The sequence below is a fragment of the Chiroxiphia lanceolata genome, chromosome 3 (assembly GCF_009829145.1).
Source record: "Chiroxiphia lanceolata isolate bChiLan1 chromosome 3, bChiLan1.pri, whole genome shotgun sequence".
NCBI classification, from domain to species: domain Eukaryota; kingdom Metazoa; phylum Chordata; class Aves; order Passeriformes; family Pipridae; genus Chiroxiphia; species Chiroxiphia lanceolata.
Window position 1 is genome coordinate 109887701 of NC_045639.1, and position 144179 is coordinate 110031879.

A 144179-nucleotide genomic window follows, 5' to 3' on the forward strand; every position below is an offset into this window, starting at 1 on the left:
TGCTGAGGGTATATAAACTGACTGGTGACTTTGAGAATTTGGGTTCTCCTTCTCCCCCACGGCCTGTGAATCAAGACCATCGCTCTCAAGCATCGCTGGATCCAGTGGGCGGTGACTATGTCCATTTCTTCTGTACTCTCAGCTTCTCTTTTCCCTCACTCTCATTCTGGTTTTCCTCTCCCTGAAACAGTTTCTCCCCCCCCAAAAGTTATCTTTATGTTACATTGTTTTTATGACAACACCCAAACTGTTAGCATGCTTGTTGATACAGAATTGTTAAAATAAACCTTGCCAGTATATGTTTTCAGACACCGATTATTCAGTGTCGTTTCACTCTAATCCACCCCCAGGGAATTATTGATAAAAACCTGGGTTACCCCCCTCCCTTTTTCTGGGGTGGGTCGTAACACATGCACATAATACATGATGAAAGGGAGGATGGAGCAGGCTGGAAAGTTACAGACACAGTTATAACAGTATGGAAATTATAGTGGGAAATGGGGTTGCTATTCCCTGGATGGAATGTAGTCAGCATACCTGACTTCCTCCACACAATAGATGCTGAGGGGGGAATGAAACATTGGGTGGAGCACAGACACCGTGGCCGGGCTCTGTTGAAATCCTTGCAGAGGAGGGAACTTGGTGGTACTTTTTAGCTGATAAACTGCATATCAGCTGTCAGAAGAGGGAGATAGGAGAAGATGTGTTGCTGTTGGTGAAATCACTCTCCTCAGATGTAACACTGGCACAAATCTCCATCCCAAAGTTAGCTCAGATGTGATACTGTCGCATACCTCCATCCCAAAGTTAGCTGCCCCCAAGATATGACCACGCCTCACTGAACATGATGTATGACTAAAGTCACTGAAGCTCCACCTAAATGTAAAGAAATATTATAAAAGTAAGTTAGGAATGGGAAGAAGTTAGGAAAGACACCATTGTAGCTCCTGGGATCAGTCGGATGCTGAACCTGTTTTCTCCCCTGCTGGCACAGCTGTTGGGTAACAACCGTACTCTGTTCAAGACAGCTTTTGTTAGGGATTAGGGTGTGTCTGTGTATTGCTTTGAATATGTTTTTGCAGCCAGATACTATCACCAGCAATCCTCCAACCTCAACCTGTCACAATTTTGTATTATATTTATAAAGTGTGTTAATCCATAAACTATTGGTGTGAGCCCTTCAAGGACACTGGCAGCCTCTCGCAGTGGATAACATTGACAAAACTGATAAAATACAAACTAAGGGGGGGGATCCAGGAGGGGGCCTCTCTTTCTAAATTGAAATAAGGGATTTGGCTCTGGCACTATGCTGGTGCCTCTGAACCAGTTGGTCAACTCCCCTTCAGATACAGTGGGCTGTGCTGTGGGGTCCCCATTCCAGGGCACTGACAAGCTGGTTGGGCACAAGGGTCTCATCTTTCTTGGTGCACTGACAGACTGATCAAACACCCCCCATTTTATGTGACAGAAAATTGGCACAGCCAGCAGGATTGCCATGGATAGGCTGCTGCAAAAACATATATATGCCTCTTCCCAGGCTGGGAAGGAACAGGCTCAAAAGTTTTGTAAAGATGAAAAGAAAGTGGTAGAATGCATTGAAGAATGTAAGGCTGAGCAAAACTCTAAAGTGGGAAAAGGTAAAGATGTAATTTGTGCCGTTTTAGGAGCCTATTTGTCTCGTGCACAGAAAGGAGATAAAAATACCACTGCTTCTGAACAAAATTCTGATGAAGAATACAACATGTTGAAAACAGAAAATGAGATATTGAAGTCATCCTTAGCCTTTGAGAGGGAGACAGGAGAAAAATTGAGAATCCAAGTTGATCAGGTTGTGATTGAGAACAGCCATCTTAAAACCAAGATTGGCCACCTTAAAACCGAGGTTGACCACCTTAAAACTGAGGTAGACCACCTTAAAGTTCTGTTTGCTGCAGGGGAGTGCAGAGAGAAACAGCTGATGGAAAAGCAGGCTCCTGTTTCACAGTTGTCTCCACAAGTCGGTACATTATGTGGACCCAGAGACTTGGGATGGGGACATGTGGCGTGATAGTAATGCTGATGAAATTGTGGGGATCCCCGAACCCGACCCTCAGCCGGTCTCTGGTGCTGATAGCAGTGATAAAATCTGCACTCCTGTGTGTACAATCCTCTGGTCACTAGAGGAACTAATACAATTACAGGAAAAGTATTCAAGGCGAGAAGAAGAATCTGCAGTCGAGTATGTGTGGCGAGTTTCCCTTAGGGGGGGAGATCAGATTTTGTTGAATGAGGAGCAGGCGAGACACTATTGGGGCCCAGGAGTATTTCTGGCTATCACGCCGGGAGATCACAATTACTCCTTACTTGCACGTGCTGCGTCCTGGGCAGGCAGTTTAGAGCCTGAGGAGAGAGGAGACCTGCTGGTAATTAAAACTCCCAGCTTTTCTGATTTGGTGGCCTCGGTGCACAAGGCAGCGTGCATACAGGCCATGTATGAGAGAGACCCTAAGAGGAAATCTGCAATGCGAGCTCCCATTGATCCAGCACAGTTAACTCCTCTCATTTGGGGACTCCCTGATACTCTTAAGATATTTGTTGCAAGTGTTCAAGACCACTTGCAAGCTGCTCGTGCTCTGAATAGCGCAAACACCAGTTGTGGTCGTGTTCCAGTTAGACAGAGGCAGCAAAGCCCCATAACCACTTGGGATGAGCTTGCACATGAACTCCTTGTTTATGGATGCTGTATGGGCTGGGCCAATTCATGCATGGAGAAGCCTCTAGACCGCCAAGTTAACACTCCCCGATCCAAATTTAATGGGAGGTCTAATGAAAGACCCAAAATTGATAAAGAGCGGTGTGACTTATGGCGCCAGGCCCGAGTGTTGGGAGTACCTAAGGTTTGGTTACATGGTGCCTCCAAGGATGGCCTCCGTAAGCTGGTTCAGTCTTTAGTTGTGGCAAGGAAAAATAGTAGGAATGAGGAAAAACAACCTCAGGACAATTTTTTTGCCTCAGAATAAGCGTGTACTTTCCTCATCATTAAATTAAATGATTTGACAGAATCCCCAGCAAAAAACTCACATTCCCAGGGAGGGCAGCGAGCCACCCTTACTGGTGGGTACTAGCAGTATAATGGCTCCCAAGCAAATACCCTGAACCCTCAAATGATATTCCAGTTGTTCCTCAAAAAATTATGGTTGAATTTTTAATTGATGCAAGAGCTCAAATGTCAGTGATTACAAAGAAAAGAGCAAATATTTCGAGAATGATACCCATTTACAATATAATTAAATTTACAGCAATTGAGGGAATAATAAAAGAATGTCATATGGCCAAAGCCTCTGTCTGGCTTCTGGGAGAAAAATGGTTAACTAGGGCTGAAATGCTTATGGGGGCTGTCCAAACAAACCTTTTAGGATTTTATTTACTGGGCAAATCTGGAAACTCATGGATGGAACTTTGTGGAGTCTCACAGTGAGAGACACTGGGTTGCCAGGGATACAAATGGAATCTGAAAGAATGTGGGACAAATCAGACTCTGAAAAATTTATCTATCTGAGACATCACCACCATTGCTTTCTTCCCAAGTTACTAATGTTAAGAAATACCACCTGCCAACAGCAGCATTTACAGGGACTGGAAAAAAGAGGCAGCATTTGCCTTATAATTCACCGGTGCAGCCAGTAAAGAACCCGACTGGGCAGTAGCATTTTACAGTTGGTTACCCACAGTTAAATGTGAACTGCAGCTTTAACTGCTGCAGCACCAAACATTCTAGGAGCTTTGAATTATTGGTGCAACCATATTCCTGGTTTCTTATTGCTCATCCTTAATTATAATTTGCTAAAAAAGGGAAAATCATGGCAATGAGCTGAACAGCATATGAATGTATTAGAATTAGTAATTTAAAAAATAGATTATTATGACAGTTTGGTCCCATCCACCCCACTGACTCTTTCAATTACACTGAAATGAGATATTCAGATCTTGACAAAGATTTGCTATCCCTGGTGCAAGTGGTGAACAAGCAGAACAGGTGAGGAGAGGACAGATCATTTGGGAACCCTTCTGCCTCCTAGATGTAGTCCATAAAGGTTCAACGCCACCTGCAGGTATTGCTCAGGTGTGCTGGAATGTCTGGAAGGTATTAATGACTTTATGCCAATCACTGCAGGGGATGTTAAAGTATCTAAATCACGAAAGGACGTTGTCAGTATGCTGTTGTTTCAAGTAAACCAAGACACCAAGTAAACCATTCCCAATTCTGGATGCACCTCCACTAGAAGAGGACAGTAAATCTCAAGAAGGTGAGTGTTACTGATGTATTCTTTTACAGACAGGACAATGAAGGGCATTATAATGCTGTGGCATTGGACATGGCCACAGGGGAGAGGTTAAGTGAAACAGGCAAAGGAAGTGCACAAGTCAGAGAACTCAGAGCAGTCCTGATAGCTGCATGACATGCTGCTATCCATATTTGTATTGATTCATGTGCCATTTTCAATGGAGCCACCAAGTGGATAGGCAACTCTATTTACCTGCCAGGCAGCCACCAGCTGGCAGGTAAAGAGAATCCCAGCCTGGCAGACTGATAGCTGAAAGCAGTTATTGGAAATAGGAGAACAGGGAGTGTTGTACGTTGGTTGGATTAAAGGACATGATCAATCGGATTCAATCACTGCTGAATTTAACCAACAGGAAGATGGCCTTACATGGCTGCCCAAGCTTGAAACTGTAAATGATGACCAGGAGTGGGAGCACCAGATGAGCCGACTTGTGTTGGGAAGGCATTGCCTGAGGATGGCCTGTATCAGTTAAACTGTGTGAACAAGTAGTGACAGCTCATTCACAATGCATATGTGCTAATACAGTTGCTCCTAAAGGTCCACACTAAACCTGGGGAATGCCTGCTGGATTTTGTGCTGGACAACCTGTATCAGTAAAAATGCCTCAAATTGGAACAGTGCCAGTGGTACTAGTCACCCCTGAGAATCTCTGTGCTTGGGAAGCAAGAGATTGCTCAGGAAAAATACATTGAATCAGTACTTAATGGATTTTGCCCTCATTTTACTTAACCCTGCCAGCTGCACTTTCAACCGAGTGTGTTTCCTTTCTTTTCTTTTTTTACAGGAACTTCGAATGAACTGCACATGGACAGGATTAGCCTACACCAACACTGAATGCAGACAGGGGATACTGTCATTAATCTTAGCTGAAATAGAGGTTGGATTTGTGGCATTATTCTGTACCCTGACAATTCAGTTTCCCTTCATTTATAATCAAGAGAACACAAAATAGCCATGGCCCTAAGCTTACAATAAGAACACCAGATGTATGGGAATATACCCCATACATACATTTTTAAACCCCCATAAATATATATATATTTTATACATACATACACATATATATATATATATATATATAAACACAAACCTAAATTTAGCCACTGTGGTTATGCATGGAGCTGAAGTATATTCAAAATATGAGTAGGGTTGGGATAGAGAGGATTGTTTTCACCTCTTGATAGGAACAATCAGAGAAGAAGTCCAAATAGGAAGCAGAATGGTCAATGGATCTACACATGGAAAGGCCATTCAAATTATAGTCTCCCATAGTACATCAGGCCTAAGAACAACAAATACGAAATTCTGTTCCACTGAAATAGGGGATTGTTGGTGTGATTTTACTTTGCTTAAACCCGTTTTCAAGTTACGCCTTTGGCAACAAAAGAAAACATCTACTACCATAGTCTAGGGCTGATACTTAAGTTTAAAACAAATAAACTTGATCCAGCTACACCTGCTCTGTTTGCAGTGTTCATTGCAGTGGCTACAGTTAACAACCATGCAGAAAAGAGAAGCACCCTCATCACCCTGATAAGTGATGATGGAGACATACCCTTCTCACCATAGTGCCTGGTGATGACATTACTGAGAGTTGTAGATTAATGAATCCCTCATTAAATCCACAAATAGCTACAGAACTGGACCACAAAATTTTATAAATTTTGAAATTTATTTTGTGAAAGCAAATATCAGGATTGTTGGCTAAATCAAAATGCAGTAAAAGATCCATTTAGAGTTTTGTGCGAAACAGGAAATTCAGATTTCTGAGGAGAGTTTAAAAAAAGTCGTGAAATCTAGCCCTGCTACAAAGCCATCCACTCTGAGCAATCCACAGATTTCTGATATTGGACCATATGTGATCAAAAATATTGGTCAACAACAGATGTTGTTTAACCTGTTGGTCAACAACAGATGTTGTTTGACCTGTCATGGTCTCTCAGACAAGTTGAGTTGAAGCAAAATAATGTTTCTACAATCCAACCAGTTTGTTCACCATTCCTGAGGACCTTTTATGCAGGATGGACAGCATGGCTGCATAAATGAACACTCTTTCCCCAAAAGTGGGCAGAAAGAGATGTGCCTGGCATCTTGGGAACAGGACTGGGAGTTCAAAATAGCATAAACTGTGAGGGATTAATGAACAAACTTGTCATAATAACTAGTGAGATGAACAAATTGAAACACCCTCTACAGTCTTCCCTTTTGGATCTGGGAATGAACCAATAGCTTTTACTCTCAGTAGGAGGGTGAAAAAAACATCACTTGATCATAGATTCACTTAGTGGACAGATATTTCTTTGTTTTATCCAAGCTCATCTGTGGATGCAATCGATGACAGCCACAATTATAAGGGAAAGTGAAGAAGGTATCTTACCCACTGAAATTCTAGAAGTAATTCGGGACAATGTGATTGAGTTTGAAGAAAAATTCCAATCCTGGTGGTATTTAGTCAGTTTTATCTATGATGCCATCGACAGCACAGCCACAGCTTTTGTGTTAACTGTACACAGTGCTCGGGTATATATTATATACCCTATCATTGTGTCAGGGTTAAATCACAACAGATCATACTCTATCCCTGGAGCATAGGGTATGGGCCCTAGAGGATGGAAATAAATGGCAAACTATTGATGTCATTGTGCAAGAGCAACAAGGAGTCATTTGTGAAAATAACACCATCACAGCTCAAGACATTTGTCTTATAACTGAACAAAGTGTTTGTCATTTTGAGACACATCCTAATGAAAACCCTAAAAATGTTTTCATTTGTAAATATTGATAATGGAAGCGTTTGTGTATGAACTCTTTGGAATTCTTTACTTGTAGATAATGTTACTGTATCTACAAGTAATGACTCAGATATTTGTGTTTGTAAGTTCGTTGAAATTATGGGACGTGATTTTATTTACTCAGGTTCTGTCACATCGTATTAATTGTTACGGTGTAAGTATATGCTGATTCAAGACCTGCTGCCTACCCCTATTGGAGCAAATTTCAACTTGAGCAGAAAGCTAATACAACATGATGACCTAAACCAATTGGTGAAGCAAGCTCAAGGAAATGGACAAAGGACTCTGATTTCCATCCATCCTAATGTGGAGAAAATACATCGTATTTCAGAAACAGTCAAGAACGATGCAGAACATTGGTGGTGGGACACTCTCTTTGGATGATCACCAACTGCTACAGGAATTCTCAAGAGAGTGCTTTGCCCTCTTGTTTTATTGACATTAACTCTTTTGCTTTTTGTCTTAGTATTGTATGTTAAAGTTTGCATTATTGTGAAGCAATTAGCCTATTGGCTACCCCCACAAACATTAGATAACCCCCACAATACAAATGCATAAAACACTCTTAAACTCCATTTGGATATTGTGAAGCTTGAGTGACTCCAGTCGCAGGGTGGATTATGTGAGAAAACACGGGGGAAATATCTTGAGCCTAAAGTTACAGTCACATTCTAACAGAAGTTATAACATTAAGGAAATTTTAGGGTGAAACACAGTTACTTCTTCGAGGAGAGAATGCGGTTGGCAAGCACGGAATCCACTGCACAACAGTTCCCCAGGCAACACACCCCGCAGATGCTAAGGGGGGATGACTCGGAGGGTGGAGTGGAGTGAAGACACCGCGGCCAGGCTCTGTTGTAATCCCCGCAGGAATGGGAACTGGATGGTACCAGGTGGCTGATAAACCGCAGAGCAGCTGTCAACCAAGTGAGAGAGGAAAAGATGCCTTGTTGCTGAACCAGCAACTGTGGCAAAATCGCTCTCCTCAGATGAACCTTGCTCATTATAATCTCATATAATACTGTAATACTGTCACACACCTCCATCCCAAAGTTACCACCCCTCCCTGAGCACGTGGTCTCTATTTTATTAACTATATCTTTAAGAGCAAAGTGACAGAATTTTACACCAATCAGGAACAAAAGTACGTGTGACTGGAGTCACTCAAGCTCCATATAAGTGTAAAGAAATAATGTAACAGTGAGTTAAGAGGGGGAGACGTTGGGGAAGACCCCCCATCCTAATTTCTGGGATTGATCAATGGGCTGAACCTGGTTTCTCCCCTCTAGGGAGGCCTGTTGGGTAAGAACTTTAAGTGTGCTAATTATTATTTCAAGCTTTCCTCGGTGATTAGAGTTTGTGTATTGCTTCAGACTTTTTCTTGGAGTCAGTACAGTGTCAGCATCAGCCCCTGACTCTGTCACAATCTTCTGTGATCAGTATATTTGTTAATAAAGTGTGTTATTCCTTAAACTGTTCTGTGTGAGTCCTTCAAGGGCGCTGGCAGACTGCAGCAGTGGTTAACAGTTGACAAAACTGATAAAATACCAAAAGAGGGCGGGATCCAGCAGGGGGTCTCTCTTTCCAAATTGAAATAAGGGGTTTGGCTCTGACACTTTGCTAGTGTCCCTGAAAAGGTTGGTTGACCCACCCTCCGATCCAGTTCAAGGACAGATAAAGTTCAAGAAGTATTTGGACAGGGCTCTCAGGCTCTCAAACACATGCTGTGATTCTTGGGGTGTCCCGTGCAGGACCAGGGGCTGGGCACTGACAGGCTGCCTGGGCACGAGGAACTTGTCTTTCCTGGGGCTCTCACAAATCAATCATAATAATATTTTTTTAAAAAATCAAATATAAAGGTTTTGAGGAATCCCCCCTTTTATGTGACACTTGGTTAGTGCGAGATCTCTGCGTCAGCGCAGCGCCGCTGAGGTAAAAAACCCTCACATTTCCCTGATCTGGTATCTCTGGCTGCCTTCAGTTTCAAATTTAATGTCACGGCTAGCACTGCACGGTAATGTGTGAGTTGTAATACAATTTAATGAACTTTGGCTAAACCAGCGACCCTGACTTCGCCTCCTCGGCTCAGCTCGGCTCCGCTGGGTTCGGGTTCGGCTCGGCCGGGCTGTTCTCGCTTCTGATTGGCTCACTGGCCGCACTCTCGCTCTCTGATTGGTGGGCAGCCCTGCTGGGAGCAGCGCTGGCTGGGGTTGCCATGGCAGCGCGGGACGCTGTGCGGCCGCGCGCGGAGGGGCCCGGCCGTGCCCGTGCCCGTGTCCGTGCCCACTTCCCGCCTCCGCCCGGGAACAGGGTCCAGGTGCCGGCCCTGCGGCCAGGCTGCCCCATCCCTGTCCCCGAGGGCGGTGCCTCCTCGTCCCGAGAGGCTGTGGGTAATGGGAGAGAGGCTGTTTTCCTCGGCGGAAGGACACGGAGGGGTTCTACAACAACCGTGAGGGTAGGGGGGCACCGCCATTTTCCCCTCAGCGGGGCTGTGCCGAGCGGGGCGGGTTTGGCTCCCACTGTAGCCTCGTCCGGCCGCCCCTGGGGCCGGTGAGGGACCCCCTCACCACCGGCACGGCGGTGGGGGGAGCGGGGCTCTGCTGCCCGCCCTCGCCTGCCCTGCGGTCTGCGGGACCCGCCTCAGGGCCGGGCAGGGTGCGGGTCGGGTGGTTCGGCGTTCTCCTCTCACTGGCCTGGTCCCGATCGCTGCCTCCGAGGTGCAGGGGCCAGGCCGGAACGCTCCGGCCTTGCACATGTTATCTGTTAGCTCCGCATTCACAAGCTGCAGGGTTCATAGAGCTGCCCTGCTCGCACTAGAGACTGGTTCTCTCACAGAATTAGAGAACAGTTCGAGTTGGAAAGGGACCTTGAGGTTCTTTCAGTTTCAGCCCCCTGCCATGGGCAGGGACACCTTCCACTAGACAAGGTTACTCGAAGCCCCATCCAGTCTGGCCTTGAACACTTCCAAGGATGTGGGGCAGTGGAACAAACGTCCTAATATTACAGAACAGCCAACCTGCTCATGGGATTTGGCATTTGCAGGCTGCAACTGCTACTTGAGCTGCAAATTTTTTTTTATCCACTCAGATTTTGGAAATGCCGTACTGTATTTCTGTCCAAGCCTGTGGTTAAACCTTTAGTTTTAAGACCTGAAAAACAGCTGCTGTCTCAGGTCAGTGGGCCCTGCCTTTGTTAGTCACGGAGAGCTGGTGTCTCCTAGGAAGACTCCAAACAAAGAAGTAAAAGAAAGGACTCAGTGGCAGCTTGAGTTATGAAGACTGGGGGGAAAAAATCTGCAGTTAGAGTGTTTATCACTTGTGGGTTCCTGAGGGGAGATTGCTGCAGAGGCAGGTTCTCTATTTGCTCTGTTTTGTCTCCCCTGGGGTTCCGATTCTCTGTGATGAGATCAAACACCTCCTTTGCTTTGTGCTCACAGAAAGGCTCAGCCTTTCTTTGTGAGATGGATGGAGTCTTAATAATAGTTACTGAAGATAGAAAGGACCCTAATGGTTGGTTTTTTCTTTTAATTTTACTTGTTTTGTAAGATTAGAAATTAAAATATTAGAATATGTTTTTTTATGTAATTTGTAATTTAAAATATCAAGATATGTATTTTCTTCATCTCTAACTTGTCCAGGGATTTACAGCATCCCTACCCCAGAAGAACAAAACTTGGAGGGAAAGGAAATCAGTCAAAGATAGTGTGACCAAGGAGCCCATGGCACCTGTGCAGGTAGGTGGGATATCTTGCTCATAGGAAGGTTTGTTGACTTGTCTAATACCAAATTTGTAGCACCCCAGTTCAGCCTAGCTTCAGTCCTCTCTGTTTGCCTGTTATTTTGTATCAGAAATTGGGTCAGTGCTAATCAGGGTTTATGTAGTGTCATTTATCTGTTTGCTTTAATTGGTTATTACAGGATGAAGGGTAAACTGTGAGAATCCTTCCCCTGCTCCTCAGACACTAGCAGGTTGGATATGCTTTCTTGGAACTCAGTAGGCTTGGGCTGTCTGGATAAAAGGGAGATTGTTTTTGGAGCAGGGGGCTTCTCACAGGGAACACCAGTCTCCATAGCACAGCTCTCTGCAGGGGCTATTGGGGCACATGTAGACAAAAAAATGTTCATTTCCACATGGAAAGTGGCAGGACACCTGCTTTGCAAATCCTGTGTCCTAATTATAATTCCGTATTTTCTTCGTATCTCTTGTCTCCTCTGTACAGAGAGGGCAGGGAATCACTATAGAGGAAGGACCTGCTGGGCTGCCACACTGCCAAGGCCAGTGTGTGTTTCTGGGTTTGGAGCCCGACTTACTGGGGCTGAAAAAATTCCATGGAGAATTGGGATGTTGTGACCTACTCCACTGCAAATTTTTAGTTTTCTTTGTGTCTGATGACAGAATAGAAATCTGGCAGAGTTATGCAGGAGGGAAGGAAGGTCCCTGGTACCATGTTGTTTTTTCCCCTTAATTTGGCTTTACCTGGCTTACATGGCAGAAATGAGGATTTTTCTTTTATAGAAGCAGTTGGAGGGAAGGACACGAGCTTTCAAATTTGAGGAAGGGAATTTTCAGAACTTGGCTGGGCGAGGCCCTGAGCAATCCTATCTGTGAGGTTTGCTCTTCTTCAAGCTGGCACGGGACTGGGACTCCTGAGAACCCTTCCAACACACACTTTCCTGTGGTTTCTGACTCTTTCAGTCAGAAAAGACAGGAAAGCATTTCTGTGAGGAAGCGGGAATATCCAGGCAAGGATATGTGAAATGAAACAAATAAAGATAGAGGTTGCAGACTGCACCTTGAACCGATGACAAGAGATTTGAATCTGCAGTCCAGAGAGGCCAGCTGGGAGTCAGATATTGTCACTGAAGTGCTGGGTTGGACAGAGTAAACTTTTAAATATTGTCCTGTGCAAAAAATATTGTTACATTCTATGAATATCTGATTTGGAGAGTCTTTGCAGATTCTTTTAACTGGATGTTGCAAAAAATAATTGAAGAACAGAATATATTTTCGTAATTGAAAGATCTGGCTGAAGACTTGAGGTCAGTATCTCTATAGAAATAAGCTTTTCTTTTGTTCCACTCTTTACTTAAGTAATTTTGTGAATCCACTGTTTCCTGGAAGCAGTGTGTCTCCAGTGAATCTGAAATAAAGATGTTTAAGTGGAGGTTCCTGTAAAAGGCATTTTGCCTCTGTGGTTCTCCTGTCTCTGTTATAAATCGATTCAGACATACTGAGGCACATACAAGAGAGGAGGTAGAATTTTCTGGCTGAAGCTCAGAGTTGGTGCTTCAGCATAAGCTTTGTCTGGTAGAACTGACTTTAAAACCCACTAAAACGCAGCCATCCCTGGGGGGGATGTAGCAGTTACTTGAAAGTGACTTTTATGTGACTGAAAAAGGCACAAAGGAAATAAGTAATAGTCCAGAGGTGGAATTTGATAACTCTGAAATGTTTCAAAGCTGACAGGCATTCTGGAACGATTTGGGAACCACTGTTCTTTGAAACAAAATGTACTGTCCGTTGTTTGTGGAGATGAGGACAGACAGTCCCACCAGAGGCAGTACCTGACTGTAAACCTGATGTTTTCATCTCTGTTTACTTGCTATGACAGGATAATGCTGCTGCATCAGCAGTAGAATTCCTTTAGAGATTTGCTTCATCATTGATAGGAATTGTAAGAAAATGAGGTTTTTTGCTGTTTATATAACAGTTATGTATGTTTTGGCTTTTTTAATGTTTCTCCCAGATTATTCCAACCATGCACAGTGTGAACAGCTCAGAGACTCCTGGCTAAAATAATGACACATCTGAGACCTGTGAAAGAACCTGATCAGCCCGGCCTTGGCAGGTGAGTGACTCCCAACAGTCCTTCAGCTGTAGGTTCTACTGTGAAGAATCACAGGAAACCAGTGTCTGTGACTGGGATCCCAGAGTATTTGGGTGTAATTGGGCTTCTGTGTTGGAACTGGCCACCTAATACCACTGAATTCTGGACAGTGTTCTGGTCTGTCTGTCTGTGCCAGACTGCCGTCCCTGGTATGTGCCTGAATTCATCTGTGAGCCAGCAGGAGCCTTGTGTCTCAGTCTGTCCCTTCTGGGCACACTCAGAAATGGGTATTGCAGTGTATGTTACTTTCTACTGTTCCATCCCAGTTTGTAGCTTGATTGTGGAACCTGGATGAGGGCCTGATCTTTGTAAAGCAGGTTGGCTTTTTATGCAGACCTCGCCCTTTCTTTACCTTTTTATCCAGAGGTTCCCCTCAGCACCAGCAAAGAGTGTCACAGCAAATACTTTTGACTGCAGAAGAAAATTATTGCCAAAGATTGGCTAACACAGAAGGGCTTCTGTTGTGCAAAGATATGAGTGGAGGAATGAAATGGAAGTTATGAAGGGAGGAATGAAAAATAATTATTCACAAAGTTCTGCAAAATCTGAGATGTGTTTGTCATGGAGAAGAACAAAGAACTCTGTAGAAAGCAACCAACTCAATGGGTTTTATCAAGCTCTTGCATCCTTTTGAGGCAGCTTTATCGAGTTATTTGCAGTTTGGTATGTGGAAAAGTTTCCCATAAAACTGAACACAAGCTTGTGACTAGTCACGGACTCATGGAACAGCCTCAGCTGGAAGGGACCTTGAAAGATCATCTGGTTCAACCTTTTTTTGGGAAAGAGACACCAGATGAGGTTGTCTAGCACCCTGTCCAATCACATCTTGAAAACCGTCAGTGATGGGGACTCCACCACATCCCTGGGGAGGTTGTTCCAGTCAGTGATTGATCTCACTGTAAAAAATTTCTTTCTTATATTGAGATGAAACTTCAGCCAATGCAACTTGTACCTCTTACCCCTTGTCTCCTCCCTGTGGCTTCTGGTGCAGAGAGAACCTCCATCCTCTTTGTAGCTGCTCTGTAAGTACTGTGATGAGGCTCTCCCTGAGCCTGCTCTTTTCCAGGTAGAATAGACTGAATTCCTTCAGTCAAAGGAGACCTAATTCCTTTGGTTCTTAAGGAGTCTTCAGACAGGGATCATCCTGAAGGAAGACTTTTCACCTACTCACCATTGTGTGTTCTGAGTACTTTCTGCTGGTGGTTCTCAGCTGGAGTGATGGCTGTGTCTCCCTGCTGCTGTTATGGTGCTGGTTTTAGAAAGGATCTGTGATTATGTGAAGTAGATTTGTCAGGTGTAATACAATGTACCAGTTGCTTCAAATAGTAGGATGAAAGGGTCTTAAAACGTGCCAGCAATTTAGATTTCCTTTTCTCATTTGTTTTTGGTGTTTTTTTAATAGTACTTGTCCTTTCCTTGCCTGGTCTGATATATGATGTCCTGCTTATCTCAGGATAATAAACCTGTTGGAGTGTGGAACTGGTCAGCAAGGTCAAGACAGACGTACCTGGAAACTACACTGTTTATTGGAAGTAAGAATCAATATTAAGCACAGGGAGTAGCAGGCTAATTTTCCATTCTGCGCATCAAATGCATTCCTTGAGTCTGTGCTGCCGCTGGCATGGTGGGCTCGTGCAAAAATGCTGTGGCTGTAGCTCAGTTTTTAAGCAGCAGAAGAAAGTCACAGCAGGGATGACTTTGAATTTGTCTGTGGAAAACACAGGAGGAGGCAGCAGGTCAGACAGGTGAAATGTGAATGTTTCAGCCCTGCCTCTGGCTTAGGCCTGAGTAAAACCAGGTCAGTTGAGGTTTGGGATAACCCTTTGTCATTTGGGGTCAGCTGTCCCAGCCGTGGTCCCCTCCCATCTCCTTGTGACCCCCAAGCTTGCTCACTGGTGGGTGGGGAGAGAAGCTGAGAAAACCTTGACTTAGTGTAAACACTACTTAGCAACAATTAAAACATCAGTGTGTTATCAACATTACTCTCATCCTAAATTCAAAACACAGCTATGCAGTGTACCAGCTACTAGAAAGAAAATTAACTCTATCCCAGCCAAACTTGGAACAACTTGTTGCTTGTAGAAGCTGGTGATGGACTCGTGAAGACAAGGTCTCTCTAGTTAACCCACAGATCTGGTGCAGCCTGGTCACAGGGGAGGTTCCCCCTCATCTTCCCTGCAGGAATTCCATCCCCAAGTGATAGATGGGTTTGGGTCCGTTAGCTTGTGCTCCTTGGCTGCAGTGCAGGAGTGGAGTTTATGAGACACGTATTTGGCACAGGTGAGCAACAGTGGCAAGGAACAAGTGGTGTGTGGTCATGGTGCGGAGCAGCCAAAGGAAATGTATGGTCTTAACATACATTTCATGTTTCCATTCCAGTTCTTCCAACATTCATCTGTTGCTACTTATCCCCACTGTTCCGAGCAAGTCTCACAAGGATTTGCCAGCTGGGTTATGGTATAATGTGCCTTTAATCACCAACACCAGTTGATTATTTTGAATTCAAAAGTAAATCTGACTCCTAGTCTGAGTCCTGCTTTTACTTCATGTGGGTTTTTAATGTTCTGTTAGGTAACACCTGACCAAAGCCGAGACATCATTGCTTCTGTTCAGTGCATCTTGGACAGAGAAATGTTTTGTGAGGGTAAGAAATGGTACCTCTTCTTCATTTGTTGTGTGCTTTCCTGCATGTCATTGTGTTCTAGTTTCTGGTCAGTGATTTGTGAGAAAAATTGTTAATTGTCTGTATTCTTGAAAAATTAATTTTAGAAGTATGAGTTTGTGGCCTCTCCTCTGGATATGACTGAAGTAGTAACCCTAAATGTGAATCATAGGTAACTTACCTGCCTGTTTGTACTAATATTTGCTCTGTGGATGTGGTTAGTTGGTCAGTGCGGCTTGTGAGCAAGGGCAGCAGTGCTGATCTGATCTGATTTGATCTGATCTAGCAGATTGCCAGTGCTGCAGGGAGAGGGTCCCTCTCCTGCTGCCTGTCCTTGCACAGTCTGCTGCTTATTCAGCCCCCTGTTCTGCAGTGATTTCAGCTCAATAACCTGATGGGAAAAAGTGAGTGGTTTCTGCCAGTCTTGCACCACAGTTTCAAAAGTTAGGGTCTGAATGCCAGAGCTCTTGCAAGTGGAGAGGGTTGGAAATGAGTGTGGGAAGTGGAGAGAGGGAGGAGCACAAAGAAGGGCGGAAAACAGCACCCTTGGAGCAGAGACAGTCAGCCTTCACCTGTGAAACCTTTAATGTGCTTGGCCATTATTTGTATGGTTGTATTTTGCATTTCTTACTTAGGAGGTGGACAGATACCTGAGGCACAATGATTTCCTAAATCTGAGAAAGAAGGCGATCGTGTACAAAGAATGGCTTAAGGAATGTTTTAGAGCCAGTGCTGGCAGAAATTGAGGATGAAATGGGCAGCCAGTCAATTGAAGAAATGCAGAAAAGGAAACAAGAACAATTGCTCAATATTTAAACTACTGTAACAGAAGGGTATCAAGGAGAAGTAAATTTCTGTCCATGGAGAGGGTTGCACAGGGAGGGGCTTTGGACAAGATCAGGGGTTTAGCTGCTATTTGCTGTCCATTGAGTAGCCTGGAATTCAGATGCACCTTACCTGTAACTTACCTTTGCTTCCCAAGGACTTCTGTCATGGTGACATATGATTTAGAGCTGTTTAAGTTCACCATCAGATACAAACATAGCCTGCTTGGGTCTGATATGATGAGACACCATATTGATGTGTATTCCTTTGTGAGCTGGATCATGTAGTGGGAAAAACTGAGCTCTGTCAGCTGAAGTCAAAGGCTGACTGAGCAGGGAGTGGACTGCACTCTCATGTCTCAGAAGGTTAAGCTACATCACTACTGCAGTATGTTGGCAGAGGCACAAATGAAATGATTTTGTGGCCTTGGATGCTACTGATCAAGCTTCATAAAAGAAAAAAATGTGGGAACAGGGAGATACAACAATTTTCTTGAAGTCTGTATACAGGCAATAGACCCAACTTTTTGTAGTTCCATGGGTTTCAGTACTCAGAAAAAGTGCAGTCACTGTAGGAAATACTTGTTGGTTTTCTTCATTTTGCTCTGAATTTCACACCACTGTTGAGTATCTAGTCCCACAACTCAATTTTCTGCATCTCAGGAATGGAAATATAGAGCAGTAAGAGCAGTTACATAAAAATGATAATATTTTATTGAGAGCAGGAATTGTTGTCAGTGGAACCACTGCACAGTGGAGTCGTGAGACTGTAAACAACCTTCTCAGCCAGAAATGAAAATGTCATGGGAGCTGTGTTGTTTTAAACGAGAGCAAATGATTTCTTTTTTCAAAGGCCTGATGTGACAGACCCATGCATTTAAACTGCATGGAACAACTAGACCTGAACCAGTCTTACTGCTGATGTCCTAGGATTTAGGATATGTTGGGTGTACTGTACATATCTGGGTCTGCATCAGTTCACTTCCAAGCTTCTGTGTCAGGTCAGGAATTGCTGGGTGTCCTCCAAAAGCACTGGCTGATGTGCTGGGATGTGTCCTCCTGGAAGGGAAGCACCAGCACCAGTGATCAGCCTCCACCTTTTCCCCTTGCTCTGTGGTGTCTGCTCTGTCATCAGCATGTCTGCAGAGCAGGTTGAAGCCCTTCAAGTTACAGGACAACTCACTTGCATAAGTTTGCATTGACCGTGGCAGCACATGATATGTTTGCAGAACTTGAAACATTTATGTAGATTGGTTAATATACTGACTTCTGGCTATGTATTTTCCCCCTCACTCCCTTCTTTTTGTCCATTGCTCTCTTCCCTGCTATTAGGCTTCTCCTCCTGTTTCCCATTAGGCTTCTCCTCCTGTTTCCCAGATCTGCTGACCTTCCCATGCCTGTGATTGGTCCATTCCTTCTTTCCATGTCTATTATTCTTCCTCCAGTCTCTCCTCTTGCTCTCTTTCTCTCTGCAGTGAACTCTTTTACTCCATCCATAAATCCGTTTTGCCCCTCTGTCTTCTGTCACACTCCCCACTGCTGTGTCTCCATCTTCTTGTTGCTTCTGATAATTCCTCCAAGTTCTTCACTGCCCTTTGCTTTCCAAAGCTGTCTTTTTCCCCTTTCCTCCATTCTCCTCCTCTCCTCACTCTTTTTCCAAATTCCTCCATCTCACTCTTTGTCAGCTCACTCATCTGCCTTTTTCACACCATCTGACTTCCCCTCCTTTACCTCCCTTCCTTGACTCCCTGTTCTTCCAAGGACCTGCTCATATGTGGGTTTTTTTTGCCTCAAATCTGCCTCCTTTTCACTGCCTTTCTCACTCCTCCTCCCCTCCAGTCCTGTGCCATGGGACTGCAGGTGCCTAACGAGATGGTTGGTCAGAGTGAAGATGGCAGTGTGACAGTGCAGCCTGCAAGGAGAGGGGATTCCCCTGCCTGGGTTGCTGCTGTGTTAGCCACAACTCAGCTTCGTGTAGTCCAGGCTATTGTAGGCACTGTGTGCTGCAGAGAAGAGACCCCCCTGACTCATTCTGAAGAGCTTTTACTCTGCTTTATTCCAAGGCTGTGTGAGGGGGTAATGCATCGACCACATGAAGGGATCAGGACCGGGGGAGTGCAGCAAAGCACCTCCGTGATCCACTGAGGTCTCAGCAGACCCTGTAAAGGGGTGATATGTGATAATAAACCAAGGGGTGGCACTAAAATTCTGCAAATTGAGCTCTATTAGGGGCTTGAAGCTTTCCAGGGACAGAAACATGAGATGATGAGTGTGGCTGCTGCTTATTGTGTGGGGAATTGCCAGATCCTGAGGAGCAGAGGCCCCTGCAGAGGCAGCATTCACACTCAGCAGTAGAGAAGCCCCACGGTGCTTCCCAAGTGTCTGAGAACAGCACAGGCCCTCAGGGCCTGGCTCACTTCCCTGTGAGCTGCTTCAGCACAGTGACCTCTTAAATCTACTGTAGATCCCACTTTTTTTTTGGTTGGACTTGTCTTGCAGAGCTCCTGAGCTGTTCAGGTTAAAGTATGGTTTTTTCCAAGTCTTGAAATCACATCCACAGATTGCCATGAAGAACTGTGTAGGGCCGAGATCTGGAGGCCATGGGCTGAATGCTCCCTTCCTTCGGGGATTCCTGGAGAATCACCACACAAGAAAGATTAAAAGTTCATTTCCAAGGTTTTGTAAGAAGAATATTAGGGAGGACTATTTTATGTGCTTGTTATAGGGAACTTGAACTGCAGAACATGTTGATTGTTGCAGGCAGTTTTTGATGAGAGGGAGCTGTGACCTGGACTATGAGGTGTGGCTCAGGTCTTTACTCTTATGTCTAGATGGAAAAGCCAGCTCATGAACCCAGACCTGCCTAGGGCTGTGCCTGCTGAGGGCTTACCCGCTCCTTTCTTTTTTTCTTTTCAATAGGTGTTTCCTTCTCTGTCAAAACATTTTCCCTTGACCGAAATTTCCACTGTCTTGACTGCCCTAGTTAAGGTTAGCATCTTAGCCTGAAATTATTTCTGGATGAAATCATGTATTATGAAAAATTAAAATGGATAGAGGAATTTTCCTGTTACACTTCAGTCACCTTATTTCTGAGGTGCAGTGTATGAAAATTTGGGAGTCCTTTTCTCCACCATGTCTGTCACAGGCTGTGTCCCACCCAGGCTGGCTGCTCTTACCATTGTATCACCTAAGGCTTCTGAGACCTGACCCAGTACCTGCTTCTCCCACAGGGCTACGTGTTTTTGGACTATTTTGACCCATCAGAGTATGATCCATTCTCCCAGAAGATGTGCACAGACTGCTGGAAGGTGTGAGGTTTGGAGTTCCCCTTTGACCAGCAGGCAGTTCATAGTTAGGAGGCAGAGCATGTTACTGATGTGCTGCTGTAGGGAAACACATTCTAGTTTTATTACCTGAACAAATATGGGTCCCAGCTCCTAGTGCATTTAAGCCCAAGAGTATTTGAGCATGGTTTTCAGCAGGAATGTGATCTGGATCCATACTAAGCCCAGATTTGGAGGCACAGTAGGCAATGGCAGGGGGGAGGTTTGTTTTCCTCATTTTAAATCCACTGCGGCAGCACAGGGAGTGTCCTGTCTAAGGAGGGTTGGAGAGTTCCCAGGCAAGCTGTGTGTGCTCTGTAGAAGGAACTACTCTGGCAGCTCAGCTGATCTTTACAGGAGCATGGCAATAGTTTTTACTTCTGTTTAAAGAATGAAAGTCATCAATCACCACAATGACAGTGAGAGCCAATGATGTCACCTGTCCCCCAGCTGACCAGAGCAGCAAGCACAGCCATCAGAAGGTACCCTTTGTAAAATAGGTTACATCTCCTGCCAAAGCAAGTGATAACAGGCCAGGTCTTCTGGCAAGCTGCAATAAACTTACTGTCTTGAACGTGGTTCTGAAGTGTTGTTACTCAACAGCCAAAGAAATGTCTGGGATACTGCTCCTGTTGTTGCCAGCTCCAGTTCATGCTCTACAAGCCAAACTCTGCTGTTTTAGGAGATTTAACTTAGGCTCAGCTCAACAAAAACAGTGCTGGTGTTCTCTCCTGAACACAGTGTACAAGCAGTAAATCAAACTTTTAACATACATATTAGGTGTTCTGAGAAAGCAGGAAATAAGTAGGGGAGAGGAGATGGGAAGTGCTTTTCAGAGAGTCTGTGCTGAGCAGCAGCTGAGCCAGTGCCCCACAAACCAGTCTCTCTCCCATTCCAGTGTGTCCCATTTCCCCCCTGGTCTGGCTGCACAGCAACTCTGGCCTCAAAGCCTGGAAACAGAATTTCCTCTATTCTCCAAACTCTCACTGTACAGACACAATCTCTCAAGAGTTGCCAAGGTTGAGTTTTATTTAGGATTAGGAATACTGAACCACAGAAAACTGTTAAAAGTAACAGAGGTTGACTCAGTAAGGAGGGTGCACAGATGGTGACTGCATGGGAAACTGCCAGACTTCAGGAGGAATTGCTGCACCCGTGGAAAGGGCTGCTCAGAACTGCACACTGTGCTTCGCAACAAGGCAGTTTAAGGAGGCAGTAAAATGGTTACAATGTATCAAACATTTTATAAACAAACTTTTTTTTTTAACCATCCCTGATTTGGTGCCAAGAGAAAGCTTTTGCTTTCACAGCTCTTTTTACAGGTTTGTGTTGGGGTGTAGTTCCCCCCAAGCAAACCTTTTAAACTTGTAATAAACTTTTCTTGAATGAATCCTGTAAGTTTTTCTCATTATTTCACATTCCCCTGTACATAAAATATACTTTTTAAAAATCAATAAACATCTGTAGACAAATTACATTAATAAACTTATATTTTACTCTCTATATACATGTTGGCAATGTCAAAGCTTCAAGATTCACATGGAGGTCTGCAAGACCAAGGAAATGTACACAAATAACTTATATTTAGGAAAAAACCCCCAAAAGCTGAAGAGTATTTTGCCACATTATTGTGGGTCACAGTATTTAAAATATTTTTTGAGTTATTCTTCACAACAACATTGTCTTAGCAGAGAATGATGAATCAAACTGAAGCAGAAATTAAAATCAAGTAGCAGTTACTGATTCCAGTGCAGAACTAAGTCAAGTAAAGAACTACACTTGATTCTTAAAGAATATACAATATATTGGAGACTTCTCCAGTACTAAGGCTTCTTCAGCATTTTACCTTTAAAACCATCATCCTGAGACGGGAAGATTCCAGTGGATATCACTTTTAGGATTTCAAATGGAATGATTCCAGTGTTGAGCTTAAACCATTCCTGTCTGTCTGTCAGACCAAGTGGTAAAATATACAAACAGCTTGGTGCCACATTTCTACTTAATACTTTTTATGGCCCTGAAAATGGAAACATTGGCATCCAAACCCAAGATATTCCAACATAATAAAAAGGCACTGAGCTATAGTACTGTATATACAGTAACATTTGTGTTTGCATAGATCAACAACAACTGGGAACACTGCAAGGAACTAAGCACAAGCAGGAACTAAGAGGAAACACGGAGGCAGCAGGAACTCTTGCTTAATAACCAGCGTGGGGCAAGGAATCTTTTACCAATAGATATTCAGTCTGTCAGCTTCAGTTGTCCTTCATAAATTAAAAAAAGGTGTTCTTAGAAGAGTGCTTTCTGATCAAAGAGCTGCAGGTCAAAGCGCACCCAGACTTCTCCAGTTGGAACTTCATGCAGCAGTAGGTGTTTAGTCATGGGGCCTTTGCTCTCTTGTTCTGTTCGGATTTTTGCTACTGGAACTTCGGTGCGACCCAAAAAATCTGTTGGGCAAGTGAGTAAGACATTTCATTAGGCAAGGACAGCTTAGCAAACCTGAGTCAGGTTAAGCAGCAATGCTGCACAGTAGGTGTTCAGTTCCAGAGCACTGCTCCCAGGTTTCCTGTTTGACTGGCCCTCAGCCCTGTGTAAACCAGCCAGCAGTGACAAAAAAGGGTCTTTTTAGAAGACAAAAATGCTATGGATTTAGGATGGAAAACATGCCTTTATTGTCATGTTTGAGCTTAGGGTTTTAAAAATACTCTTAGAAAATACCCTTTCAGAAACACAATTTCAAATGTTCTCCAGTTTTAGAGCTGGCAGGTCAGAGTTAGGTGATAGAACCTGTTTACAAATCAGCTGAGATGCCACAAGGACAAAAAAAAAATCAACTGTTTTGGCTCAGCCAACTTTTATTAAGCTTATATATCATTCTTCTCTCAAGAACAATGACCTTGAACAATTACTACCACTAGTAGGTTTACAGTTCTACTTAGAAATCATATACCTTCTTTGTGGCCATTTCTTATACAACATCTTTGTCTGTGTCTGTGCATTAAAAGGCTCACTGTGGACTGAAAAACCAACAGACTCTGCTGTCTGGCTGGGAGAAGCAGCCAAAGTCATGTTACCTCACAGGAGAAAAGACTGAGCTATAGTTACACACATGGCACCTCAGGTCAAGGCAGTTCCTAGCAAATCTGCAATAATCAACCACATGTCAGCCCTGAAAGAGCGTTTAAGCTTTTAGGGAGTACCTGACAGCCAAAACCATGTTTCCAAGCAAAACAAGAAAGCTTATCAAGCTGTTGCTGTGCAAATACAACCTGGCACCTTATTTTTGGGCACCTACAGTGAGAGAGTAAAACTTCTGCCTTCAAATTCTCTGTCTGCCCAGTCTGATCAAAAAAAAATAAAAATACCATGTCTGACATAAAAGCCAGAGTGGGATCCAATCTGACTGCCTGGAGCTGCTGGCTCTGGAAGGCTACTGAACCTCCTGTGTCCTGAGGCACTGCTTTCACACAACACTTCCCAGGCAGCAATCAGACCCACCGGCTCTCAGAACTGCTGCTTTTCCTAAATGTCCACACTTACCATCGGGTGAGAACTGATCCCTGTCAAACATGGTGATACACAGGACATCCTGATACAGGTCCTTGATGAAGAACTGGCAGTTGAAGTTCCACTTGGGGTTCAGGGTGTCCTGCATGGTTCTGGTAGTGTAGCTCTGCGAGCCCATGCTGATCTCACAGTACGGGTTGCTCTTCCCTAAATACAGAACAGGGAGTGAAAACCCCCTGCAGTGCAGAAACCTCCCCTCCATCTGGAGCCTGCCTGGACACACATCGATGCTGCTGCCCAGATGTGGATCAGGCAATCCCTATATCCCACAACAGCACAGAGCTGGTTCCTCACTTGTTCCTCTGAAGCTAAAGAATGGCTAATTCATACAGAAACTGTAGCTGAACCACAGTGTTTCCCAAATCACCAAACTCCTCTCAGCAAGCCTTTCCAAATGTTACAGGAATAAAAGTGATCTGAGACTGTTTCCCTCACTTACCATTGGGCTTACAGGCCTTTAGTTCTGTTGCTTCAATCACGTGCACCATCAAACGTCCTATTCCTGAGGTTTTCTGTGAGCGAGCTGGGAACAGAGAGGTCAGAAATAAATGGATTGGTTGGAACTGTAAAAACTGGCAATAGATCTGAAGAGGGACATCCTGCACAGACACTGTGGCATCCTCCAGGTGGATGACAGGGAAATGCAGAACTCTGTAGGTACCTTGATAAGCCTTTTCACGTTTCTTCTTCTCCGTTTCGATGTACTGCTCTGACGCCGCTTTGATTTTCTGGACCCAGGCAGTACTGCAAAGAGCAATCCCTACAGTCAGGCTCATCCCACAGGCAGGGAAGTCTTCAGCATCAGTGACTCTGCCCCAATCTCTTTGGCCATTCCCCCCTCCCCCAGAGGCATCACAAATCAAGTTAGGTCATGGACTAAAGCGATGGAGTTTTTGGATTTAATCTTAATGCCACATTCCACATCAGACTAAATAAACACAAAGTGGAGCTGCTGTTCTATTAAAGACTGCTGGGTCACATTAAAAACTGACTAGGACTGGGGAAGAATCCTATGGGATGCTAGACTTTGCAGCCCTAAACTATTCTTGTATACAACAGTAACGTCAAGGAGCAGCAGATGTGGCTGGATTCCACTGCAAGAGCTGCTGCACAAGCAGAACAAAATCAGAGAAAACCTGTCATGCAAATGAGAGTCAAGTGGGTTTATTTCCTGACCAAGGGACAAAACCCTATTCTTGAGCTGAGAGCCCCCCATGTCTGCTCACTTGAGACACGGCCTGCAGCCTCGATCTGCAAGTTTAGGCTCAGATCTGCACTGTCACTACTCACCGCTCGTTGATGTTGTCAGTTTTAAGTGTGTAAACTCTGTCGATGTGTGATATGTGGAAAACTGGCTCATCGCTTGAAGGGTCTGTGGGCAGTTTCACCAGGACTTCATTAAGGAAAACCGGCTGAAAGAAGAGCAAATGTCACTGTCACAGCATCACCCTGTGACAATGAGCTGAAAGTTTACAAGGATGTTTAAATACATTGTTTTACTGTAGGGAAAACTAAAGTCATAGGACATAGGACAAACAGTGAGATCATCGTGTAAAGGATGTGAGAAAGGGCTGAGAGAAAAACTGCTCTGGCAATACACCCCATTCTTGTCTTCCTAGATGGAGAGCTTTGTGAAAGGGGCATGTCTGTGTAAGCAGAGCTGCAGTGTGAAGCTTGGAAGTCCCTGGAATCTCTCAGGCTTCCTATGGGAAAGCAAACCCAATACTTAAACTTATCTCCCCAACTTCAGAATCTTGAGAACATGCACTGTGTCGACAGAGCAACTAAAATTTTGCACCTTTTACTGTTTTCTGAAGAAGGACAGGAAATTTCTTGTGGATGCAACTTGTGCAAACTCAAGTCAAGGTTCCTGCTTCTGAACATCCCACTGAGCTGCTCAGGCACGATGCTACTTCTGCCCTTTCCTCCCCAAAGTGGATGGAAGTGTTTGTTAAACCAAGACACAAAAGCCTGTCCTTTTCCAGGATCCAAGCCAATGGCAGTTGTGCAAGTTGTCTGCCAGGACATGCCTGTATGACAGCAAAAGGGGCCAGGCAGCTAATCTCAACAGAACAGCAGCATTCCTCATTAGAAGCCAGGATCCACTGCTACTAACATGACCATGGAACACCTTGGTTCACTCACCATTTTGTACATTTTGAACTGGGAGTTGGATTTGGGGCTGAACAGTTTATCGGAGCCAGAAGACAAACTGTTTAACCATGTAGGTGAGCAGGAGGAAGTCATTGAAAAGGAATCCGTACAGCTCCTTACTGCTCTTGGCCTTGTACAGCTTTCCCACTATGCAGGAGCTTCCAGTGGTCCCAGGCAGTTTGTGAGGGAGTTGAAACAGGTTGCTAGGGAGGACAAAAATAATTATGCACAGCACATGAGCACTTTGCAGAGATCAGTCTGCTCTCTTTCACCGTGGAGATTGCTCAAGTTGCTCAAAATGCCCTTCTGTTTTGTTATACAATTTTAGTTACAAAATTAAGAGAAAGGAAACTACTCTGTGATCAGCCATGGAACAGCACAACTCAGAGTAGAATTTAAGCTTTAACGTTACAACAACACGGGGTTTCTGGGATGAGGGCATTGTACTGCCACAGCCACTCCCGCTGTCTTCAAAAGCGTGGTTAGAAAGAGCTGAGCCTTCTCAGGTTCGCGCCACACTCTCTTACAGTGCTGCAGGTGGGCACTCAGGACAGACTTCTGGGCTGCAAGCCTTGGTTCCTTATGCAGCCAGTGGAGAACTGTCACACCTCATTTTGAAGGCTGTCTGAAAGGTACAGAACTCCACGTATTTTTGAGGATCTGGCACTGAGGGCTTCTGTGACCTTCCTGATGAAGGAAACCTTGGGAAGCACCCACTAAGTGAAATCCCACATAGTAACACCTGACTTAGCCCAGCAGCAACAGGACAGAACTTCATAGGAAGAGTTATTCTGTCTGTTTAACAGTTTAAACAGTATCAGTTTTTAAGCTTATAATCAAGATTTCTCCACCACCAAAATCATGCAAAAATGAGGGTTCATCACATTATGGTTCTAAGTAGAATTCAATAAAAGCTTTTCTGCCAAGAGCTCAGTGGTGGATCACACTCCAATAAGGGATGTGAGCAGGGACTCCCTTCCCCCTCCAGCCTTTCTGAAATTACTCTGAGAAGACTCTTCCATGCAGGGGTGTCAATGCAGCTACCTCAGCAAGGCCTTCGCACTGGACTGGGACTGTATCCATTCCAGCCTGTCCGAGTTCTCCTTCTCCCGCACCCCTTCGTTCACCTGGGAGCCAGCTCCTCTGCACGCTCCAGGGCCAGCCTCAGGGTACTGTGATCCGGGTGGCTTTCTGGAGTGTTCTCTAGAATCTGGTGTGGATCACAGGGGGAGAAAAGATAAAGTCAGTGTTAAGCACTGGTACTGCTCAGAGAAATCCCCATAAATGGTCAAGGCTTTATCTTTGTTTGCTATTGAGATCAGACTCAAGGCATTCACCTACAGAACCTCACTTGGGGTACTCACACTCTTTATGAGCAGAGGGTAGCGTGTAATCCTTTGCATTGGTTTCAGGAGGAAACTGGAGAGGGGCATTCCTTTGCAGCGAGGGTCCAACGCAAGTTTCTGTGTGCAGTAGAGATTTAACATTGCATTACTCATCAGGAAACAGTTGCCTCACTGGCATGAATACTGAAACTCTGATCAGATTCATTTTTCCAGGCATTCCAAGAGATCTTAGATTTTCCAGTAAGCAAACAATACTGTTTCCAGAACAAACAGGAAAGCCAGAGCTGTCATTGTACCAGACGCTTTACCAGCATAAATCATAGGGTCATTGTTCATGCAGAATCCTTACATTCAAAACTGTTCCAGCTTTTATTTTGACATTACAGGCTCCACTCAGGTTGAAAAGAACAAAGCAATGAAAGAAACAAATGCCTGATGTCAGCAACTCTGGGAATTCTCCTTCATGCCTCAGTAAATTAGCTAGAGAGAAGGACAGGATATAAATAAAGAGCACAGACAGTGTTAACCAAGGTCACCATACAAATACACCTTGGAAGGGTCTCAGCTATTTTCGCAGGATTTACTCTTCTGGGTTATTTTGATCTGGTCCATGCTGGTCAGATGGGCTCCTCCCTTGAGAAAGAGAAGGCACAAAAGCTACTGAATCAGATACCTTTAAGTAGTCTTTGAAATCAGCATCTTCATCAGTTTTTGCTGCAGCAGCGACGCCCCGTTGAGCTGGCAGCTGCAGAACCGGATGTAGGCCTGCATGTGGGACAGCTCTGCTGCCAGGATGTCCCCGATCATCTGCACCGGCATCTTCTCTCCTCCCGTTTTCTTACGCACCCGCAAGGCTCTGAGGAGGAGAGAAATCACCATCCAACTTTGCTGCCAAGTCTGTGAGGCCTAAATCACAGCCCTTACAACCCCCACCTCTGAAAGGACTCAAAGCCTGGGAGGTGAATTCCCATACACAGCAAAGGCACTTCCAGGCAGCGCTGGGATCCAGCCTGAACCCCCAGGAAGTCACCAGCACAACATGCTGAGCTGAATGATCTGCCTGGTGGTGTCTGGGGGACTGGGACTCTCCTGTGAGGTTTCTGGGACAATCAGAATCAATCTCTACATTCAACCAGCATCCCATTCAGTGAATTATTAGCCACATTGTCTCTCTAGTGTTTATTTTTAGATAATAGAAGGTTGATGTGCAGAGAACTGGAAAGAATGCTTCCCATGCACATACTTTTGTGTAGGCTCTGCTTCTAAGGTATTACAGCAAATGTGCATCTGTTCTTGCTGTTTACTCTTCCCTCTCTCTTATTACAACTCCTTTTGAAGCAGTCTGTAGTGAATGCATACATGCACAGGAAATAATCAGCAAGGACAGAATACTTATTGTAAAACCAGGAAACTTCCTGGAAAAAGGAACAAGAAAATAAAAAAGAGGAAAATGTAAGACTGCAGGTAAGTACTCACTTCAGTAACTTTGTATTTGACATGATGAGTTCCTTCCAGTTAACAAAGATCAGCCCCATTTCTCCTTCTGTGAGAGAGCCCGAATCAGCCATTGGTTTTTGGAAAACCTGGAGCCAAAAAATGAGAAAAGTGAGTCATTCTTCAGAGACAAAAGCAGCTCAGCCTCTTGTTTAACCTAGCAGTGACTGCTTTTGTTGAATGCTCAGTGTCTAATTTCTCAACAGTTAAAAGCAATTCCTTAGTAGCACTTGTGACAGCTGTCACTATTTCCCCATAGCGTGTGACCCCATTCTGACACCAGCATCATCATTTGCAAAGCAGGAACAAGCACTGAGACCTGGAGGCTGACTGCTCAGCAGAAGAGCATTCCCATGATTTCAGAGTCAATCACTACACAAATTGCACTTGCACATCGTGCTTTTCCCCCTGCCCAGAGGATGAAGGGTCACCCTTTGTGCAGAACCACAGCACATCACCTCTGGAGAGCAGAGCACCTGTGTAACTTGGTGTATTTAACATCTGTCACACTTTGCCACAGTTGTTTTATGCAGAGAGGTCAAACTGGACGCCCAACACCACACTAGGCTGCCCAGTTCCTGCCTGGCCTAGTGTGTTGTCTTGCTTCCAGAAATAAAACTGGAGAGAAGGCACATGATAAACTTTTATGGTGCTTCTACAGCTTCTGTCATGAGCCTTTGCAGCTCTGCTCGACACCTGGCCCAGCCCATCATCTTTCCACCGAACCCAAACACCAAAGAACAGGATTTGGAAAATAGGAAGGTCCTCGTAAGCCAAGGGGTTTCACAACGTTGTTTTGCCTGGTGGGCAACTATGTAACATTCACTGGAAAGGGAGGTGCCTACACACCTTTCCTCTTCCAGCATCTCACAATTTGAAGAATCCCATTATTGTTATTGTTCAGCAGGACAGAGGTGCTCTTTTTCCAAATGCATTTTCATGTCCTAGATCTCACCTCTACGACGGCTGCAGATCGTCCATGTACCTTTCCTCCGTCTGAATGAGCTCGTGAATGTAGCCCTGCCTCTTCCTTTCCATTGGCTGCATGGTGTCAAGGCTCTGGAGATCAGCACACCCTGCAAGAAGTAAGCCAGAAGTTTAGATCCCACTCAAGGCACCAGATGTGATGAATTAAAAGAATTGCACCAGCACACACCAGCCTGTGCCTCAGACCACACAAACAGCAGCAGCGGGTTTCAAAACCGAGTGAGGTAGCGATTGACCCCCTCCCTCCTTTGTGTCATTTTTCAGTCAACTTTTTATTTCTTCAAATGCCCCTTGTTCTTGTACTGTGATGCAGAATGAGAATTCCTGACTTCCTGCCACTCCATTGGTCTCATGACTTTTCTCACCTCTTCTGCCACACTGATTTGAAACTTTCCTCTTACCTCATGCAATGTCTTTTTGGACTTGACCTTAAAGATCTTTTCAACCTTAATGATCCTACGATTCTAAGTTCTCTTTTGTGAGATGAAGTAATGAAAAATGCGTCTGGTCCTGACTTAGGACATCGCACCTTTAATCCCCACCCCATTTCTCAAGTCCTTTGCCTTGGTTAATAATTTTTGATAAACCACCACTACAAATTTTTAAAGTTTAACACATAATGTTATATCTGTGTAACTTCACAGTTGCATAACTTTTTTTTCTAAAATGAGCCTGAAATATGTTGAATTATTTTTATGCATCAATTACAAATAATCGAAATCATGCACAGGAACACACTGGCAGTCAGTGACACAAACCCCAAGTTTCTGTAAGAACATGCAGGCCTACAGCTTCACACAGCTCTTTCTCTACTGTATGTTAGTAAACAAGACAACAGTGTTCAAACTTTAGTAACCAAACCAAAAACTGGTAAAAACAAAGTGGTTTAGCTGGGTAAAGGAGAGAACAGAAAGTCAATCTGGATCCGTCTGTCAGCCATCACATGCCAGCGAGGACTGCGAAGCAGCAGGGTGGGGAAAAGGAGAACAAAGGAGAACAAAGGAACAATACAGAGAGTTTGAGAACATCCTTCTATTGTGGGTGTGATGGCATCGCACTGTAATACCAGGTGGATTTTGCAGGATAGCAGAAAGGACATCGCAGGAACTCATTTAAATCCGGCATTTCTAGAGGAACAACACTTCATGAAATTGACAGGTGGGGTGAAAGGCAGGGCGACCTACACAGAAAGGGCTGTACCTCCCCATCACCCCGACACACTGGGACACGAGGATGCGGCTTTATTCACATCAGTGTATAGATCTGTTTATGGGAGGGCTGCTCAAATAATGGAGTTAGTAATAAATTTGAGGGGAAAAAAACTAAGAAACACTAAACGTCTGGCTAAACTTGATGAGACAGTGATCTAGCGGAACCTCACAGGCATAAGCTGCCTGAAGGAGCAGCAACTGTCAGCAAAAGAGAAACTCTTATCAAGTGAACTTACGACACCATGCCAAGTATTCTAACAGGGAAACCCTTTGAACAACACAAAGAAGTGAAACAGCAAAGGCAACAACCAGATTGAAATCAGGACTTTTCAGTTCTGTTTGGACCCTAAGGAGGAGCACAGATCTTAAGCCTTCTGACAGATTTGCAAAAACACACTTTTACAAAGAGATCTGGGATTGCAGCTCTTTTGATTGTGCAGAATGCTGCTTCTGGCCTTAGTTATCCCCAGAGTTACAATCAGGCCAAAATTAGATGAGAAAAAGAAGTAAAGTTATAGACCAAAGTCATTCTTGTGAAGTTTGGTATCTCAGTCCATCGAGACGGTCCATGGCCAATGTGTGCTACTTGTGTCACTCTTCAGTCTGTACAGCACTGAGTTTAAGCTCACCAGTTGCCTAAGACATGACATTTTAAGATAATCAGGGGGTTGCACAGTAACCAGGCTTTATTTATCCAGATTTGGAAGTCTCAGCTTTGACCACGTGGCCACATCAGCAGGGATGGACTGAAGCTCCTGTCTGCTTGTATTCCAGCTGTTGGAACAATCCACATGCTGGGATTTGGGTCTGTCCCATGCTGCCCACTGAAAGCAGAAGCAAACACTGGAAGAAAAACGTGCCTTTTTCTGCATTAAAATAGATTTGGTTCATAAGCTCATTATCAGATGCAAAAATGCAGTTACATTAACTGACTCCTGCACTAACCTTGTATTTGGCCTGTCAGCTTCTGGCATGAAGGGACAAGTGCTGTTTTGTGTTTAATATTTTATTTAATTTTAATTAAACACTAGTGTTTACCAGTGAAAACACTCCAAATTTCGATACATCTGATGATATCAGCATAAAAACACAGTATGTGATCCCCACATCTGATTTTAGAGGGTGAATTCAGGCATTTGGGTCTGAAGGGAAGAAAGGAATGAGACCAGAGAACAAACCAGCCTACCTGGTGCATTTGCCAATGTTTTCCTAAAGCGTCCATAGCAACCCATGGGCTCACCAGTACAGAAAGGGTGGACCTACATCTCTACACCTTCTCCTCCCACATTTCTGTTCCCTCCTTCCCTTGCATCAATTCTGGCACTTGTCTGACTCCCAGTTCACACCCTGGCAGCAAACAAATCCCAAGGAGGGGGGGGGGAAACAGTATTTCTCTGCTAGTTTAGCAGCCAGGAATGTGCAGGGAAGCAATAAAACTGTCTTGTTTGGCAGCAGAAAGCTGTTGGTTTGTTTTGGCTTCCGTCTGGTCAGGATTCATCCCAAGCTCCAGATGCAACTCATGAAAAGCAGTGAGATTTCTGGGAGCACCTGCAGAGGGGATTGCAGCTACTCACCTCCTCTGCTTATTGAGAGGGTTTCCTGACTTTTCGAGGGGAAGCCAGCCTGCCTCTCCCACCAAGAGCAGGTAGTGCTAAGCTTTCAGACTGCCTGGAGCATGACCTGCCCAGCTCCCTTCTCCAGAACATTGACTGGAGTGAGCAGTGAGTGGCTGGTACCTTGGAAACTTGGGACATACCAACAAAGATTTGCCTACACCACCTGGGGTGCCTTCTGTGCTAAATCCTGCTCTCCAAGGGGAGGAAGCACCTGCCTCACCAGGGCAGGGCAAAACAAGCTGGAGAGTGTACAAACAGGAAATCCCAGTCTCTACAGTTGTGTTTAAAATTATACTTTCCCCTCCAAATATACCTGATCGAGGAATATTTTTTTCCTACTAGGATAACTGCCGCTGCCTGAAACACTACCACATTCCAGAGTCCAAAGATGTTCTGCTCTGGAGGAGATTCACATGCCTGAAAAACATGGGGGCTGGGGGTGAAAACCTTTCCAATTACTGACATATTTTGGATTTGATCACGTTCAAGGGGAAGAGCGACACTTTCTGAAGAAAAGAAATCCCCCAAAGAAAAGATGAATGAGACCTATCACCATGTCATTTTTTCTTGGTTAAAAAAATAAGTGAATTAAAATTCTTCACTTAAAAGCCAATTCCAGAGAACTGAAGTAAAAAGCAGATGAATAAGAGGCTTTCCTAGATGCCCAGAGCTGCTTGGGCACTGAATGCTTTGTCCTGTTCCCCAGCAAACTTCCCCTCTCAATGAACAAGGGAAAAACACATTAGAAATGACAGCTTAACCCTCCAACAGGAGCTCAGGCACTTGCCCAGAAGGATCTATCTAGACCAGAGGCATTAACTGCTTTTGGTTATCAGTGAAGACTATTTAGGGGTAGAGAGGAGTTTAGATTGGATATTAGGAAAAATTTCTTCATGGAAAGTGTTGTCAAAGACTGGAATGAGTTGCCCAGGGAAGAGGTGGAGTCACCATCCCTGTAAGAATGTGTGGACATGGCTCTTGAGGAAATGGTTTAGTGGTGGGATTGGCAGTGCTGGGTTCTTGGTTGGACTTGATGATCTTAGAGGCCTTTTCCAACCCTAATGATTCTGTGATTCTATATAAACTGCATTTTTAAGGAAATATATTGGTTTGTTTAGGGTTTGGGGTTTGTTGTTTTTTTTTTAAGGGGGTTAGTTTGTTGTGTCTGGTTTTTTGTTTGTTTGAATCCCAAGCCAGTAGATATGGTTGGGAAAAGCAAGTAAGGCTTGGGTTTTTTTTTCCCTGTCTCTTATTTTCCCAAGCTGCCATAGGAAGGCCACATCTCACCTTCAGGACCATGGGCTGGCATTAGAACAGTCCCTTCAGTACAGCCAGGGAGTAGCTGGTGGCATCATGGGACACCACCCATAGCCACTTACAAGCTCTGCTGGCACGTGTAAGGCCAAAACACTTGTGACACACTCCTGTCACTGCCTGGAGCAGACTCTGTGCTATTGAAACCCACAAAAGGAACTAATCCAAGAAACCTGTGGCCATGGAAAAGGTGGTTTCCATCAGGCCCTAGGAAAAATAATAGAAACTTTTGTCCAATCTCCCCTAATCAGTAAATGCAGGATTACTCTCTCTGCTACAATAGAGGAAATTTATGATTCAGTTTCCAAGAGGTAAAAAGCAAGACCAAGTCTCTCCATCACAGAGCCAGGCAAGACAATGCTTGTACCGAGCTATTCAGCTGGGAAAAAAAAATCCTCCCCAGATGGACAAAAAAAACCACAAGAGACAAACTAGATCCTTTTATGTGTCCCTTTAATAAAATACATTTGCATAGTTATCTTACAACGTCGTTTAAAACCAAGGATGAACAATTGCCTCATGCTAAGCACAGCCTGCATTCGCATGTCTCAACAACCATCCCTGCACACGGACACTCAAGCTTGGGAAGAACAGGAGGGATCTTAAGGCAGCACACACCATTACACAGCAGTTTTATTGGTTCATTACATTGAAGTAGCACAACCCTGCAGCAGCTCCCACTGCAGGCCAAGGATTGTCCGCATTCCTACGAGCAGACTTATTTACAGGTGTTTCCAACCCGGCTCAAGGAAATCACACAAAGGAAATCACACAAGGAAATCTGACAAAGCATTGAGATGGCAAAAATATTCAGTGACTGGTAGGAGATGTTTCAGTTATTAGTGTGTAACTTTTTGATGGAGCTTTATGCCTTCTGCACTCCTGACTGCACCATTAATCACATGGAGAAAGTGCTTTGGATGCTCTCAGCCCTCACCACCACTGACTCCTTGCACAGCCCAGCCCTGAGACCGGGTCCCAGTAGTGGCACAAGACCTTCCTGCATGGATCCAAGTCTGGATCAGGAACTAAGCTTGTGTAAAACTAGGCTTATGTAGCTTGTTAGCCCATTACATAAACCAGACAGTTACAGAATTAGGAAGTGTTTTGGTACCTGTCCTTGTGCATTTACAGCACTGTTCATGTTCTCACCCCAACGACACCAGGGTCCCTGTTCTCTGCTAGCCCACAGGAAACAACATTAAGGAAATACTACACTGCAGGCAGCAGCATATTTCACTTTCCATGTTGGCTCCAGTGAAACCTGTTAACCTTGTGTGGCTCTGAGCAACATTTAAACTCTCAGCTCTTGCCCGGGAACCATCAGTTAAACAAAAACTCTATTTTCCATCTTGCCCTTAGTTCCCAGCCAGCCTTTTTCACCCAAATCAGGGTGATTTTACTTGGCTGGCTGGGATGACCAACCTGAACTCAACTCCATGGACCTTTAGCAACAACGGTGTGGATTGCACACAACCAGACAAAAAAGTACCATTTTTGAAAGAAAAAGTCTGATTTAAACCCAAGCTTCTATTAGCTCCACCTCTTCATTGATACAGAACATTAATTAATAATAATCTTGCCATAAATACATCCTTGCCATGGTCATGGATGACCTGATGTGTGTATCCAACCCTTTCTGCACCAATGCACAGGAGAGCAGAGCTCTCAGGTGCTTGTGCTGGAGCTGTGCTAGACAGACTTTTGCAGTGGAGACAAATACCGAAGGCAGGGACTGAGTCTCTTTCAATCAGCATTACTAAGGTGTGTTGTTATTATCTTTGTTATTACAGTTAGAGAATTTAGAGCGTACTCAGTTAATACTGAAACACAAAAAGGTAACTGTGAAAGCACAAGATGCTTCACATTAATACTCTTCAGTTCTAATTTAGAGGCAGCAGTTTCAATAATTTTCAATGCTCATACCTACATACCCAACGACAGGGCTCCCTGTGTGAAACTTTACCTAACAGTGCCCTAATCTCCAATTGTATCAGTTAAAAAATGTGTAGCATGCCAGCTGCTTTTGGAAAATGCCACATAACTATGTCCTCAAACATCCCAGAGAGGATGTTTTTAGTTTTTCAAAGACCATTAGTAGCAATCTGGCATTCAAGGAAAACTGACTGAACATTGGGAAGTCAGTGTGGCTCAAATCCCACAGGTTAACAGTGCCTTTTAGAAATGAGATAATTTGGAAGATCACCCAGTTCTCAGACTACAGTGATTGCTTGATGCCACTGGTGCAGCGAAAGACACTTCAGTCTGTATTAAACAGGCCTTCCAAGACAGAAATTCAGAGAAGGCAATCCTGGGTCAGTAGCACATTTTAGTAGAAACACTTGAAATGTAGGTTCATAAGGAAATCAAGTCATCTGGAATAGTCGAAGGATTATCTAGCACATTATTTGCCTACAACAACGCAATTTCATTCTATAACAGAATACTGGTTCAGACAAAATACATCCAGAATAAAAACCCATTTGTAGTTTTCTGTAGGCACATTGCTTAGTCCATATTGCACAGAAGATACATCTCTGAACTAAAGGACACATATACATTATTTGATCAAGTATATTAAATACATAACATTGAGATTCTGGAGAAAGGTTTTTAAATTTTTGCAATTGGACTAACCTTTTCCTGATAGTACCTTCACAACATTCATAGGTGTATATATATATATATATATATATATATATATGTCTCTGTAGTAAACAAGCAGTGTTTTGTAAACATTTCTGATTGCATAAGTGACCTTTGCTGTTTCGTAACCAAGTTCGGGAAACCAACTAAATTAAATACTGTGTCTATGAGATTTCTCCTGTTGCTACAAGAGCACAGAACTATTTAATCAGAGAAGGCTGCAATTAAATTAATCCTTTTATTTAAAGGGGAATCAAGGTTATAAGTCCCTCCTTCCCTCCAAACATTACAGTAAGATATGGGCACCATTACTGCACCTTACTGGTGACACACCAGGGCCGTGAAGGACCACCTCCGGGCTGAGGAGCACAGTTCCATTCCTAAACCCAAATGCTCTGCTCTCAGCTCCAAGTGTCACTTAGTGTCTCTTTTCTGGCAACACCTCTGTATCAAGGTTTAGCTGTGCACTAAGGCTGCTGGTTTATTCACCAGAGGAAGAGCAGCAGCTTTCAGACAGTACTTTGAGTCACTGCAGAGTGCAGCCAGACACAAACAATTCTGTACCATTGACTATTTAATGAAGGGGCAGGGAAGGGCCTGGTCACACAGAGGCTGTGTAAGTACCTACTGCAGCAACAGCACGTTTGCCAAAACTGAAAGCAAATATGAATTATCAGCATAAAGTATTTAAAGGAAGGAGGTTGTTTAGGGATAGAATGTATTGAGCCAAAACAACCCTGAATTCCTGCCACAGTACTAAACTGTGAAGAAGAAAAAAATTAAAACTATCCTCCACTCTATGCTTAATAGTTCCTCCCCAGTTAAAAAGGGTTTTAAAAGGCTGGATGGACTGCACCGATCTAACCCTTAGATCCTGTAGCATATTTGTAATCACAGTGACTATCAGCAGCAGACAGGTAGGGTTTGTTTTCTGGATGAGCCATGTAGGCTGTCAATTTTTAAAAGCTCAATATGTAAGAGATTAAATCCAATCCATTAGAACAATAATCGGTGAACACTTTAATTCTGCAAAATATGGTACATTACAACATTAAAGAACACAACTGCCCATTCAAACAGCTCAGATAAACTGTGCAAATAGTGGGTCTTTGTGTGTCTGCAATCCCACCATGCAAAGATAACTTGATATGCATGCTAATAACTATGGTATCAATACCAAAGGAAATACTAAAGGAAACAAAATGAACAGCAGTGAAAGCCACACAAGACCCACTATCCTTTCTGCTTTACAAATCAACTGAAACTGTAGATCAGAAGAAAAAAAAACACAAAAACCTAATTTCTTGATTGGATCTAATGTCAAACGAAGCAAAAGGATGTGTCAGAACACGGTGAGCAGGGCTGGCCACCTGCCTCCACGCTAGTCAACTTGGGATAGTGGGTCTCTGAGGTGCTTTCACACTGGAAGACAACATTGGGTCCCTAAAAAAAACAAAAAAAAAAAAAAATGAAGGATAAATGAACATAAATTTGAAGAGTGAAACATATGAGTTATATGGACAAAGACAGAACAACACTAAAAAGGTCAGAAAGGAACGATAAACAATTCAACTTTCTGAAAGCTTCCACCTTTGCAATTTCATGAGCTTCCACCTTTGCAATTTCATATTTATAAACACACACAGATTTAAGTACTTGTGACCAGCCTCTGCTGACTGAAAAACCTCTGTAGCTGACTCCTTTGAAGAAAAAGTTGCTTCCCAAGGAAGACTTCTGTTATGTAGACTCAACACAAGGTCAAGCCCCAGGGGTTTGTTTTTAAAGGCAATGGTAAAATTCCCTGACATTTCAACAAAACCAGGATTTCTCCTGAGAAACTTGTAGTGGGACATTAGAAAATCAGATAAAAATTAAACTTGTATGGAAAAGCCTTGCTGGAATTTGTGCATATAAATTAACACAAAAATTTACCTGTTTGATTCTCTTCAAAGCCTAAAAGAAATTAAAGTCTTGTCTCTAGTAACATGTGTCCATGGAGCAGGATGTACGACATCCCTCAATTCCCCATCAGAAACCAAAGGCTACACAGTCTGAAAAGGCACTGACTGCAAAGTCAGGCTAAAGGCAGAGGCGTGACATGGGTTGCAGCTGCACATACCTTGTGGGCAATCCAGAAACTATTCCATACCCCAGGATTTCAACCTGGAAGCTTTATCCAGCCTGGCTGACAATCACCACATAGTTTTAGAAATAGAGAGTCAGTATGTCACTATGAACTAATTGATTGACTTTGATCTTTGGTAAAGGGGGTAAAATTCTGGAGCTGTTGAGTTAAATCTTAGAATAAATTATTAATCTTCATGTGATAAAAAATTCACATAGACCTGCAACAGGCAACACCTCAAAGGCCACTGATACCATGAACTCTTAACTCCATAAAGAGATGTACTTGGCAAGAATTAGAGAACTTCAAAAGCGTGTCCATATATAGACACAGAAATGCACCCACCACAACCACATCAACTCAGAAATTGTTTTCTCACTATGAACACCCTTGAAAATCAGGCAGGCTTCACTCCCTAGACAGTGTGCACACGAATTACTGATGATCTTTTCTGCATGAAAATAGACTTCTGGAAATAAAGAACCTTGTTGGTGAAAGGACAGGGCTTGCCTCATATCTCTAATACGTCACATCTATAAGTGAGGTTTGGGGAGCAAACTAACTAGGTAGATATAACGGTATTACTATAAATACCAAGTCTGTACCTAAGGAAATTCACACCGTTGTCATACGTGCATCAGGAACCGTCTATGGAGAGAGGATCTGTGCCCAGTCTCACCACCTTTTGCCATGGCACTGGCAGAAGGCAGAGCAGGCAGGTTTAAATGGGAAGGAGGTGGCTCTCAGGCTATAGAACTACTTGGAGCTCAGGCCTGAGCACACATCGGAAGTTACTCAGATGAGTGAGGAACTGCAGCAATGCTGGGCTATGGAAAGGAAAAAGTGTGAGCAGAAACACTAACAGTACATTACTGTGAGAGTTGTGAGACACTGGAACAGGTTGCCCAGGGAGGTTGTGGATGCTCCATCCCTGGCAGTGTTCAAAGCCAGGATAAGTGGATAACGCCTTCAGTAACCTCTACTGGAAGGTGTCCCTGCACATGGCAGAAGGGTTAGAACTATATGATCCTTAAGGTCTGTTCCAACCCCTTAACATTATATGATTCTACTAGAGTAGGAAGAACTGGCACAACATTCAGCTCTGTGAAAGACCAGTTTCACAGAGGGAGATGAGGCACCTCAGCCAGGACAAACCAGAAGCCTCCATCTGAGGTACCCGAGGGGAGAAAATCTCAGCTAAAAGAAATATAAGGATAAGGTTCACACTGCTCTCATGGATAAGAAGACAAACTGAAAAAAGCTGTCTCACTGAAAAAGCCAAATAATGAGAGAACAAGTTTCCAAGAGCAAGGCAGGTAAAGGCTGGCTGAAACAGAATTATCTCCAGACCAGGCTATTGAAAAGAACTGTAAAGTGCCAAGTGCACCATGCCTATCCTACCTTACACATCCCTTAGGGAAGAATGGGAAGAGAACCTGGTAGATGTGTTCTAGGCAGGTACTGGCAACACAGAAAACATCTGACCCTGAATGGTTGAGCAAGCACTCAAAGAACAGAAGACTCTGATTCTGTGCATATTTCTTTATTTTAAATCTATAGGTGTATTTTGAAACTTCTTGTTTATTCTTTATGATAGCTTTTGTGCAAACATTAGAATAAGGGCTATTAAAATGTCACCAAAACATGAGCAAGTCTAATCATCACTGAGGTTACTGAGAGCACAAATCAACGATTCCTTGTTCTGCAATCACCAGGTATTTTAAGAGACCTGTTGACAAACCTACAATGCCCTGAATTGATTTTCTTTCTTTCCTTGCAGAGACCCTGTGTCAGGACGTGCAGCCACACCACGAGGAAAAGTGAACTTGTTCTGCTCAGGGAGCTATTTCAGCAACTTAAGAAACATCTCGCTGACCTCAGTTCCTTCTTTGCTAGGGAAGTTTGTCATTACAGCTATAACTAGTAACTCCCAGAAAAGACTCTGGATACAAAGCTGGTCCAGATAATAGAGTTTAAATTTGAGGGAAATCGAGAATTTTCGTAAGCTGCAAACCTATTTCAGTAAACCAAATCTGTCTGCTGCCTTTCTAATGCCACTGTATTTGATCATCTAGAAAAGACGGTGGGAGACAAACTGCTATTCGTCAACAGAAACATCACAAAACTCAGATTAGCAGTTCTTTAAAATACAAGGCATTTTTAAAATCAGATTCTGTCATATCTCTAAGCTGGTCCCTAGAGGGCCACATCAACACTTCTGTGGGAATAGTGACTTGTCAAGAATACACTAGTGATAGTTTCTGCACTGTGTTTAAACAAGAGCAAAAAATACCACAAGGAAATTCCAAGGAAGTTTGGAAATTCAGTCAGTACATATTTAAATATTCCTCTGGTTACAGAAGAATGGTACAGAACTGGCTTACTGCTAACACAGCTGACCAGCAGCAGCTCAGCTGAAACCTGGGTAATGATATCTGCACAATGCTGGGTTTGAGTTAACAAGCCATGCTGGTTGTTTTGTGCAGGCTCCGGGTTTGAAGCAGGATTTTTCCTGAGTTTCCAAATGCCTACCTTTTAATGTCACAAAAGAGTGGCAAATCCCAACACAAAACTGATGTATAACTTAGCTTATTTGAAATAATCAGAGAATTAAAAAAAATACATAAGTTCAACATACTCTTCATTCACCAATAGATGGATTTTGTGGATCTGAATCATAGACAAAAGTTTAGCAACCAGATACAGATGACCAGGTGCACATCTGCTCACGTGACTGACCTTTCTGAAAATACTTTCAAAGCACAGCCACAGTTTGATGTGGACGGAAAAGTTTTTATTCCACAACACTGAAACCTAAGGAAAAGCCTAATGCCATATCAGCACATAATGAGAAAAACTTATCATATCAGAAGTTTCCAATTACATTTTGGTCTTAGCACAGCTTTTGCTGAAAATTAGTGCTATATGATCACCTTGAACTTATCAACTCAGCCACATACCTTGAAATGGCAACACACCTGGGGTGACAAGCTGTTCTCTCTGTAATTTTTGAAAATTCATGAAGCTCTACTACTTAGCCAGAATCATAATTTTATAGCCCATCTGGGTGTAGTCTATACTATTTATTCAAAACTGAGATTTGTAAACAAATTAAAGCTTTCAAAGGACCACTTTAATGATTTAGCCATGTCTAATCAAAAGAATATAAAGTTCAATCTAAATGCAGAAGTTTTTGACATCCCAACCACACTGGTCAGAGGCATTTAAAAAAAAACAAAAGAAAACAAAACCCAAAACAATGTGTTACCAAAAAATGTGAACACAGAAGTAATTTAGCTAAAAAGAAAACCTCAAAAGAAGGATGCACACTCTGTTTTGCCCAGGAACCATAACAAGCTACCCAGGGAAAATATTTTAACTTTCCCATCCAAGCTGTAACCTTCATTACGAGTCTGTGAATCCTTCTGTAAGAACACAACCATGTTGATCAAACCTGAAGTGCAAACTGGTCCTACACACAAGCCATAGGCTATTAAGAGTGAACCTCAACCAGACTTGCAGATAAAAAACTCCTAATGAAGCCAAGGGAAAAACAGCAAGTGAAGAGACAAGACCTATCATGTCAAAGGAGCAGCTCTGCCACCGGGGTATGTTCCCAAACCCCCTTGATTGATATAAAAGTTGGTTTAATTACAGGATGAAAAGCTGAGGGAGTAAAAATGATGGTAAATTTCTCTGTGGAGAGGGGCCAAAAAATGGGGTTGCATGTGCAAAATGGGGACACCAGAAACCTTTACTGTGTTTATGTTCAAAAAAGGCACAGAAAATACTGACTGCCAGGTGCACAGTTTAGCCTTCAGTTCTCAGCATGCAGCTGGTAATTTTCAGCTCATGTTTTGATTATATGTTGTTTCTCAGAACTGGACGAGAGCTGGATTGCTGGGAGTCAGGACATGGGCATTTACCACAGGATAAACCACTTGCTAATGCCACTATCTTTTTCCTATTGTTTTTATGGTTATTTTTACTTAACTGATGTTAAAATGACTACAGATACTTTTTGTAATTTTATGAAGCTCCAGCAAGTTCTATAATTGTAGTATGCCTGCACTGCTTCCCAGTCCGTGTTAGTTACCAGCATCTTTCTTGGAAGGGGAACTCCTACCAAATCCAGTATTTTTAGCTCATCCTCACAGTCTTACTGTCACACACTGGCTGGCTGGTAACGTGCTTGCTGTTTTTAGGTTAAATAGAAAAGGGTTTAAAGTACTTAGTACTATTGCAAAGTATTTAAAGAAAGAGTATTTAAAGTACTAATCAATTCAGCTGATGCCTGGAACTACAAATCCCAGACACAAAGCAAAACAACAACAATGCACCTCTGAAATAAAGTAACAACATTAATCAAAAAATAAAAGTTGCTTACACTGCTGACTTGGATCGGAATCCGTGGTCATCTTCACATAGTTTGAGGGGAAGAGACCTGTCACACCACTGATTTCTCCTTGCCACCAGTCAGCATCATCTTTGTTCAGTACATTAATCAGCTGCCCCTTGGAGAAACTGAGCTCATCCTCATTGTTCGCCGTGTAATCGTACATGGCTATCACTTGACACACTATGAAGGAAAAAAAAATAGTAGAATAGAGTTATACAAGTATTAAGACTGTTTATTCTGTGTTTTACATAACCACAGGAAAGGAACAACAATTTCACATACACAGTTACATAAGAAAAATACCACACGAGCTTATCTTGATGTGGAAATTTTTTTCTTTTACATTTTTAAAATTGAGCCAGACAGTAACTTTTATTTCCACTTTGTATATCTATGCACTCATATAATGAATGGATTGAGTTAGTATAGCAGCTATTGACCTTCTAAAAGCTTGTGAATATAATCAAGTATTCTTCCATTTCTTTTACTGGCTGAAAAGAAAGTGAGTTTGATTATGTTATAGCAGATACTTGTGAGAAAAATATAGCAAAGGAAGAGGAAATGTGAGTTAGCTAATCCTGGGCTGCTGCTTTAGTCACAAGGAAGTTCTGCCCAGTAAAACCCCAGAAACTGTTGTATAAGCAAATCATAACTGTAGAGAACAGCACAATTTAAGCAGGCAGAACCAAAAGAGCTTCCTTTCTGCGAAATAATCTCATTTGTACCCAGACATTCAAATGGAAAAATTGAGTGAATATTTGCTGTTTAGTCTCCCTCCTTATAAGGAGTAGTGCATGTAATTCCAAGTTATTTGTCAATGACTGCTAGCCCTCTGTAGGATTTTTGCTAGCACTTGGAAACATGGAGTTTCCAAATGAGAAGAGTGTGGCTCTTCAGTGCTTTTAGCAAAAACAAAAAGCTCTTGCCATAGAAATCTGTAAGGGTCAGTGTCCATCTTCTGAATATAAACACCTTTGTATGACTGAGACTTTCTGCTCTCAGGTGTGCAGAAGACAGTACCTGTCCGGGAGGGAGTCTGTGAAGAACTGCTTTGACTACAAAGTTGTGAGATTTTGCCTTTCTTGGTCAGAGGGAGGAGCTGAATGGACAAGACTGCCAAAAGACACAGATTCTGACTAGAACTTTACCTGTACAGTGATACCACAGTCAGATATGGGCATGTAGAAGGTTTGTGTGGCCAGGTTTTGGCACAGCTGGGGGGCTACAGGGCTGGGTTCTGTAGAAGATGCCAGAAGCTTCCCCATGTCCGACAGAGCCAAGGCCAGTCGGTCCAGGATGGACCCACCACTGGTGAAGGCTGAGCCCATCAGTGACAGTGGTAGCACCTCTGGGATAACAGAGATAAGAACGGGGGAAAAATTCTGCAACTGCAGCCAGGACAGAGAGGAATGAGAATATGTGAGACAAATAGCCCTGCAGATGCCCAGATCAGTGAAGAAAGGGGCAGGAGGTGCTCCAGGTGCTGGAGCTGAGATTCTTGTGCAGCCCATGGTGAGGCAGCTGTGCCCCTGCAGCCTGTGGAGGTCCATGGGGAAGCAGAGATCCATCTGCAGCCTGTGCAGGAGACCCATGCTGGAACAAGTGGATGTCCAAAGGAGGTTGTGACCTCACGGAAAACCCACACTGGAGCAGGTTTGCTGGCAGGACTTGTGATCCTGTGGGGGAACTGACACTGGATCAGCCTGTTCCTGAAGGACTGCACCCCACAGGAGGGATCCACACGGGGCAGTTCGTGAAGACTTGCAGCCCATGGGAAGGACCCACGTTGGAGAAGTTCATGGAGGACTGTCTCCTGTGGAAGGGACCCCACACTGGAGCAGGGAAGGAGTGTGAGGAGTCCTCCTACTGAGGAGGAAGGAGAGGCAGAGACAACATGTGATGAACTGACCACAGCCCCATTCCCCATCCTCCTGTGCTGTTGGAGGGGAGGAGGCAGAGAAATTGGGAGTGAAGTTGATCCCAGAAAGAAGGCAGGGGTGAGGGGAAGGTGTTTTAAGAGTCAGTTTTATTTCTCATTACCCTACTCTGATTGGTAATAAATTAAGTGAATCCCCTCAAGTTGGGTCTGTTTTGCCCCTGTTGGTAACTGGTGAGTGATCTCTCCCTGCCCTTATCTCAACCTATGAGCCTTTTGTGGTATTTTGTCTTCCCTGCCCAGCTGAGGAGGGCAGGGATAGAGCAGCTTTGGTGGGCACCTGGAGTCCAGTCAGGGTCAACCCACCACAGGCCATCAAAAACAGCACTAGGCTTGTTATGTAATTCAGACTAACACCTGAACAACTGAAATAGTTACATAAAATACTCCAAATGAAATACAAAGTCTTTTATTTCACCTGAGGGAGCAGCAGATGTGGTTCTTTCACTGCTTGGACCCAGTAACTTCACATGGCTGGCAGGGAACCATCCTTTCTGTCTCTTTTTCCCTCTTGCCTGCAAATGTTTACAATGGTTATTACATAACTGAAAAACCAAACAGTCTATAGACTGGAAAAATGCAACAAATAGGACACACAGTTCTGTGAACAAAGATAAGTCAGGCTTCCAAACACCTACTAAATATTAAACAGATTTCAAAAGGAAAAAATCTGGCTAAAGGATAAAACAACCCAGTTGGAACAAAGCTGCACCCCAATATGTTCTGGCAAACACGTTCATCCAAAATTTTCAAGTGCAGATTTCCGAGTACAACACAATTGTAGGGCTGAAAATTTGTTCTATGAATATTCTACTTATGCATCAGGAGTCTCTAACGAGGTTGGGGGCACTGTCACATGACACTCTTCTTAAATCTAAGTTGGGAAAGGAGAAAAGTGGGAACAGCCACCTTTGCAATAAACGAGCTTCCAACTCCAACTTCCAAGAATGTCTGTTCTTTCATTAGAATAATTTTACAGTTCAGGGTTTTACCAATTAAATCCTAAACAATTTATTAACTGCCAACTTCCCTCTCTCCCCTCCCATGGTTATATTCATTGACAGTTTTACTGTTTTCTGTGACCAAAAAATCCACCTCAAACCAAACAAAAAACTCCCAGCAACCTAAGGTTTAAAAGAACCTTTTTTCCCCTCCCTTGGTGAATCCAAGATGAAAATAATTTTCTGGTCAGCTTTTATACAACTTTATACTGAGTTGTTTTTTTGAATTAAACCCAAGAGCACCTTGTTGCCATTCATGAAGTCACAATTATTTCTCCTTGAATAACTACCTGCAACTCTCCTTGCCACCATCCACTGGCATTTTTCTTCAGGATAAGTATTAGCTGTCCTGGAGCAAGACTGAGCTGTTCAGTCCCTGATGCAACATAGGCAGTAGTAACCTGAGCAATTTCTGAAAAGAAAACATACTAATTGCATTTGTTATTTTTTTCACTGCAGCAAGAGCTACATCCACAGTAATATCCCGGTACATAATGTGCAGCTAAGAACATGAGCCACACTGATATGAACCAAAATGCTCAGAGTCACTTAAGAAACAGTCTTAAATGTTAAAATGTTATCACTTACCGGGTTTCTTATTTATTGTTCCAGTTTTGCCAGAATAACTAGAACCCTACAAAGACACAAAACCCACCTTTTAATGTGCAGTAAAAAAGCAGAGTTTATATTAAAAGCATGTGGAAATTTTAATTTTGAGCCCGCATTTAAGAAAACACCATGCTGTATGGACAAAGGCAGTGTGACACTGGCTACAGCACTCATTTAGCACTCAAGATATCAAGGATTTTCTTTTCTGTCAAGCATATTAGCCTCTGCTTAAAATCACTACCTAAGAGCCAGGTGTCAATAGAATAAAACTGAGAGAAAATACCGTGTGTTAATTCTCAGAACACGAACTCACTTCTGGATCCTTTGGTCTGACATAATTGGAGGGGAAGATTCCAGTTCTGCTATCAATGCTCCCGGTCCACCATTCCCCTTCCTTCTGGGTCACTAGGATTTCCTCACCTTCCGTGAAAGTCAAGTCACCAGGCTCAGAGCTTGAATACGAATAGAGGGCAACGTACTCTGTGCAAACAGCACACAAAGGAGGAGGCAACAGTTTCAGATGGGGGATAAAAGTACATCAGGTGCAAATCCAGGCATATCATCATTCACCAGTGTGTTCATAACATGGATCATATCTTCACAAGCCTGTGAACTGACTTATGTACCTGCTTGACTGCAATCCCATCTCGCCTCATGCTTAACAACTCTTACAGGTAGCACAACTTCGTAATGAAAAAACACAGGTGCAACTAAAATATAATCAGGAAGCATGGACATACACTAGATTATAAGGTTAAGAAAGTGCTTCCCAAATAATTTTTCTGCAGTAATATTCGCTTTCTCCACTTCTTACTGATTATAAGAGAATGATTCACACTCAGAAGAGTAAAAATCCATTCTGATGTCTCTATAGTACAACAATAACACAGCAGAGAACAGCGGGAAGAGAACTTAGCTTATGGTTATGAGACATATTTGAGTTTTCAGAAATATATTAGTGCTCAAGCAAAAGTCTTAAAAACAAAACCAAAACCCATGCCTGTGCTCAACTTGAATTAGTCACAATTTTAGAAGTCTCATATCAGTTCCTATTTTGTGAGTCTTGTATCAACAGCTCAACATTTGCACTGTGTCTTTTGGACAAGCACCAAAATGGCTGCACAGCAATTCCTCTCAAATTTAAGTATATCCACATGCCATTAAGCAGGAACAGACTGTAGCATTAGTTGGCATGTTTCACGCTGTCTTACCCTCTCCTGCTGTGTAACACTGTGTATTAGGCCTTTTGTTTACAGCTGCATAAATAGCTTCTGGTCTGCAGAGAGAAAAAAGAAAAGGTTTGTGTAACTAAGAGGCTGATCAAGAACAAATCTCTCAATGAGGATGAGACCAAGCTCACTTTGGTGATCTCAGAGCTGGTATTGACTCTGAATTAACTGCAAAGACTTCCCTGACTGTCAAACAGTGACAAGTATTACTGATATTTAGTATATTAATGACACCCAAGAGAACACAATTTAAAAAAGAAAGTCACATGATGAAAGACGAGAAGATAAATTCACAAATGATGTTATCTAAAAGAAGTAAATTAAAGATTTTGACTAAATTCTCTTTTTCTAAAGAATTTATAAGAACTTTTATCAAAAAATGCATGAAAAGAATAACTCACACACATGGTGAAGCCATCCCAGCAGTAACTAGACTTTGGATTGTTACCTGAACAGTTATCCTGCAGCAGTGGACTAGACATAATGATCTTTTCAAGTAAGGAAAGACACACCACTTCTACCAGATGTGCCTCAGAGCTTTCAATTAGTTGTAGGTCACTTAAAAATTGGGACCTTCAGAGGCAGAATGCAACTGCACTGCAAGAGAGCTGACTTGGTAATGAACAAGAAGTCTGGCACTTGATGAATAATCAAACACCACTGATTTTTCACAGCACTCAGCCTAGTGAGACTGTCTATTTACACAGCAGTGAGCCCATCATTACTTGGCTTGCCAGAATGAAATAATAAAAGCCTAAAACAACACGGTGTAAATTGTAAATGGTATTTATATTCTGCACACTAAAGCACTGCAAGAATTCTGTACTCTAAACCACCTCTTTTTGTTAACTGCTGAATAAAACAACAAAAGAAGTCACACTTACTCCTCTTTCTTGATTTCACTCCCAGGTAAGAGCTTGACATACGACTTTGGAAACCAACCCCTTCCTCCATGTACCTCCCCGAACCACCAGTTCTCCTGCTGCTCCAGGACAGTAATGATATCATTCTTCGAAAAATTCAAGTGGTTATCTTTTTTTGCAGTCCAAGAGCAAAGTGCTTGTGCTTTTAGGTTCTCGACAGGCTGCCCCTGTAAGACAGAAGTGGAGATGTTCATTGACCACACTACCCCAGACTGGTGCAAATGTTAAAACCAAACAAACACTGATGTATCTTTTATTGAAGCTTAAGCAACTCCATTCCTATGTGATGGTTGAGTAGGTTTTTTTTGCATTGATGTTTGCATGCAACTCAGTTTCTTATTTGTTAGAAATACCTCCTGCATCTAACTGTAAGTGAGAATTATTTCAGAATTACGAAACATGAGCCTTCTTGTTCAATAATCCCTGGAAACATGGAATTATATCAATGCACACTAATGGAGCATTCAAACGAGCTTCTTCATCCTCTAGCCTGTTCAGTGCACCCAGCATTAGCAAAGTTGTGTGTTGTTTTGGCTTCTCTTAAATCATTTTAATGAACATGAATCTAAAACACAGCAAGTTCCCCACTCTCACACAATGTACCTGCCCATGAACGGGTGAAACAGATCCAGGGGACACAGTGCGAGTAAAAGCTGATTTCTGTTGCCAGGCTGTACTAACATTCAGGTTAGAAAAGGGGATGTTTTGGTAATCAGATTCTTCTGCAGATTTACTTGGTGAAAGTGGTCTGCAAATTGAACACAGGCATATTTATCAAATTACAATTTTTATTTAGTAAGTACCTCAAGCAGAGTATTTTTTTAATATATATAAAACAGATATTCTATACAATGGGAAACAGACTATCAAACACCTAAAAGTCTTAGCTTGGAAATTTTAAGGATGTGCTTCAATATGTTTTATGCCTTTATATTTTAAAAACAAACACCAAGTGAAACTATACAGCACACTATGTACTAGCCAAATTTAGAAAAAGCAATTTCAACACAAGCATAACAAAAACTCACTCTGAAGCAGCTGAGGTAGTAGATAAAGATACTGTAGGAGGAAGTAAGGCTTTCTTAGGAGATAAAGCTTTTTCTCCTTCTGGTATTTTTTCTACATAATTGCATGGAAACCAACCAAAATGTCCTTGAAAACTCCCATAAAGCCAACCAGGCTCTCCGACAGTTTTTTCATCAACCTATGGACAGGGGGATAAATAAAAAGGAAACAGAATGAGCAGTATGAAACAAATGAGGTACCTGGTGTGTCAGCACCTGCTGGCACTGAACTAAGCAGTGCTCACACAAGGATCAGCATTTTCATTCTCCCCTTTCAGAACTGAGCTGATTTTGCCCTGTTCACAAAACAGAGTAATGATGCAGCCACACTGGTTTCAGATACAGGTAGAGACAGGCCTCAAAGACATTATATTCCTCCAAACAGGTCCCAGACATGCACATGGGGGATCTTGTACTGTATCTGGAGCCACTCTGGCTTGCCAAAAATTATAGTGCATTGTGTCGTGTTTTGCTGAATGTGCAGCCCACAGGCAATGGCTGGAGAGCCCAGCAGAGCAGGGAAACAACCATTCTGCTTATAGATATAATTAACTGTGCCAGCTGACTGCAACCAAAACACACCCAAAAGTGCTGCTGTTTACTGTATGATTAAGTATAGAGCATCCTTAAACATTCACAGCAATACTGAAGCTTCTATTATGCTGCAAATTAGCCACTTAGTGAAAACTGGCTAAAAATTAGCAGCTCAAAATACTATCAGCTTGTTAGCTTAGCTGAAGTTTGCGGTGTAAGAGGAGGAGGTGGTAGCTGTTAGCCCATTTCTGAAATCAGGCACCAGTACTTAAATTATACAATTATAGCTGAGAAGGAAGTCAAAACAAAACCTTCTTCTCTTGTTCCCTCTTCTAGGCTTCAATGGTATGAAAATGCAAATAAATGGTTTAACATTGCTAAACCGAAGCTTAATAGTCAAATAGCACTTTAATATTTTGTACCACACTGCTTTGTAATTCTCCCTTATCGCCTACCTATATCACTTCTAGTCTGACTGAGGAGGAACCATAAGTACTTATACATCAGATATAAATATTAATTGTATTACCACAGCTGTAAATCAGTTTTCACACATTCACCTGAAGGTACAGGCTTTCAAGACAATGTATGCTGCCAAGTGATAGAATTACAAGAAATAACACAGATTTCAACTGAGATGCCACAAGGCATTTTCAGTCTTACAGTCCTGCTGTAATATTATATATAGCAAATTCAGCTGAACCCAGGAAAGTGCTACAAAGAAGGGACACTGAATAAATTACTATAGGTATCTGTCTGAGGAAGGATTTATAAAGGACAGTCAGCAAGAAAATCATAGAATCGTAATGGTTTGGGTTGGGAGAGACCTTAAAGATCATCTGTTTCCAACCTGTCTGCCAAGGGCAGGGACACCCTCCACTAGACCAGTTTGATTAGAGTGGCAGAAATCTATGTTAAGAATATACTGGAAAACAGTATTAAAATTCAGAAGAGCCTTTAACATCTACTTGTTAAATAACTAGTTTGATTTTAATTCAAATGCCATTAATTAATAATTCATGTCTCTGTTTACTGTGCTCATATTTCAAGCAGACACTTACAAGCCAACTTGTACATGTACAATGAACTGCAACAACTACATCATTTCGAGTCTACTAATTTTAGAAAGTTTATCTTTAGCATTCACTATGGTTATTTTTAAAGAGATTCTCAGCATCTTTAGGATTTGTAAGATTCAAAGAAATGTTCTGGTTGAACTAATCATAATTTCATCTATTTAAAAAAAAAAAAGCAGCAATCCAACTTAAATTTTAAGTAAATTTTAAAATTTATCAACACAATGCTTTTGACCCTTCTGACCTTGTGTATCTCAAGGTCATTTTTGCAATTTAGATGTGAATGGCAAATCTTACCTGAATTACATCCCCAGTATTAAAGCTCATCTCATCGTGGTTCCTTGCTTCAAACGGATACAACGCTCTGTAATTTACCAAGGCAACAGAATTCCTGGACTCTGCAACACTAACTGCATTGCCTGGAAGGATAAGAAAACCAGTTACCATTTTGATGTAGCTGAAAGACAAGCACTTAGTTGGAGTCCCATCATTTATCTTCTCATCTTTCCTTGCCAGTCTGCTCTGTGGCTGCCACTGGCTAAGCCAGTGCTTTAATAGAGTCTCATTTAATACCATCGTAATCTTCCAGGTTGAAAAGATATCACTGTTGCAACAAAAAGTGTTCATCAACATGTCTGAAGATTTTATTTAGAAACCCAAAATAGCAAAATATCATGGTTTATATTTTCTTTGCATCTCTGTTCTGCAATGAGTTACTAACAGTGAATGTTTTACAAAGTATAGCTGAGGTATGCAAATATTTTTCAGCCCTGTTCTAATTTGGTTTTTGCTGAACTCAGTGATAAAAGTGCTAAAAGTGGCTAATAAAAATTGGCAAGGACTTATGAAGGATGAAACTAATCAAAATTGCCTTTAGTGCAAATATTATTAAACCACTGTTTTTCCAAGTCCCACAGGTCTAGTCATTCAGTTCTTTGGTTTTTTTTAATGAGGCATTGAGTAATGCAGAAATAAACTAGATTTCACTATTAATAAATAACTTTGCTGAGCGTTACCTGCCCATCTCTCATTCCTGAACAAAAACCTCCATATTAACATTCTTTTTTAATGAAAGAAGGTGCAAGCCTTAAGAAAAAGTCAAAAATATTACTCTATCTAGTATCTGTGATTTGTTGACCACAATCACTGGAAGATTTGTCATCAGTCATAGGTGTCGAAAACTGATAAAAGTAACCTAAGTTAATAGGATGTTTTATAACTAACTATAGATGCAAAACATCGCTGGTTTGGGTTTTTTAAATTATATCTTAGACAATGTCTAGGCCTGCCACGACATCACATTAACAATAATACATATGAAGAATGAAATAACACTCTGGAAAATAAAACCCATTAAAGCAGAAATATAACAGATTAAGATTACCTTCATTTTTCCAGGGTGGCTTAAGACTTTTACCCTCTGTTGGTTTCAAAAGATCTGCAAACTTTTCATTTATGTTTATTTTAGAAGTGTGTTTCTCCATCTCTTGAGAGTTGGTTGCTTCTTTTATCTTTTTCATTTCTTCGTTCTGCTTACGCCTCTCCTCAGCTTCTTTTGCTATTTGTTCTTGCTTTCTTTTATCTTCTTCCAGTTGCCTCTGCCTTTGTTGTTCTGCCTCCCTCAGGATTGTGGCTTGTCTACTTTTCTCCTCCTCTGCAAGAAGCTGTTGTTTGTTTTCCCTTTCTCTCATCTGAGCAAGTACTTCTTCAGCTTTCAGCTTTTCTTGGACTTTTTCCTGCATCCGTTCTTCCTCCAGTCGCTTCTTTTTCTCTTCCTCTTCCCTTCGAATATTTTCCTGCCACCGGTTCTCCTTCTCCCGTTTTGCTTTCCTGAAAGGAAGGAACGAGACAGGTAAGAGAACATTCACATAAAAATGAATGAGATTGTGTTCCTAATTGATGGCACTTGTCAGCAAAGCTCAGTCTTGATCATTCTGCTCTCCGGGCAATCAGCTCTTCCACAGGAGACTGTGCTTGGTCTTAATGAGTGTCAGTATATTCCATATAAAAACAACAAATGGATTAAAATTCTTGGTACAGAATGTAGTTCTGTGTTGCCACAGAAGTAACAGGGGTTACTTCTGCAATGCCTTCACGAGCACTTCTGCCCATCTGCATCCTGATGAGCAAGAATTGATCTGTTAATTGAACCAAGCTGGATTCAGGCTTCCCACCAACATCCTATCCAAATTCCTGATGGGAAACAATCATTTCAAAACAGATTAATTTCATGCAGATACATACATAGAAATAGCCTTTGAATACTGATCTTTGCTGCTGGAAGTATTTGCCTTCAGCAGTTGCAATACCCTTATTCCTGCCATGACCACTCTTCAGCAGAGAGGAATCTGAAAATCTGACTGTATTCTCTGTAATTATTTAGCTGCTATCCTGTGCCCCAGCTGTCTAAAGAAGTTATTATCCAATTCAACATGATTAAAAATCATTGCAATGTAGCTGTCATTTCTTCAGAAAAGAAAGGACCTAACCCTTTGGGCCACCTTCTGTGGAGGTTGTTGAGGAGGGACCATGTCTAGATGAGACCATTTCATCAACTCACTGTGGGAGATCCACTTCCCTGATGGGCATTTTACTGTGCATCCAAGCACATGGCAGGATCTAGTAGAAGCTGTGCAGTGATGTTGTTACCCTATCACATAGCTGTGTTCAACCAAAAAACTAACACAAAATAGGTAGCTGATAGCAGAAGGTCCAGAGAGAGGGGAAAAAATGGAGTGGCATCTTAAGACAGACAGAATCAAACCTTAAAAACTAGTTTCTTAATCAGCCAAACAAAATAAAACTAGTCTGGAGTAAGATCATGAGAAATTAGGAGCTGAGAACAGTAAGATTTTGAGTGCTTGATACAAGACTGGGCTGAGCAAAACCAGGACACGTGTAAGAGAAGGGATGATCCTCTCAAACAGAATTGAGTTTTCTCATTGCCCTCCCTCCTATAAAAGGAACCAAATTTAAAATTTACAGGTTGCTCACTCATCCAGCTTTCCAGACTAGCATAGGAATTAAGCAGTCAATGCCCTTCCTTAAGGAAGTATCAATCTCACAACTGCTGGGATATACGTGACAAAAACCTGGCAACTGCTCAGTCAGAAGTGCTTTCAAGGAAAAGTCAGATGTTTGGAGGCCACTAAAACAAGACAGAATATATGAGGAATTTTAAATGTCTGAAGATTATCTACTAAAGGTACTAAAAATCCTAATAGTTAAAAAGTGACTACTTGGTTTATTTATACATCAAAGTTGAATTACAAAGTTTGCTTTTATCTTCGTTTCTAAACAGACTGGAAAGAGGAAATTCAAACCATCTTGCACCAGTGGTAGTCCACATAAAATGTTTCCTCTAGGCAACCAACAGGATGTATTTTTGCATTCAAATACATATATATATGTACACACACACATATCTTAAAAGTCACTACAGCATTATTTTGCTTTAAAAACTGCAATGCTGGTACACTCAGCCATGATACCTTGCAGCCTCATCTTCCAGTCTCTTCTGCTGTACAAGTTCAGTTCTTCTTTTTTCTATCTCCCTTATTTTGTCCTGTTTGATCCTGTGGAGCTGCTCCAAGGCTAATTGCTGTGTGCTGTAACTTTCTCTCAGGTCCTAGGGAGGGAACACAATGAAGTACATCAAAGGGAATGAAGCCAATCTTTGAGAAAAGCAATCCAGGCATTTTAATGCTTTTTGAACCAAGTTTTAATACAAATGGCCAAAGCAGTATTAAGTTATTAACAGTCCTTGGAGGTCACTGTAAAGAAAATCAAATCAACAGAAGGATAAATGGAGATGGCAGGTTTGCAAAGTCAGTGACGTATTTTATGCTTTCAAAGAGCCCTTCCAGTCATACACCTGTTGGAAATGCCAAATACAACAGGAGAGTGGAAGACACAAAACTAAGTGTTCAAACACAACATTATCTAAGGGCAGAGAAGGCAGTGAAGCATATTTTAAATAACTACAAGGAGGCAGATTTTTTAAATAACTACAAGGAGGCAGATTTCAGCTGAAAGCCAACACAGTACCATAAAGTTGAGAACACATCCCTGCAGTGGGGGGCTTGACTTTGTGATGCTTTCTGAATGATCAGTCCCATATTTAAATCAGAAAAACTTTAAAAAACTACCCAGCAGGCTTACCATTGTGGGAAGCCATAGCTTAAAGACACTAACTCTGACTGGAGTTCTCCTGTATTTGTAAACTTCGCAATTTAATTTTTTTTCTTTTGAGCACATCCTTCAAATCCTATTCCACCTCCCTCTGATAACAACCGTTTTTCAGAGCAAAACATCAGCATGAATCCTTGGAATAATTAAATTTACAGAAGAAAAAAATAAATCAACAATAATAGAATTATTTTAGATTGTACTTCACCATGTTACAAAACATCTGTAAGATAGAGTGTTTTTTCTTAATAATCCTACTGATACACATTGAGCAATGCAACAGGATCAATCTCATAAATACAAACAAAGCAATTAAGAACGATCCATTCCCACTACAATGTGCAGCTCTGTCAATAATCATGTTGCCTAAGAGATACTGTGTAATTTACATGACAAAGGCAAGATAACAAGATTGCTGTGTCAGTGAAAGTCTCTGTAGCAACAAACTAAATCAAGCAATTGACTGCAATTTCCTCCCAAACATGTTCAGCTGAGAATGCTTTTTCTTCTCATTTTGTATAAAAATTCAGGGTTGCTTCAGAACCAACCTTCATTATAAAAACTCTCATATCTTTGATTTAAGGACAGAAAAGCCCTTATGCAAAATGAAAAGCTCAGTAAAGTAATTCTGACTTTTTTTTCCACTCATAAATTATTCTCAAAGTCAGATTTCTGACCCCAGCAGACAAAAGCAGTGTTGAAGAAAGACAGCAAGTAGGTTTTAGTACTGGGTTAATCTGGAGGCTTAACAACATTGTGTTTGCCATGTCATATGTCATAATCTGCATACTGATGCTATTTCTATACTTTTAAACTTGGATAAGAATCCACCTGACTCACAGCTTCAGATGCATGGATATATGGAGACAGCAACAGATGAAAAAGTGGGAGGGGACACTCTTTTCATCTGAGACAATATTTTTTTGTTTCACATTACCTTAACTAAGAAGAAAAATACCTGGGTAAAACCATTTAGTGGACAGTTAATTAAGAAATAAAAAGTCAATATTTTGCTATCAGTATTTTGCAGTTTGGATTTCTAAGCAGGTAAGAAAATGTTAAGTCTTTAAGAGGATGTAAAAGCTAGCAGAAAGGAAAACAGCCTATCAATTGTCTATTAGGAAAATGTATTTAATAGAAGTTGTACAACTAAACAGAAAGGGTAAGCAGAGAAAAATTGCGAAATAATTAAAAAAACAAAAAAGCCAAAGATTAGAAAATAACCTTAAGTAAGAGGAAGAGGTTGTTGAGACAGCTTAGCAGAGACAAAAGGCACTGAAGAACAGAATCATCCATATTCTCACACTGTAAGATAAGGTAGATAAAAAGCCAATTAATCTTTGCACTGTATTTTGAAAAACATATTTGAGGGAAGACTGAATTGTGGATGCAGCCACTGAACACAGCAAGCCATGCAATAAACAAGTAACTAAAAAAGCATGATGTATGAAGCCATTTCTAAAAAGAAAAGAAATTCCTTAAATGTTTACAAATTTTTGTGTGGTTTTGTTTGTTTTTTTTAACTGGGAGAGTGCAGAGCTCTCACTCTGATCCATCATTAATCCATTACTTAAGGAAAAAGTTCCCATCGGTGCCACCAGGAGTAAGCTGGTAAATAAAGTTAAGTGGATGTTACCCTGTGAGAGGTGCCTGAGGTTTTAGACGAGGCAAGAGTGGCCTCTGAAACAAAAAAACCTTCAAGGACAGTGGTCAATAATTCTTAACTTCTACACAAATAGGTGGCCTAGGCCTTAGGATAATACCTAAGGATTAGGTGATCTTTGGATAATACCTAAATCTGCAAACAGATTTTGTACAGTGTAATATGCAAACATGTGCTTCTTTTAATAAAAGTTAAATGTTCAGTGCACAATTCAAAAATAATAGCCAATACGACCTCATAATGTAAGAACAGAATTCGCAAGGGTCTGAAAAACTTTAATTCTAAATCAAAAAGAACTCTAGAAGGCAAAAGGTGAGCATGAGCAACAGCTGAGTCATGCAAAGCAATGATTAGCAAGAGATTCATATTTTAGTACGTTAGCAATAGATTTAAGTGCATTTTTATTGCATTATTTACTCCAAGACTTTTGGTAACTCTTATTTGACACTGGAAGTTGGGGAAAGCTTTTTGGAAGCCTGGTAGAAGTGGCATCAATCTTTATGACTGGATGAAGAAATAAAATATAATGCTTACAGGTGTAAGATATTTAGCTAATGCACGTACCTTAAGCTGACTGTTAAATTCATCCATTTCAGCAAGTTTAGAAGCAGTTTCCTTCTCAAGGGCATCTAATTGTTCCTTAAGTCTTTGGCATAATTCTTCCTTTTCTATGGACTTCTTGGTCACTGAACCGACTCCTGCACCTGCATAAGGAAAGACAAGCAATTTTACAAGAATTTCTGTTTTCACTAACTATTTCATTATTTTCCTAATATAAGCATATTCCCAACCTCTTTCCTCATAAAAATTCCTTGATTTACCTTTCTATTCATATAGAGCTTGAAGAAGAAATGGCCCCAACACTGAACTGAGACATACAGGCATTACATGGTATATATACAGAGTAATTTGCAATTTGGGTGTGGGTTTTTTTAATATCAGACCAATTCATAGCAAACTTCTCTAGACAGTGACTTTCAGTGTGGTTTGATGTAAAGACCAATGTCAACTTTACATGAATTAATTCCCTTGAGTCTACACTACCAAAAAACAGACGAATTTTAATACTATGGGCCACACAGCCTGTATACATAGATTTTCAAGACAAAGTTTCAAGCAAAATCTTGCAAGCAAGATTTCAAGCAAGCTTTCTTGCAAAAATGTGTTTGTTTACCCCTTATCTAGAACATGAGGGGAAAAATGGAATGTAGATGATACAATGGCTTTAACTGAAAAGATATAAAAGTGAAACTGTTATTAACACATTTGTATCCTTCAGACTTGTTTACAAGAGATGAAAAGTCAGCAGTGCAAACAGAAGAGAATTCACTTGCAGGCACTTACTCTGAGTGTTTTCAAGTTGAGCATTTTTTATCCTTTCACTTAACAACTGCTTTTCAGGAACCAAATAGATTAGTTTATTCTGATAATCCTGTAGATATTGAAGGGAACATGACAAATTTTTAATATTATTTATAAATCAGCAAGTAAAAATGGGTGAAATTTCAAACATAACTTCAACTCATATTAATGAAACATGGATGCAAGTTACCATAATGGGGTAAAGGAAAAAATGACCTCTATACTCTTAATAGAAATAATATTAAAATTTAAAGCTTTTGACCTGAAAGCATTAACACAGCTGGAAGAAATTTTAACAGACATGTTAAAAGTGTAAATATTATCATGAGACCATTTAAGTTGACTGCCCTAAGCCTAACATAAAACAGTAACAAAAATAAAAGATGTTTCCCTGACGTGCAAAAGCATTAATAAAAATACAGTACAAGATGATTCATGGTAGTCAACTGATTTGAAATAATTTACGTCTTGTTATTCAAAGAGAGGGGGAAAAAAAAAGAAAAAAGAGCAGCAAGGTAATTCAGCCTAAAGATTAACTTGTAATGGATACAGGACAACACTCCTCATAAAAATTTGAGTCTGGAGCCATAAAATAACTCATAACTGAAGAGAAGTCTCTTTAATCAGTTCACAAAAGACCAGCTGCGGTTTTGACAACTGTTCTCATTTAATTATCAGCTCACTGTACTATATATAATCATTTCTTTAGCACCACACATAAGCTAAAAACCTCTGCTATGCTGACAGCCTTGCCTATTTCTCTCTCCACTATAATCCAACTGATTCCCTATTCTTCCCTATGGGGAAGCATTATCAACAGTGTTATGGAAACATAGAATACAGTACAGGAAAATTACAAGCTTAACAGAAAGTTACATACCTCAAGCTGTTGTTGCAGTTGCTTGACTTCCATGATTCCTTGGTCATATTTCCTATCTAAAGCCTCCAGTTCAGTTTTTCTAGCTTGCTTTTTGCTACGAATATCTTGCAGTCTGCCTGAGATTTGCTTATGTTTGTCGGTCTAGAAAGAAATCGAAGACAGATTATACCACATATGGAAAAAGTCACTTCACTAAATCTGTGGGCAGATCAGTTCACAATCAATTCTTTAAAACAACCCAAAATACCTGCTTTAGATTCCTCATCCAGAACAGAGTGAAACTCCTAGTGGGCCATTAATGCAGACATTAAGATTTGCATAGTTTAAATTACCATATTTCAACACGTGTAGTGAAATTCCTGTCTTACCAGAGCTTCTAATTCAAGATCGAGGCTCTTCTTTTTAGAGGTCAACTTGACAATTTCTTCTTGTTCCCTGTTACGTTGATTAAGAAGTTCTTGGCGACGAATTCTCTCCCATTCCAATCGTCGCTGGCGCTCAAGTTCTTGCTTTGCTGCCTGTACAAAAGTTACATTACCTTAAATTACAACAGAGATGCAGAACTGAGAGACCATAATTTAATGTAATGTGCTCTATTTCTGAACAGCATAACAGCAACACAACATAATGTCTTCTGTAAAGTGCTTTTATATCAGCATCAAAGAAGGCAGGAAGTGATCCTGTAAGATTCTTCATGTCATGCTCCCAAGCCTGGATGAAGAAAAGCTACATAATTCTAATTGTAGCTATGGAATACTGCCCAAAAATAGCACATTGACAGATGCTGCTCGAAATCTCCTCTGAGTATTTCACAGAACTACATAAAACAGACAAGTCTGATGCATGTGCTGAGACACCAAGTAGTAGCAAATTTGTCTCAAGTTCAGCTGTCAAAATGTTATCAATTACAAATTCAGTACAATCTCGTTTGGAATACAAATTTTTGCAAAAATCCAAGAAAATCTCATCTGTTCTGTGAAGTATCTGAAAATCTTTAACCCATGCCAAACACTCAATTCATCTATAACAGACACAATGTTTTCAGACACAAATGACATTCTCTCTCCAAGACCATCTGCCAGTGGCCATGCGAGGGGACAGAACCAAAGGCAACATTCAAATCCTGAATGCTCTGCCAAGTGGATACTGTATGATTGTACACGTTCCTTAGAGCAATAAAAAATAATTTCAAGAAAACAACCTCCCGCCTTTCTATTTCTTTCCTCCTTTCTTCTTCCCTTTGTCTTTCCAGCTCTCGTTGTCTCTCCAGCTGCCTTTCCATTTCGAGTTGTCTTTTCCGTTCCTGTTCCTGACGTTCCCTCTCCCTTCGCTCTTGTTCTTCTCTCTCTTTCTGAGCCTTGCGTTCAGCCTCTCTCTGCTGCTGCTCCAGCAGGACCTGGCGGCGTTTTTCCAGCTCCATATTTCCCCTCTCATAGTTGGCTTTCCTTTTGTCCTCAAATGTCACTAAAATAAGGAAAGGTTGTTATTCCTGTTCTGTGCAAAACACCGCTCTCAAACAAACACCTCACTTATGCCACTAAAGATAGATACTTTTTGGCAAGCTCCGGTTGTTCAGTCATGGATGATGTAAGCATCTTGTTAAACTATTATTTTTCTGTTCAAAAATATCTCTAAATTTTCCTAATTCTATTCCAATTGAAACAAAAAAAAAAAAAGAAAAAAAAAGGAAAAAAAAGAGTTGCAGTTTACGAATGACCACAAAAATGACTTGAATGTTAGAGGAAAGCCTCTAGAGTCTAAAAAATGAAAGAGGAAAGAATGTTACAGGAAAACATAAAAGAACAGCTTTTATAAGCTGGGAGAAGACTGTCTGCTGTTAAAAAGATTTTTCCAAGGTACAAGAAACATTAAAACACAAAGGGCTTAGTTTTTAAGGGTGTTCCCTGTAAGTCCTCCTGGAGTTAAAAGCATCAGAAACCAAGACAGGATCAAGCTCAATTACTGCACACAAGGATAAAAAGAGATACAAAACAATGGTTTAGGCCCCCAGCAACCACCCTGCCAGAAAGAGAGGCAAGTCCTGTCTCGCAGTATGCATGTCAGAGACCTGTGCAAGTAGCATCATAGAGTCAACAGCAGAATCTGTGTTTGTGCAAATTGCATCCAGTTTTCAGAGAATTAAATTACATTGGAACCCCCTGCTTTCAGAATGTCCAGAACAAAGTAATGCCAGGAAGTTTCAACTGAAAAAAATTTGCAGTAGCATGGTGGTATTTGGCTGTGAAGGACTTATTTTCCAAAATACATTATTAATCAGCACAATTTTCCTTTCCTACAGCTAAAAATAGCCCTTGTTTCTGCCTGCTCAATTCTATTAGACGTAACACACTGACTACATCTACTTAACAACCTTCCTATCATCCAAGTTAAAAGGGATTTAGCTCCTGAAACGAAGCTCTCTACAGATTTGATTGTGTCTTCCACTTTCTATAGCTTTCAGTGCCTTTCAGAAACAGCCCTGTACATTAAGGATGTGAACCCTCTTCTACCTGGCTGTTTTTTCTGTGGCTCCTCCTCCTGCACAGGCTGGTAAGGTGGCAGAGTTCCATTTATATTTTCAGTATATTTTCCACTCCTGGAGGGGAAAAAACCCAAACCACCATTGTTAGAGAAACAGCACAGTTACGTTCAGTGCATTACGTTTCACTGCCCTCAGTGATTACCTGAAGGAAGGTGGTACCAGTTCGAGAGGCAGAGTCAGTGGCAGCGGTTGCCCAGCTTTGGCCATGTCTGTGAGGTGCATGGCCAGAACAAACTCATCAGCCTTCAGCTGCCCATCTCCATCAATATCAGCCAATGACCTGCAGGGTTTTAACAGCAATACCAATTAGGAACAAACAGCACAATCCCTCACAAGTGACAGCTGAAACTATTTACTGTAATTTTTAAAACAAGAGAATTCCTGTGAAATGTTCTGGTAAAAATACTATTAATAACATGAATAATTGATGAAGGGGATAACATTTTCTTAATAATGTACTGTTATCCAGATCATAGAATCCCAGAATGGTTTCGGTTGGAAGGGACCCTAAAGATCATTCAGTTCCAACTCCCTGCCATGGACACCTTCCCCTAGACCAGGTTGCTGAGAGCCCCATCCAGCCTGGCCTTGAACACTTTCAAGGATGGGGCAGCCACAGCTTCTCTGGGCAACCTGTGCCAGTGTCTCACCACCCTCACAGTAAAGAATTTCTTCCTAATATCCAATCTGAACCTGATCTCTTTCAGTTTGAAGCCATACCCCGTTGTCCCTTCACTGCAGGCCCTTGCAAATAGTCTCTCTCCATATTTCTTGTAGGCTCCCTTCAGGTACTGGAAAGCTGCAATTAGGTCAGCCTGAAGCTTTCCCTTTTCCAGGCTAAACAATCCCAATTCTCTTATTAAGTTTCCCAAAAATACTGCAAAAAGGATAGGAAAGGGTGAAAGATATCTCTTGATTTATTGCATCACCAATAGAAGAACTGGGAAGAGAATCCAGGACTGTTCTTAACCAGCTCAAAATGCTAGAAAACACTTTTTTAACTGTTTTTTTAAAGCAAAAGAAAACATTATATAAAATTACATCAAATTCTACAACAGGAACGTTTGCATAGAATTCTTTTTCCCCTTTGTGTCTCCTTGACAGTGTAGGGAAGACATGAGCTGCCCCAGAGTACCTTTCATTGGGTAGGAAAAAGATCACCTACACCCTCTAAGGAAAAGGCGACTGTATAATCAGCTTACAAAATGTTTCCCATGCAACTGGGGGGTGGTGGTATGTGTGTGGGAAACCAATGAAATGGTTCCAGAGATGCAGGCAAGAAAGATCTTTGAGAAAGATTGCTGGAACGTATCCTTAGACTGCAATTGAGTGAAATGCTTAACAAAATAACTAATCACTAAAAAAAGCAGTAAAAAAAAAGCCCCTATGAAAAACAACAAAACAAACAAAACAATCCTCATCACCCACACATATAAACCACAGTGAAAAACAAAAGCAGGAGATGATGAAATGTGATTTTTGTTATGTTCACACACCACCAATATTCACATATAACAGCACCATTATTACAGTAATTACCATGAATACAGCACCCAATAAAAATATTAGTAATTCCTTACTTTGGGCAAAACTGAAACTTGGGCTGTTAATCCTCTCTACATGGGCACACAGACCCCCTTGCATTGGCTACTGATACCTTCAGGATACGCATCCAGGAGAAAAACAGACCCTACACACCTGCTTTATTCCCCCGCACTCTGGAGCTGACCTATACAACCCACACTCCCTGTTTACCTTTGCAGCATGTAACCAAACAAGCTGAACAAATAAAAAGAACATTATGGCTTGCTGCTGCTAAAGACAAATGACTGTCTTGGGATGTAGGAAGAAAGGAAGCTGAAGAGGAGATGTAAAGCACCAAGCTATTGTGAATTCTGCTGGGCCACTAAATTTTATGTATAACATCTGAGTTATGTCTGAAGGTGTAACCTAGACTACCATGGCTAGCAGGGCAGATTATTAAAAGCCTTCAGACAACTGTAACCACTTCTATCACCACAATAAAGGCAAGTCCTAACAAATGTGCAGTATGCAGGTATCTTTATGGAAACCACAGTAAAACTCAAAAAGGTTGAAGGGTTACTTAATTTTTAATCTTCCTCCATATTTTAAAGCTAACAAGCTAGTTTTCAGAATCCTACATTTGAAATAAATGAACCCTCATTTCTGATGAACTAGTGCAACCCTGAATCAGAAACTGAAATTAGTAACTGTTCTATTATATGGACTTTAACAAACAGAGTGAAAAATTATGTCAAAGTGTCTTTTGGAAATGTAACTAATGAACAAACTAGTTTAAGTAGCAGCTTAGTTTCTGTTTATGATTTTAGATCTGTGGTGTCTCTTTATAATTTCTTATTTAATAAAGCACATTTCTTCTATTAACACCATAAACACACTGAATTTCTAATCAGTAACCAAACTCACCAAATAGTAGCCAGCTGAGTCTGTGAAAGGTTTGATTGCAGAAGGGCATTCCTTGCTTGAAATCCTTAGTGAGAGTGTGAAAGATTTTAACCAAAATAAGCACTTCATTCAAAGATTCACGAGGCAAAAAATGGGTTATGAACTGGGGCATGTTTATTTTTTGTATTAATCTAATCCATTTTCATCAGTTGGTTTTACTTCCAGGCTTAACAACAGGCATTACAACCTGAACACAATGAAGATATAAGTATTCTTGTGTACATTTTTTTCACTCAGAGGACCTAACAGGAAAGCTGACATGAAAAAAGGATATTTATGGTAATCCCCACAGTTGTGTTACAAAAGCACAGCTGACTGTCTACCTAAACCTTCAGCTAGCACACTGGAAAGCTGTCAGCTTTCTTTGGTAGCAAAGAACCATATACCCTTCTAGGCAGCTTGATGGAACCTTCAGCCCCAAATCAACTGAACAAGCTAAAAAGCATTCTTATATTAACTTTGTGTGAAGTCTTTTGAAACCACCATAATGCTGTGGCACAGCACAGATGTCACTGCAAGTCAAGAAGGAATGACTCCCTTAAATTACTTTGTAAAAATTCCAAATAAAACCCAGGTATCTAAGCAATGACTAACACAGATACATAGGAGCACATGGCACAAAAATGATTGCGAATTTCCCCCATTTTCAAAAGAAACAGTCTCAGTTTGAAAAATGCCTGCTGACTTTACAGAGCTAAATTCCACAGCCTTATGGTTAGTTCTTGGGCTCTTCTACTTCGATCCCATCACTGCCATGTTTCTCCTCTTCCCTGCAACAGCTGCTGTAGCTTCCCCAGTGTATCTGGCTTCTCCAGGTCTAACACAGAGCCCAAGTCAATGAATTGATGGTTATTTCCATTTCTTGGCTGGCTGAAACCCACTCTCTCCTGCACAGGTCTGAATATCAACACTTTCAGCTTTTATTTCATATGTAAGTCAAGTCCCAAGATGGGATTCCATCCCTCACCCTGTGATGTCCCAGAGGCAGAAAACAGTATTTTTTCCCAACCATACCAAACATCATACTCACCTGATAAATATCCACTCATACTTTTGTCAAGACTGTTAAATTTCTGTCTGTATTTTAATCTGGAGGCCTGAGGAACTGCCCAGTCTGAGGTTGTAATCTTTGGTGAATTCCCAGCTAGTGATGCACTAGAGGAAGAATTTGAACTGCAATATAATTTCAAAACCAAACAAAAAAAAACAAAGCAAAAAACCAAATGAAACCAACCAACCAAACATTAAAATAAAACCAAAAGAGAAAAAGAGATAAAGAAAGAACTCTAAGTCACTTGGCTTGGTAGGCAGGCTTTGGAATAGAAGATATATAGCATTTTCTGATAATATGAAACAATTTCCACAAAGTTTTACCTCTAATAACTTGCTACAAATATTTTCATCACAAATACAGAATTTTACTGTGAAACTAGGGACACATATTTATAAGGAAACTCTTGAATTGAAGATCTTGTTCCTTTAGTATCACAGGCACTTATGCCAAATTCATCATTTTACCACTGCAAATTATAGTATAGGAAACCATAGGAAAACATCTCAACTTTCCTAGGAGTGTTTACAAGGGCTGTGAAGCCTTGGGCAGATGCCCAAGTAACTTTAAGAGGTATGTAAATGAAGAAGCATGAGAATAAAAATGCACCTGATAAACTCATAACCAAAAGCAGCTTCTGATGCTGTTTAAACCACCATATTCCATCTCTACGTCTTCTATTACTGACAATGACAGGCTGAATGGAGCTTTTCCAACTCATTTAGTTTCTGCAGAATAGTGCTGATGGAGTGTTCAGATATACCTATGAAACTTCCATCTGCTACTCCCAGCATTCTCAGTGTCCCATCTTTGAAAATGAGACAAACCCAGGGGCATCCAGCCTGCCTTGGTTAAGGTAATCCCCTACCCTGTCAAGTAAAAAACTATTGGAAGTGTTATCCAAGGCGACGGAGAATGGTGATAGAAACAAAGCCTTTCCGGCAGGATGCTGGACAGTCATCCTCTGCAGAGAATTGACAATATGATGGTGAAAATGCTGCCAACAGTAACACTAGAGCATCACCAAAAGAAAGCTTTCTGATTAAAAAAAACACCAAAGAAAACCAGAAGGATTATTCCAGGCACACACCATGCCTACAGTCATCTCACATCTGCTAACGTGAGGAGCCCAGATCCACCCCAAATGCCCTGTGCAGGCAGCAAACGGGTGCAAGAGCCTCTGAGTCACCCTATGGAACTAAGCTGGGGCTGAGATGCCCTCTGGACTGTCTTTTTGGAGACATTCCTGGATGCCCAACTGGATAGATAAGCCTAGTCCCTCACTCTGTCTATGGCAAAGCTCTAAAATTAGTGAACTAGAGCAGCTATTATCAAGATTCATTATCTTCCATTATTCATAAAACAAATTCACACATAAATATTGATAACAAATCCTATTCTTATATGGCTGCTGATTACATGGTGCCCTTTATAATGAATGAGCACATCAATGCACTTTTGCTTTTATAACCACTTGGTAATTTTTACTTCTACTTACTAAAGAGGTACATCTCCTTCTTTTTCACAAAATGGTTAGGGTTGGGACAAACCTGTAAGATCATCAAGTCCAACCATCAACCCAGCACCATCACCACATTCATCACTAAATCATGTCCTGAAGTGCCATATTCATATTTTGGCACCGCCTTCTCTCATTTCAAGTCTTCATCTACTTCAGATATTTTTTTCAGATTTACTGAAAATATTACTTATTATATATATAAAAAAAACCCCAAAACTATTTTCAGACTTGGCAGGTCAAATTAGATAAACTAATTTTTAATGACTATATTTTAAAACCAGAAATAATCCCCAAGTTTTGGAAGGTATACTACTTAAGAGCAGGACACAACTTATATACTGAACTTTCATACCTGCTAGATCCTAAATCAATGAGAGACTGTGCCTTCTGTATATTAGAACCACCAAACCCTCCTGCCACAGGACCTAAAGAACCAGTATGAGGCAGCGCTGAAAACAAACAAAAATAAAAAATAAACCCAAAGACACTGTGAAGCAACCAGGTATAAGATAATGCTTTATAAGCAACATTCAAGGCTTTGATAGAAGAAAAGCTAATTAAATGTCTTGTTGTTAAGATTAACTAGTTAGAACAGAATTAACACTTGAACTTTGAAAAAAACACCATTTGTGGGTTGTTTTTTGTTTCGTTTTTTTAAACTCTCATGCATGTATTAGCATCGCTGTCTGAAATTAGCCATAGAGAAAATGAGATTCACAGTTCTGAGAGCGAGTACTGGACTGTTCTATACTTACTTGAAGAGAAAGGTATGGACAAAGGCTGCAGAAGGCTGGATGTTCCATTTGGCAACGAGGAGGTACTGACAGAAGGCACCAGGGGAGCAGAGATAACCAAAGGAGGAATGGAAGTCATGGAAGCCAGAGACATGGGAGCTAATGGTGTGATCGTAGACACAGATGTTGGCATGGACAGATTTGGCATACTACCCATTCCTAGAGCAAAATCCAATAATTCATGATTTAATATTGCAGAGGCTTCAGCATGAAATTGGGTCCCTTATGCTAAGCAGAAACTACACAAAGCAACCCGTGTCTGGAATACAGTGAGTTAAAATAGATGCTCATGTATAATATCTACCTTTTCTCTAAATTTAGACAAGACAGCTCACAGGGGAAAATATACTGAAGAATGTGAATTGAAAAAAAACCTTTATGAACAAATTCATTCTCAAGGTAGATTTAGTTAGTATTCCACAACAGAATAAGAACTACTTTTCTATAATTGCAGCTATTACTCGTTCTTCAACAAACCTTTCCCCATCTGGCCCCTGAAAGAGAATTACAACACACCTCAAAAGCTGTGACAATGCTCTACAGGGAAAAGCTGATGCTGTTTCTGAACTCTCTTCCAAGTGTCAGCCTTGGAAGAATCCATAGGGTGAAAAGTCCTTCCTTAGGGGCCAATGTTTAGCAAAGGGTTTCTTGAAGGCAGCTGCCCAAGGAAAATAAGGGCACTTGAATTACTGGCTGAATCTTGTGAAAGACAACAGGTGAGATGATGGAAAGTTAGCAGGAGGTAACTGCATGCCAACCACAGCTCTCTGTAAATGCATGCCCTTGTATGCAAACACACAAGGGCAGGCATTAGTGAAGGGCAGGCATTCTAAATCATGTATGTAATTACTATATGCATACATTTAATTTCAGCATGGAAGTATGCACCAATTTTTTAATCCAGATGAAGTTATGGAAATTTTGTTCTACAAAACAACAAAATAACAACAAACATGCACTGAATGCCCAAATACCATCAGAAAGGAATAAAAGTTAAAGTAATTCTGTTCAGTTAATCATTTAACCAGAGCAGACAATCTGATTCACTTTGAAAAAATGTGTAAAATAACTGTTCTACCAAAATGTTGATCTTTGACTAAATTTGACTTCAAAACCCTCATGTATAAATAAGTGAATGAGCAGGAGGGAGACAAAAAAAGACCATGGGTACAAAATCAGAGCCTGCAAGTCAGATGGCAGACCTGAATGGCCTTCTTGCACCCCATGTCAATATTCAATGGAAGGTTTTTCTTTATTGTTTAACATCTTCATAGAATGAAATTATCAAAAACATCAAGAAAGTGACTTGATGAATTTCCTAAATAGGAATATCCTGGGTTTTTTTTCACTGATTCACTAAACTTTCATGGCCAGATTAATGCTTTTATTTGGCTGCAATTAACTGTAGTTTTTTACCTCTGAACACTAAGTAATTATATATTCATAAGTACCAAAGCGAGCTGACATTAGTGGCGAAAATACTGGAGCTTGTTTCATGACAGGAGGGAGAACTGCAGGCAAGTGCTGTCCTTGCAATGTCAGCTTGATGAGTTTCATGGCTATAGAGAACTCCTGTTGATCCATTTTTCCATCCTTGTTCAGGTCTGATAGTGTCCTTAAAAACAAAATAAAATAAAATTAGAAAAGCCCATGAGGAAGAAACATGAATTTAACTTTTTTAATTAACGAGAAGCTTTTACATTTATTTATGCACAGGAAAACAAAAAACTTGCTGTAACCATTTGTTGATTTTCTACTTTTGACATTTATACCCTCAGAAGTTTAAGAAGTTTCACTACCCACTTTGCAGTCTTCTCCAGAGTTCAGTTTTAAAGTTGCTGTATCTTAAATACTTAATTCCTGAGAAAGTAGGAAAACATTTGGAAAAACAGAAGTCTCCTGCCCAGTGGATACACTTGTTGCCTCCACTGCAAGCTTCTGCTATGCTTTTTTCTATGCTACTAGCCAGAATAATTATTTTAAATTAACGTTGGTAATGTAAGGAATTAATGCAAGAATCTGAAACAGGATGCAGGAGGATGCAGAAATCTGCTGAGGGCACTTTCATACACCACTATGAAAACTTTATTAATTCATGAACAGCATAAGGAGTTTTTTTTAAGCCTGATATCCACAGTGTTTGACACTTTTCCAAATAAACTTAAATACAACAGGAAATTCATGTAACAGTGCATACATAGCCACAAAATTTCTGACCAGACAAATAACATAAAATATTATTAATACTTAAGCATGCAAGGACCAAGCTCAAGAATATAAACAAAATTAGGAAGGAGGAAAAAAAAAATCCAGACAATGTTAAGCTACATTTTCCCTTTCATTCTTTTACTATTCAGCATAAAATCCCAAGGCCTCACAGAAAAATTTCCTTGCATTCTTTTCTAGGCATTTAAATGTCTGGTTTAGTGGTGAACATGGTGGTGGTGCTGGGTTGATGGTTGAACTCGATGACCCTAGAAGTCTTTTCTAACCTTAACTACTACATGTGTCTGAAGAAAAAACTAACTTGCATTTAGTTAGTTTCTTTAATATTCTTTCACAAGTGAGTTGTTCTTAATTATTAAGAGCCTCAACTATGTGCCTTTTAGCCCATGTATGTCTTGGTAACAGCCATGTTCCCGAAAATGAACACAGAGTTCCAGTGAAGACCGAGGAGTTACAAGGAAGAAAACGTCTGTTTCAAGTGTTGCCATCACCACATATATGCTGCAAGGAACAGCACTTTTCCCAGTTCCTGTATTACAGCACTGGTTGGTATCTCACAGTGTATTACAACTGTCCTTCTACTAACCTTTTCACTGGCTTTAGATTTTTTCTTCTCCTCTGCTTTCAGTGTATTTTCCACTTCCAGTTTAGTAGCATGTAATTTTTCCCACACTTAATCTTATTGCCACATTTTAGTGGTTACTAGTATTTCAAACATAATTCAGTTTGGTATCTCCAGCAATTCATTAACCCAGTATTTACATATTTTTCCCATATCACTATTTTAAGTGTTATTTTTTTAACCTCTTTTTCTGTATTATTTAAAATATAAAGACCAGACTTAACAATGACCTTCCCTCTACAAAATTTGTAATTTATCTTTTTTTTCCTATTTCAAGCACTTACAGTTTAAAAGGGCTGTGTCCAATACAATCCAATTTGAATGGACATCATAAGAAAGATTTTTAAAATACTACTTTTTAATTAGGTGTTGGTACTCACATGGACTGAATCCTTCCTCTAAATTCAGTAAAATTAATACAATGACTCAGATAACACTTCTACCTTGACTGCTGAAAGCCTCTGTGAGACAACACAACATACCAAAGATGGGAGGTGTGCAGCCTTCAAGAACTATCTTTAAAAAGAAAAACAAGCAGTAAAGAATGCTTTACCATATTTCAGCAAGGATTGAAGCTGGTAGTCCTGATTGCAAAAAAAAGGTACGTGCTTGATCACCTATGATAAACAAGAGAGAAAGACAGCCTTTTACACCAGAGACACAGATTTTAAGACGAGCTCAGCACTCTCTCGGGGGATCAGATTTTCAAAAGGAACCAGCACGCTGGATGCCAAGCTTTCCAGGGTTTTTTTTCCTCAGCTTTTAACGCTGTTTACAGTGATTGTCAGGTACCCATGTACCATGTAATCCCCAATCCTCGCTCTGAGAAGTGATTTCAGATAGCTGTAAAAGCTTGAACAGGTCACAAATCAATAGCTGTCAACAGTTTAAAAGACGCAAGACTTAAAGAAGTAAAAATGACTGAAAATTTAGTCCTGCTCCAATTACTTTTACACGAAAGGATGAGCATGCTATTTCTTTCCTTCTCCTCTATCCCCAGTAAAAACTAGAAAAATACCATGTTCTAAATAATAATCTGTTCTGTCAGATAACACCCACTATTTCAGTATTTCAGGAAGGGAATGGGAACTGTTGTGCAATCCCATACCAAGTTCCACATCAACTGGTACTGATCATGCTGTAAACAGTGGTGTTTATGCTTACCTCTGAGTGAATTACAGATGCTTAAAGCTAAGACTTCAGGTTATTCTTGCAGCTCTCTCTTCCCTTATATTTATACACAACCCTTTCCTTCAAGCATTTGCCAAATAAATAATGATGCCTTCAGATGCATGTGCAGGTAAGAGCCCAGTTGTGGCCTAAAGGCAGTTTCCAGAACTGCCTGTTTTTCAGCCAGAGGTAAACACCAACCTCCCAGGCGCTGTCACTTAGCCTGAAGATGTGCATGTTCCAAACTGACAATTTCCCACTCTCTTCAGTCCTTTCCAGCCCCCAAAGGGGAAAAGCAGGAGCAACTAGACAGGGCATTAGCAGATAGCTGGGCAGGTAGAAGCAATCAGGGCTGGTCTCTACTGCCCACACACAAAGAACAGGGCATTCTTAAATTAAGTCATCTTTACCAATGAACTTGAGTGTTTTCTTGATATCACATGCAGATTCTTACATTTAAAACCTGCAAGTTCTGAGGTGCATAGCAACATGATCCAGTTGTTCCAGTAGCTGAATGCAACTGGAACTGACAGCAGGGCAGTGCAAAATGCCTTTAGTGTATCCAGAACCTGCTGAAGGCCCAATGCGTAATAAATTCCAAACAGTCACTAACAAGGACACGCTGTCAGCATCTCTCTCGCTGCCTCCTCCTCCAAAACAAAGATATCTAACAGCACAGTATTCTCTAACACTGCTCAGACAGAGGAGAGCCACTTCTGGTGTCTCTGGCGTCACTTGCCACAATAGCTACTGTAAGTGCTCCTTGGCAGCCTCCCATCTAAGCACAGATCTTGCCTGATACTCTTTGGTTTCTGAAACCAGACAGAATGACAGCACATAGCTGGTAGCTGCAGAAGTGACAGGGTTAATGGAATAGTGCTCCTGTGCCAGACCTTAGAGGAAAGCTTGTAAAGTTTACTAATAACCTGTGGCTGTTTGCCTGAAGAATATGGTTATTAGTCACACAACAAAGGGCTAGAAATAGGATGCAGTTCTCAAACTGTTTTACAAAGATAGGTATGTGTACACAGAAGTTAATGTGTAATGCAGAGCCTCAGACCAACCTGTAATGTAGCCTCCCGTGGGTTTAAGGCTATCAAACTGCTTGTCGTGCTTGGCCCGCTCTTCGGAGGTGATGGCCCATATGTTTGGACCTCCTGAAAAAAACCAAAACAAAACAAAATTCCCAGTGAACAACCTTTAAAAAATAAAGCAAGTCGCTTGCAAAATAAAAGCTTGGCTTCTCAAGAGACAAAGTTAGATGTGGACACACCCAGCCCCTACCAGTTTGGCAAGGACGTTATGAAACACAAACCTGCTTCCCAGATGTGCAAGCGGAGCTGAGACAATCCCTCAGCCAGACTGCTTTACCCTCGGCTTTCAAACAAGCTCTGTCGTCCTTCAAAGCTGGTGCAAAGCAGTTTCCTGTCGCTGCTGATTGTTTGCAGCCTGGGCAGGATGCACATGTCTCACCATACCCTGTGTGAGCCAAATACTCCCCTGGTTCACTGATAAACAAATCGCATTCAGTGTCACTCGGGTTCTCGTGCAGAGGGGTAACACCCTCCAGCTGCCAAGAAGGCTTGTGCTTGTCTTGTCAGTAGTCTAAAAACAAAATTGTGACTGCTAAAAAAAATATGTTGGGTTTTTCTGACAAAGGAGTGACATTCTGGGCTTTTGTTTTGTCGGTTTTTTTTTTTAGACAACATACAATTTCAACTTCACATTTTTTGATACTTCACAAAGCATAAAATATTGCAGCCTCAGGGCAGCAAATAGAAATTGCAGGGAATAGTCATGTTTACAGAGCTGTGCTGATAATACCAGGCAGAACCAGAGAGACTTTCAGAAATGCTCCAACCTGCTGCATAAAGGTCAGGGTGTGTGTCCTTTGCAGGAAAAGCAGTTTGCCAGAAATAACTGGGTTTGGTTTTTAAGTAGGAAGAAGTTTCAGTCGGGAAGTTCTTGACAAATATTTAATTTTTCATATCAATGAATGTGAGAATTAGCCAAAATTCTGAATGGAAACCCTTGAAACAGCATTAAAAGGTTATTACTTCAAAACATCTCTAAAATTACCTTCTCCTGAGCATTACTACTTCCAAAGAACTGTTAATCTGTTCAAGTATTTGTACTGCTCACTAAAAGACAGTGAAGGGAATAAATAATTCTTCTAATAAGATACCAACAACTTGCCTTAGAAACCACAGCACTTTGAAAGGAAGTTACTATAAAATGCTTCCTCTTTTCCTACATAAATCTAATTTCAGTGCTTTAATTTCAAGAGCTTTTTGTACTCTTTTTTCAAAGAACAAAGTGAAGGGACTGCAAGCTGACGTACTTGCCAATATTGGCACAGTAATAATGTTAATCATCTCTCATCTGTCTTTATCCATATAAGCAAAGCCATTTTCAAAAAAACCCTTAATGTCTCCTCTCAAGAAGGCCCTGCTAAAACTGCCATTCTCCTTGCATGTGTACAGATTTAATTCTTTACCCTTGCTCCTTAATAGGGAAATACAAATAGTTAAAAAGGCCAAAACAAATCAGAAACTCACTGGGGAGATGACCGACGGAAAAGACGTGAGGGCATTAGGATACAACCTCTACACACTTCAGTTTGGAGTTTTGCTTCCCTCTCTTGGGGATATACCAATTTTTTCTTTTACTGTGGCCTCAATGAAAGGGTCTTCTTGCAGGTTGCATGGCAAATTGCACTTCAAGACCTGCCCCCTTCTCTCTTCTGATTAAATGAGTATAAATAAATCTAGATTAGATACTGATAATAAAGTGAAATAAATCTAAATCAGATGCCTGTAAGTCGATGGGCAGTGAGAGCATTGCTGTAATACACAAATAAGGACAACTCATACCCAATGGCAAGAATTAGAGTAGCACTTAGATCTCTTTAAAGTGTTAATTTTAAGATACAAGCGGAAAGTGCATGATGTGGTTATGCTTATAGACATTGTCTGGACAAGACGAAGAAATGCTCCTAAAGCTGCCAGTAGCAACTTCAGAGAACTTGACCATTTTTTTCATTTATGGAAAATATTAACAACATCCCATTTTCCTTATATTAAATACTGTTCTTTAATCATCTTTTGAAGCAGGTAGCTACAACGCTCCTTAGATTTTTAAAATTGATGCCTGAAGGGTTAAGACCACTACAGTATATTCACATGGTCAGTGGCTGCAAAGCAATAAAAATACAGTAACAATTCCTTGATTAGAATTATGACCATCACCACAGCCTCCCTAAAGAATCCTACTTACATTGTAAAACAACTTCAGTTTACATATGTATCGAAATGCAAAACTTCTCACTTGTATGTAACAAATCAAGCAAGAAGATGGCAATCAATCTTGAAAACCTTCTTATATATTTTAGCAAAACACCTCTTTGAATACAATCTGGTAAATTATGTTTCCCCTCCAACTATGAAATTTGAAGTTTTACATAGCAGTGTCTCAAATGTATTAAAATCTTACAGGTCATTAGTAAAGTCTCATTCAACAAGTGATTCAAGATCTACATTCACCTTTCATTCTCATTTTTGCCTTCATTAACACTCCTCAAGAACCTCATTATTTTTTGCACACAAAATATTTTGTGCACTTTTACCTCTGGAACTAGAACCTCGAGGTCCCTTCCAACCCAAGCCTGTGATTCTGTGATCTAGTCCAAGCCCCCTGCAACGAGCAGGGCCATCTTTAATCAGGTCAGGTTGCTCAGAGCACCTTCCAGCTCAGCCTTGAATGTTTCCAGGGATGGAGCATCCACAGGTTCTCTGGACAACCTGTGCCAGTGTTTCACCACCCTCATAAAAAATTCTTCCTTACATCTAGTTTAAATCTGCCATCTTTTAGTTTAAAACCATTAACCCTTTTCCTGTCACAATAGGTCCTGATAAAATGTTTGTCCCAATCTTTCCTATAGGGCCCCTTTAAGTATTGAAAAACCACAAAAAGTTCTCCCTGGAGCCTTCTCTTCTCCAGGCTCAACAACGCAAAATTTCTTGCAAGTATAAATTTCCTTTAAAAAAACCTTTGACTACAACTACATTATTATATAAACAAGTGCTTCTACGACCTTCTACAGTTCTTGTGAGCCAGTGCAATCAGGTACCGTCACGGGAAAGTGATAATTCCAAACACACATTATCAAAAGAACATTGTGAGAACGTTTCAGGGACCTGAAGTAAGTTCTACCCTAACATCACTTAAGAGAGAGCGTCTGCCATCTGCAGCCTGAACTAGAACAGGTCATTGTTTTATGAATACAGGTTAATAACCATTGGACAACGAAAATATTTCTTTAAAATAAAAAAAAAAAAACAAACAAAAACCCCAATAGTTCTGGTAGAGATTCACAGTAAGGGCAGTTAAACCCCACCCACACTTCTTATTTAAAGGATTCACTTGTTTTTCTAGCTACAGAAACAAGACAAAGAGCACAGCACAAGAGGGAAGGTTAAAGCACTGCAAATGCTTAGTTTTAGCTTAACCAGGTGCTCATTACTCTTTTGATGTCAACATTTGGTGATACAATTAAGTAAAATCTGTGTACAGAAAGCATCATATTAAGATTCCTCAAAATATTGAGCAAAAATACCACACCAGTCTATCTGAAATAAACACTTGGAACGATGAGATTCACAAGGTCTTGGCAATTCTACAAAGCCCATTGTGACACCATTCTCCAAAGTAATTGTCTGGTTTGCCTTTAGTACAATCCAAACCATCAAAATAAAGACTTACACGGACAAAACTTACTTTGAAACTCGGTTCTCCCATGTGATCACAATCAAAACATGCTACAATTTTCACAAACACTGTGATTGTTTCCCGAAACTTCCATAAGCAGTAAAAATGGACACTCAGCACAACTGCTGAGAAAAACCACACTGCCCAACTTTTGGGCACGTTGAACTGTGAGGAAGGGAAGAGTACTCCTTTTCTTGGAAGGGCAAAGCTGCAGGGAGAGTCAAACAAACATCTGCTACTCAATTTGCATCATCTAAACTTACCTGGTTTAGCTCAACATTTTTTTGCACTAACATGCCTTCAGTCCCAGGGTTGAGAAATGTCTTGCCCATAAACCAGATCCAATTAATTTTGCCCAGAGATATTTCTGTTCTTCTTCCTTCCTCACAGCCCTAGTCCTTACTCATGGCAAGTCATCCATGAATCATAAACTCAGATGCAGGGGTCCTCTCTTCACAGTCACCTCCCTGACCACAGGATGGGCAAGAGGCGGGAATCTTCTTGATGGAGCAGTGGTGAACCTTTGGCTCTCCAGAGGTTCTGAGCTGGCATCAAGTAGCAGTGAACTACAATACTTTTAAAAATCAGTTCTGCATAAATCCAAATACAGTTGCTACTACATGCTCTCATGAGAGGCTTTGCTGCAGCCAATGAATAGTACATTGCTACTTTTCTGACTTAGCTTAAATTTCCTGGATGTTTTCAAGAGACAAATAATTTTTCCCAACTATAGCTGGTAAAATTTTGGAGGGGAAAAATAGTACAATCTCTCTGACAAGATGATCGCTCATAAGAATAAAATCATTATTCTTCTAAAGGGGTTACTTTACAATCTCACAACTTCACAAAAGAAGCAAGGTCCGCCTGGACTGTATATGACTACACTGCATTTTCAGGAATCAAAACTCAAGAAATGCTGAGCTCTAGAGGTTTTTCTCCACAGAGACTTTCCCTATAATAGAGTAACTGTTGTCTTCACTTGCTTTTTTTGTTTATGAAAAAAACACGTCTATATTAGCAACACTTTTGGAAGGCAGAGGTTAAACTGTCTTTCTGTTCTACACAAGGCCAACACTTTCAGAGAAGAACTGAGATAAATGTCAGGACTGGCAACTGTTCTTGAGACTCAACATGGGAAACCTGGACTCACAATCCTAGAAATGTTTCTGCAGATTCTCTATTCCAAAACAGAAAACCAACAGTGAAAGCTCCTTTACTTTCCCACTCCTCAACTCTACAACACATCCAAGAGTTCAAAGTCACATGTGGAATCCACCCATGTAGAAAGTCCATACGGAATGACAAAGACCCACACAAACAACCTGAAGCTCAACATGATTTTAACGTAATGTTAAGACTTCTCTGAAGATGACAAAACACATACTGCCCTTACCTTCATGTAACAGGTTATTTCTGTAATTCAGTGTGTTAGCACTCGCAATTTTCTACTTTTGGAAACAAGCTGGGGATTTAAACAACATTTTCTGTTCCTATGAGTTCATTTTAAATAAAAGACATCTCTCTACAAGAGAGTATGGGAGTCTGCTTATGGTGGAATCACAGCATTTCGTAGGAAAGCTCAAGAAATGCCTTTACAACACTGCATCAGACAGGTTATCTTCTGAATAAAAAAAAAGACTGGTTTTGGTGGGCTGCCAACATCAGAAAGAGAAACAAACAGTTTTTTACTTAAAATGGTAAATTATCATTGAAAAAGAGGGGAGAAAAGAAAGTGCAGTTCTAGAAGAAAAGTAAACAGACTTAAAAGCACTCTGTAAGACCTCTGCCACTGGTTAGTACTACCTGTAGGCAACAGGTACTGCAGTGAGAGCAACAGTGTTAGTGATAAGGATAAGGGCAACTTTTCACTTGTGAAAAACTATAAGACATTTCTTACATTCTCCAAAGAACTGTGTTTGTTTTTCACTCACAGGCATTGCTTGTTTTTCTCTAATAAAAACTACGCTCCTACGACCTACAAAGTTAATTAACTCCACAGAGATTGTAAACCTAAATTGGAAGAGCATTCCTTGTGCACGTAAGTCACGAGGATGAGTGATTATACCACCACCTTTTTAACCATCCAAAAAACTACCATGAAGCTTCATAATGACCCTAAATAAATATTTATCCCTATGTTTAAAGACAGGGGAATTTCAGCACAGATATGCAGCAACGTGCCTCAAGCTGTACAACAAGGGGTTTTCCTTAATGCAACCAGCAATCGCATTATATTCTCCCATTAGGAGCCTCCAGAGAGTTGTTTGGTCTAGGACATATTGGGATAAATCTCATAATTCCAGTCTTTCTGTGTTTGTAGATAAGTTTACCACAAAATTATTTATTACAGATTGGATTTAACGCTCCCAACTGAGATGTTGAATCAGACTTCTAATTTTTCCTCAGTGGTGAATAAACACTCCAGGAGTCTGAAAACATACGGAACTTTCTACCATTAGTCTGAACTTGAGATTTCTTATCAGTCTTATTGCTATTTTCAATATTTGCTTCCCTCCTTCGTTGTTGATTCTTTATATCAAACGTAAGAGAAAATGCTGACCAATAATCAGCATTTATTCCTATTTAGGTGTGCTAATGTGTCTACCACTACTTCGGTGGCTTTGAGTCCGTCCCAAGGCATCACCTGCTCTTCCTTGAGGACTGCACCTCCTATTCACAGCTCCCATGATCTCAGGCCATGGCAGGAGCCACATACAACCTCCTTTCACAACACATACATTAATCCTCTGACTACTTGTCCTACCAGAAATGCTTCATGGAAGCTCTCAGCACATTAAGCAACACCATGGTAACTACCAGAAGAGAGGGGTATGTCTATACTTAATTATAACTTCATCAACTTCTTTTAATGTGTCCACAGTTAAAAGGAAGCACTCGTAGCTAAAGCATATTAAACACAGGGAAACCTTTCTCCTTCAATTTTGTTTTTTTCATTAAAATTACAAGAATTGTGTGCACTGATGCCAAGGGAATTTCTAAAGATTTTCAAGCATACCCAAAAATAACTGGTACCTGCACACAGTCTGTTAAACAGTGTGAGACAAGTGCAGGGCTACACAGATTTGGCCAAGAAATGCTTATTTAATTGAAGAGCACACTTACAGAAATGAGGACAAAGCAGCAGCAGCCACATTGTATTCTTTACATTATGTACAAGATTTCCAGATACTTTGATATACAGGGAAGCCTTAGGTTAGCAGTTCACTAAAATCAAATACTGGGCTTATTTAAACTATCCACCTACTCCTACAAGATATGATACAAAATTCTGCCTGATGGTATCATCACTGGCACCTCTCCACTTCAATACAAAAAATCCATAAAGGAAGAACATTAAAATTTCTGTGTCATGCAATGATCTCAATGTGGAAACATAATCCTTGCTTTTAGAAGGAGTATAATCCCTAAAACAATTTAGAGATACATAATAGTCTAATCCATGCTAACAGTTTAGATCTACTCCTTTTCTGAATCCTACAGCACACTTGACTGTTCCAAAGCACCTAAACTATCAGTTTATAACAACAGGATAGTATTGCTATACTTTATAAAAATCACAGAAATTTTTAAGTCATTATGGTTATGGATTTTCAGAAGATCCTTTCTAATTGAGTTATTGCTAACTCCACTGAAATATAAAACAACACATCAAGGAAGCAAAACATTCAAAAAAACCACCAAAAAAATCCCAAAATAACAAAAACACACACACACAAACCCAACAACAAAAAACCACACAAAAGCAAACCAAAAATGCAAAACACAGACATATCATTACTTGAAAATGTACTAACAAAAAATATTTTTCAAGTTTTGTTAGAACTCCAATAATGCAGAAAATACATTAGGAAATGTGTATAAACATGACAGTACTCTGAACTGCACAATGACATGCTACCTTTTACACTAATTTGCTGTAGAATTTGTGACAATTCATTCAATAGAGTTTTTTTAATTTAAGTTTTAATGAGGCAAGTTTTCTACTTCTCATCAAAAAGTGCAATTACTATAACAGGCAATGTTGGTAAACTTATGCTTTATTCCTGAAAGCTAATTAACTTCTTTTCTTACACGAAGAAGTTGACACGCAGACTTGGCTTAACCTAAGCCTTCCTCAGATTCAATACCAGCAATTAACAGAAAAGTATTTTCCGCCTAATTCTGGAGAAGCAATGCCACTGAAACCACCTGTAGTTGCTGAGTTACTAACACTGATGCAGCACATGAAACAAGCCCCTTCTTCTATCCAACAACATAGCTCTGTCTGTGCCCAGAATCACAGAACTAGAGAATCATTTAGGTTGGAAAAGACCTAAAGATCATCGAGTCCGGCCATTAACCCAGCACTGCCAAGCCCATCACTAAATCATGTCCCTCGGTGTCATGTCTACAGTCTTTTAAACACTTCCAGGGATGGTGACTCCACCACTGCCCTGGGCACCCTGTTCCAATGCTTGACAACCTTTCTGGTGAAGAAACTGATCCCAATATTTAATGTAAACCTCTCCTGGTGCAACTTGAGGCTGTTTCCTCTTGTCTTATTGGTACCTGGGAGAAGTGACTGGCCCCCACGTGACTACAACCTTCTCTCAAGGAGTTGTAGAGAATGAGAAGGTTCCCCCAGAGCCTCCTTTTCTCCAGGCTGAGCCCCCCCAGCTCTCTCAGCTGCTCAGACCCTTCCCCAGCTCCGTTGCCCTTCTCTGGATTCACTCCAGCCCCTCAATGTCTTTCTTGTCACGAGGGGCCCAAAAGTGAACATAGGATTTGAGGTGCAGCCTCACCAGAGCCCAGTATAGGGCGACGGTCATTTGCCTAAATCTGCAATTAATACTTTTGGATGGATTCTAGAAATGGAAACAAGAGAAGAAAAAAGTCACACCAACAAGAATCTTTCAAACAGAAGGTATGAGAAGTTCAAATAAGCAACATTATCAAGGCATGAAATAACCATACTTTGACAAATTCTGCCCTATCAGCTGTAAGACTGGCATCCATTTGCTTTTAAGGTTACCAAACTTCCAGCTGATGGACTCCATAGCCTTCCTTTCCAGCATGACACAGAAAATGGAAGATAAGTTTACCCTTCAGTTAAGGACAAATCAGAAGTCTTTTTGAGTAAACTCAGTCAACCTGTACAGCATCAAAGTCTTTCATGAGGAAAATAAAAGTTTTTAGTCACCATGCTTGAGGAAAAAGAAGACCAGAGCTTGGATTAAACTTTTCTAAATCTGAAAATGGATTTTTTATGCCGCTGCTGCTCACCAGCAGTCACAAAAAAACCCTCTGATTTAATTAAAAATTTACAAAAGGATAATTTGTTTAATTATTGTCTAGCAAATCCCTGTGGAGTGCAGTGAAACTAATAAGATGCAGGTGAGTTTCCATCTGCAGCAGCCAGTAAATCTTTCTGCACCAAGAGAAATGCAGGCAATAAAAATACCAGGCAAGAGGATTCAAAATGAAACTTGAAATTAGGTGGAGTAAAGGAAATTATTCTCCTACAAAAACATACACTGACATAAAATCAGTGAAGAACTCTGTTTCAGGAATATTAAATCCTTTACAGTAATTTTTGTAGTTCTCATCATTATCTGGCCATTAGAGTAAAAACCACATTTCCGGGTTTTCAGACTTGAGGAGGAAGTCTAGGACCAGGAGGAAGGCTGATGGGCTACATTTGCAGAGAATTGGAATACAGACTTGAAAGAAAAGAGGAAAAGAGAAGAACAACAAAAAAAAAATTACACAGGAAGGGTGGGAGAGAAGGAAAATGAAGAGGCATTTCCTGAATGATCTTGGCAAAAATGAAATTAGGAGATAACTTAGAAAACAAAACACAGTAACGGCCCTTCCAGCACAGACTGAGTATTCCCCCAGTTGAGATCCCAGACAGAACAACAGGCACGTGGTGGTACCACAGCACGTGGTGGTACTGCTCCAGGATGGCTTCTCAGCTCCCAGGATGGCTTCTCAGCTCCCAGGGCAGCTCCTGAACCAGAGGTGGCACCTCATCAGCGGCAGGAAAATCCACCTATCTCTAATTGTTTAAGGAATCCAGGTAACCTTTTGGCATCCACAGCTTCCTACAGTTTACCCTGTTTATTTGACACTGCAAAGTGCTCTGTATGTTTGATATCTGCCAACAGTACTTTCATCTGATACCAGTTCATTCTGGTGTTATCAGAGATTAATTACCATTCCTCTGCCTGAAAAATGACAGATGACCTTGAGAAGGAAACATTATACTGTATCCACCATCCCCACTCTTTCTTTTCCAAGCTGAAATGTCCTAGTCAATGTAATTATTCCACATACGGAAGCTGTTCTGTATCTTTGATCACTCTTGTTAAACTCCTCTTTGTAACTTCTAGTCCTGGCACAAGGAAAAAATACAGGGAAAGCCAGAAGAAAACACAAAGGTAACAGAAGCAGAGAGTTTGCTTAAGCAGTACTCCTTAGAAGGTTAAATTATTAATTAGCAAAACCTGCCAACTATATGCAGCATATACACAAGACTACTTTCCCAGCACACATGGGAGTTTGATTTTAAATATAATAAATTTAAAATAGTCTAATTTATGTTCATAAAACCACTGGTATCAGTTTATACCACAATCCCTAATCCTGCCTCCCCAATGGCTCATGGGGACATTTAGGGACTAGAATTTGGAACAGAGTTCTTCTCTGGGTATTAGAGTTTCTCAACTGCCAGAAAGCAGCAATTTGGCAAGCTTCTTGAGCCAAAAAGGCACCAAAGAAAAAAGCAAAGCATTTAATAGCCATGGCATAGATCCTTCCTCCTCCTTGATTCCATGTATTCCTTGGTTCCAAAGCATCTTGCGACAGTGAGTCCCAAAAATGAGTTGTTCATTGTGTGAAACAAACAAACAAACAAACGACCCAACCAACAAACAAACCCAGGTTCTTCTGTTTGCCTTAAGCTCAATAATTTCACTAGGCACTGCTTTCCTTTTCAGTGCTGAAAAAACCCAGTGAATATTCTTTCCCTTGTTAGCCTTTTCTATACTGTTGTGGTTTTACAGGTTTCTATTGTACCTTCATCTCAGTTGCCTCTTCTCTAAAACTAAACTAAACAGTTCTAATTCATTTAGTCTCCCTTAACACAAGAGCCACATCCTCTCTTTGGACATTTTTTTCATGGGTACCCTTATTTCCTGTTTTATTATAGGTTTTCCAGAACCTTTGTATAACAGCAACTGCAGAGTGGATCATTTCCAGAACAGGGAGCCCAGTGGATGTAGAGTTATCTTCAGGTCAGGTTAAAAAGTACTGTCCATGTATTTCTTAATCCAATCTCAATATAAAGACTGTGAGAAATAAGAGGAATAACTCTGCTGGCCTTCTAACCCACATCATCTCTATCAGAAAATGGTCACACATTAACTCACATGTGTATATTTTTCTTCCCCAAGCCTGAAGAATTCCTATGAAACACAGTGCTATGAAAGCACTATCATTTGTTGCACAGTAATTACTACCTGTAGTTCTTAGGAAAATACAAGTGCACCTTTTTCAGTACTGCCATACAAGTATCAACACACACTGCAACAGGTGCAGAGCTCTTCTATAATAGTGAAAGCAAGACTTTCAGAAAAGACATGTTTCCTAAAGAAATAACTGTGCTACAGAGATCACAGTTCAACGGAAAATCATGGCCATGAGAAGAAATGCAGGGAAAAATGTTGGGACATGCTTTAAAATATAACACCTATTGTAAAAATGCATATATATATATATATATATATATAAAACTTTTAAGCAAATTACTTCAATAAGCAGCACTAAAACAACTCTTGATATTCAGCTGATCTTACCTGCTCCTGAGACTCGCATACAGAGAACTTCACATCCAACTAAAGCACAAGTGTTTTTAAGTTATTAAAATATCTTCTTTGAAGGTACCCAACAAGAATGCTAGTTCCATGAACACTGACATTCTTTCAGCTTTCCAGGGTTTCAACCCTTCTTGCTATCTCAGTGATGATTTCAGGTTCCTGCTCCATTGTAGGAAAAACAACAGATGTCCGAAAGAACTGATGCAGCACACTGAAAAGCCTGAACACACAAGATTCCTAATTAAAGTAATAGGGCATTATATAAATTGACTGACAGACCACAATGCCTAAAAATGTGTTTATTATTGCCATTATAATTAGTGGGCTAAACCTGAACTCATTCTGCCAATACTAATTAATATCATCTATGGCCTGTTCAAAGAAGCCCCGATGATCACAGACAATTTGGAATTCAGTAGATGTTAAGATGGTGCCACTTCACACATGCTCATCAACCCTAAATTACAACAGCCACATAAAGTAGTTGATCGGAGTAGTATATTTCCCAAACTTTGGAGTTAAATCTTCAAGGAAATGAAAATTTTAACAGCCTTTGAAACTTGGCTATGTGATACATTTATGTTTCTGAGTCCCTTCAGTTAAGCCTTCAGCCCTCTGGCTCCATTTTGGGGAAGTATTTGTAGATCTTCTTCTGTTTTTTGTTTAGGTTTTTATATGCTTTGAAGAAAAACCACCAGGAAGTCTCACTGACATCCCAAATGAATAAAGCAGCTTGCATTACAGTATTATTATTCCAGATAAAAACCATCCTGGGTTTCCCCCTCAGTGTAAATTTATCTTTTAAAAGCTAACACATGATACTAACAAAATAAAATCCTAGCAAGACAGAGCAGATATAGCTTTAAATTAAGTTAATGGATGAAAACCTAACACTAATATCCACTATTACCTAATTCTTTTTTACATTTTAGGAGCACAGGATTGGAAGAGACTTCCAAGGTCACCACATGCAGGCTCTGCTTCTCCAAGAAACTCTAATATGTTAATTCCTTCCTAAAATGCAAGCTCTGCCTTAAGGCAATCAGACTTTTTTCTTGATCAGGGTCCGGAACGTCACTGCTGACAGAACCATTCCCATTTCCAGACCAACAGGTGATTCATCTCTATTTACCCTTGTGCTAACATTGTACTCAAAGACAAGTTAGTTCCTATTAAGAAAAAAACAAAGAGCAAATTTATGTACTGAAAAGTAAATGCAGTGAAATAAAAAAAAAACCAACAACAAATCCACCAAAACAGCAAAGTCAACCTCTCTATCCTTTCCCAACACTTAATTCATCTCTCCTGGGTAACACCAAACCCCAACTTTGCATCTATTTAATTTCCTGAGGTTTTTTCCCCTCTTCAGCAGATAACCCAAATTCTACCCTATATCCTACAAGATGTCTCACCAGGGCCTTAGGCAATAGCACACAGCACTCCTTATTTCACCCACCACATTTTAGGATGCATTTCCTTTCCCTCAAATCACGTAATTACTACATGATCATCCAATACATCCGGTTGTCTTCCTCCTTAGTCACAGCCAACTGCTGAGTTCCCAGCATACAGCAAAAATCCTTCCAGCCCATAATGCTGTGGCTAAAATGCTATTTGGAGACAGCACAACAGAAATGTGATGAAATTTAGCCAATGATATGTGGCCCATACTGTGTAATTCTGGCTGGGAAATGACTCCAAAGTTTGTGACATCGCCCAATTTAACCAGCATACATTTGTTTTTTACTGATAATATTGCCATAAATAATAACTAAGACTGGCCTTAAGATAAAATCCATGAAGAATATAATGATTACAACATTCCAGTTTAAAACTTGCATTTTCTCTCCCTTTTAGCCAGTTATTTCCCTAATGAAGTCCAACCCTGAGATCTGTTACACTTTTTCTACAAAATTCAGTTAGTGAAGAAGGCATAAAGTAACAACCTTCCCTTGTTAAAACCTTCCCTTGTAAAACCTGATTCCATTTACTCCATTTAACATTTACCTCCACATCTAATTATTTCTTCCTCCTAAGATTTCCTCTTACATCTGCCATGTGAATCATATTATCTTCATAATTAAATATGAATAAGAGACTTTGTATTCTGCAATCCTGTAGGGCTATTTCTGACTTGTTAGGATTAAAGAAAACACAAAATATGGCAAACACAAATGAAAATCTACTTTTTTGCAGGGTGTAATAATGGAAGATATACACTTCCCTGACTTGAGCATTTTAATTTTGCTCTGTATCAATTGACATCACCGTCCTCATTGGAAAGTGAGCGGAAGGATTAATTCCTAAGTAAGGACAGAGAAAATATTTGTCCGTGTCTTAGAATTTCTTTCCTTTTCCTTCTTTTAGGTGCAAGAACAAGTTCTGATATTTTCTTTGCAAGGTCTAATTCAGATTTGTATCTTTATCTACGCTTGTTGATATGCAAATCTACAGTTTCCGTATCTACAGTTCACACAAGGTTAAGAGTCAGGTTGCATTCAAGCAGCTTTTAATTGAACTCTGATGACCAGGGCTCCTCCTAATTAAAAAAAAGTTCAGACCACAAGTCTTGAGACTGACTTTTTTTACAAAGAACATGCAGCAGAACCTATCAGTGAGTGTTTTGACAGGGAAACCAGGACCTCACACAACCCCTTCATGTCCACCCCAGTCTCCTACACACCTAAGTGTGGAGACACAAAACTCAATTCTGTTCAGAGCAGCACAAAATCCAATTTGACTTATGAAGGTTTAGAAGCACATTAAATGAGTCATGACTTACTTGTTGCACCTCAGTTTATCAGAGACATTTTCCTGCTGGACCACAAAAAATTTGTATCGAAAGGAAACAGGTGGTAGGAGGGAAGAGGAAGGACAAATAAAAACATAAACAAAAAAAGCACACAGCCCAAAAATTCCAGTAGGACTTAAGGAAACAATGTGAAAGATACTGATCGGCAAATACTGCTTTCCTTGTTCCAGCTGGTCTGTTAAGATTAAATCTCCCCAAACCAAGATCCAGCATCAGCATTGATATGAAACCCTGAACAAATCTAGCCTAGAGAAGAAGGAAGGGGACCTGGAACAGAAACATCATGCAACTGCTCTCCAGCTGGAAAGAACACATCACATGGCACTGAAGGCCACTTCTTCCTGCTCTGTGACAAAGGCTGCAATCACAGAAACAAATTAGATGGAAGTACCTCTTAACCTATTAAAGAAAGCCTTTATTCTTTTAAGTTTTGTTTGTGGTTAGCACATTAAGTCTTTCTTTAGAAACGCAACTATTGAAGAGAGTTGTTATTTAGTTTAACTAAATGCCATTTCCAAAAGCTTTTGCAAGACTTGAGATGAATTCCTAAGAAAGCTTTGTCCAGATGGAGAACTGTACGTAAGGAGAACTACCATAAACTGGGTTTGTATTATCATTTTCACAGAAAAAATGATCAATATTCAGACAGTTACTGGATAAAACTAAGCCTCAGTAGGGAATCCTTGACCTTGTTTGCAGACTGGGGAGATGGATATGCCTGGAGTGGCTCTTTGATAGAACTGGACTCCACATAGATAAATGTATGTTATGCATCTGGTGCTGTAATTGGCAGACTTTATACATAAGGCACATATTGCTCAGCCTTGCCTGTTCATATAAAATGTCATAATAACCTTTATATTTTGCATGGGATATAAATTTGTAAAGAAATCTACACACGCTCTTTTGTCCTGCTTTTCCTCTTTGAATTTCCAGCTTATTATTAAGGCATCCACAAAGGTCACCTTGGACAGCAATGGAGAGTCAAAGGGAACTCTTCTCCATTGGCTGTGTCCTTTCATGACTTTAGAGAAGAAAGGTGTGGCAAGAGCACGTGCCCCTAGAGCACACAACGCTGCAACGAGCTAAAGTTTACACATGGACACAGAATTACAACAGAAGGTGCCATCTCTCAGTACAGCACACAGTTTGGCCATCAGCCACATGCTGAAGCTGGACAGTTCTGGGAGCCTGCTCAGCCAAGGTATATTCTGAAGGTGCCTCAATAAAGCTGAATCTCTCCACTGGAAGTCAAGCACATGGCTCAGTTACCCTTCCTTCTCAGGGTCTTGTGCAGACTGGCTTTCTCTGCTTAGGCTGGTAAACAAAGTGTTGTAGCATCTCCTGTATTTGAGACTGAGCATCATGCTTTGACATTTGAACCCTGCAGTTCTCAAACTCCTTATCACCCTGTGTCATATCATCACACACTTGTACACCCATCTGCTCCACGCTATCCACTCACTCTTCTGTAACACTGAGTGCCAAAAATAATCCTGAAAGAGAAACCTGAAACAGAAACTACTTCATGCCTTACACTAATCATAAACTAAAATCTACCTTCTTATCAGGATACAATATTGTACCTTGAAGGAATAAGAGGTTTCTTCCCCCATAAGAAAACCACCATTTCCCCCAGCAGGCGACAAAAGGGAAGGGTCAACACTATGCTGAAATGAAGGTGAGGCAGGCAGCCAGAGCTCCCAGGCTGCAGCAATGCCTAATGGCTTAGTTGCCTCACACATAACCTCATTCCTCATCTCATGCTTCAAGTCACTACCAAGGTCTAACAACATAATTAGAGGTTTCCTGCAATGAGTGGCAAATGCAGGTGATCTACTTTGAATGCAACCACTATAGCAGTGCTAAGTAGCAAGGAAGCAGAACACAGGCTAACGAACAATTTCAAGGGCAGAGGTTGCTCAGTATTTATCCAGAAATCACATTAGAACTATTCTTTTTTTCCCCACCTGACTTGTTCGAAATTTAATCAATTCTGATAAGAATATGGCTACAAAACTACACACAGAGTCATTCAACTATTCTGTGAGGAGCAACAGTTTAACTATTGCCCGGTGTTTCTCTTACTATGCCTTTCAACACAGTAAAACTCTGTGAGGGGAAAGGCATCATCCTCTGGCACCATTCCCTTTGAGAGCAGCAGACAGTACTGCCCAGGGGATTTCAGATCAAGGAAAGGATCACTCTCCCAAACTAAGGCTTCTGAGATCAAGTCATGTACGTGCCCAGTGCTGTCAATACACTTGCAATCCTACAACAGCACCAAGGAGTGAAAAGCCAAAACAAAGACACTAAATAACTTATTCACACATCAAACATGGAGACAGCCAAGGATATAAATTCTCTTCCCCAAAGAGAATTTCTGATTGTTTATTTTAAACTGAGAAGCAAAAAGCATGTGGCAATTATAAAAAAAATTCATTATGTCCAATAAGGTGGACATAATTTTCCCCCTATTGTATAACATATTTTACTCCTTTTACTTCTCTTTTTCTGTTAGGTCTGTGAAACAAAGTCTGGAAGAAACTGCAGCTGACTGTATAAAATAAAGTGTTGATCACAACGATTTTTTTTTTTTTCACAAAATGTTTTATGCACATAGGAAACAGGTACGTAAAAGAGAGGGTTAATTTGAAATCTTAATGTTGTTCTTTTGAACAAAAAAACCAAAACAAAACACAACAAAACCAAAATGCCTTCCCCTTACTCACCCAATTTATCTCAGCAGTGACAATTTTCTAAATTAGTTCAGTGAAGACCTCCCAGTCCTGCAGTAACCTTCACAGACAAATGAGCTAAGAAATACTTATTCTTGTATCTATTTCCCCACTTTCATCAGGAGAAATACTCCTTATAGGGAATAACTGAATATGCAAAACAATGAAAAACATTGTTTCTATACCTGCACTTTCATTTTGGCTAGCTCTGTAAACAACATGCAAATGTCAAATTTCTGAGCAGATCTTTGCAAATCATATTTTCACAAATAAGTTCTGTCCCATACATACACATGTAAACAATTTTAAGGTTCCAGTTCTCATGTCTTTGAAAGGAAATCACCAAGAAACAAACCCAAAAGTTTCTATAGAGGAAGGGGCACAAAATGAAGAGAAAAATTCTTAACTTTTTTTAAATTGAGGAAAATTCTTACCTTTTTTTTTTTTAATTGAGAAAGACTGGTTGTTTTCATCAGTGTCACAAACTGCTTGACGTCCTCAAATATTTTGTTTGAAATAAACAGTGTAATGGATTATAATGGAACACGTTTTGTGCTGAATTACGTAACAGAAAAGGTATGCAAGTTTAATCAACTATTACTTAGCATATTCCCCACTTGAAGTCAGGCAGTGTTCACACTACAACTCACACATTCCTCAACCCTTTAAACGATCCGAGATTACCAGACACTCCCGGCGTATCCCCACTCCAAATTACACTGCAGTGATGCCTCTGCCGTGTCTCTCCCAGCCTCACAGCACAGGTGGGGCTACGGGAAGCGATCTGCAGCAAAGTGACCACAACGCCGCTGCAGGTACCAAAAAACACACACAAAAACCAGCCAAACCTCCCACCCCGACCTGAGCAAACCGAGCGCGGCTACTCACCGTTCATGGCTGTGGGAAACTGAGCCATCATGGTCCCGGATCTGCCTTGCTAGCTCTTAGCCATCTGCAACATAAAAACATCGTGCCATTAATAATGCAACAAGGGCAAAACTGCGCTGCGCTCCCGCTGAGCGGGGGAACGTCCGTCCCTTCAGCTCCCACTTCCGACAGCAAACAATGCCCGGCTTGGGGCTGCTGCTGAACCAGCTGAATTTACACTGGGGAGGGGGGGGGGGGAATTTTTTTGTCTTTTTCTCTCTTTTTTTTTTCTATAGGCTATGCAGTGCAGTCCTGGACCTTGTGGCACATTCTTAAAGGAAAACAGTACCAACTGTTTAGCAACTGCTGCATGATGTACACAAACAGTTGCCAGAACATATGGCTGGGGACAGCCTTCTCCTGGCGGGAGCAAAGGCTTGGGGTCCCAGCAGATCTTTGCCAGCTCTCCCTGGTAAATATTTATGTATATCAGAAAAAAACAGTGCAATCCTGAGCTCTGTAACCAAAAGCTTCTGCTGAGAAAAGTGGAAGAACAATTATTATTCAAATTCACCCATTCCACTACTCCACGCACTATTAACAAAGAAAACACTCTTACATGATGTATTCTGAAAAAAAGACTTGTCCTAATAAAAGTCTGTCACCAGCCAGTTTTCCAGGAGCAATACTATGAAGTTATTCCTTTTCCTGAGCTACTGCATAAAGACTCAAAGCAGCATTTAAAGAGCCTCAACAGAATTTACTTTCATAATAAATACCAGAGTACTAAGACAAGTTTTGGTTTTTTTTAGTATGTATCCTTTCAAGATAACAATAACAATAATTATCTTGAAATAATAATAATTCTTCTTAATAATAATTCACCTGTAATAATAATTCTTTAGAATTGCAAAATATTCACTAATACTTATCTGAGGTAAAAGCATAAAAAAATTCACTGCTATAAAAACATAGAACTAAGACAATGCAGCGAGCTTGTACTTTGGATGAGACAATTTTAGTTAAATACTGAAATATATCCATCATTATCCTTGTGCTCTATGTGGAGAAATTATTGTACATGATGAGGCTACAGAAAGGAAATATTTAAAAAAACCCAAACAAACAATCCTCTTCAGACACCAAACCTTCTCCCCACACCAAAAAAAACCCAAAACCAAACCAAATATACATACAAACAAACAAAATCCACCCAACTCTTCCCCTCTCAATACAACCACAGGTTTTAATATTAAGTACGGAAATATCATATTCCCCTATTTCCCATACTCCCTTCCTCTGCATGAAAACTCCTGTGCATCTCATCACAAAAATCACAGAACTGGAAAGCACTGTGGTTCCACCTTTTTGTACCTATTGCACATTTCTTCACTAAAAACAAGAGTCTAGGATCTGTGGCTACACACACACACACACACATACATATTTAAAAAAAGTAAATGGAATAGTTGGTGAGTCCAAATGATCTCTCACAGAGACATTAGGTATCAACTGCACAAAGATGTAAAAAGGAAGCATGGATCTGTTCCAAGACATGAACCTACCAAGCAATCTACCAAGGGACACTTGAAATCTATAAATAGCCTTCCCAAAAAATGCTGCCACGGTTGTCAAGCATTTCTCCAGCACACTTCTCTGCAAAAGCTGTTCTCTCAAGAAGGTCTAAAAGAAAACTTGAAACCATGACACAGAAGCAGAATGCTGGAGAACACCCCCAGAATCAGCAGATTTCCACCTTCATGTGACTTGCTCCAGATTTAGTCTTACTGAAGAAGAGCTACACATCTGATCTTTCCTCCAGCTCACTTTATCCTCTTACTTTCAGTCTGCTTTTAGGTTTCTTTGAATGAGTAATCACAACAGAATCACAAAAACATAGAATATCCCAAGTAGGAAGGGACACAGGAAGATCACTGAGCCCAACTTCAGACTCCACACAGGGCACTAAAAATTATCCCATGATGTAACTAAAGAGCATTGCCCAAACACTTCATGAACACCAACTGGTTTGGGGCCATGACCCCTTCCCTGGGGAGCTTGTTCTTGTGCATGACCACCCTCTCAGTGGAGAACTTTTTCCTTACACCCAATCTCAAGTTACCAGACACAGCTTTAAGCCCTGTCACCTGGGAGGAGAGAGCAGCACCTCCCTGACTCTCCCATAATGAGGGAGCTGTAGACAGCAAGGTCACCCCTCAGTCTCGTCCCTAAGCTGAACAGACCTAGTGTCCTCAGCTGCTCCTCAAAAGTCTTGCCCTCTAGTCCTTTCACCATCTTTGTTTCCCTCTTTTGGATACATTCTGATACTTTTATATCCTTCTTACATTCTGAGGCCCAAAATGCACACAGTACTTGAGGTGAGGCCTCACAATACAAATCTGATAATAATCAGACAATACAGGTCTCATAATAAACTGATTAACTCTTAAAGCCCAAAAATCTTAAGATATATATTTTTAAAATACTTCATACAACTCACAGTTACAGAGAAAGTCAGATTTTTGCCTTGTTTTTGCTGAAATGGCTCATGTAGACTGAACTTCCAAAACCCTCAACTGCTGACCACAGGAGTGTGAGAAGTGACCCAGGCAACTTCATGCGCACAAAATGTGGAAACCCCCTCCCCCTCATTTTGATGTCCCTAGAGTCTCAACTATACCATATTTTAAAATCAATTTCAACTGAAAAATCTTGAGGGCTTTGACCTCACTTTAGCTTGGTGAGGGTCCTTCCTATTTATGAAAGCTCTGTATCTACAGAGCACACGAGTCCCTGGTTCATTTCCATCAGACTGAGTAACTTCTTGGATATAAGAAGAAAAGTCTTCACTGTGAGGGTGTTGAGGTGCTGGCACAGGTTGCCCAGAGAAGCTGTGGCTGCCCCATCCCTGGAAGTGTTCAAGGCCAGGCTGGATGGGGCTCTCAGCAACCTGGTCTAGTGGAAGGGGCCAATGGCAGGGGGTTTGAAACAAGATGATCTTTAAAGGTCCCTTCCAACCCAAACAATTCTGTGATTCTGTGATAACAGAAGTTTCATAGCTCACATCAGGCAGAATTAGAAGTTGTAGTCAGACACTGAGTACAGCACTCCCAAGTTATCCTCCACACCATTATCTGTCCTCTCAAAAGAAGCAGTCCAGGATCAGACATTCTAATGCCACAGTCTTTGACACTCTGTTTCAGTGCAACACTCCCAAAAATAATGAACATTGCAGGCCAAATTCTCAACGCAGGATTTTTCAGCATAACCTGAAAATTCCCCAAGTTTCCCAAGCTTGGGTTTGACCCAAGCTGGTAAGTCTGCACTGGGCATTGCCATGTAGATGTACCATCCTTAGGTCCAAAAACAAGAGCGAACTGTCCAGCAAGTCTTACTGAGAGTACATTACAGCAATGATATGTGATTAAATTATGATTTAGCTCTGTTGTCTCACTATTATGTCTATATGCAGAACTTGTCATATTTTAAATAAATACTAAATCCGAAAGGCACCAAAACCCTCCTACATTGAGCCTCACAAATAGCAAAAACTATGACTTAAAGAAGCAACCAAAAATCATAAATGAGTTTTTTACAAGATTTCATATCTCACCAGCACTGAGACCCCATTTTATCTCTTTGCACAGATCCATTTCATTTGAACACCAGGGTTACACCAAGCACACATGCTTCTCTGGTGACAGATTCTGAAGTTGTACTGATAAGCAAAAAAAGGAAAAATAGAAGTATTGCTGCAACATAATTTCTCCTCATTATTTTTTTTTTTTTTAGAGAAGGAGGAAACAGCCCAGTAAACTTGAAGTCTACAAAATTTTTTCAAAAGTCTGTGAAAACAATCCTTCTCAAAGTATGGAGTTTGTCCTCAACAAGTATTCTGCCTTCCACGTCCCCACAGTATATCACAAAGGCTTGGAGATTACGCACATATCAAAGTTAAAAGCTGCTTATTTTTACAAATTCCAAATAAAGTTGCTCCAGTTGCCATCTATAAAGATCTAAACGTGTAAAAGCACCTTACATCTTTGGGACACAGGTGCAAACCACTTATGTAGCATGAAAATCTCAGCAAAATATTCTTCAAGTCAAATTTATGTTTTTTTAGAATCATTTCAATAACTTCTAAACATTAATGGGTGTGAAAGCTGTTAATTTCCAAAAAACCTTACTACACAATACTACAGAGAAAGCCAATGCCATATAAAAATGTTCACTAAAGGAAAAAAATAAAAATCAAGAAAATACTATAACCATTATCCCAAACTGATGATACAGGTGAAATCACGGCCATCACCACCAGAATATTTCACAGAAAATTATGTGTTTTTCCAAAATGTTCTAGGAGAGGTGCTTGGTGAACTCAGCCATCAGTCATAAGAAACTGTGGCAGCCACAGCACAAAATCCGTGTTGTAACAACAGGATCAAACATCCCTGTGAACATCATAGACGACATTAAGTCCTGCTGCCATTTAGGGTGAAAACAGGAAAACTTGGATCTTACATTTAAATAGCAGAACAGCAAGTTCTTGTAAACAAACCATCTGACTAGTCCCAATGTTTAAAGCACTAATTGTTTTCACAAACTGACCTGCCAAACTGCAACTGCTGTTCCCTCTCTCAGAGTTCATTATAGTTGATACAAATTGGGAAAACAAATTAGGAGATTGCAAGAAGCAGGGGGGACCTCAGGACTATGCTGAAGGCATTAGAAAACATTAGCTAGAGCTGGGCACACGGCAGGAGAAAGGGAAAAGAAAAAGCTTCTTTCCTATCACGGGTATATTGCCATTATATGAAGAACAGCCTTACCACAATCTTTGTTAATATTTATATTTGCACCAATTTTTTTTCAAAATATTTCTCAGAAAAACCACAACCACATAGTTTTAGTAGGAATGAAAGTCTGGTGCAACAAGCTCTGTCTGGAAGAAAGAAAATACCATGGAAGCAGCACGTGTGGACACACTACTAACTACTCTTTTCCTTTCCCCAAGAGCAGGAAGAAGATATACTGCAGATTTTTGCTGCACTAACCAATTAGCAAGGACAGAGACTGCAGTACTAGTTGACCATTTTACTCTTTACAACACCTGTAGACCTGGACAATTCAAAGACGACTCATTAGTATCTGCAGAACAAACAGTGACAGTGTAATAGCCCATGTAGTTGTTCCCTGGTATTTTTTGATTACTCTCTTGAAAATGAGAGAATAATATGCATTAGTAAGGCATTATTAACCAGCACGGAATACAATTTATCTTTTTGCAAGACATATTGGTAGGACAGTTTACTAATTAAAAAAAAAAGAAACAAAAAACAAAGAAAAACATCAGAATATTTTGTCAGGCCAAGCATTTATCTCCTTTATACAGTGGAGTTATACACAGTGACATGGCCTTTTCAAAATGCACTGTGCCCAACTTCACGAAGTCCACCCACTCTGATAACGAATGAATGACATCAGTGACAAAACGGAGAAGTCTATCCCGGGTAGCACATTGCTGGCTCTTCCTGCTCTCCTCTGCCACTGTGGATAGCAGTACTGAAAGCCTAAGTTAATATTTTGACATTCCAAGAAGAAAAAAAAAAAAAAGGGCTAAATATTTTACTTCTTACCCCTATGGTACAAAGTCCCTTCCTTGCTCACTGTGAAAGAGCAACTTCCTTCCCAACAGTTATCCAGACAGAACACAAAAAGTATTTTTTTGACAAATATCCTTCTGCCCACCTTGCCCAGCTAACAGGCTCTCTGAACATACTGACCATGCAAAATACAGGAATCTCTGTTTCTGTTCAAAAAACAGAATTGTGTGGTCAGTATTGCTGGGTTTACTCTGTTTCTTACACAGCTGCTCAGCTGTGAAAGCACCCATTCAAAGTATCAAGATACAGTTCAGCTCTCTCCTCTGTCTCTGGAGATTAAAGCTGATCTTTCCTTCCTCCTAGGAGAGGGTTTTCCCCCATTTTACTGCACAGTCATTCAAGGAAACTCATGAGCAGTGTTTGAAATAGTAACGTCAACTCAGGATTTCAATCTCCTAAGTGAAATTCTTTACCATTAAGACAGAAATCTGCAAGTCCCTCTCTCTCTGTCCATGCCCGTCCAGCTTTGATTCTTCTTTGCGAAGTAGAAATTATTCTGAGGGAGGGAATGAGAATCCCACTTCAGGAAGCTCACTATTTAAATCCCTGGCCCTTCTCCCAGGAGACATGTACATGAACTTCCTCAGGAAAAGATGGGAATTGAACTCAGCTCTGTCACGCCCTGGAAGAACACATTCACTAATCTGATCCCAGACACAGACAGACATCACTCCCTCTGCTTGCTTTGCTTAAAATGGAAAAGAAAAATAGCAAAAAGGAGAGTGTAGACTATTTATAACTTTGAGGGTTTTTTAAAGGCTCTGAGCTTCTACCTTTGAGAAGCCTGCACAACGTAACCTTCCCAGAGAGCTGAGTGAGATACACTTGCTCCTGAACGGGTGGTAACTTAAAATACACTCTTGCCTTTTTTTGCTTCCTACTTTCTAATTTACATGACTCCCCATTCCATATGTTGTTTTTTCTAGATCCTCTTTTGAGACACACCAATTCTCACACCTAATTATTTGCAAGCGTTGTACAAGCGCTCTAAAATGCTGTTTGGTGAGGTCCACACATCTTGAAACCTGCAGTTCTCAACTTCCACGTTTCAACTCCTAATTTATGTCAATGTGGGCTTAGGCAGGACATAAGTATTTGATGAGTTTTCTCTTCTTTTCATTATTTTCTTACTTCAACCGTGACTGGAAACATTCAGAGCCTATTACTTTTAAGCTTATTCATTTGAAATCTTGCCATCTTAAGAGGAAATTTTTGAGCCCACTCCTGTCCTTCCATCAGAAGCAAAATCTGCCTCCTAACAGAGGGGGAAAAAAAAAATCTAACAGAATAATTCTTATTGTTATCTTCTCCTTACAATAGAAGAGATGCTATTTGACTTGCTGCTCAGCTTTCAGCCCCAGATAATAGTGCAAAACATACAGGACGTCTAAGGGACTGCTATAAGCTGAGCATAAAACAACAGATACATGGGCAGTCTCTGTGCTCAGCAGAAAACAATCTCTCACCATTTATAAAACTAATGAAGGTAAAACATTCAGTGAGACTCAATTTACATTTTAGCTATGTATTTTCAAGCTGGTCAGGTGCACAAAACCATCACACACAACTTCTCAAAACTGAATGAGATGACAAGCAGAGAGGAGAAAGGCCACAAGAGGCCTTCAAAGCAAAGCAATGGTGTTTATCTCTGATGAATCAAAAAAACGGAAACCTCATGAGAGAAAAAGAAAAGAGTAGCATAAGGCAGTCAAAACAGGGAAAAATAATTAGGTAGCATTATTTCAGATAGGTAAAAATGCAGTCCCCACTCCCAACTCCACTCTCATCCACAAGTGTCACCCACGCTCTATTACCAAGAACAGTCCTTCAAAGCATCCAGCTGAAATTTGGTCTCTTCAAACCTTTACCACTGAGCTCTACAGCATAGAGTAATAATGTTTCAACCACCACAAATTAATGTAATGAACTTAGGGAATCAATTATCACCTGTGTTAGACACACATCTCAACATCACGTAATGTCCTGAGGGACAAAAGTATCTCAGAGACTTGTCCTACCTCAAGAAACTCGTAAGAGTGTAATGGAAAAAGCAAGAGTTTTAGATTTTGAGCAGTAGAATTCTTGACCTTTGAAAGGTAAGACTAATAGTATTTAAATCAGTTCTGATTTTTTAAATACATTTATTAATATAGCCATAACAGCTCATTTGTTTTCACATTCCAATTGTAATACTTTTAGAAACAAAAATTAGTTAACTCCCATTTCCTGTTCTTCCCTTACTTAATGTGTATGCTGCTGAATCACTAACTGCAGATATCGCTCATGACTGATGCCACAGCATTTCACAGGCTCCACTTGCATCAGCCTCGAATATTTTCACTAGAAGAGCCAGTTCAGAATTATTTACCAGCTACTTCTGAAGCTGAAGCCACAACATCCCATATCAAAAATGTCTTAAGTCAAACTGGCTGCTCTCAGAATTGCTATTCCGAAGAAGCTGTGACTTTTCTGGATCAACCATGCCTTTTCAACTATCTGTAACTGCCAAAATATTTAAAAATAGTTCTCAGGTACTTGTGCTCTATAAGGTAATAAATGCCAACACTTTGTCCTGCTACTGTCATCATGTTACATCATTTGAATTTCATGTGTTGTTCTGAAAATAAGAGTTACACAACACTGTGCTCATCTATATATTAATGTTCAATCCATTATTCGAACTCCAGGATCCAAGTAACCAAGCTGGTCAGGTTGCTTTCCTATACTGACAAAGTTCTAAATATTCCCAATTTAAAGAAAAATGACATTTCATCAGCTCCATTTTTACTTTATAATTTTTATGTGACCTAATTCTCACCTTTATAACATTTGGTGCTAACGTCACAACAATACCAGAAAAACAAGTTACTACAGTCTCTGTACCATCCTGCAATGGGCAATACAACAAAGTATGTGTGGAAGTAAGAAGAACTGACAAAATAAAATCCCCCATCTCATTTTCTAGAGGCTTATCCTTAAATAAACCGAGAATAAAAAGAAACCAGAAACAACAAACCCCACAACCATCCTGATAAGACAAGTAAGACAAATGAATTAATGAAAGCAGTTACATTATAGGAACCAAGCAACCAGGATGCTCAAATTCTTAGCCTGGCATTCTAAGGGTAGAAGAGACGAGTAGTTAACATGTACTTTGATGAACCCCATCATCCAATGTGAACTAAGCTCAACTGAGGGGTATACTCTGCAAAGATCTTAAGTGCCTACAAGATTCATGAAAACAGGCAACCAGAGAAAGCACAACCAAATTTAGCGCCCTCAGTGAAGAGAAAGACTTCTGTGTGTTTGAGTACCAATATTAGACACCAGAGAATCCACATGCCAAAGGCTGCTCTAAATATACCAACAGCGTGAAAAAACTCAACACAAGCTCACATCTCATTAATCTCAAACAGCCACAGAAAACAAGGCTTCACTGCTCACAGCCGGCTTAAAATTTTGGCTTACCCTGCTCTGCCACTGGAAGGAACTTGAACTCACACATAGTATAAGCCTCCCAGTTCTATACTGATCAAGATTCAAAACCACCATTTCCAGAGGTAATCAGGTACCTGCAATATTTGCAACCAAGCACTTGAAAATTTCAGGATCACTTAAAACAGCTGCTTAGCACTTCCAAAAATCCAGCCAGGCACTCTAACACGAGTGCTTCCCCACAAAATAGACTGTTATGTCATCTATCACCATCAAATGTACATAAGGAAAATACAATTTTAAAAGGTGAAATTAAAAATATGTTTTTAAAGGTAAAAGGAATACAGTAACTACCCTATATCACCTCATACCTAGGATCAACCTCTGAACCTCAAAGTACACTTTGCGTTAAGTGTTTTACTGATATGCGATAGTTCTTGAAACAGGTCAGTCATAAAAAAAGAGAACTCTCTAATTAGCTCGACTTTATCTTTGTTATCTTAAAAATCACCAACCATCACCTAAAACGAAAAAGCTCAAGCAAGGTCACTAACTTTCCCACATCATTCAGACACATGACATGACCCCTCCAGTCTAAAAGCAACACTAGTGAGCAAACTATTGCTCTCACAACATTCACAGGACTAAACCAGTGTTTTCACAGTGTCTAAACCAAGCTTCCCCCCAAAACTTAAAAACATGGCAGGATCCATCATCTACTATCCTTTGCCAAAAGATGTGGCATTACAACGAACTGAAGACAGCTTTTGGAAGTCAAAATAACTTGAAAACAAGGAATTAGAGCAGTTGCATACATATATATGGAACAAATCACAGGGCCAGTGCTGCCAGGAACACGGGGTAATGTCACTGCAAGACCAAGCTCTGTGATTTATGGGAGGCCCTGGTGACTGATCAAGGATCTTGATGATGGGAAAAAGGCAAACATCAGACTCATCTTCTGGAAGGGCCAGTACACCAACACAGAAAGCTGCTAAATCTTACTTCAGTCCCTGGAAAGATAATGGAGCAAATCCCCTTGTGAGTCACCTGCAGATGCTTGAAGAACAAAAAAGTGATGGGAAACTGCCACCGTCCATCCAGGATGAACCACATCCAATACCTCATGGTTTTCTGTGTTGAGATGACTGGCTCTGTGAACGAGGGCACAGCAGCTTGTTTTGACTCTATGAAGGCTTTTAGTAAGGTCTTTCACAGTATCCTTAGAGCCAGACTGGTGGAATATAGTTTGAAAAGGTTCACTGTAATCTGAGTGGAAAACTTGCCTGATCACCAGACTCAAAGAGCTGTCATCAGTATTCCAAAATCCATCTGTTTGGAACTATTGATGTTCCCCAGGAATTGATACCATGGCCAGTACTGTTTAATGTCTTCACTGGCAATCTGGGCAATGGGCTGGGATGCACTCTGAGCAAGCATGGACACCAAACTGGGGAGGGCTGCCCAGTGAATTGGTGGGATCTCCACCCTCGGAAATAATCCAAACACAACCAGACACGGCTCTGAGGGACATAATCTGATCTGGCCATGCTTTTCACAAGAATTGGACCAGGTGATCTCCAGAAGTCTCTTCAAAAAAATATTATTCTGTAACTACATTTAAGGTTAATAAAAACAAATGGAAGCAGTTAAAAGCTATTTTAAAAACTGAGATGTCAGAGATCTTTCCTTTCAAGTGAAAATAGGCCAGAAATTAACATTAGAAATAAAGATGTCCAATCAAACTTCTGAACTAGTTTTCAAAAGGCAAAGAGAACAGCTCTGGCTTTTAAAAGAAAAAACTCATGAAAATCTGTTTTCACAAATTTTACATACTGAGTCTTTTGAGGTAACAGCAGATAATTTACTTGTAAACTGTTAACCAAACAGACCAGAGACCTCTGTCTCAATTTGGAAGAAGAACTAGTGCTCTGGACTACACTGCTCTTCAGGAACTCATCCCAAGGTCTTTTCCTGACAGCCACCTGTTTTCAAGGAGGGTGAAGGTTCTTGATAATGCCTCAAGCAAAGCATCACCTTTCACTTTCCAAACGCTGCTCCGTTTTCCTCACTAGCTCCTGAGAAGCAGTTCAATGAAGAAATACTGTCACCTACAGAACTTAGCTTCATTTTTCATAGCTGCTTCTTTCCTGTGGCATGAAACTAATTCAATTTTCAACATTATACAACAGAAATATTTGCAAAAACCCCTGCTGTAAGAACTGCTGTAGTCAAAGTCACTGTAATACCTGAATCTCAACAAATAAAGCTTTCTCATCAACACAGTTTAAAATCATCCCATGGGTCACTTCTGTCTTGATGTGACAAGGCATTTTTCTGCTTACAAGAAGAATGGTTAAAAAAAATAAACAGCCATAAAGCTTTGTTGTTTTGACCCGCACCTATAGCAGATAACCCTATTATTTTTATGATTAGCACAAACAAGCCATATGTACCCAGTTTTTGTTATATTGTTACTGCTACAGGAATATACTCCTTGTTTCCATTACAGTGACAGCTACAATTCAGCCAGGGACACATCCCATACCCCAGATCTTGTACAGACAGAGGAGAAAAAAGTAAATGCAATTCTCTCAGGACAGTAATTAAAAGGATAAGCACATTCATTTGATCTAATTTAGGCATCTGAGTTAGGAGGCTAATCTGACAAAAAAATTTCTGTTCAACAGAGAGCACACAGCACTCTAAATCCATGTTTGCAGCGATCATGCAATTCTCTTCACATCACACGGAGCCTGAAGCAGGACTTCTCTAAATACCCAGAGGTATGGCGGTGCGAACGCCCCTCCCAGCTCAGTCAGAATAAAAAAATACAAAGAAACCAAACAGGGGAGGTAGAGAGGAAACAAGGAAACAAAAATGAACCAGGTTTGGTAGAAGAATGAAGCCCAGCTGGCTCTTTATCCATTTAGTTCCTAGTGCTCAGTAGTTCTAAACATCATCATCGCATCAGCAGATGTAGATGCTTCTGACAACCAAATTTCAGATGAACAATTTAAAACTCTTGAAAGCAAGCCGCATTTTATGTACCGCTGATGTTACCCACACCACGTACTGCTTCACATGCTCTGTGTTTTCCCGAGTTCGGCGCGGGAGCTGCTGCCACCACAGGCCGGCACGAACAGAAAAGGAGTTTAAAAAACATCATGTTCCCAAAAGAGCGATGCACAGGACAGGGCAGCCTGGGCGCAAGTGACTTCTCATTCCAGTGTTTTAGATGGGGAATTTCCAACTGATGCTTAAGAGAAACGCTTGAGAAAATAACTTAAAGATCGCAGGCACTATCTAAAGCACGATCTACTTTCGAGTTCTGCAGTGTGACAGATGTCAAAGCCCCAGCTGCTGTGAAAACCATTTACCGTATCCAAAATGGTACCTTGATGTTTAACGAACCGAATCACGTACCTCAACCACATTTTATTTTCTGAATTTACGACATGCCGCGGGGAGAAGTCGAGACCAAGAAAAGCCAATCTATTTACAGACAAAACACTTCGCAAACTTTAACTGCAGAAACCAGTTCGATCTCTCCGAACTCCGGGTTTCCACCGTAGCTACAAGGTACCAAAACCACCATCACCGCAACAAACCGGGGTCTAAAACCACGTCCGAGTCACCTCAGTCACCTCACCTCGGGAGCTGTTTGGGCACGGGCACCGGGATTTCTCCGCTGGCAGAGCAGTAATGGAGCACAGGAGAGCAGCAGCGCTGGCAGCGGGAGCCACCGCCGCTACCGTCCAAACCCACCAGAAAAAAAACAACCAACCAAACAAAAAAAAACCGAAAAAACCCTCCCCAAACCCCCAAACAAACCCAAACCCCACCAGCCTCAAATAAGGGGAACAAACATAACTAAAGCGGCTCGGGGCAGCAGAACCCCGGAGCGCTCCTGTCCCGCCCGGCAGCTCGGCCCCCCGCACTCCCCTCCGCCTGCCCAGCTCCGCCGGGCGCGGGGCCCGCGGCCGCCCCGCCGGTACCTGTTGCGCTGCCCGCGAGCGGCGGCTCCACTCGGGCTACGGCTCCTCCGCCTCCCGCGGCGGCTCAGCCCCACAACATGGCGGCGGGGGCGGGGGAGGAAGCGGGGGCGGGAGCGGGGCCGCCGGGCACGGGCTGAGGGCGCCGCTGGGCGCCCGATGCGCGCTGCTCTTCGCTCCCCTTCCCCCCTTTCCCTCCGCTTCCCGGTGCGAGGAGTGCGCGGCCGGAGCCCGAGTGAGGGGTGGCTGTGTCCCAGGATGCTGCGCCCCCCGGTCTGGCCCAGGGTCACCAAGCGCTGCTGTGGGCACCGAGCCCGTCGGTGCCTTTGCTGCACACAGGAACAGCTGCTGCTTAAAGACCCGACTGACAGGGAATTTATCTCCATCCTTGCTTACATTTTTCTCGCTCGATTCCCAACCGCTGTCTCCCTATCTGCTCCATAAGTTACCTTTTCCTTAGTTTTCCGGCTGTATCCCAGTCCTATCTCGACTGGAAACTGTGGCGTCTCGTTTGGTCGTTCTGCACAGGCAGGACTCACAGATTAAGCTGATTTTTCCACCTGAGAGCGGGTGACAGCACCGTTGGTGCTTTTCCATGGGAAGTGTGGCCCGCTGGGGCATCCGCAACCAGTGAGGAGTGGGATGGCACAAGGATCTAAATTCGACTCACACCAGGCTCAGTGTACTGAAATATGTAGAGTTTCAGGGCTTTATCTTTCCAAAAATCAAAGAATCCTTTAGGAAGGAAAAACATGAAAAAATGCCATCCTTTTTAAACACTAGACATTTTCTTTCCTCAGCGAGCAGATCTCGCCGTGCATAGGCAATTACAGCACCTTTCTATGCTTTTGCCCTGTAGATAATTACCTATCACCTTCGTAGAGAGCAGATTTTTCCACTGACTCATTCTTCTGGGTTCTTAATGAGCCTTTCCAGTTTGTTACATCTTTTGTCATTCATCGTGGTTCCGGAACAGTCACGTTATTGTGCCATGCAATGGTCATGGCCACGTACTAGCACACACTGCTCGTTGGTATTTGTGTTTAGACACCTGATGTTTGCAGTTTGCTGGTGCAGCTGCCACACTGGACTGGCAGCTCGCATTCATGCATTTACCCCTCGTGACCTCCTCAGCCCTCATCTGATTCACTGCTTTTGAAGATGCAACATTCTCCTTCCTCACTGCCAGCCCAAAAGCATGCTTTGTATTTTTGTTCCTACGCACAGACAGCAACCTCAGCTTTGATGCACAGATATTTGCCATGTAGGTGGATTAAACACATGTTGTTCAAGGGGCACTTGCTGACTCTGTGATTTAAATCACTTGGTGGCCACCAGCCTAGGTGGCCTTTGGCTGTTTTAAAGTAGTCGGCGGATTTCATGAGCAGTGCTTCATATAATTCCAAATAATTAACTGGGATAACAGAGTGGCCCTGGGTCAAGAACAGGCTCCTCTGTTAAAAAGTCTCTCATCTGACATTTGCTGCTTGAATTATTTTCTAATGCCTCTTAAAACACAGCCTTTAATCTGTTCAGTACACATCATAGTGATAGAGCAGTTCTAAATGTGACTTTGTTGTGTAGGCAACATCTCCAGTCTCTCTGGATTGAACACAAGTACTTGCATCAGACAACAGTTTCCAGGTTCAAAAAGGCCCTTGTAGAGTGGATTAAGATAACAATAAACCAGATAAACATGTTTCTTCTCATAGGAAGAAACAGATCAGGTTACTTATTACAGTAGTTAAGTATTGAGAAGGGAAGACCCTAAGAACAGGTTTGACAGATATCTGTGAGCAGTTCTGTAAATACAGTTGATCCTGCCTTGAACATTGACCTAGATGACTTCTCAAGGAACCTCACAGTTCCTTTCCTCTGTAGTTATGTAACTGCCACGTCCCACCAAGCGAATGGACTTGGGCTGTGTTTGTGCTTAACCACTGACTTCAAGGGGACAAAGTACATAAAGTGGGAATTGTATAAAGGACATTGGGATACTTGGTTCCATAAATATGACAGGATTCCTATAGGAAAGCAGCATTTGAGATCACTATGGATGTTGCCTAATGCCTCCTTTGAGACAAAACTGCAGTCAGAAAAATTACAGTTTGGGTTGGATGGGAGCTTTAAGGTTATCTAGTCCACACCCCCTGCAATGAGCAGGGACATCTTCAACTAAATCAGGTTGCTCAGAACCCCATCCAACCTGGCCTTGAACACTTCCAGGGATGGGGCAGCAACCACCTCTCTGCCACTGTTTTACCATCTTCATTGTTCTTTCTTAGATCTAATCTAAATCGACCCTCTTTCAGTTTAAAACCATTACCCCTTCTCCTCTTGCAACAGGCTCCATGGAAAAGTCTGTCACCATCTTTCTCATAGGCCTCTTTTAAGCACTGAAAGGCCACAGTAAGGTCTCCCTGGAACCTTCTCTTCTCCAGGCTGAACAACCCCAAATCTCTCAGCCTTTCTTCGTAACAAAGGTACTCCAGCTCTCTGCTCATCTTCATTATCTCCTCTGGACCTGCTCTAAGAGGTCCACATCTTTCTTGTGCTGAGGACCCCAGAGCTGGACACACTACTCCAGGTGGGTTTTCAGAATCACCTCCTTTGACTTGTTGTCTGGGAAGGGAGAAGTTTGAGGGAATTAAAAATTCAGCTGACTCCCTAGAGGGATAACCTGGTATAAAAAATTAGCATGTCAAAGCTTTATGTATTCTGATGCTGGACAAATTGCATATTGTTTCATCTGCATTACCACAACCAACGGGAGCTCATCTGAGGCACTAGAACAATAAATATTCATAAGATTTATTAATTATCAGGAAGAGGAACAGGACTCACAGACAGTGAGTGAAGACAGATTGTTGTGAAGACAGATTTGAATGCAGCAGCCCCTCAGGTCACTCTTCCATGGAAATGGTGTATATAGACATCCAAAGTTTAGTGTGAATTATAAAAAAATGCATCCTTAAAGTGAAGCTGAACTAACTCTTACCCGGCCTAAGAGTCTTATAAGATGTTTTATTAGCAATGTACGAGGCACAAACTAGTATTATATCTACTTTGTCTTATTTGTTTTAATTAGTAACTGTATTGCCATTTCTTTAAAATGGAGAATGAAATTTGTTTCCATTCAAATGGAAAGTTTGATATTTATATCATTATATAATTTATATATAATTTATATCATTGCTTGAATGATATAAATGCTGCTTGAAGTAGGTTCAAAAGAAAAACACTACTTTTATGAAGGTGGAGTTTCTAAAGACACTGTTGCAGATACTGCCTTTGGGCATCTCAGGGTTTGGAGGGAGAGCTTTTTGCAAGCTTCAACATGCGTTTTTGGGGGCTGATGTCAAATACCAGGTGAAATAAAAGTCTCTTCTGGTGACAGATGGTACCCCTTCTAGCAAGGAATAGACAGTGGCAAAGCAACTTAAAACTGCAGAAATGAATTTGTTTGTTTCACAAAGCCATTAAGGTAAGAAAAGTTGCTTAATAATAACTGATGAGTAATAGAAAAGGCAGCTGAAAGAAGAAGAAACCAATTGCATGACAGCATAGAGACTTGTTCCAGACATAGGGGCAGGGTTGCAGCACAGCAGCTACCCAGAGGAGGCCAATTAAGATGAAAAGTGTGGGAGGAGCAGAAAAGTAGGATTTACTATAAGCAATGTTTCAACCTCTAGTATTACTCTGCTATCATTTATTATCCTGCACTTCTAGTGGAAGGTGTCCCTGCCTACAGCAGGGAGGTTGGAACTAGATGATCTTTAAGGTCCCTTCCAACACAAACCATTCTATAATTCCATGATTCTATAACCTCCTTGTCATATCTGAGCCAAAACCAACATACAACAGCAAAAGCTAACAAGACATAATGAAGATGAATAAACTGTAACTATTAAAAGACACAATCTTCACATTAAGGCTTTACTTTTTAATAATTATCAGTACTTTGTCCTCAATTTCCTGTTACAAGCAAGTTTGCTACCTTTAGAGTAATAAGAGAAGATCTGCACTGACAGGAAAAGAGATCATGAATAGAGTTGCTTAGCCTGAACTGAGTGGGAGTAGGTAATATGACTTCTTCCTTGTACTTAGTTTATTCCATAATATTGCTTATTTTCTCTGCTGTGCTTCAGGAAAACACACCAGAATTGAATGCTTTATTCTTCCTGTCCAAGCACTCTGACTAGGCAGTGTCTAAGCTTGTTGATAGACATGTTTCTGCAAATATATGTTTAAAACATATAAAGTTAAGCCAGAACACAAATGAACACCAGAAATCAGTTACTGCAAGAATAAGCCACACTTTGTGTACAGTTACTGGTCAAGAAATAAGGAATGTAAAGTGACAACTATTTCTGAGTGGTCAAAAAGCAGTAACTGCACAACAGTGATCTGCACAGGTTCCTCCTGCAGTGTTTTTCTTGCTAATGAGTGGCATTTCCTCATCTAGAGAGTCCAGCTTGCTGTCCCAACTATAAAGAACTACTTAGAAACAGCCACACCTACATGATGAGTGGCATCTCTAACCCCTTTATTAGATTCAACTCTCTTATGCTAAATTTTCTTTTGCACCTCCTCTTTTTTTCCTTCAGCTAACACAGAAGCAATGAGCCCTCAATGCTGCTGCCAGGTTTCATTTTTACATCAGTATTCAACTCCTTTCTTCCTGTTGAGTAAATGCTAAACACTGTCTTTTAGCCCACATCTTTATTTAAAAATGGAAGCATAAAACACAATGAGATAAACAAAAGGACAAGTTAGTATTTACTTTCCACACCTAACAGAACAGGAGTGGCTCATTTCTGATATTGATTCTGAGTAGCAATTTATCAAAAGGGTATAGAAGGCACAAAGCACACGCTGCATCAAAAGTAGTATTTGTAGAGCTGCTGGTTTGGTTTCTAAACCAGAAGCCCACACAGGTTTTAAAATGACAAATGGCTACTATATTAATTTGCAGGATTTTCTGTTACTTCACAGCTGTATAAAATAAAACATTCATGTCCCAACTCTGTTCCCTGCCAAGCACTGATATTGTTTAGTAGTGGATGGGGAGCTGGACTGTATTTGTTCAGAGTGGCAAAGGCTTCTTTGCCCACCGCACTGAAATTATTTTGAGACTTATAGAACATCTATGTAACCATAGAGAAAGCAGCTTTCCAGACAGGCCAGACTGTTGTGAAGGGAGGCAGCGCTGACTCATGCAGATTGAATTATGGCAAATAAAATTTTGCCAACTGCTGAGCAGACACAAGGGTTTTACTTGCAAACCCTAACTGCAGCACAGCCAGGCAGAAATGTTCAGTCACACAGGAATTTCACAAGTGCCAAGTGCTGACAATAACAGAGAACTAGGGTTAAGCAAGGTTATTTGTTGCAATTTGCAATCCTTATGCCACAATTAGTAAATAATACCTTGGTAAGCCAGAGTTGCAAGTTCATTTCAGATGCATTTGTTTCTCCACACTCATGTCTTAATGCAAGCCAAGAAGCCAGCCTGATCCCAGTAAGATCCCTACTGCATTTGCTACCGATGATTTTTGTCCCCACAAATCTTTCCATTTTAGGTGCTAAAAAGCTGTCATTGGGTACATAGTGTTCAGTTATGGGGTAAAAGCTCATGTGCATGCCCACAGAGAGACAACGGTGGGGAAGAGCAAATCATACCCAGGGCCATCAGCCCATCAGGGATCCATCTCCACAAGCCCAGAGGAGCACAGAGGCACAGTGGCAGGTGACAACCCAAGTCACAGACTCCCAAGGAGCGAACACCTTGCCTGGACCTTTCCCAGGGCTGTCCCAGCAGACTCCTCACCCCTGTGTCCAGGTGTAAAACTCTCCAAGGTGAGTCTTGGGAGCAGCTCTCCAGGACTGCTCCAGAGGGTTACTGCCTTGGACGTGTGCTGCACATTATGGGATGCAGGGGAAGAGCATTTTAAGATTGTATGGGACTTAGTGAGGAATGTTTAGGGGAGGAACCAAAGGTAGGAAGAGAGAGGGACTTAGATGATTTGGAGAGGAACAAGTGTGGGAAATAGAGGGGTCTTGTCGAGTCATATGTTCAGGAGGCAGCAACTGGGGAGACTGGAATCCAGGGACCAGTTCTGCTCTTGAACAGTGGTTCACCTCTTGGTTTACCTCTTACTTGAATTTTGTGAGGTTCCTTGGAATTACACGTTGCTTTTAAGGGTTGAATGATATCAATATCAACTTTGAAATAAATCTTGTCAGATGTGTCAGAATGTTTTTGAGTTGCTGCGAAAAGGAAATTTTTCCAGATTCACACATTTCTGGAAAGGCATGCTACAGAGCAAGTAAGTACCATGACAAAGATAGGCAAAACAGTGTAAGACAGTGAACTATGGTTAATAATATAATTAACAAAAACAGGGATTCACTGAAAGGGCAAACAGACCACTGTGGTTTTAAACCAGCTTATGGAAGTCTACAAAAAAGCTCTGTGTTGATGAAACACATAAGTTTCCCCTCACTGTGGCTCTTGCTTGCCCGGTGTAACACTGACAATTTAAGGTGCTGCTGCCCCCCTCTGCCTGACATCCCGCTGGACTTTTCCATGGCAAACAGAAGCAAAGACAAATTCTTCTCCCAGCTGCTGCAAGTAACAACGCGTTGCTGTACCTCCAATCAGTGACTTAAAGTTGTTGCATTTAGGAGGTTGGATCTAGTTTTGCATTCTTTCCCCAGAATTGAATTGACCTTTTAGATTTAGGGGTTTTCTGCAGTTGAAAGTTGTTTTTGATGAGTGGTCTTTCAGAGCAAGTAATTTTGTAACTTAAATTTACATTAAAGTTTAACAGAGTTCAAGCAGAGCTGAAATCAATGGAGTGTGAAAGGAGACCATACTATCAGCCATTAATGCTTTGCTTGAATTTTCATGCCAAGTTTATCTTGCTTTCATGCTGCTTCTTGCTTTGGAAAGGGAAATCTATAACAATTTGCTGATCTATTCAGCCTTTCTGAAAATCCATCTGCCTGAGGAATGGTTAGACTGCAGAATCACTAAAACGGTTGTTTAAGAACAAACAATTCTAATATTTCTGACCTATAATCCTCACCTATCTATCTGTTACCTTTAACTTTCAGCTCTGAGTAGTTTAAGGCAAAATTATCTTTTTGTCCTGTGTCAGCAGTGTCAGGAAAAAGCCTTTTACTGCCTAACAAGATAAATCCATTGGCACTTGGCACTGGCAGTCCTTCCAAGAAATACTATGCTGCATTGCTGCAGCTCAATTTGCTTTTTCTCTTCTGAACTAGGATCATCTAGATTGGATGCCACTGCCTAGATTAATATCTTGGCACTTAGCAAGCATATTAACTGGAGTGACAACTGCAAGCATGGTAGTTTCAGCCTGCTGGAAATACCAAGTGTACAATAATTGTGTCCCATGTTTCTGCCATGCTGAACTCCTGAACCACTTTCTCTTACAAGGAGCCAGCTCAGTCCTGCCTGAGTAGCACTCGCTAGATTGAGAGGATTTAAAATCAGATGAAAGAGAAGAAACATTTTAATACAGACTCACAGCCAGGGAAAGGAGCTCTGTCAGTGTTACAAGGATGTTAAAGGTTCGTGGTAAATCCCATAAGATCTTTGTTTAGCACCATGAAGTGTTCATCAGTCCTGGAGTGGTAAAGGGGAAACAGGCAACTTCGTGGGCATTATTCCAGGACAATCTATGACAGCAAACTCTGCTTTGCCCAGGTCACAATGGAGCAACTAAATATATCTGTGCATCCCCAGATTATCCTTGACTTTACCCCTCAGCCAAAGGAACTACGCGGGGAAAGCACATCTCAATTCCACAGCAATAAGACAGCTTTGAATCAGAGCTTGCAATAAGTCACTTTAAGGCACAAATCCATAGAAAGGTTTAATTTCAGCACTTGCAAAACTACTTTATTTTCCCAACAGACCCCAGCCTTTTTCAGTGCAGAAAAATGAATAATGTTTGCAAGGTGAATTGTGCTTCCTGAATTGTTTTTTAAAAGTTTCTGTAATCCTCATTATTCATCTAGAAGCCTTGGGTTTTATTTAATAACTATTCAGAAGCAGTGCTGAATAGAAGTATACTTTAGTTGATTTTCTCTTGGGTTTTTATGTTGTTCTTCCTGTAACTGGTGCTTCATAAATGCAGCTTTATCTTCACAAGATTCCTGAGGCAAGTTAATATTAGTATCTTCATCTTACAGATGAAGGACAGAAAGGTGGAGCAATTTAAGCAAGAACATTTCAAATATTTGCTATTTTTGGGTACTTCTCTCGGGACACAAAAGCTTACTTGAAGGACTTGCTCTGCCTGGTTTCATTTGGAGTGGGATGTGCTTTCTTTCCACACAGCAAATCACACACAGCTCAAGTCAGCACGGTAGAAATCAAAGGCTGGTACAAGCTACAGTGCAACTCCTCCCCAGGCAAACCAATTTGTCATCACTTGTCACAATCCCACCTTCCTTCTGTTCCCAGCCATATGTTCCCCTCCCCTCGCACCAGCTCTGGCACCTGCCTTACTCCTCCAGTGAGCTCAGCCTGAGGAAAGGGAGAAAAATGTATGATTAGTTGTTGACAATAAGCTATAGAATCAGCTTTAAATTTATAATAATCATAGAATCACAGAATGGTTTGAGTTGGAAGGGACCTTAAAGACCATCCAGTTCCAACCTCTATACCATGGGCAGGGACACCTTCTACTAGACCAGACTGATCAGGGCTCCATCCAACCTGGCCTTGCAAGGCATATTTATTTGTTATTAATTTATGTTGTTGTTAATTCTAAAATAGCTAATTTGTGTAGTTAGACATTAGCAACAAAATATCAATTTATTATTAATTTACATAACGTAAAAGAAATATAAAAAATACTTATGAGTAGTCATTAATTACAGCTATCATTAATGGATATAATTTAGAAATTATTATATTCAGAATACCAGAACCCGATAAGATTTTGATGGCCCAGCAGGAAGCTGTGGACCAGGGCAGGCACGGAACCACAGAATCAAATAGGCTGGAAAAACCTCCGAGATCGAGTCCAACCTTGCCAACCAGACCACGGAGCTGAGGGCCACGACCAGCCTTTCCTTAAACACCTCCAGGGACTGTGACTCCACCCTGGGTAGCCCATTTCGATGTCTTATCACCCCTTCTGTGACGAATTTCTTCCTAATGTCCAACATGAACCTCCCCGGCGGAGCCTAAGACTATGTTTCCTATGTCTCCAAGCACCCACCACGGCAACCCCTGCACTGACGGGCTCACAGCTGGGCAAACAAATTACGTTTTCACGCACCAACGACCAACGAATTACCAACAAAACTCCCCTTAATTCCCCCGGCGAGACACCACGCACCCTCCCCTCATCCCTCCGCCCCCTCCCTGTTCCCGCCCACTCCCGGCGGGCGCGGCGCGCTGGGGTCGCCGCGCGTGCGCGCTGGGAGCCACGCTGGAATCAGCGGCGGGATCCGAGAGCGATCGCCGGGAACAATCACCGGGAGCGATCCCTGGGAGCGATGTTCCGCCGTCCCCCGCGGAACTTCCGCGGCCGGCGGCGCGCAGCCTCCAGCGGCAGCAGCGAGGGCGAGCCGGAGCCACAGCCGGGACCGGTCGCCACCCCATCTCCAGACTCCGGTGCCAGCTCGCCCTCGGAGCAGGAAGCGGAGCCCGAGGAGGGCGAGCGGGACTCCCGCGGGGATGCCCGGGCGGAGGGGCCGCTGCCCTCGGAGGAGCCGGCGCGGAGCGGAGCGGCGGCCGCGGGCCGGGGGCAGCGCCGAGCCGGGGCCGCGGTGGGACCGGGCCGGACAGGGAAGGAGCTGCTGAGCTTCGGCAGCGAGGAGGAACGGGAAGGTGAGGGATCGTGTGTGTGTCCCTGGAGAGCAGGGCCCGGGAGCCCCGGGATAGGGGCTGCCTGGGGCTGCTGCCTCGCCGAGCGTCGGGCTGAGGGCGCGGTCGCCTTGTGCCTCTTTGTGAACAAACCTAGCGGTGCCGGGTCGTGGGTAGTGCTGTTGAGGGTTTGCAGAACAAACCCATACAAAAGTGTGAGCTGGGCCGGTTTAGTCTGGAGAGGAGAAGACTGAGACGGGATCTGATCAATCCAAATATCTCAAATATCTCAAAGGCAGGTGCCAAGAGGATGGTGCCAGACTTTTTCCGGTGGTGCGCAGTGGCAGGACGAGGAGCAGTGGCCATAAACTAAAGCACGAGAAGTTCCACCTCAACATGAGGAAGAAGTTCTTTACTCTGAGGTGGCAGAGCACTGGAACAGGCTGTCTGGGGAGGTTGTGGAGTCTCCCTCTCTGGAGACATTCAAACCCCACCTGGATGAGTTCCTGTGTCACCTGTTTTAAGTGACCCTGCCTTGAATGATCTCCAGGGGTCCCTTCCAACTGTGACAGTTCTGTGGTTCTGTGAAAAGCAGTCAGATGATTATTTATGTCCACGTGCTTTTGTCTGGAAAACATTTGAAATCTTACCGCTGGAGAAAACCAGAGAGAACAAATAGTGTGTGATTCTGTGATTAGTGAATAAGCTTAAATAAATGAAACATAAATGTTTAATCGACTCTTTTAGGGTGTTGCCTTTGTGGCTGATGGCAAGATGTGGCCACTTTGATGAACACAAGCTGCAAAGAAATACTGTGTTTTAGCAGTGCAGCAGCATTGCTATGTTGAGGAAGCTGAGCTGCACAGTTTTTAATTAAGAGGTGATGGATCATGAGTGATAAAGCCATAGGAAGAGTTAGACTTAATCCAGCCAGAACTTCAGAATTTATGCTATGCACACATAGAGATGTACATGCACTTTTATATGTGATACTTACATGTGTGTGCAGATGTTGCTGTTCTTGTTAATGTTACTCAGAGTAATTTTGTTTTATCTGGATAGGTGAAGAGTTTTTCAAAGTTAAAAAACCATCTTTCAATGAAGTAACCTTTAGAATTCAAAAGAAGGAAAGCCTACTGCCTGCACAGAGAGAAGTTGAAGAAAGCAAAAGTAAGTACTTTTTTAGTTAAGTGTGTTATAAAATACTTATATGTCAGTGTATTGCAAAATCAGTTAGTGGAGAGTAATGCACAAATACTGATTTTAAGGGTTTTTTTGGTTGTTACTTTACAGGTTTATAATTTTAACCTCTTTGTGTTGAAATTATTTTCAATATGACCTTGGTAAAAGAGATCAGAACTTGGAGACTGTTCATGAGAAGATCTGATTATGCAGAACCCCTATAGTACACCAGTTAGCAAAGTTCTCCTACATTTTTACCTCAGCATCATATATTTCAAACTATGTGCCACCTCTTCACTGCTTATTGCTGTCAAATTGCAGTTTGATCTGAGTACTGGCATTGAGAGAAAATGTGAGCTTAGTAGGATTTTGTTTGATAAAACTTAATGTAAACCTTAAACTTCATGTTATTAAATTGTGTGCTCTTACAGCATTTGAATATGTTAATTAAATACACAATAGCCTTGATTATTCTGGTTGTATCCCTAGCTTCATTGAACTATAGTCAGTTGCCCAGAGAAGTTGTGGACTTCCTGTTGTTCAAGGCCAGGTTGGATGTGGCTCCAAGCAACCTGGTCTAGTGGAAGGTGTCCCTGCCCATGGCAGGGGGTTTGGAACTACCTGATCTTTAAGGTCCCTTCCAACCCAAACCATTCTATGATATGTTTCCTGGGAAATTTTGAGTTCGTGTTTTTTACAAACAAGTGTGTCTAAAAGTTCTCTTCCCCTTTTGACACCTCTGTCAATTCACAGATATACTATATTTGCTAATGTTAGGTAAAAATAAATTAGATTGAGAAATAATTCCATTTGAGATTGTGATTCAGATGAGATGGTAAATTTTCTTAGTAACTTCTTATAAAAGTATATAAGATAAAAGGTGGCACATTCTGTTGTTCAGTAATCTGATGATTTACTGAAGGTGTAGTGGCAGATGAAAAGAAATCAATATTTTTAAAGAGTTTGAGAATAACCGTAGACAAGACAGATGCACATAAATGTTTATAATTTAAATAAGAGCTCCCTCATTGTTAATACTTTAAAAAAAGTGCTTTCTAAATATTATTTTTCAAGTCAAGAACCCAAATACGCTGTAAGCTGTCAGAATATTAATCAGTTGTTATCTGGAAGCTGACTTCATTGCTTTTGTGCATGTAAATACGCCCTGTGTCTCAGAAGGACTATCAAAGATGCTTTGATTTGAAACAAGAACTGGCTTGTAAATGACTGTCTTGGAATGTCACAATTTGACATGTTTTGATGAGAACAGGTGGAGATGGACAAGTGACCAGTCTTTGCTGCAGCAAGCTGTAAATAATTACTGGAAACCAGCTATGGCACATCAGATTCCAGCAATAAAACTAAAATCATTTATCTTACTTTTTTTCCCCCCTCATACAGAGATCTGCCAGTTGGAGCCTGGACCTGACAACACCAGAGGCACTTGTGAAGAGGAGGATGAGGAGAAGGAGGATGAAACTTATTCTTCACTGAATGAGGACTACAATAGCTCAGACTCTGAAAATGATTCCAACTCTCCACAGAGAAGGAAGGATTTATCACCAGGTTAGTTTCTGGATTTTTTTTTTTAAGGAAGTTATTTTAGAACGTTCTTTGTTTGAAGTACATGACAAGTTAGGTGAGATGAATCCCATGCAGTGTAAATCACGTAAGATGTAGGCATCTCTTTGTGCTGAGTCAGGGATACCCTTCTTCCAGAAGAATAGCAATGGTTCCCCCATTTTTTTAGTTGCAAATATTTGTTGTATTTCTTTGTTGATTTTGGGAGTAGATCAGAAATTATGACCATTGGCTTTAGAAGAAAGGCAGCAGAAAATTCCTCTTTAACGATACACGATTCCCTTCATGAGATGAAAATAAAACCTCACTTTGGGGCTGATTTTTAAACTTTGGGTTCCTTTGTAAGCTCACTAAATTAAGTGACACTGATCTTTTGGGGAGACAAAAAACCAGGATGGGCTAAAAGATTTATTTAAAAGAAAAAGGTCTGAGGTTTGTTTTTGGACTGAGAGGCACTTTTTAAGGATGCTTTTCCATCATCTTATATTCGATATGGTAAGTGTAGTAGAAAAACATCTGATGTCCTCTATCCAGAATTGTACAGTGGTGCTGAACAGTTGTGATGATCGGCATTAGGAATGATACAGAGTGTTGCTTTCAGTCTTTTGCTTAGCTTTTCTTTCTCCTTGGTGCAGGTGATGTCCCCAGTGCAGCTCACGTTGAGGCTGCTCGGAGGAAACGTCACTTAGCCAGGACCAAGGCTGATTATCTTCCACTGGATGTTTCAAACAGTCACCACGTCTCTCAGGGAAGAAGAAGCAGTGATTTCGAGAGTGAGGATGAGTCTGAAACAAAGAATATCGATTTTGCCCCTAAAATGAAAACTCTTAGGCAGAGGATGACTGAACAAATGGGTGAGTTTGTGTTGTTTCTCCCAGTGGCTTTGCTTTACTGTCTGGAAGAATGTGAGACTTGTCCAGTAAGCAGTGAGTGCAGTGCAGGGCTTTGCTCCTCAGGGCTCTTGGAAAAAGGCTGTACAGCTGGTACTTGTGGTTATATGGGATATAAACTGTTTAGGTCTTGCTTGTAGTTGTGCAGGATACTTTGAGAACCATTTAAAAATTTTTTTTGGCTTTATTGACTGCAAAAAATTGCCCTGTAGGAGGTACATTTAATGTGGATAAAGTTACTGTAAATCCTACCTCTTGCTTCTGATCTGGTCTTCCAAGTCCTCTCTCTGCACTGACATTGACTCCTCTTGAAAAAAAGAAAAAAAAAAAAGCAAACCAGCATTCCAGCCCTTCAGAAGTGAACACACCTATTGCACATAAAGCATACCTGGCTTTTCCATTGCTTTTATCCTCTTGGAGCTTAATAGTGTTGTTTATGAAGCACAGGTTTACTTTATTATTTGAATTAGGGTTATAAGGAATGCATAACTACGAGCCAGTTCTGCAATTCTAATTAATGCTAGTGAGATATTTTTGTTTCTTTAGTAGAGTGTTTTGGAACACTTAAGGGTTTGTTGGGTGTAATGTCACTCGGTGGGTTACAGGCTGTACTTATACTCTTATTTATGTGTTATACACAGCTTTGCTTTGAGGCATAAAAACAAGATGTTTGTGCTCCTCCTACTGCAGTAGCTGACTGAGAAACAGTATGTTGGGGAAATTAATATTAGTATGAATTCTACAAATCCCAGTAGCCATTTCCAAGCATTCCTTGCCTTTCGGTTTGGAAGTCCTCTGGCTGCACATTTTTCACCTGCTGGTTTTTATGTGTACCACTTCCTAGTAGTGGTTGGGAGGCCCACTGTTGCTTTAGAGGGAGGAGAGCATGAGAGGGGAAAAAAATGAAGGATGCAATTCCATCTAATAATGATTGTTTTAACTTGCAGTGTCTGTGGGTGATGGATCAAGTGAAGATGAAGCTAAGTGGGAAGAACAGCAAATAAAGAAAGCTGTTAAACTCTCTCAGGTGACACACGCTTTCCTGACAACTAGAAGTTACTTCTTTGCTCATGCACAGGAGAACTTGTCTGGACTACTGTCCTATCTCCTTCCTGCCTCTCATTAGAGAGGACTTTAGGAAGTTATGCTCTGATTCTTCAGGGAAAGGATGGTTAGAAATATGGGAAGATGATAAGGAATATCTGTCTGGCTGTTGAGAAGTAGGGTAGTGGTGTCAGCCCCAAAGGCAGCTACCCGTGTGTGACAAGAGACTCTGAGAAGCAGAAAAGAATATTTTGAACTCTTGACTTTTTTTCTGCCGTTCAAGGGATCTTGAAAGTAAGAGTATGCAAACAATACAAGTGTTATAAAGCTGCAAAGCAAAAATTATTATTTTGTTGTGCTTAATTTCTGTTGGGTGGCAATCTGAGAGCTCTTTTCATAGTTCAGCAGAATTCTGAAATAAACTGTATTCTCATGAGTTGAATCACCTGGATCACCTACTCTAGATGAGACTAGGAATATCTGAATAGCCAGCTCTTTATGTCAGAGTTGACAATTATAGTAATTTTTCCAATTTGCAAATTTTGGGGAGTAGAGGACTGGGAGAAAATTACATCTTTCCGTGGCTGATGTTCAAATCCAGTATGATTTGATCCAGGTCCTCATACTCCTCTTGTTTCTGGAAAACTTAATTCTGCTGTTCAGGAAACTGCAACAATTTTTAGCAGTAGACCTTGTTAGTCATAGACTTCATGCTTCAACTTGTGTTTTGGCTAGATTTTTTGGTGATTGAAATATGTATCTTTATATCATATGTTTAGTATACAAATGATATGTCTTTGTTGATCTATAGAGCTGCAGAGAGAAAATCAGTATAAATGGTGTATTCAAAATTGACACTTAATTCTTGTAGGAAACTTATGACGATGCTTCTGTGCATAAATATCAACCAGCTAAACCCAAGTTTGATACCTCTGTTTCTCTGCCACCTGTGAATTTGGAAATTGTGAAGAAGCGACTGACTGAAAGGTAACTCCTTAATTTATAAGTTGTCTGAGTTTTTGTCACAGGATGAGACAACAGCTTTGAAGTCTTGTTTTTTCCAGTGTGTTGGGGGACTTTCGGGTTGTTTTCATGAGTAATACACCTTTTATTATATCTAATGGAGTAGTGCAAATTTTTTACTTTACCTGGCAATTCTTTGTTGTAGGAGAGCATTCAAGAGTGTTTTTGTCAACTAGAACTTCAGAGAGTAGATTCCATTTAAAAGAGTAACTTCAATTTAAATGGCAGCAGCTTTTTGTGCTTGCTGGTGGTTTTTTACAGGAGCATTGGTTTGATGTTATGTTTGCCCAGCAAGCAGAGCTTCATCTGGGGCAGGTGGAGCTGGCACTCCTACCTCTCCTATGGGTGTTCTTAGACTAGCTGCAAAAATAGCTGAATATTTCCTAGAGCAGCAGTAAGTTCTCTGCAGCCTGTTTAGAACCTGCCTGGATTTTTTTTCTTTATTCGTGTACCAGGCTGTGACTTTTCTTCAGCAGTTCAGCTGCTCTCTGGGCAGCTGAAGTGTCCTGGGATGGAGGTGGGAACCTCCAAGAGGGTGTGTGGGAAGGACAGCTGGGGTCAGGCAACTTAAGGTGAGCCATCCCCTGTCATCCCTCAGAGCACTGGGAAGCAGCTGCTCAGATAAGTTTAGACAAGTAACATTATACAACTGAATTGAAAATATGTGCTATGAACTTGCACTGATCTCTCTCTGTATGTGCCTCACTTTGTACAGACAATCAGTGACACATTTGTTTAAAGAACTGTAACTAAATTGGGCTAAATATTTGTGGAATTGCATGCTTTCTTTGCCATATTCACCTGGAAGGAATTTAGTTAATTGAAGTAGGAATTTACGTACAAAATCAAATAAGGAAAATGAGAATACAGCTATCAAGAGTGGGAAATCTGTCTGGAAAGCAGCAAGGAGAGAGGGAACCTGTTTGATGCCAAGTTTATAAATGTGTTTATCATAAATGCTGAAATGGATTTTTTATTTTTTTAAACTTGTAACACAGTAATAAAAAATAGCTTAGTTCAGTTATTTTTGAAAAGTGTTCAGTTCAGGGAAGTGAAATAAGTTGTGATCTGTTTCTTGGTTCTGTTACAAGCTTGTTCAAGCTGAGCAAACACTTGGGAAGGAGGAAAGGGGGAAAAAAGAGAGGAAGCAGTTTTAATGTATATAAATGTGCTATCTATCTAATAGTGACAGATGTAGACATCAGATTTTGGGTTTTATCACATACTATCAAGGGTTGTCAGTTGGTTTGTATTTAGTAGTGAGTGTTTATAGGTACTGCTGTCCATGCAACTTACATTGCACTAGTATGGACATGCTGATGTGAGCTGTAGTTTTCCCCAGATTACATTGGGTACATTCCATTTGATAATGTGATATCCTATGATTTGCCTTTTTAGGTTTTGGGAAGTGTGGTGTACTGAGGAATCTAGGTAAAATGTTAGTGGTGCTTTCAAAACCAGCACCACACGTAAATGACATTTGAGTCTCCGAAGCATTATGCTTCTCCATACCCCATACTTCTGCAAATGTTGGCATGGGTAGATCTTTCAAAGCTGCTTAGGTCAAATGCAAGTACTATTATTAGCACAGGCAGAGATTTTGTATGTGATTGTAATGGGAAATCTGGTTTGGAATGCATCAGCTGTTAAGTTGGCAATAGTTCTAGTTGTTTGGGTTTCTCTTTTAGGATAACGTCCTTACAGGATGTGCACCGTGCCCACCAGAGAGAGTATGAAAAATACATGGAGGACATGGAGAGCTCAAAGATGACTGTCCAGGAGTTAGAGAAGCCTTCAAATGCAAATCTGAATTACAAATTCTACAGGGCCATGAAAACATATGTAGAAAACTTGATAAACTGTTTGAATGAAAAAGTATGTATGTTTTTCTCTCCTCTTTTTTATTTTTTTATTTTTTTTTTAAGATGATAAAAGTGCATTCTGTCAATGAAAGATGAAGCATTTTTGTTTGGAAATGATGAGGAACACCACCCAGTTAAAAATCACAGTTGTATTAGAAATTTCAATGTAGAAAGATACAAAATATGGAGAAAAGAAGTCAATCCTCACCTGAAGTGATGATCCAGCTAATGTAAGCATACAGACCTGAGCTGTGGTCTCACTTAGATTCTGTTGGATGAAAACAAAATGTTGTTGGAGGGAGTTTCCTGCAGTTCTAGAAAGCAGAGTGGACTGAAGTTAAATGAGAGGTGATGCACAAGTTCATTTTTGGGATCTCAAAACGTCTTTACTCAGGATTACATAGCAGGGGTAGTAAGAATTTTGTGTTAGGTTCAAGCTGGGATTGAGTTAGCAGAGCTGTGTGAGAATTTTATGTGTTTCCTGAACTGCAAACTTCACATGTTCAGAAGGATAAAGGTTGGGAGAAGGGGAAGAGCAAACTGAAGTTTGGCCTCACTGGAAGTAAACTGCTGTTATCCTCTATAGATTGTGATATCAAATCTAATTCACGTCACTTAATTGCATTGCAATTGTGAATTTCTTTAAGTAACTAAAAAGAGAAGAAATGTCAGTTAATGAATATGTTTTCTTTAATGCTGGTGGCTCAAAAGCAAACTGAAAGCAAACAAGGGGCACCAATAGTGTATTGATGAACCTTTTTGTATGAAGTCTTAGATAGTCCCTGATGAGCAACTGGCATTTAGTTTGTGTTTTCAGCCTTATAAAAAAGCCTGGAAAGCTCCAGTGATCAGGAACTTACTTTCCAATGTATAATACTTCACAGCTATACTAAAAACCCATGGAAACTGGTTTTTGTTCTTTCTTGTGGGATTTAAATTAATTGAAAACCTGATTACTGTTTCCTGTATTTCAGCTGAAGGACATTAATGAACTGGAATTGGCTGTACATGCACTGCTTCAGCAACAAGCTGTGACAGTATCGAAGAGAAGGCAAGATGAACTGAAAAATGAATCTGCTTATATTAAGCATGTGACAAGTTAGTATGAAGTTAGAAGTTACTTTCTTACTGAAACATCCACTCTTTGAGCAGAAATACACAGTTACTTTTTGGGTCAAGTTTTTAATTTTTGTCTTTGACCTCCTTTCCCCTTTCTATTGTCAGTAGGTGTGTTATACTACACCTCATTTAAAATTCTTGCCTCAGTAATGCCCAAGATACTGTTTTTCTCTGGTTTAATTGCTTTGAATATAACATGACCAAGTACCTTGTCAATTTTTAGCTATTTGACTCAGCAATTTCCCATTGGTATTTAAAAAATGGGAGTCAGTTTTCCAGTAGGTGTTAAGTTGGAGAAAGCTTACTTATTGTGGAATTCTGTGAATATCTGGAAAAGCAGGGTGTTTAATTGTCAACATCACTTTTACCAGTGTCTGTGATAGGCTGTGTGTCTGCTCAGAATGGAGATTCTAAACCAGGAGGTGACACTTAAACATGTGGCAGAACATGAAGAAAGAAGCCACTTCATGTATGGGTTTTATCTAAAAGAAAACTGTTGCAGTCACTGTAGGAAAAGCTACTACAGTTTTCTTTTCTCATATTTTCCTTCCACACCAATGTATTGTTTGTATGCTGTGTGAATCTCTAGCTGCTGCTATTTAAAAAACCCAAACAAACCAGACCTCCAAACCCAAGCCCTTTAAAACTGTTTAGGCAAAGCTGAGAGCAATATGCTTGGAGCTGCTGGGAACAGATGGAGGCCAGATGCACTGGTTCCTGGTAACTACTAATCATATGGGTTCAGTCTTCATGGGATAAACTGCTGATGAGAGAAAGTAGCAGCCTGGATGATTTTGTAAAATGGTGCAGCAAACTGACAGCAGGTGTTAAGAAGAAAAGGGTAATGCCATAACAATAGTTGCCATTAAAATGGTTTTACTTTCAACTCATTACAAATGAGGCTGTGTTTGCATGTTTAGCAGCACTTATAATTGTTTTTTATGTACCTAGTTGTATTTAATATAGTGGAAAGACTGTTTTTTCTTACAGTTCAGTAGCAGTACACTTTTTTTTGGCATGTTGTACACAATTGAGCCAGCTAACAGTACTATAAAGGAATTTACTCTGAGTTACTTTGGGGTTTTGATAAGGAAGTTTGATTTTTTTTTTCATTAGCTGTTTTCCAAATAAAAAATAATAGTAGGAGATTATTTGTTTCCTGTTTGGAAAAAAAAAAAAAGGAATCTTGTCACTTCATTTTTGGCTGTTTCTGTCTTTGGTAGGTGGGAATAACAAACCAATGGAAGGTGGATTGGAAATTGGTGAGAAGACACAGCTTGTGGAAATGTGTGAGCATCGAAGGTAGCTATTGCACAGAGGTGCACTTAACTGACAAATGTGCTGTGCATTAACTTCCTATCATTCCTGCAGTCATGGAGAATGTAAACCTGTAGTACTACTAAATGAGATAACACTAAAAATATGTATTTGCTTTCCAAAACTTGATGTACTTAGAAACTATCTATCAGTTAATGTCATTCTCTTCACATTGATTTGAATCTGAATGCTAACAGAGCTGGATATTATAGATTAACAAGTCTTAAGTGAGATGAAACTATATGAGGGGAGCTTTTTCTTTCCTGTTCTAATTAATAATATTCTGAACTTATGTAGAAATATATTTTTGTGTTATGTATAAATCGGAAAATTGGGCAGAATTGTTTCTGTTGAGGAAGTGGTGGTGAGTGAAACAAATTGACATCTAGCCCCAGCTCTGCTATCAATGTAGGTGACAGATAATACATTCAGGATGTTATAGTGTTCAGAGATTGGTGCCAATGTTTTTTTTTACATTATTGGGAACTTTGAAAGTTCTACAGTTGAAATGGTGCCTCAACTTGTAACTATACTTTGAAGCAGCAAGTGACTTGGAATTTTAATGGATGAAAAGTGGTATAATAAGAACTTCCACTTGAAGCAGTTAACTTTTGCTTACATCAGTTGGCATTAACAGTTCAAAAGTATTTCTGCAATATCACTTTCTTATCATATATAATTTTCCTGTGGCAGGAATGCAAGTTATTGATTTTGCAACCTGTTGTTCTTGGTGCCTTTGCAATAGTTTTTGAGCCCAACTGGCACATGGGTGCTATCACAGTTTTTATGTAGGTTGTTGGACAAGCAGTCCAGAACTGAGGTGACAAAAGTCTAAGAGCTCAGTTGTTGACTACACACTGAAACTGTCAGACAGTGTCCAGTTCCATGCCAGATGCTCAGTGTTCCAGGTGGGATGAGTTGTTAGCCTCATCAGCGGGAAGGAGGTGAAATGAAGATTATTACATGGCTCATGGGGAGGTCTGAGGTGTTGCTCTAACCTCTTTTATGTCAGTTCCCAAACCCCCTCCTTCTTCCACAGTTTGTGTCCTTATGGTTACATAATTACTGTTGCTCTCTCATTGCGTTTTCTTAGGCTGTTGCTCTCACAACTTGCTTTAAGTATGTCTTTTGAAGTTGGATTATTTTTCATTCAGCTTCCTCCTGCCTGCATGGGAGAGGATAACTCACTGAGTTCATTCCAAATTACAGGACTTGCAGACGGCAGGCGAGAGAGCAATCAGGAGACGCTGCTCACCACGAGGGCATGTCGAGTGATGATGAGCTGACTCCCACAGAGCTGGGCGAGTTCCAGAAGAGCAAAGGTTGGTGACAGTATTAATGTGATGTCCTACAACAAAATACCTTTCTGATATTTTTTAATTATTTTTTTCTTTTTTTAAATAAAGGTGAAGAATACTTCGAGTTCCATGTTCTTAGTTACATACTGTAGAAGAGAAATGCGTTCAGGCAGTTCTGACTGATGACTTGGGAAGAGTAGATGGATGGTTGTAGATTTCTTTTGGTATGAGTTCTGTAGTGGCAGCATTGCACATGGCTCTTGAACTAGAAGTAAGCTCTGTCAGATTATGCCAGAGCTGATCTGACAGTACTCAATGCAGTGCTGCAACATGTTTTGTATGATCAATTTGTTCCCAAAGGTAGAGAGTGAATTAAAAGATTGGTGGTTTAGTTATCTGGAGTGAATGGATGAAGAAGGGGAGGGAAAGGCATAATACCTTTTGTTCACATAACAGCAGAAGAGTTTTCATGTCTGAAACTTTATCACTGTGGAATAAAGTTTGAAACATAGTTGTCACATAAATCTGTGAAATAGATAATGAAGAAACTTGCCTTTCTTTGGTCTTCTGACACTATTTGTTTTCTAAGAGTGGCTTTTCCAGGGAGCCAGTTTTAAAACCCATTTCCGTGTCAGGTGTGTCAAAGATAAATAACAAGTACAATTATCATACAGATGTTTATTATGTCCTATAGATGCATAAACTCTTCAGCTTATGCCTCAATAAGTTCTGTGATTGTTTCTTTTTATTCCCAATGAATATTATCCATAGATAACGTTTTAGAGGATAGTAGGAAAGTCTTTGAAGATGTACATGCAGATTTTTGTGACATCAGAAAAATCCTGTTGAAATTCCAGGAATGGAAAGAGAAGTTTCCTGACTCTTACTGTGATGCTTATATCAGTTTCTGCCTGCCTAAGCTGTTAAATCCTTTGATCAGAGTTCAGTTAATAAGTTGGAATCCTCTTGAGGTAGGTGCATCAGCTGACTTTTTTTTCAAAAATTTTGTGTATGTATTATGTATTAATATGAAAAAATTATTTTTTTTCTATACACAGCACAGTGCATTAGAAATTAATGCAAAGCTTCTGTGTTGTCTCAAAAATTGAAGCATGTGGTTGGAGTTTTCTAAACTTTCCACTTTCCTTCAGCTCCTTTTGCAACATCCTCTGTAAAAAGAATTCTTCTCCTGAGTTCTTTGAAGACACTTCAACAATCCCACCCTTTTAAATTGTTTTAATTCTAGATTTAAATCTAGTTTTCTTGGTTTGCTGTTTTAACCCATTCAGTGTTGAGGGCGGATCTGAAATTAAGTGGGAATCTTGGGTATCATTGGATGGAGCTTTTCTCTTAATGCTGACCAGCTGAATAACTAACAGGAGTGATCTTTTAGCAGAATCTTACAGAATTGGAAGAGATGCCCTGGTTCAGAGCTATAGAAGAATTCAGTGATGCAGAAAACATATCTGAATCAAAAAGGGATGATGATCATGATCAAGAAGTTTTGCCTAAAGTGATTGAAAAAACTATTCTTCCCAAAATTACAGGTATAATAAGATTGTGTTGAAAATGTTCACTGCAGCTATGCAATCAAACCTTAAATAAAAGTCTAGCTATGAAATAATGTTAGTTATTATATAATGGTGCTCCAAGATGTAGTGATTATGTAGTTCCACAGAGTAAGGCTTGAGTATCCTCTTTAAGATTATTGTGAGAGGCTGAGCTTTTTATATATGTTTACTTCTGTTACATTGTAATGTCTTTAAACTAGGGTGGATAAGTACTTGTATATTTTGAATGAAATAAATTCCTATTTCTTTTCAGCATTTGTGAAGAGTGTGTGGGATCCTTTATCTACTTCACAGACAAAGAACCTTGTGCAGCTTTGCAATAACATCTTTGGAAAACAAGTCCTTTCCAAAAATGAGTCTAGTCAAGCAAGAGAGGTAAAAGCTCCTGTGGTACTGGGAAAGGGGAACTTTGCCCATTGTGTGCTTTTGTTGTGCTCCTGTGGGCACTGAGGACATTCCTCTGAAGCTGTTTGGTTCTGATTACTTGTTTGTTTTGTCACTTTATATTAAGATGATTTAATAGTTAGGCTTCCAGGTCTCTGATCCTCTCCTTGTTGAAGATGATGGGACACTCTTGAGGCACTAATTAGTTCCTGTTACTAGAAAAATTCTGCCTGTACCTATTCAGAATCTGTTTGTAGATCTAATCTTATTTCACCACAATAACCATGGTTAGAATTTAGATTTGCGTTCACTTATCTTTCCAAATTTGAGCTTTGAACGCTAATAATGCTCTAGTGGTTCAATAATTAAGCTTTTATTTGTAAAGTAGACCTAGAATTTTGAAATTTGAAAATCCCCAAATGTTAATTAATTAGTTTGTAATCTTTGCAATCTTTTAATAATTACTTTTATACACATAGTCACTCCAGCAAGCCCTTCCTCAGCCTGATTCGAGTTTTGTTCTGATGTAAATTTGAAGGTTCATTTAGTATAAAACTGGTGAAATAAGATGGCTGTTTGGTCCCTGAAAAGAAGTATTTTGAAGAAAACGTTTATGCCTTCCAAAGGTTGCAGTTTTGAAACCATTTCTTGAAGTCAAGTGGTACAATTGACCTTAGCCAAGATACTGTTTGTACAGAAAGTAAAGTAAACCAGAACTTTAAATAAATAGACTTAAAAAAGAGATAGGTGGCAATCCATGGCACCTAAAAGCATGTTGCCTAGAAACACATGCTATCCCAGCTATGGTGATTTTTTTACATAGAATTTCACAGCTTTTCATGGGGATCCTATGTGTATAGCTTACTTTGTTGTTAATCTATACAGTTTTCCTGCTACCTTGTGCAATAAAAGGCCTCACTTAAAAAAATAACTTCATTTGAAAAAGAGTCCTCTAGGTTAACTCTGTAGAGAATTGCAACAGTGATTTTTCTACTGTTTTAATATATTCATTGTCTCATATATATTACATACAAGTGGCAACTATAATATCTCTAATTAACATATTGCACTTCTACATGAACAAAATAACCATTGCCATTGTTACAAATGGAATATGAAGTCTTTCTTTTGAGGACATATTAATAATTCTTTTTTAATAGGATTTGATGAACACAGTTGTCCTAAGAATGAAGAAATCCGTAGAGGAAGATGTCTTTATTCCTCTCTATCCTAAAAGGTAAGATGACCCTGTGACTCTTCATAACTTGTATTTTTTTTTAATTGCTCGACCCTTCTCCCCCACTGATGTAGATAATTTATCGTAGACAACCATTAGCAGAAAAAGGAACAAATGTGTCTTCTTTGGTTTTATTATAGGAAAGGTTATGAAGCGTTGTTCCTGTTTATGAACTCTTTCTAATAAGGGCAGCTCTACTGACTTAATGCTTTTTTGCACTGGTAACCAAAAGCAGCTCAGTATATGAGGTCCAGAGCCTGGTTTTAGTGTAGTGACTTACATCAGAGGGTCTTGTGTTAGTTTAGATGGTCTGGTGTCCCATAGATATGTCCCTGGATTCCTCCTGTCATTCCTAAAATAGGGGGTTTGTTGTTGATGCTCATTGTGGCCACTGGAAGTGTTCAGGGCCAGGCTGGTTGGAGCTCTAAGCAACCTTTTCTAGGTTGGTGGAGGAACTAAATGGTCTTTAAGGTCCCTTCCTACCCAAACCATTCTGTGATTACTGCACAGTATTTCAAAGATGGGAATAAGTAGGAGTCTGGGATATGTGGGGTTAAGGTACAGCTAGGAGAGAAGCTTTGCTAAATCTGGGATGTAGAAAATGTTTGGTTCTAAGCATTGTTGTTTTGATATGAATCCAAGAAATGTAGACATGGGTGTTACCAGCTGGTAATTTTATTGGAAATTATTTCACAGTAGTTGTACTATAATGGGTTCAAATTGACAGCTGTTTCCCTAGGCCTTTATTCTGGTTGTGGCTGAAAGAATTACAGAATTAACATTCATCAGTGTCTGAGAGATCAGTTGCCTGTTTATCTTCTTTTAAACTAAAAAAATAATCCTTATTTTAACTTTTTTTTTTCTTCTTCTCATGACCAGCACTGTGGAAGACAAGTCGTCACCATGTTCTAAATTTCAAGAAAGACGGTTTTGGTCAGCTGTTAAGGTAGAGAAAAAAAAGGTTTTTTTAATTTGTTTTTATTTTTTCTTTGAAATTAATTTTAATGTCAAAAAAAAGAGAAATTTTCAGTCAGTCAGGAAATATTTCTTCAAGCAAGTCTGATTCCTGGGATATGAATACATTTTTATTAGGATGGATAACGATTTTGTGCAACCTGCACAGAGAACCCATCCTTCACTGAGCAAAATGGTTTAAGAATGAACTATAAATGAGCACTTTATTTTCTGTTTACCCAACTGGTACATCTTCTGGTAAGAGATGCTCACCATCTGCTCCTGCTGGTTCATTTTTTTTTTCCATGTAATGGGTTCACCAGGCCTGTTGGCCTTACATCATATTAGTCACTGTCGCCCAACACTGTGGGAACAGACAGGTTCTTTTGGAGATCCTGTGCAAAATGATGATGGCACTAAGCTGTTGGTACAATTAAAGCTTTATTATTTTGAACAGAATTTTAGGATCAGCATAGTGTTTTATGACCAGAATGGCACAGTATTGTTATAATCCAAATCGGCGTAGCATAATTTTATAAGTAACATGGCACAAAACTTACAGCATAGCTTAGTTAATGGCTCCTAAATACATGAATTCTCTGTAGATTGGGTCAAATCTTAATATTTGGATTGCATAATCAGTAATATAAGGCAGATTTTAGACTAGAAACATGAAGGACTATGAGTCACTCAGTCCTTGGAGGAAGCAGAGGATGGTGGAGATGTCCCTGGCCCTGTGATTGCTCATGGGTGTCTCTGTACAGCAACAGTTCTGGTTCAAGGTCCCCTTGGCACTTGTCATGGCTTGATTTTCTAGACAGTGCTCTGTGTGCTGTTCTGCTTCTGTGACAGGGTTGTCACCAGCCCTGAGCTGGACAGGTGCCCGGGACCTTCTGGGCTGGTAAGGATGGGGTAGTCACCCTGTCACCCAGGAATTTTGAGGGTGACATGGAGGGAAAGAAGAAATCTGTTTGGTTTGTCTCCTTGGTGCACAGGACCTTCATGGCCTGCTAATGAGGAGAAATGCTTGGTCTAATACACGACTAGCTCAATCACAGGGAATGGCTGTCTGCCTTATGAAATGGTGTTATTTATGGTAACCATTATTGTAGAATATAGTCACTGTGGTGTTCATATAAGCAGTATCAGTACAGTTTTACTTTTGGGGTACTGAGTTGAGAATTCCTGCATGCCTGTGATTCAGTTTCTACTTAAGTTGTGTTTCCTCTGGGAGCAGGCTTCTTTCTAAAGATGAGATTTAGATGCATAAAACCCCATTAAAATCCAAGATGGTATTCCAGTTTCCCTGCTTGTCCTGTTGCTTGTCCTCCTTGACTCAGAACAGGTTAATTTTCAAGTAACTTACCTTCCTGTGTCTGTGAGCAAATACCTCACAGACACAGCCTTACACTATACACAAAAATAACAACAATTGTAAGTATTTATAGTGATAGGGGCAACAAGAAAAACCCTGGGTGTCTAATAATACTGACATAAAAATCTTTGTGCTGCAGTGAACTGTGGCCACCAACCTCATCATGTTATGAGGGACTGAGCAGATGGAGTAATTTTTTACAGTTTTGCCTTGCTCTGACAGTTTACTTAGTAATCTTCGGTACTTAGCAAACTGGTTAACCTATTAGAAGGGTAAAATGCTCTTCCCAGCCTTGGGAGGTCATATATACATGTATTAGGGTGTGTGTGGGTGTGTGTGGGTGTGTGTGTGTGTGTGTGTGTATGCACATGTAAAATTAATTAGGTTATTTATGATATGCAGTTTATTAGTGGCTAAGTCACAGTAAGTTTGGAGAGTGAATCCTGGGGTAATGGACATAATATTACTGTTTTATCTTTCTCTTGCATGAAACTTGTAACACTGTGTTTTAGCACACTTACAGCTCCCAGATACACAGATTCTTTGTTTCTTTGTTCCTACAGCTGCTTTCCAATGTTGTTCTTTGGGATGGGATTGTCCAAGAAGATAAGGTCCGTGATTTGGGACTGAGCAAGCTACTGAATCGTTACCTTCTCCTGAACATCCTAAACACACCTCTAGGGCCAGATAATATAGAAAAGTGTAAAAAGGTAAAAGATAGCATGTACATTGGAAGAGGGTGTATGCTATAAGCTTTTTTTTCCATGAAGATGGGTCAAAACTCTTCATGAAGATGGAATATTTAAATAAAAAAAATTAAACAACATTTAAAATGTGTTTTTAATTTTTTTTTAAATGACCTTGGTGCGTAAAAACATTTTAGAGCAAATACTGGTCTGTAAGTTAAGAATAACTGCTTGGAGGAATAATCTTGGTTTGAAAAAAAACCCACACTAATAATGACTGAACCTGCCTGAAGGTTCCTGTCAGAAGTGATGCAACTTGATTATATTGAAATACTTTTTAAACTTTTTCCAAATATTTTTTTGTGTGAGCAGGTGGTTGCTTGCCTCCCAGAAAGATGGTTCCAAGATCTTAAAAGTGGATCAACTCTCCCTGAATTAGTGAACTTCTGCCAGCACTTGCTGCAATGTGCCCGTACTCTACACAAGAATAACCACAGGTACTAGATAAGGCTTTCCTTGGGATTAAAGTGCTTCCTCCAATACTTTAAGTACTTTTTTAATTCCTTAAGTTTTACATATTTTGCACTGTCAAGGATGCTCTTGTCACATACATACATAAAACAAAAGATTGAAGAGACTGTGATGTGAAGGAGTACTTCTGCAGTTCTCATTTAATGTGATAGTTTGAGGTGGTAGGTGTTGGGTACTGTTGGTGACCAGAGTAGCCAAGGTCAACTGATGACAAGTGGCCAAAGAGAGATACCTGAGTCTTTTTAAAGTTAAAAAACATAAAGGGTACTTAAGACAGGTACATAAAAGTGTTGCTATAAATTTTTTTCCTTTTTTTTTTTAATTCTTAAATAGTGATGAAACAAAAGAAGTTCTTCTCCTGTTGGTGAGAGTGGGAGCTCTGCATATTGTTGAAGACTTCATTGACGAGCATAAACTTGAGCACCTTAAGTCAATGATTGGGAAATAGAAATGTTTGAAGCAGTACTGAAATTACTGAAACAAGCCTGCTATTCACACTGGACCAGTTCTAATATGACATTTAATTAGTAGATCCTGCCTACCCAAAGATGTAATGGTAATCACTGTCCTAATGTTAAATATGTGAGATGTTTTCCCCAAATATCTTCTACTGCTATTTTACTCTTAGGTTAAAAGAGTCTTTAGAAGTTACAGCTGTCAAAGTTAAGTGATGGTTCAGGCATTCTAAAATGTATGCCAGTGCTTTACTGCTGTATCTGTCTTGGAACGATTCCTGGAAACAGAAAGTGCCTCTGAAGTTTGTCACTGCTAGCCTGTAGACAATTTGACAAGCTATTTTCAGTATTAATTGCTAAATGTCATTCTGACTCAGCAGTCATTGAGCTCTTCTAACTTGTGGTCCACAGTGATTTTTGGGAGGGTTGTTGTTAAGCCATTCCTAGTGAAAAAGAATTCATAAAACTGCCAGAGTTTGGACTTGATAGAGAAACAAGGGGGGCAATGTAAGGAGTCAACCTTTTGCTACAGACATCATAATGATAAGTACAAACCAACTTCAGTTACTTTCTAAGAACTGGAATTCTAGGAAACTCTTCCTTTTTGCTTCCCAGTAAGATCTACTGAACCTTACTTCTTCATATCCTTGTTAGACTTCTAATGTTTTAGAACTTTGTATATTTACAATAAGTGTTTTTACAGAATAACAGGGATGCTTCACTGTGGAAACTGTCATGTATCACAGACTCTGTGTTTACTTGTGGCTGTATTTCTCCAAAATCATCTGGGACTAGAATTTAATTCTTGCAGACTTAATCCCTTATGGTTTCTTTTATATTTTTTAAGTTAAAAATATATTTTTGTCAAATATTTTAATTGTAAATAGCTTTGATCAGTGTTAACAGACAAAAGATTACTTTTTAAATAATGTTGTTTTATTTTGAAAATAAAATATTTTTCTGTGCTAATGACTCCTACAGTTCAATTCTTTCACATGTGACAAAAATGTTAAGTATGAAAGAAAAACCTCAGGCTCCACTAACCCTCATTACCTTTGGCAGTTATGTTGCAAATCCTGCTTTCTAATAATGAATTTCTGTTGCTTTTCCTCTCAGAATGACAACAAAAATGCAACTGCTGATCAGCAATCACCACAAGCTGATGATCTCATTGCTTTTCTCTTGTTTTCCTTTGTCTCATCCCAGCTTGTCTCTGGCACCAGCCTTGTGCTATTGCAAAAATGTAATTAATTGTTCTATCAAAATTTAGCTCTGTAGATGTTTGTTTCTGGAAGAAAGATTCTTTGTAATGACTTGTAAGCATTGGGAAGGCAGTGGACACTTGAGTCACAAAAGTCTGCACACTAAAATCTTCTGGAAAGGTTAACTTTATTTTTTGCTTTGCCTGTGTATATACAAAACTTGGCAACTGCTCATCCACAGTAAATTAAAAATATTAATTTTCTCAGTAATTCCTAGACTGTGAAAAACAGTATTATTTTTTAAGTCCTTCATTCACTTCTTTCCAAATTTTTTCCTCTATTTTTGAAGTATCATATTCTCGCAGCATATCAAACTCCAGCCATGGCTGGCTCCACTTCTGTGCTTCTTTCATTTTGCTTTCAGGTAGCTCAAACTTTATTCCTTTTATATTGTATTTTGGTCTTTCCCACCGTTTTGACCATGGTTTAGGTTTCATTCGTACCTGCAGCTAAAATGAAGGATTAAAAAAAAATAAAAATACAAAGGTATTAAGTAATTGGATTTTTGATCGTGAGCTTAGCAAAAGGTGAGACAACTGCTGCTCTAACAGAAGAAATGTAAGAGAAAATTGACCAATCTGTCAGTGTGTTAAGGAACTACTACTTTACACTGTTAGGAGAAAAGGAATTTTTTTGTCCATGTTGTTGTCACAGCATCTTGTGAAAATTATTAATTAACACAGTCTCAATTTATTACACAGTCCATAACTGAAACATAAAGTGAACTCATCTTTTGTAGTTTTGTTCCTTATTAAGGAAAAATAAAAGTAGAGTGATAGGGAGAGGGAGGAATGATCACTGTAAGTTACTGAGTTCCTACACAACACTCTAACAGTGTCTGCTGGTTTCTGGATCTTCTCTGAGATGCAGATTTTAGGTGACTCACCCATCTTACCTTGGTGTTTCCTAACACCAACCACTCCCAAACAACCCCATTAACAATGACATTTCTGTAAGAAAAGCCATCCCCTCTGTACAGAGTTCTACAGAGGCAGGTGGAGGCTGCTGCTCCTTGCATGTCTTCAAATTTAAATACTGAGGATAGAAGGTGTTTATGTTCTCAACATTCTTTTGCTATAGAAATGGTACAAAGACTTGCCTGATTTTACCTAGTTTTGTCACCCTGGTAACTAATGTAGCAAAGAGCTGATACAGTCAGATATGGAAGTTACCTAAATAATCCTCTGCTTCCCCTCTGAAATGTGGCTCCTACCTTGTTTACCGGAATTTCTTCGTGGTCCAAACGAGACACAGGTTTCATATTCACATCAAAAGTACTGTATTCGGGGAGGGCATCTCGCAGGTACATCAGGTTGTCATCCAGCCTCTTTTCCAGCTTCAGCACTTCGATCGCCTGGATCCGAGGACTGTACAGTTCATAACATATCTCAACACCTTAGAGAGGGAAAGTCACATTTAATGAACCAAACTCATTAGAAATACTAACACCAAATTAGTATTTCTTTAGTGCTGCACATTCCTGTATCATTGCAGAACTGCTTTTTACTTCTCAGAGAACTACAGTGCTGTGTGCACATGTCATTGCACTGTGTCTGCACAGGCAACTGCAGGTTTGTTTGAAAGTCAAGCCTTTGATAATAGGATGGCTTACAAGACATTGCATGACTTGAGTTTAAAGAGGATGAGCTTGGCTTTTAAACTTCACTCCCTTTTGATTACTATGGATGTTGTTGTTCATCTCAGTGTATATGAAAAGATACCCACCCCTTTGGTAGTTGCTCTCAGAACCTCACTATTTAATTGCCCCCAATTTTGTCATAAACCAGAATATGATCCTATGATAAAACTCTGCTAATCTGTTGTTCATTAAACAGTTCACACACACACATCCCCAGTTCATGTGCTCAAACTGGGCTGGTATTTATGTGGCTAGCAACAGACTGCCCAGGCTCAGACATAAGCACAGTCATCATGGAATGTCTAAAAACCACCATGTATAGAGGCAAAAAAATTACTAAGCAGTTCCATGCCTTCAAATACCGAGCACACTAACATCTCTGTGTACAGAGTTAAAGGCTTGCAGGATACCCCAATGGGCAGACTCACAATTTTACTTCAGCCTGCTGTCATCCTCCCCACAGACTAAATTTCTACAACTTACACATTTTTTGCTTAACACTTGTACCATAAGTACCACAGTTAGAGCCCCACCTTGGTCTTCTATGACATTCCGAAGGACAAACGTAGCTCCGAGTCCTTTCCCTCCTCTTTGGATGCAGATGCCAACAAAACGGTTGGATTTGTTATTGGCATATGGATCTGCAGTGGTCACAGCAAGCACACTGCCTGCCAAAAAAAGGAGTTAAAATAAACAGGCTGTCCGAGTCAATACATACCAAAATGTGGGAAGTGTCAGACAAAGTGTACATATTTAGGCACACTGGGAAAATACTTTGTTTTCCATCAAAACTGACAGAAACAGAACAAACTTCTAACATGACCTGAATTAAAATATGAATATGTGTTGAAGTGATACTGCAGATTAACTACAAACCTTCTTTATTTTTTTTACTCTTCACTATCCAAATTGAATGAAATACTTTTAATGTATTTTTCTTTCCTGAGCTTTACTGGTAAACGATATGCTCAAGTGCCAGGACTGAAAAAAAAACCACTTAAGGTAACACATTAGGATTGTACTTTTAATGAATCTGGATGTAAATATAAAATTAAAATACAAAGTACTATGTATAAAACACATACTAGTTGTTCTAACGTGTGACACTGATGTTTTATTTTATTCTAAATCTGACCACACTTTTTAACACCCCACAGAATGTAAAATACTGACAGAATTATGAAAGTTTTAGTGTTGTTACTGACCAACATAGAACTCTGGGATGTTGAAGACTTTTCTTCTCTGTATCATATCCTTTCTTTCCATATAGTATTTAAGAGGATCTGTTCTCCCTCTGGGAGGTATAAATTCAGGGCTCAGGAACCTGTAGGAACAGCCAAACTTTTAAAAGTGTGAAACAAAAGCATTTGCATAAAAAGTAGTAGAGAAGTTCAAGTATTTGGCCTAAAAATTACCAGCTGGTTAACCACCACCAGCTGCCTTTTCAGAGATATGAACTGCAGTTCATGAAGTCACCAATTTTATTATTGTTTTTTGTTATCCAAAAGGTTGTTGGTTTGTTTTTTTTTTTGCGAGGCTTTATTGTTTTGGAGTTTTTGGGGCTTCTTGTTTTGTTTTTGTTTTTGGTCTGTTCTCTTAAACAGATTTTTTCCAAAACCAGTAATACGTGTTGATATTGGAGGAGCTTGATATTGACTGAAAGAGGACAGTTCGTTTACTGCTGCCACAGCTGAGGAACAGGTTATTTCATCATTTAATTGCAATTCACATGACAGAACACTTACTATTTGTTGACTTTCTAGTAATAGATATGGAACAAAGTATTACAGTTTTTGATCTATTTACACTCTATTACAGTTTTCACAAATTGATTCTATAGGAGACACGACATAAATATCCTTTTGTGTTACAGAAGCTTAAAGGGACTCGTAAAACTATTTTCTGCTCCAAAAAACTAAATCATGCCCAGGAATTCCCACATGGCCTGGATCTCAATTATCTGACTGCTGAGTTGAAGGCAAGACTTCCTGACATGGATTGGCTTGGCCTGAGGACCACTTCCAACAGACCATTTGGATGTGGCCAATCCAGTGACCACTTGGCCTCAGAGCTCGAGGATGAAGCTGGACTCGTTTAATTCACTAGGACAGATGTGACTTAAAAGTCCTGGATCTGGTCAGGAGAGAAGTGCCCAACATAGAGAAGGAGGATAAATGGAAACCTGCTTTACAAACCTTACAGGGGCTGTGGGGGGAGCACAGGGAACGTGTGTGGCAGCACAGAGGTTCTGCTGCTGCCCACAGGCAGCCACACAGAAAATAAACAACTACAAACCTACTCATGGTCTCCAAAGTTACACAATCTCAGAAGACTAAAATGCCATTTAAATGATGCAGCCCCTGTTCTACTCAGCTGCCACATCACACACTGCACTTTTTAGAACAGCCATGTAGACTCATCACTTAAAAGATATTTCCATCTGAAGACAGAGGGGCATTTTTATAACCTGATTTTTAATACCTTTCCCCTTCCTGGGCTGCCTACATGCTATGGGTTTAGTGGATGTTTTTTCGGAGAGGAAGATGAACAATACAGTACTACCACTCTCTTTCCAGACACAGTACTGAAGTTTTAACAGGGCATCATTTAAAGCAATGCAAATTGGGTTTAAAACCCAGGGAGGCTGTGGATGCCCCATTCCTGGAAGTGTTCAAGGCCAGACAGGATGGAGCTCTGAGCAACCTGGTCAAGGGAAAGGTGTCCCTGCCCATGGCAGAGGGGTTGGAATGAGATGATCTTTATGGTTCCTTCCAGCCCAAACCATTCTGTGATTCTATGAAATGAGCTGAGGTGACATCAAAAATACCCAGAATGAGACACCTCATGAGGATTTCACCAGTGCTGACATCAGCTCCACTTTACAGACAGGCATGTGCTCACAACTGATCTCAAGGTCTGAGGCAAAGGCAGACACAGGACACATGTGCCTGTCACCCAGTGGCACATGAAAGAGATGCTTTTAGCAGAGAGAACCTCACATGGTAACCCCAAATCTGCAAGAGTGTTTACTGCTGTACACTTTTTTTTTTTCCACATTTCACTGCTTTCAGGAACTCCAGAACACAGCATTTTAAGGTGTTCTAAACATATTTCAATATTTCTATCTTTGTTAAAACCTTACAAATTGTATGTTTTTCCTTTTTTTTTTTCCTTTCTTTTATTTTGTGTAATAACGCCTTGGCTCTTTCAGTAAGTGCTCACACAATGACCACCAGCCCGCAGCAGACCCGGACACAAGCCCGGGGTGGGCACAGGGACAAATAGACTCCCTTCCCTGTCTCTTCTGGGACACACAAACATCCCACCTTCCCTGTCTCCTCTGGGACACAGAGACACCTCACTTTCCTTACCTCCTCTGGGACACACAGACACCCCACCTTCCCTGTCTCCTCTGGGACACACAGACACCCCACCTTCCCTGTCTCCTCTGGGACACACAGACACCCCACCTTCCCTGTCTCCTCTGGGACACACAGACACCCCACCTTCCCTGTCTCCTCTGGGACACACAGACACCCCACCTCCCCTGTCTCCTCTGGGACACACAGACACCCCACCTTCCCTACCTCCTCTCCGCCCTCTGCTTCTGCTTGTCAATAATGACGGGCTTCGGCGGCGGCTGGAACTTCGCTGGCTTCCCATCGCCGCTCGCTCGACACCCCGAGAGGGAAAAACACCCTGTAAAATAAATAAAATAAATGAATAAAATAAATATAACCCCCGTGATTTCAAGTTGATCCGCCCCCCCCCCCCCCCGCCCTCCAAAAGAGGGAGCAGGCATCCCGCCACAAGGACACCCCCTCTCGCCCCCGGTCTGTGGGCCAGGGCCGGGCATGAGGAGGGCTGCGGGCAGGGGGGGATGCTCGGGAGGGGTGAGGGATGAGGTCCGAGGGGCCGAGCGGTGCTCACGGGCGGGCAGGGCGATGGCGATGCCCCTCGGCCCCAGCCTCCCACAGGCGGCCGCCATGGCGGCTGCGGCGCGTTCGCTACGGCGAGCGCGGAGGGACAAAACACCCCCTCACGGGGCGGTGCCAAATTGAAGATTAAATTAGGTTGGATGGTGGGGTGAAATTCTTCCTTGTGAGGGCGGTGAGGCCCTGGCACAGGTTGCCCAGAGAAGCTGTGGCTGCCCCATCCCTGGAAGTGTTCAAGGCCAGGCTGGATGGGGCTCTCAGCAACCTGGTCTAGTGGAAGGTGTCTCTGCCCATGGCAGGGGAATTACAATTTGGTAATCTTTAAGGTCCGTTCCAACTCAAAACACTCTATTATTCAAAAGTGAAACGACACGAAGTGGCTCCTTTCACCCCCATCCCCCATGGAGGTACTGTGTCACTGGGATGCAGAGCTGGAGGTCCCAGAGTGTCTCTGGGCTCATCAGTGAGTGTGGGAACACAGCCCAGCCACACTTGCAATAACTCCATGGACATCACAAACATCACAGGGATCCACCACATAATTTATTAATTCTGGCTTTGCCGCATGAAAGTGGTGATGTGTTTTCCAGAAACACACTTTCATGACAGAAACGCTGAGCTAAAAATTTTTTTCCAGGCCATTGTTAGCTCCATCTGTAATTCAGATAAACTGCAGTCCCAGTGCTTTTACAAATATTATTTTAGAAGTTATTATATGCATGGGCACTGTTGAGCTACTTTTAAAATGTTTGTGTCAGTCAGATTTCCTCAGTCATCAGTTTGGATTCAATTAGCAGCTAGACAGGCAGGAGAAAGGTGAAGTTTATACATAGAGTGTGGGCCACTGTTTAAACTTTGCAGAGATTCACTTCAAAATAAGCCTGAACTCATAAACTAATTAGATCAATCATGTTGCCTGTGATGTTCCCTCAGCCCCTTTTATTGGTAGGAGCTGACTGCCAAGCCCTCAAATGAACAGGAGTTATTTCTTAGTTTGTGATCGTCTGTTTGGTTTCTCAACTGTGCTAGAGAAGATGATAAAGTGTGCAGAAAAGAAGTCACAGTTTTTCTCTATAATCTGTTTTAACACAGGAGTTAATAATCAGGACATGGATGGGACAGAAGAGGGCACTCTGACCTTTAAAATACAAAAAAATCTCCACCAACACTGAGCACATCACTTGGAGCAAAGATTCCTTTTCAAGATTTATTTTTTTTTTTAAGTTCTGTCCCTCACTTCCCAAGTGAACCTTACTACTTTTGAGGTGCCTCATAGGGCCCAGCACCTTGCCCCTGCACCCTGTGCCTAATTCCTGTGTGGGTTATCGAGGTATCCTGGTACCAAGACACGGACGACTTGCTTGGCAAACCAGTCAGGTACACCCTGGCTTTTCATTTTTAAGGTGCACAAGTGCAGGTTATATAGGTTATTACTTATATAACAAAATCTGTGAAAATAGAGATCACTTTATGATCACATGAGTTAATCACTTCCGTAAAATGCTTCTAGGAATAGGGTGGGATTCACAAATTAAAGGCATCGCTGTTCTCAGGGGATCTAACAAAGATTAAACAGACTTTGGGACTTCTCTGAACTAATTCTTACTGAGCTGAGTGTATTTCTAGTCTGCCCTGTCAGATCCTGGGGAAGATCATCTCTGGTTCCTTACTACTACTATACAAAATTTATTTGTCATTGCTTGCCCAGAATGAATTGCAGCTTCCTATGACTAAATGTGTGTCTTTTTCTCATGTAGTCCTGTTCAAGTCACTCTTTAAGTTCTTTTGGTAAGAAGTTTTGGACAATTCTACCCTGGGACATCCTATGGAGAACACTAAAGTTGTATTTCTTCAATGTCTAGGCAGCTGTGCATCAATGTAGGGATGCTGTGCAGCTCTTTTTTGTTGCCCCCAAAATGCACTGCAATTCCCTGAGTCTGAGCATCTGAGTTTCTTTGGGAAGAAAACCCAGAGAGGTAGAAAACAGTACTTAGCTTGATCCCCTCTCACCTATGGAAATAGGATGGTGCCAAGATCTTATCTAAATCTTGTCCTTCATGTTACTGTCTTTGAAGTCTCTTCCATTATTTCAATATCCTTCTTGAGCTGTTTGTTTTAAGACTGAACATGGTGGTTCAGCAGAGCTCACAGTCACCTCAAACACAGAGATATGATAGCTCACAGTTTCCAGCTGTGTTTCTATCTGGTGCTGAGGTAAGGCCTTTTGGCCACGACATTGCATTGAGAGGTTGGGTTGACTCAGTTATGCAGCTAGATATGCTCCCGCCTCCAGCCTATTTCAAAACCAAATCTCTTGGCATCAGCATATCAGTGACCTGTCTTCCTCCTCTGAGGTTTGTGTCCTACAAATGTATCAATAAAGACAACAGATTCTCTCCCAAGTCAGCAATATAACTGATCCCTCTTCACACTTCCTTGCTAAAGATTTAATTGAATGATGGTCCTGCTCAGCAGAGGAAAAAAAAGGCCGATGTTTAAAGATGAAGGAGAGCTTGCATTTTGCTCCACCCTTTCTTTGTGACTCTGAGACATTAATTTTCTTGTTTTCTGTGCTTTAACTCCACTTTGTTGTAAGCAAAGCCCAAAGAATAGACCTTCTCAGACTGTATGCTCCTTTTGGCCAAATAGGGAAGTGGTACATCTTTCTGATGTGGAGATGCCCAACAGGTTGTACTGGTGTTAGCTCAGAATGAGTTTAGAGACAGCTACTTGAGGTTTAGGACACATCTGGGTTTGTATAACACTAAATGTGAATTAAGAAACTCCAAAACTTGTTAGCAGCATTGGGGCAGGGCTCTTACTCTGGTTTGTGTGAACACTGGCAGACTGCTTCCTCACATGAGCTGCCTACCTGCATCTAGCACATGCTGCCTGGATTTAAGCTGCTTATGTCCCCATGAGGCCAGGGATACAATGCTTCAGTCCCAGCACCAATATCTGCAGCACCAGGATCAGGGTTGTCAGGATCATCTTCTGAAAAAGTCTGCATTTCAGACCAAAATCCCTGAGATTTGTCTAAACACCTAAGGCCACATTGCAACAACCCCAACACAGCTGTTTGTGGTGTGTCAGAGGGTGTGAAGCAGGGAGCGAGTTTTTATGTTGCCTGAGGGAACTTGGATGTCTTTTTATGGGAAACACAGCAAAAGGTGGTAACACCTGCTGTTATTGTTATCGTGTCTCTAAACAGAAAGAGATGTCTACAAGGGGCTGAGCTGCTCTGAAGATGTGGTTTGTTGTCCATTCAGGGTTGAGAAGAAGCAGCTGGACGTCCCTGGGTTACAAAAGAAATGGGACTGGCTCATGGAGGGCCTCCCCACCCCGTGTTCTGTGGTATGTGCAGAAAACTTGTGGTCATCTATCTCATGAATGGGAACGAGCACTGGCTCAATACAGACCTCAAGGCTTGGCACACTTTGGTCTCAGATAGATTTAAAAGAGGAAACATTGCTTTCAGTAATTCATTTTTAATGAATTTACTTTGGCAATTGTTACCTCAGAAGTGAAACTGCTTCCCCTGACATTTATGCAACAGTGTGGCACAAATGCATCTCTGGCCTTCTCATCTGTGTTTCATTGGTTTGTACAGTTGTAACACCAGGTACAGGGCCCAGAAATCATCCCTGCTCACAGAGGTGTCATCCAAATGTCAGAGTGGGAGCAAAATGTGTATAGGTTAATCTCCAACATTCAGTGGACCCTTACTACTAGGAGATGCTGGGCTGTTATCTCACACTTCTGAGTTGCTTTTGCAGTGGTGGAAAGGAAGCCCAGCTGGAAGGACAAGGACAGATTCCATGGTATGGAATAGATCCATGGCTTGCATGTTGATGTCTTCCTGAGATGTCAGCCCACAGTATGCTCTTGTCCTACCTAAACTGTGCTCTTTGCTGAACAACTGTCAAGTCATTTGTGGTTTCAGTAGCCTTACCAGTGGTTGGTGGAGCAAATGTAGCTCCTTTCAGACTGTCCAGGGGTATCCGAATCCTTCAAGCTGTCTTGCAAAACCATGTCAGCATGGACACTGGTTTGTGTGAACACTGGCAGACTGCTTCCTCACATGAGCTGCCTACCTGCATCTAGCACATGCTGCCTGGATTTAAGCTGCTTATGTCCCCATGAGGCCAGGGATACAATGCTTCAGTCCCAGCACCAATATCTGCAGTTCCTCTGTGTCCTGTTTATCCCAGATATCAAAGCGGCTCCATAAACTACTCCAGAAACTTTTGAGTAGTGGATATTATTAGAACATTTTAAAAATCTGCTGGCAGCTCCAGTCTTTCTGGAAGCTTCCCTTTAATGAGACACGAGTCATTAGTTAACTGAAGGTGAGTTCACCTTGCTGAAAATTATCAGAAAAATTCCAAAAGGTTTCTTAAAATAACGTAAGGTGCCAGACCCTTCTGGCTAGAACAGCTGTTCATTAAGGTGGTCATCAAGCATCCACAATTACATGTTTTACTTTACTGTAGAGCAAGCAGAGGAGAGAGAGAACTGTTCTTCAGACACAGCATCCCAGCACTGAGCTTGGAAAAGCGATGAGCTGGAAAATCTTCCACTCATTACGTCCAAACACCCCCAGGCCTTGGTTGTTTTCAAGCATACATCCTGTTGGAGCCACGCACAGTTAACCCTGCCAGGCCAACTGCACATTCTCTGCTTCCCGTGCAGTTGCTGGAAAAGTGGTCACATCTGCTCCCCTGAGCCGGAAGCTCCTGGAGGGCTCCAGGCAATGGGCACGGCTTCCATGGTACATCACCACTGTGTTCATGCACACCTATGTTCTTCCATTTCCTTTTTCCTTTGTTGTGTTCCAGCCCTGAAGGGTAAATTGGTATTTTATAACCTTTATGGGAGAAGAAAAACAACAGGTGCCAATGATTTCTATCAGGGTGCAGGGGATATATGAAATGTGAAATGGTCTGTTGGCATCTTTGCCAGTGCCTTGGTAGACACTGGCACTGTGTCCAGTCAGAAGTGTCTTTAAATTCCACTTGGAATCTGTGGTGTTTTCAGATCATTGAGAATTTAAGTTGTGACTGGCTTTGTAGTTTTTCTTGGATTTTTGCTCTTAATTATGTCTCCGCTCAGTACTGAGTTCCCTGTGGGATGCCTGGCACCCTTACAGGTTACAGAAGGGACAACAACACTGGCTGATCTCAACAATTATGAAACACTCAATTCTCCTAATTTTCTGATTTAGTAAGACATTTTTAAGAGAAGTCAAATTGAGGAGTCGAATTAATCCAACAATC

General features: G+C 40.9%; 3 protein-coding genes and 1 long non-coding RNA gene across 7 annotated transcripts; 2 read left to right on the top strand and 2 right to left on the bottom strand.

Annotated features, from left to right (window-relative positions):
- The first annotated feature begins 9354 nt into the window (after positions 1-9354).
- On the top strand, positions 9355-20387 carry LOC116784905. 3 transcript variants are annotated; one of them, XR_004356290.1, is made up of 9 exons: positions 9355-9572; positions 10755-10850; positions 11337-11395; positions 12075-12156; positions 12864-12965; positions 15576-15648; positions 16302-16499; positions 19721-19798; positions 20204-20387. It is a non-coding gene; the product is annotated as an uncharacterized LOC116784905 (long non-coding RNA). The 3 variants fall into 3 exon arrangements; XR_004356291.1 differs by having other exon boundaries at positions 9571-9667; XR_004356292.1 differs by lacking the exon at positions 15576-15648.
- Positions 20388-20817: 430 nt separating this feature from the next.
- Positions 20818-103795, bottom strand: ITSN2 (intersectin 2). The gene is given in 46 exon segments (XM_032683941.1): positions 20818-22263; positions 23357-23530; positions 23823-23906; positions 24045-24127; positions 24674-24795; positions 25529-25592; positions 25594-25694; positions 25697-25795; positions 26582-26607; positions 26610-26672; positions 26675-26747; positions 26902-27000; positions 27557-27597; positions 27600-27739; positions 28360-28466; positions 28877-28886; positions 29342-29453; positions 42664-42855; positions 45030-45126; positions 45903-46024; positions 46201-46246; positions 46535-46701; positions 47433-47497; positions 48335-48540; positions 48977-49121; positions 49402-49577; positions 51345-51466; positions 52432-52877; positions 54539-54675; positions 56460-56540; positions 57463-57602; positions 58243-58330; positions 59141-59281; positions 59509-59658; positions 60342-60604; positions 61651-61736; positions 61825-61962; positions 64131-64194; positions 65200-65342; positions 67095-67191; positions 67498-67695; positions 68988-69151; positions 70938-71001; positions 72619-72711; positions 90637-90700; positions 103712-103795. Coding segments are annotated over 45 exon segments (5418 nt in total). The 5' UTR covers positions 90668-90700; positions 103712-103795; the 3' UTR covers positions 20818-22105.
- Positions 103796-113198: 9403 nt separating this feature from the next.
- GCFC2 (GC-rich sequence DNA-binding factor 2) lies at positions 113199-133045 on the top strand. 2 transcript variants are annotated; one of them, XM_032682918.1, is made up of 18 exons: positions 113199-113582; positions 114621-114728; positions 116142-116306; positions 116957-117175; positions 118159-118238; positions 119127-119242; positions 120967-121153; positions 122115-122238; positions 123483-123561; positions 124786-124898; positions 125646-125845; positions 126268-126421; positions 126699-126820; positions 127990-128066; positions 128946-129012; positions 130959-131105; positions 131454-131578; positions 131946-133045. In XM_032682918.1, the coding sequence occupies exons 1-18, from the start codon at positions 113249-113251 to the stop codon at positions 132058-132060; spliced, it is 2532 nt and encodes an 843-aa protein (XP_032538809.1). In that variant the 5' UTR covers positions 113199-113248; the 3' UTR covers positions 132061-133045. The 2 variants fall into 2 exon arrangements, with proteins under 2 accessions (XP_032538809.1, XP_032538810.1); XM_032682919.1 differs by having other exon boundaries at positions 126271-126421.
- A 392-nt stretch (positions 133046-133437) lies between these two features.
- MRPL19 (mitochondrial ribosomal protein L19) lies at positions 133438-138997 on the bottom strand. Its single transcript, XM_032682920.1, has 6 exons — positions 138899-138997; positions 138556-138667; positions 136174-136292; positions 135502-135636; positions 134543-134724; positions 133438-133778 (listed from the first exon to the last, which is right to left on the bottom strand). The coding sequence occupies exons 1-6, from the start codon at positions 138954-138956 to the stop codon at positions 133563-133565; spliced, it is 822 nt and encodes a 273-aa protein (XP_032538811.1). The 5' UTR covers positions 138957-138997; the 3' UTR covers positions 133438-133562.
- Between the last annotated feature and the right edge of the window lie 5182 nt (positions 138998-144179).

Coding starts and splice junctions, on each gene's coding strand:
- GCFC2 (XM_032682918.1), top strand. CDS start 113,249: ATGTTCCGCCGTCCCCCGCGGAACTTCCGCGGCCGGCGGCGCGCAGCC. Junction 118,239..119,126: donor AAGCTGTTAAACTCTCTCAG/GTGACACACGCT, acceptor TAATTCTTGTAG/GAAACTTATGACGATGCTTC. Junction 128,067..128,945: donor ATTCCTCTCTATCCTAAAAG/GTAAGATGACCC, acceptor TCTCATGACCAG/CACTGTGGAAGACAAGTCGT.
- MRPL19 (XM_032682920.1), bottom strand. CDS start 138,956: ATGGCGGCCGCCTGTGGGAGGCTGGGGCCGAGGGGCATCGCCATCGCC. Junction 136,293..138,555: donor AAGCAGAGGGCGGAGAGGAG/GTAGGGAAGGTG, acceptor CTGTTCCTACAG/GTTCCTGAGCCCTGAATTTA. Junction 133,779..134,542: donor AAGAAATTCCGGTAAACAAG/GTAGGAGCCACA, acceptor CCTTCATTTTAG/CTGCAGGTACGAATGAAACC.